The 144,179-nt window shown below is 41.9% G+C and overlaps 1 protein-coding gene and 1 pseudogene across 1 annotated transcript; one reads left to right on the forward strand and one right to left on the reverse strand.

Moving 5' to 3' along the window:
- The first annotated feature begins 50,636 nt into the window (after positions 1–50,636).
- Mrps9 (mitochondrial ribosomal protein S9) lies at positions 50,637–109,458 on the forward strand. Its single transcript, NM_001100549.1, has 11 exons — positions 50,637–50,804; positions 62,335–62,514; positions 77,890–77,952; positions 78,032–78,062; positions 92,220–92,299; positions 99,201–99,268; positions 99,944–100,019; positions 102,352–102,520; positions 103,257–103,365; positions 107,375–107,544; positions 109,171–109,458. Exons 1-11 carry the CDS (start codon positions 50,670–50,672, stop codon positions 109,260–109,262), a joined length of 1,173 nt encoding a protein of 390 aa, NP_001094019.1. The 5' UTR covers positions 50,637–50,669; the 3' UTR covers positions 109,263–109,458.
- LOC120094930 (small nucleolar RNA SNORA17) lies at positions 64,895–65,013 on the reverse strand (annotated as a pseudogene).
- Positions 109,459–144,179: the final 34,721 nt, after the last annotated feature.

The raw sequence follows: 144,179 nt of genomic DNA on the forward strand, positions 1-144,179 counted from the left end.
TTAGTGGGATTGCTTCAAGTTTCTCTCCATTTAGTTTAATGTTAGCAACTGGTTTGCTGTATATGGCTTTTACTATGTTTAGGTATGGGCCTTGAATTCCTATTCTTTCCAGGACTTTTATCATGAAGGGGTGTTGAATTTTGTCAAATGCTTTCTCAGCATCTAATGAAATGATCATGTGGTTCTGTTCTTTCAGTTTGTTTATATAATGGATCACGTTGATGGTTTTCCGTATATTAAACCATCCCTGCATGCCTGGGATGAAGCCTACTTGATCATGGTGGATGATTGTTTTGATGTGCTCTTGAATTCGGTTTGCCAGAATTTTATTGAGTATTTTTGCGTCGATATTCATAAGGGAAATTGGTCTGAAGTTCTCTTTCTTTGTTGTGTCTTTGTGTGGTTTAGGTATAAGAGTAATTGTAGATTCGTAGAAGGAATTCGGTAGGGCTCCATCTGTTTCAATTTTGTGGAATAGTTTGGATAATATTGGTATGAGGTCTTCTATGAAGGTTTGATAGAATTCTGCACTAAACCCATCTGGACCTGGGCTCTTTTTGGTTGGGAGACCTTTAATGACTGCTTCTATTTCCTTAGGAGTTATGGGGTTGTTTAACTGGTTTATCTGTTCCTGATTTAACTTTGATACCTGGTATCTGTCTAGGAAATTGTCCATTTCCTGGAGATTTTCAAATTTTGTTGAATATAGGTTTTTATAGTAAGATCTGATGATTTTTTGAATTTCCTCTGAATCTGTAGTTATGTCTCCCTTTTCATTTCTGATTTTGTTAATTTGGACGCACTCTCTGTGTCCTCTCGTTAGTCTGGCTAAGGGTTTATCTATCTTGTTGATTTTCTCAAAGAACCAACTTTTGGTCCTGTTGATTCTTTCTATGGTCCTTTTTGTTTCTACTTGGTTGATTTCAGCTCTGAGTTTGATTATTTCCTGCCTTCTACTCCTCCTGGGTGTATTTGCTTCTTTTTGTTCTAGAGCTTTTAGGTGTGCTGTCAAGCTGCTGACATATGCTCTTTCCTGTTTCTTTCTGCAGGCACTCAGCGCTATGAGTTTTCCTCTTAGCACAGCTTTCATTGTGTCCCATAAGTTTGAGTATGTTATATCTTCATTTTCATTAAATTCTAAAAAGTTTTTAATTTCTTTCTTTATTTCTTCCTTGACCAGGTTATCATTGAGTAGAGCATTGTTCAATTTCCACGTATATGTGGGCATTCTTCCCTTATTGTTATTGAAGACCAGTTTTAGGCCGTGGTGGTCCGATAGCACGCATGGGATTATTTCTATCTTTCTGTACCTGTTGAGGCCCGTTTTTTGACCAATTATATGGTCAATTTTGGAGAAAGTACCATGAGGAGCTGAGAAGAAGGTATATCCTTTTGCTTTAGGATAGAATGTTCTATAAATATCCGTTAAGTCCATTTGGCTCATGACTTCTCTTAGTCTGTCGACATCACTGTTTAATTTCTGATTCCATGATCTGTCCATTGATGAGAGTGGGGTGTTGAAATCTCCCACTATTATTGTGTGAGGTGCAATGTTACACCAATACATTTTAAAAGTATCTTTGTTACGGCTTTCTTTGTTCTGTTACTATATAAAAAAGAAAAAACTTCATGGATCTGATTCCACATTGAAACACAGAATTTGGGAATGATCTAAATCTGTGCTTTGGGCAGTGGTTATCCACACTTGATTCTAAAATAAGCTATCTCTTATTCCTTGAGATGAGAGCAATGGTTTTTGTGTTAATAACGTCCATGGAAGCACACCACTGAGGGCATTTATGGGGGAAAAGACCCTCTTTAAATGTGGGATGCACCAACCTGTAGGCTGGGGTCCTGGACTGGATAAAAAGGGGACAGAATTAATACCTCTCAGCTTTCTGACTCCACACACAATATTACCAGCTACCACCAGTGTGTGCCAACATGCCTTCCCTGCCATGATTGGCCACCAAGCCAGGCATCAACTAGGATGAACAAAGGACTGCCGTCTGCTCTGCTCCTGACTGATATAAGAATACCACCAGCAAAAAGATCTCTTTGCCCATTGCCAGGGAGGGGTCTAGAATGGTTTAACTGAAGAATGATGACTCAATCTGAATGTGGATGGCAACATCCCATGGCCTGGGGTCCCCAGACAAATAAAGAGGAGAAAAAGGATGGAACCTTAGTATTTGTCTTTCTCTCTGTTCTCGACGGTACACACAGTATGGTGAGCCTTCTCACGGTCCTGCTACCAAGCTTTCCTTCTCATGAGGAACTCAGTGTATCCCTTTGAATTATAAGCCAGAATACACTCCTTTCAGTCGCTTCTTTTAAACATTTAACCATAGCAATGAGAAAGCAACTAACACAGCACTGAGAAAGTGCTCTACTACTGGCTAAGGCCACACCCAGCCCCGTGTTTCCCTCACCTCAGAAGAAACAAACCACAAAAATAAAGATAAAGCAAGAGCATGTTGGGAAAAGATGGTGGCTATTGATATAGTCACTGTCGCGTGTCAATTACATGTGAGAATAAGTACTAGAATATGCAGCGTTAAGCGACTTTCTGGCTGGAGAAGCATCATGAAATGTACTTGCACACCTCTAAGTGGTACATACAACTTACAACACAAAGAGCCATGGCCTATGCCTAGCTACGAGGAACGTATGTAGGAACTGCCCTGGAGTGTCTAGGGTCACAATGAACAAGAGGTTAAATCGAGCATGAGAGACATTTTGCAGTGAAGAGACGAAGTGAACAGGAGACACACGAGACTGCTGCTGTCCTAAATGGCATCATGTTTTATATTCAATTTATTCTTACCAGAACTGGAAGGAGTATACTGTAAAAGAATATTAAAAAAACATACAGCATGATAAATACATAAACTGGCCACATCATCATCACAGCAAGCTCACTGTGATACAACTTATGGTGGCTATGCCATAACTAGACAATACAAAAACCTTCAGATCCATTATGCCCTCATGGAACCACTGATGAACACATAGTCCTGTGATTGTAGATTGATGCACCATGGACACATATCCTCAGTGAGACCTACAGAAGTCTTTCTATGGTTCCATTTTGACTTTCAATTTAAAAAAAACAAACTGATCTCAGAAGATGGAAAGATCTCCCATGCTCATGGATTGGCAGGATTAATATAGTAAAAATGGCCATTTTGCCAAAAGCAATCTACAGATTCAATGCAATCCCCATCAAAATACCAATCCAATTCTTCAAAGAGTTAGACAGAACAATTTGCAAATTCATCTGGAATAATAAAAAACCCAGGATAGCAAAAACTATCCTCAACAATAAAAGGACTTCAGGGGGAATCACTATCCCTGAACTCAAGCAGTATTACAGAGCAATAGTGATAAAAAAAACTGCATGGTATTGGTACAGAGACAGACAGATAGACCAATGGAATAGAATTGAAGACCCAGAAATGAACCCACACAACTATGGTCACTTGATTTTTGACAAAGGAGCCAAAACCATCCAATGGAAAGAAGATAGCATTTTCAGCAAATGGTGCTGGTTCAACTGGAGGTCAGTATGTAGAAGAATGCAGATCGATCCATGCTTATCACCCTGTACAAAGCTTAAGTCCAAGTGGATCAAGGACCTCCTCATCAAACCAGATACACTCAAACTAATAGAAGAAAATGTGGGGAAGCATCTCGAACACATGGGCACAGGAGAAAATTTCCTGAACAAAACACCAATGGCTTATGCTCTAAGATCAAGAATCGACAAATGGGATCTCATAAAACTACAAAGCTTCTGTAAGGCAAAGGACACTGTTGTTAGGACAAAACGGCAACCAACAGATTGGGAAAAGATCTTTACCAATCCTACAACTGATAGAGGCCTTATATCCAAAATATACAAAGAACTCAAGAAGTTAGACTGCAGGGAGACAAATAACCCTATTAAAAAACGGGGTTCAGAGCTAAACAAAGAATTCACAGGTGAGCAATGCCGAATGGCTGAGAAACACCTAAAGAAATGTTCAACATCTTTAGTCATAAGGGAAATGCAAATCAAAACAACCCTGAGATTTCACCTCACACCAGTGAGAATGGCTAAGATCAAAAACTCAGGTGACAGCAAATGCTGTTGAGGATGTGGAGAGAGAAGGAACACTCCTCCATTGTTGGTGGGATTGCAGACTGGTACAACCATTCTGGAAATCAGTCTGGAGGTTCCTCAGAAAATTGGACATTGCACTACCTGAGGACCCAGCTATACCTCTCTTGGGCATATACCCAAAAGATGCCCCAACATATAACAAAGACACGTGCTCCACTATGTTCATCGCAGCCTTATTTATAATAGCCAGAAGCTGGAAAGAACCCAGATGTCATCCAACAGAGGAATAGATACAGAAAATGTGGTATAGCTACACAATGCAATAATACTCAGCTATCAAAAACAATGACTTTATGAAATCCATAGGCAAATGGTTGGAACTGGAAAATATCATCCTGAGTGAGGTAACCCAATCACACATGGTATGCACTCATTGATAAGTGGCTATTACCCCAAATGCTTTAAGTGCCCTAGATGCACAGAACACATGAAACTCAAGAAGGATGACCAAAATGCAAATGCTTCACTCCTTCTTTAAAAGAGGAACAAGAATATCCTTGGCAGGGAACAGGGAGGGAAAGTTTAGAACAGAAGCAGAAGGAACACCCATTCAGAGCCTACCCCACATGTGGCCCATACATATACTGCCACCCAATTAGACAAGATGGATGAAGCAAAGAAGTGCAGACCGACAGGAGCCGGATGTAGATCTCTCCTGAGAGACACAGCCAGAATACAGCAAATACATAGGTGAATACCATCATTAAACGACTGAACTGAGAATGGGACCCTCATTGAAGGAATCTTAGAAAGGACTGAAAGAGCTTGAAGGGGCTTAAGACCCCATATGACCAACAATGCCAGCCAACCAGAGCTTCCAGGGACTAAGCCACTACCCAAAGACTATACATGGACTGACCCTGGGCTCCAACTGCATACGTAGCAATGAATAGCCTAGTAAGAGCACCAGTGGAAGGGGAAGCCCTTGGTCCTGCCAAGACTGAACCCCCCAGTGAACATAATTTTTGGGGGGAGGGTGGTAATGGGGGGAGGGTTGGGAGGGGAATACCCATAGAGAAGGGGATGGGGAGGGGTTAGGGGGATGTTGGCCTGGAACCCGAAAAGGGGAATAACAATTGAAATGTAAATAAGAAATACTCAAGTTAATAAAGATGAAAAAAAACTATTTTCAATTTTCAAGTTGACCTTAGTAGATTTGAAGAGGGAGACATATATTTGGGGGAGTTCTCATTCCATAAAATAATTTTAGGTGATGTTTTCCTTTCTAAATTTATGTTCATCACAGTTTTTGATTGCATGTGTCTGCAATGTTGGCCATTTCAGTTTTTACAGGGTATATATATATGGGTTACTTGATACCCGTTCCAGGCAGAAGGGAGGTGAGAATACGTTAGGTCACGCTTATCTGTCCCAGGAGAAATTAAGAAGACTGGAAGACAGGTAACTAAGCGGTTTAAAAAGTCTAGTGCTGTAGTGGTAGGAACACACATGAGGACTGAAGGGGTGTGTCTCACACATGGCGGGTCAGATTGTGAGTTTTGTGAATGTGGTTCCTGAAATTTTTGAGACTTCTCCCATGAAGACATATCTGTGTCCTTTGGCCTTGAACCTGAGCTCTGTGGCTTTTAGATAAGCACAGAAATGACGCCATGTACTTTCCAAGCTCAAAGCCTTAAAAAACCAGCAACCTCCATCTTTCCCCCACCTTGGGAAAACATGTAATGAAGCTGAGCTTCCTGAGGGCAGAGCTGTCGGCTGCTCTCCCCCTGCCTCTCCCTCTCATTCCGGTTTTTACCAATATCTGATTGGATCCTACCAAGTTCTGCAGATCCTTCTGAGGTCTCATGCAGATGTTCTCGGTAATCGCCTAGGACAAGAGTAAGAAGGCTGGGCTGGGACAGCTCTCCCCACCCATTCTTTATATAGTCTCAGCTCTTTACCTGAGGCCCTACCTATCCTTGCCTCCTTCACAGAATACAATGTCAGAGCAGTGGGATTCCTTACATGGCAGCGTATTAGCCTCAGAGTGGTTGTCCAAAAAAGCAAGACAGGGGCAAAACAAGCTTTTTATGCCCTAGTTTCAAAGACTTGCTGTTAGGCCAAGTTCGAAAAGGAACTACCCAAGGCCATGGCTCAAAGACAGGGCATCTCTAGAGATTGGATGGAGGCTGGTTGCTATCTTGTAGGTAACAGGCAGTCACTGAGACTTTTCAATAGGAGAGGGATCTAATTTGAGTTTTGGTTAAAACAGTTGTTCTAGGATTATGTGTGGACCAGATCAGAAAGAAAGGACTCTTGTTTTTTGGGGGTGGCACTAAGAATATCTGTGAAGGCTTTAGCAGATCTTGAGTGCCAAAAATTTGACTCAGGACCCAGAGCTCTATGGTCCCAAAGAAGGAAGTTCCCATCCTTGTAAAAAGTTGACTGATCCTTCTTCAGAGACAAACCCAAAACAGGTTAGTATAAAGATGAAGCATAGACTCTTGCCATGAACAGAAGAGCTGACTATTGTTTCTAAACAATATTGTTTGTATTCTTGTCCACTTTCCAAAACTACTTCCTAATATCCCAGGAAGGAAGGAAGGAAGGAAATGGAAGGCAGAGGAAGCACTAATCCCAACACAGAACATCCTGGTTCTGTAGTCCTATGACAGCATACACATGGCAGTGGGGACCATGGAGACCTAAACTAGAAGCAAAAATAAGAGCATGGTTGAGTCTCATCCGTGCCTCTTCTTCACACCAACCTGGTTGACTTTGCCTTTTGGGAAGGCTCAGTCCACTAGGCTTAGGGTTATGAGAGCAGGCTCTGGGAGGTAGGGAAAGCTGCTTATGTCAGCAGATCAGACAGCAAGTCCTGGCCTGCCCCCAATACTCTCAGTCAGTTCTCAAAATAGCTACTCAAAGCCAGAATTACTCACAAGTATTTTGAGATGTGAGAACTGGAACCCACCAAATTACCCAGTCTCTAGTGGAGAAGCCAGGGACAGAAATGTGTGTGTGTGTGTGTGTGTGTGTGTGTGTGTGTGTGTGTGTGTGTATACACTAATTCCTTTTTAGTATTTTATTTCCAGAGTGTGTTATAGTTTGCTTTCTATTGCTGTGGAAAACACCAACCAAAAACAATTGGAAACAAAGGGGTTTATTTGATTTACATATCATAAGTTACAGTCCATTGAGGTTAGTTAAGGCAGAAACTAAAGCCAGGATCTTCATGGCTTGCTCAGCCTGCTTTCATATACAACCCATCAACACCTCCCCGGGGGTGACATCCCCAAGTCAGCTGGGCCCTCCCACTTCAATCACTAATCAAGAAAATGCCCTACAGACTTGTCTACAAGCCAATATGATAGAGGCATTTTCTCAGTTGAATTTCCTCCTCTTCCCTGAATGACCATAGTTTGTGTCAAGGTAGTAATAAATAAATAAATAAATAAATAAATAAATAAATAAATAAATAAATAAATAAATATTAAGGTAGAGTGTTTGCAAAGGAGGCCAAGAAGGACTTCACAGCTAAGAATGGCTCCCAAATTTGTGACCATGGGTCTATTAACAGCTCCTACTGAGGGATCCTGAGGCTGTGAGTCATGGACATCCCAGTCCAGACTTTTTTCCTTTTAGTCTTATTTGTCTGCCTATCATTTCCCCCGAGGAAAAGAAATTCACTTATTCCCCCTATTAAGAACTCTTAGTAGGGTTCAGCTGGAAAAACTGACGAGGGCCACTTTCATGACACCCACTTGTCCACTTTCTGTAGTTCCCTTTTTTGGATCTTTACAGCTTGTTAACCCCAAGGCTAAGTGCTTCAGGGCTCTGGTAGTACAGCTGCCCTCGGGGCGCTTGATGACCTTGGGTACCCAGGACTGCAGATCACAGTCTAGAGAAACCTCTCCTGTTCCAGGCAGTCCCAGGGGTTAAAAGGAGGCTGAAAACTCAAAGGCTCCAAGTGTCAGTCACACAGTAGCTTTGTTACCCCTTGTCCACTAGGGGACTGAAAACACCCAAGCTATTTGAGCAGAGATAATTTAATGATAAAGAGTCGTGTGTGGACATGCTTTCTGTCAAGAAGCTGTCTATGTAGGCTGACTAACTGACTGATTAAAACTTCAGTGACAAAGAGAAGTTGAGATATTGCTATTCCAGAATCTACAGAGTCTTTAGCCTACTCAATAGCTATTCCTTGCCCCAACCTTTGTATCCAACCAAACATCTTGCTGTTAGCTAAAACTGACAGTCTGACAAAAGATAAAACCCTTCTGGAGTCTATTAAGAAAACCCTAGTTTTCCACCAACCACTATACAGGTTGTCAGCCAGCACCCAAGGCCTATAGCAGTGTCCCCATCTAGCTCCATCCCTGGGACAGACATGGAGGAAGGGCAGAACTAATTACTACATGTTTTCCTCACTTCCCCACATGTGCAAACATCCCCACCCAATATAATACAATTTTTAAATAAAGCTGTCACATTAGCTAAAGACTGTTTGCTGTGACATCAAAAATAAAAGCACACACATACACATGCACATGCACACAGTTGCACACACAGATAACCATGCACACACACTCACGTGCACACACACATGTGCACACACATACATATGAACACACACATACACATGCACACTTGCACATGCAGATGTACATGCACACACACACACACACACACACACACACACACACACACCCTACATACCGAAAAGCTGGAAAAGCAGGAAGGGAACACTAAAATATTAAAGGGATAGCAGCTGCTAAAATGAGCTCCTAGAGGTTAAATAGCTTCTGAGGAGGGGAGCCTACAGAGGTCCTGTCCTCTCCAGTGGGACAGGATGAAGCTGGTTGTTATGTGTATTGGAAAATCTGTGCACTAAATTCAGTTGTCATTACTGCAAGAAACTGCTGCTGCCTGGGGAGATAGTCAAGTGGGAATGACACTCTGCAGGAACAAGAAGCAAAAGACATAGCCGGTTCCCTTTCATCGTCAAAGGACTCCATCCTTCTACTCACCCCTTAAGCCCCTGCAGGCACTGGCTATTAGCGAAGCACCAGGCCAAGTATGCTTTACACACCTGGGCCGAGCTAGCATCATCAAACCATATAAGGGTAAGATCAAGTTGAGAGACAACGATTTAATAAGTGACATATTTATTAAGACTTCTGAAAACATTTGTCACCATAAAGCCCCCAAACAAAAGGAAACCATTGCACCAAAGATGTTCATCTGAGAAAAGCGCTTTGAATGTAACCATTTGCTTTGTTTATTAAGTCATTGTCTTGGTACGAGAAGGGGGAAAGGTGTTAAGATTATTATTGGAAACCCTGGATTCAAGTAATGCAAATCTGTCTTCAAGTTCATTTAACAAAGTGACATTTAAATTACTAAGAAGAATGGAATAAACTCTGTGTTATTTGCACTTTCCCAATATTCTGAGATGAAATTGTCCTGGGATCAGCAACTGATTAAGCTGATTATATACCTCATACATGTAGGATGTGGTTTTCAACCAGCCACAATCAAAATACAGTTTACTTCTGTTAGTGTAATAATGTAGATGCTATAAAAGGCACCTCTTGGTAAGTGTTTTTCATTTACATTTTCCTGACTATTAGTGGAGTATTTTTACAGCCCCACTCTATCTTTTCCCTGCTTTTAATTCCATATTCTAACCGTGGGATTGTTTGGATCTCTTGGAGTTGGAACTGGAACGGAATCCAGGAGCATTATGGGAAGGGAGCAGGCTACTGGAAACCATACGGCAGTGAATGGGGTGTTTCTTGAAAAGGCATCAGGCAGATATAAAGTACGGTATCAGAGCCTCATCACCAATAGCAAGTAGAAATGAAACAAGGTGGGAGACAGGGAGAAAGCCTGCCTGGCAACAGCTCATTTAAGAAGAAGGACATGCTGTTGGCCACCATTTGGATAGCTGGTCTCCCTCACTTGTCTTTCCTCTCATCATCATGCCATGTTCAATGCTAACTCCCTGGCCATACACTGCAAGAACCTATCGAACAGTGGAGTGCTCATCTGATTTGCTCCCAGTTTATTCTGCAGGAACAAATGTGGAGACCTAAGTTTTCTTCCATTTCCACTGCATCGCATCTCTCTATGCTGTCAGCCTTGCTACCTGGACTTCTGCAATAATCTTGCACCTAGTCATAGCAGAGTCCTCTGAAGAAACAGAACCAGGAGGATATACACACACGTGTGCACATGTGCACAATACACTTACATGCACACACATGGGTGCACACACATGAATACACACCCACTCATACATGCACACATGAATGCACACACACACAGAAGCACACACACACACATACATACCCATTCACACATGCACATATACCTGCATGTGATGGTGTCCCCAGAGATTATCATTCGAGTCCATGAACTGAGTAGTGAGGGTCTTTCATTCCCCAATGAATGAATGGAACAAATATCAGGATTATATACATAGGCACACGTGTGCGCATGTGCCCCCCCACACACACACACAGTGAGAAGAGATTATGAGGGTTTTGTTCATGTAAGTATGGAGTCTAAGATGGGTCTTGCTTCAGCAAGCTGGAGAACAAGCGAGCTACCTATGCAGTTTCGAGGTAATCCCAAGGTCTAACAATGAAGGTGGCCATAAGGTGCATATCCTGGTCTAAGTCCAGAAGCCTAAGGCCAAGCAGTCCCAGCATCTGAAAAAGCGAGTAGATATCCTTGTTCACATCAAGACAGCAAGTTCATTGTCCTCCGCCTTTTCATTACTTCAGCGACAGATGAGTGGATGATGTGCACCCACACTGGTGATAGCAGGTCTTCGTCACTGGGAACATTGATACAGCGCTAATCTCTGGAAATGCCACCACATGCATGGCCAGGCATGATGTATTCCAGGCTATCTGGACATTCCTTATCCCAGTTAAGCTGACATATAAATTAAACCTCTGTACCCGTCTTTCCAATCTGCTTTCTGTATAGTGTCCAGGCTGAGAATTCAGAAACTCAGATAGGAACATCCCCCTGCCTTTGGAAAAGCTCTCCAAGATTTCCATTTCACTTAGAATAAAGTTGGAATGTTTGAACAGAGATCCTGCATGGTCTCATCCATGTCTGGGTGATAACGTCCTTTCGGGTGGCTCCTTGTCAACTCTGTGCTAGCTGGGTACCTGCTTCCTTCTCCTGTCTCACACTTCTGAAATCTCTCTTGCATGTCTTGCACACCAAACTCCTATTCAGTCTTTAACTCTGAGGTCTAGAGTCACCCCCTCCCTTTATCACACCCTGCCCTACCCACGAATTTGACCACCCTAATTGTCTTTCCAATTTTATCCTTAGTTCCTCACAATCTTAGATCCCAATCGCAATTCAAAACTTAAGGACATTTATTTAGTTGATATTCTCTTCCCCACCAGAGAGATAATCAATTAGTCAATACATTCCTAGTGCCTAATGTAGGCCCTGGCACATACGGGATAGCTAATGAGCATCTTCAAGGTAAGTTATCGGCATAAAAACATAACATCAGTCACTGCTACCTTCAACAGCCCCAGTAGAACTAAAGATGTAATTCAGGGGTAAAGTGAAAGCTTAGTGTTCATGACCCCTTCACTCCAGTTGCAATTCCAGAACCACACACAGGAGGCGCTGTTATCTCCTGGTTCAGAGATACTTTATTAGCCCACCTTATGCCTAAGACTCAACTCGTTCCTGACCTTAAAATGATGCTCACTTTCACACAACCCTGAATCCTTTTCTTCTCACTTGAGTCAGCTGCTCAGCTATCAAAAACAATGACTTTATGAAATCCCTAGGCAAATGGTTGGAACTGGAAAATATCATCCTGAGTGAGGTAACCCAATCACAGAGAAACACACATGGTATGCACTCATTGATAAGTGGCTATTAGCCCAAATGCTTGAATTACCCTAGATGCCTAGAACAAATGAAACTCAAGACAGATGATCAAAATGTGAATGCTTCACTCCTTCTTTAAAAGGGGAACAAGAATACCCTTGGCAGGGAATAGAGAGGCAAAGATTAAAACAGACACAGAAGGAACACCCATTCAGAGCCTGCCCCACATGTGGCCCATACATATACAGCCATCCAATTAGATAAGATGGATGAAGCAAAGAAGTGCAGGCCGACAGGAACCAGATGTAGATCTCTCCTGAGAGACACAGCCAGAATACAGCAAATACAGAGGCGAATGCCAGCAGCAAACCACTGAGCTGAGATCGGGACCCCTGTTGAAGGAATCAGAGAAAGGACTGGAAGAGCGTGAAGGGGCTCGAGACCCCATATGTACAACAATGCCAAGCAACCAGAGCTTCCAGGGACTAAGCCACTACCTAAAGACTATACATGGACTGACCCTGGACTCTGACCTCATAGGTAGCAATGAATATCCTAGTAAGAGCACCAGTGGAAGGGGAAGCCCTTGGTCCTGCCAAGACTGAACCCCCAGTGAACTAGATTGTTGGGGAGAGGGTGGTAATGGGGGGAGGGTGGGGAGGGGAACACCCATAGGGAAGGGGAGGGGGAGGGGCTGGGGGATGTTGGCCGGGAAACTGGGAAGGAGAATAATAATCGAAATGTAAATAAGAAATACTCAAGTTAACAAAGATGGAAAAAAATAAAAAAATTAAAAAATAAAAAAGAAATATTAAAACAAAAAAAGAAAAGAAAATCGTGAATTTACCCTCTGTCTCAAGTAAGTTCTGTGCCTCAGCAGACCCTGAACTACGCCTGTGCCTTCGCATTTCAAAGTTTATTGAGGCAGTCCGCCAAAGGAAGGCCTCATCTACTCCATTCTCCATCCTTCGACATCACTAAGAGATGCTATCCTTTGGTGCTCCCAGTACTAGTTAGTATAAGTGAAAAGAAAACTGTTTATTTAATGTTCTTTTCTTATGTTAAGGTTACTTTCGAAACCCCCAGAGTCAGGAAAAAAAATCTTCCTTCCTACGACACTTTTATGTTGTGTATGTGGTGCGGTCATAGGACATAGACTGCATTCCAGAGTCGATGAAAGCTAAAGCCCTTTGAGGCTGAGTCTGGCTTCTGTCAATCAATATAGCAGGCACCTGACCACACACGAGCCATGTAGCGCATTGCCCCACAGAGCATGCGGCATAGTGAATGACGGGAAAGGGGAAAGTCTTCCGTTCCCACGTACATGGTGAACACGGAAATTCTCGTTTTCAGCAAAGAATTCGTCTCCTTGTTAGGTTCCCTAAAATATGCCAGAATGTTGTTTAAATTCAGAGCTCTGTGCTTTGTGTCATGAATATTTCATCCCCCATCTTCAGATATTCTCGTTAGCATAGATGCTGGGGAGAATATTTTATCCCAGATAAGGAAAGATTACATTTGCATGCACATTCACTGTCTTAGTCTGTTTGGGGCTGCTATTACAAGATAACATAAACTAGGTGATTTTTAAACAACAGTGGTGCGCTATTTCTCAGCACTCTGGAACCTGCAACTCCAGGACCCGGTTGTTGACAGATTCGTTGCCTGACGATACTCACTTTCTAGTTCATAGATGCCCTCCCTCTCCATCCTTCTGAGTGAAAGAGACAGGAGAGCGCTCTGGGGACAGCTTCGTATAGGCACTGATTCTACTCAGGAGGACACTGCTTTTGTGATTAATCACCTCCCAAAGGCTAAAACCAAAATAAGGATGGTGTGGTTCTCGACCTAAGAGTTTTAGGGAAACATTCAGCCGTAAAGGAGACAAGTACCAAACACACCCAAGACCCAGGCGAGAATAATGTTTTATCCAGCCCTGTAAACAGGCAGAGAAAGCAGGCTCTGTAAATAGAAATACATGGAGAGATTTCATAAACTAGCGACTGCATCATAATTAATACTTGAGTATTAACTGAGAGCAAGAAAGGATCCCTTGCACAGACACTTTCCTGGGCTTACCTCAGCCAGATGTTAACCTCTGACAGAATGCAGCCCTGTACGGCGCTGTGAGCAAGTTCTTCCAAGACGAATCTGCCTCCGTGGTGATTGCTGGGCTGGGTGCTGGATCTTTTTTGTTTTGGTTTGTTTTGGTTTTTTTTGAGGCAGGGTTTCCCTGGCTGTCCTGGAACTCCTTCTGTAGATCTCCCAATGTAAACTAGACTGGCCTCAAACTCAGAGATCCACCTGCTTCTGCTTTCTGAGGCCTGGGATTAAAAATGTGCACCGCCATTGCCTGCTGGGCACTCAATTCTAAATTCAGTAATTGCAATGACAGGATTCATCAGGCCCAGAAACACAGGCCCGATATGTGCAATTAAGCCACCATCGTATAGAAATGTCTGGCCTAGTGACCCTGAAAACGCCCAGGAGTTTTCTCTATGGCCAACTATTAGAAGTTAGGCTTAGTTGCTTTGGGGGGGGGGTTGTTTGTTTGTTTGTTTTTTGTTTTTAAGTTTAAATAGCCTAGAGAAATAAACCTATATGGGACTATCAGACGAAGAACTTCCATGAGTTCTTTTCTAAATCACTAGTGTTTTGTACTTTACTGCTTTGGGCCCTAAGTGAGAAACAGGTATAGAGGCAGCTGGCCCTGGTCACTGAGTAATCAGTCAAGTTAGGCACAGGGCCCACCACTTCTCACAAAAATTTCAGTGAGTGTTAGATCTGCATTTTTCCAATTCTATGTCATTCGGGGCAAAAGGAGACATTTCAGAATTGAGTCTGGAAGAGGCCTGCACGGTGTGTGGAGTCTGGTTAATTCCATGTTCTATAATTTAAAAGAATTTTAAAAAGATTTTATTAGAGAGGTTCTTGATTTAAAGTGGTGCTTCAGGAAGTAATCAACTGTTTTACTGTCATATTGAGATAATAGCTACTTCTCAGCCTGTATAAACTCAGATAATATCCATATTTCAGGCTACACTTGGGAGCATGAAGCGTTTGAGAACAAACTGCCTGGAAAGGGGCCTTTACAGCTAAAAGCCCACAAGACTCACGGATCAGACGACAGCACACACTGACCACGGGAATGAGATAAGTGGTGCTCACTTGGTAAGTGAGGAGGGGAAACGGGAGAGCAAACAGAAGGAAGCAAGAGAGACAAGGAGAGAGAGTAGAGGAACATTAAAAACTGCCCCATCCGTGTCCAATACACAATGTATTTTCTTTATTCGGGAACCTCCAGCTGATGTAGCACTTTACTCAATTTAAAAATCCATTTAAAATACTTTTTGTCATTATGCTTTCTTTACTGATGATTTAATTTTCTAGCCATTTATAAGATATGTCAAAATATTGAGATCCAGAGTTTTGGCTCTCAGGATAATTACTCGTTAATTGGAGCCAGACTTTCAGAGTGCAGCCAGATCACCTTAGGGGAAAAACATTAGGGCCAGGACAAACATTTTAATGTCACCACCACCACAGTTACCATCACTACCATTGCCATATGTATATGAGTACACTGTAGTTGTCTTCAGACACACCAGAAGAGGGCATTGGATCCCACCCATTACAGATGGTTGTGAGACACCATGCGGTTGCTGGGAATTGAACTCAGGACCTCTGGAAAAGCAGTCAGTGCTCTTAACCTCTGAGCCATCTCTCCAGCTCAAAGGGTTTGCTAAAGTAAAGAATGGTGTAATCTAGAAATGATGTATACCTCGAGTGCATTAAATAGTTTAGAGAATGCAGACGTAGAAGTGGCTCTAGACCTCTGTTTGAACAAAGACAACACATGATGACATTCCTTTCCCACAGCCTTGAGGTCACTGTCAGTTCCACACAGACCTGCCGCTCCTATATTTACTTGCTAAATACATAATAGCACTTTATGTCAAAATGGGGACTGTCTTCCTTGGATTTTAAAATAACTCAACAATAACCCAAAAAATAACTTTGTAGGCCTTCATTTGTAAAACATGATGATGTTCTTATGAAAAGGTGACAATTTTTCTCCTTCAAGTTTTGTAGTCTGACGTTGGGAGCACCTTGAAATTTCCTAGCCACTCCCTTGTCCAAGTGCAGAAACCCCAGCACCAGCCAAGCAGCCAGACACACCCTTTTCCCTGTGTCACATTACCTACCAACCACAACGGCATCTTTGAAATTCCATTCTGTACTCAAGCTACACACAGGTAAAAAGCTCACACTTAAAGGGAGCTTAAAAAAAAAAAAAAGAGTAAGACATGTTTCTTCCTGAATTTCAAAACTTTCTTAATGCAGGAAATTGTAAAATTAAAAAAAAAAGTTTCAGCTCATTTTTCATTCAGCAAGGAATAAAAGCAGAAGGATGACAAATTGATATAATCAAGCCATTGACTCAAAATTAAGATCTAGCCTGCCTTCAAGTTCTCCAGGCACAGCGCTTGGCCCCCTTAATTACCCTTCAACATCTAGGTGAGCAAGGGTTTAATGCAAATAACCAGCTTCCTTTCCAATGAAAATAATGTTTACTTTACATTTCATGGAACGGCAGCATAATATGTTGGTTATATTTACAGCAATAATCATTTCAGCGATTCTGACTTAATTTTTTATCATTGGCAAGGTATTCAAGGGCACAGTTGCACACTTAGCTCTCATTTGCATGAGTAAAGGCTATCAGCTCAGGCACAGGAAATGTAGGCTCTCATTCACGGACCCATTCATTCATGCATTAACTGAGTGCCTACTATGTGTTCTCTACACTTAGAGGTGTCGCCGTGAAAAAATAACCTGTGTCCCAGATCTTACACCTTAGCTGAGGACAAATAAAACAGTAAGTCTATGATAAGTAGGGGGAAATGCTTTGCATAAAAATAAAATACATGTTCCCTGAATTGTGAGTGTGTGTGTGTGTGTGTGTGTGTGTGATAATGAGTACTGAAAGGGAGACCATAAATTTGAGGGAGAGTGGTATGTGAGATGTTGAAGGGAAGAGGTAAATGGTGCAACTATATTTTAATTTAAAACAAACAAGTTAGTAAGTAAATAAATAAAAATAAATTAGAAAAGGGAAGAGCAGAAGCTTTCCAATTTCTTGGTGGTCCAGAAAAGCACCAGAAAAGTTTGTTTACAGGAGCATGAGCACCTTACCAGGGTCTACACTGTTGAAGGAACTTTCTCTCTCTCTCTCTCTCTCTCTCTCTCTCTCTCTCTCTCTCTCTCTCTCTCTCTCTGTGTGTGTGTGTGTGTGTGTGTGTGTGTGTCCCTCTCCCCCTCTTCCCCTCCCCACCTCTTCCATCAGCCTTAAGAAATGATTCCCCAACATCCTCCAACCTTGGAGGATGGTGATATAGATGTTCCACTTAAAGTAGGTGTCTTGGTTAGGTTCTTACTGCTGTGAACAGACACCATGACCAAGGCAAATCTTATAAAGGACAACATTTAGCTGGGGTCTGGCTTACAGGTTCAGAGGTTCAGTCCATTATCATCAAGGCGGGAACATGGCAGCATCCAGGCAGGCATGATGCAGGAGGAGCTGAGTTCTACATCTTCATCTGAAGGTTGCTAGCAGAATACTGGCTCCCAGGCGGCTAGGACAAGGGTATTAAAGTCCACTGTGATATACCTACTACAACAAGGCCATATCTCCCAACAGTGCCACTCCCTGGGCCAAGCATATACAAACCACCATAGTAGGCAGTCACTTATTCTTGGTACTTTGGTCACTTACGAGTCTCTGTAGTTACCACTGACCACTGCAAAAAAGAAATTCCTCTGACCAATGCTGATGGCAGCACTGGTTATGAGCGTAGACATAGTTACTAGAAGGCTATTTTATGGTCTTGAGGATATTCTTGAGGGAATAATGAAACCTCATGACTATCTAACCATATGAAAAATCTGGGACCCAGCAGAATGAATCCCAGCAAAGATAAAAGCCCAACATGTGCACATCAGGTATATTCAGAAACAGCATATAAATAAATAGCGGAGTGTACTGGAATGGGTTAACAAAGAGGACAGAATGGGAGACAATGTTAGGAAAGGCCATGCTATGTGACACGACTTTTCCTGAGGATTTGTAACATACTCAATCAACTCACCCCAGATATAGAGCCCATAATGAACAAAAGTATGGATACATCCAAAGTCCAATTTGAGGAACTATGAATTTTATTGGTGTTACTTACAGAAATATTATTGAGTGGTTACTTACAGGAACAGAAATGACTCAAAGATAGCTCAGTCACCAAAGCCCACCTCAGCATTAGTGACAGCTCACAAAAGCTGGAAACCTGGAACACTACACGGCAGTAGACAACCCAACAGGTTAGAGAGTATCTTTTCCAGGTGACTCAACAGCTAATCTAAAGCTCTTCCACATAGCTTGTTTCTACTTCTCCCAGGCAGCAGGTCTTGTCTCAGAGCCGTCTTTGGTCATCTAAGAATCTTTGCAGCTGGGCCTGCCTGAGAGTGACCCTTGGCAACTTGACTGATTTAGAATCAGGAGAATAGGGCTTTTTGAATCTGGTCAGTTTCAGGGACTTCCGAAGCTATTCTGAATTGTTTACCTTCCTGCTTAAGGAACTTCCCTGCAGGATAGAATGTTTCAGTCTTGGAGGAAACTGTTACACAATAGTCATGCCATCCCTCAAGGCCTTTGTAAACTAGCTTTTTTCCCACTTTGAGCAAGAGGTAAGCCATTGGCGTATCTTGAGTAGTGGAATGACATACCCCACTAACATTTTAAGATGGCAGCAATGTAAACAAGAACTTTATCTGGGAGATTACGGTAACAATTCAGATGAAACAAGAGTGGCTTACATCAAATTGATGTACAGAGTAGGTTGTAACAAGGAAGCTCTGCTTTTCAGAAAGACTCAACTGGATTTCTGGTGGGTTGGAACAGGGCTCAGCATAGAAGTTAAAGATGACTGTGACCTTACATCTGTGTGCTGGCAGGACAGTATGCGGTTGGAGCAGGACTCGGGGAGGGATCGTTAGAGGTGTTTCCTAGATATACAGGTTGAGGGTGTAAGGAACACTGTTGACTCTTAGCACAAAGGAGATTTATTTGCCCCAGAGGAACAGGGGGCAGGTAATAATAGACAAAGACCAGAGATAGAGGATGAGAGGGATGGGAAGGGGAACAAGGGACCTTGGGGAGTGGTATTTGTCCCAGAGTGGATAGAGGAAAGACAGATGTGGCCCATGGGAAAATGGCAGTTTGTAAAAGGTATAGGGGGAACCCTTTGTTAGGATGAGGTGTTTAATTTTAATTGGGCCTGTTAATTAGGGAAGCCAAAGGGAGCTCCTGCTTGCTGGACTATAATACTTTGATAGCTGGACCTTGGTAGTCAGCCTCAGGAGGAAGTAATCAAATAAGGGGATAGATTCTGGTATCTAGCTTTAGGAATGAATCTAACTGGTGTGTGTGTGTGTGTGTGTGTGTGTGTGTGTGTGTGTGTGTGTGTGTGGTATGTGTGTGCGTGTGGTGTGTGTGGTATGTGTGTGCGTGTGGTGTGTGTGTGTGTGTTTTAGCAAGGCAGAGGGAAAGGGGGAGAAGAACAAGCATGCCAAAGCCATGTTTGGCACAGTCCCTTTACCCACTGCTCAGCTATGACAATGAAAATTCCTAACACATCAGTTATAAAACAGAGATCATTGTGAACTTGGTCAGTGGGGTAGGTCGAAGACAGATCAGGATTTTGGGAAGACTCCAAAGAAGCTCCAAAAGCTGCTGATTGAAATTGGCCAGAAATTGGCACTGGTATCCAAATACATCACCAATCCAGTCAGTAAGACAGTGGGTATCTAGGTAACACCGAACTGTCAACTTGACACAACTTAGAATCACTTAAGAAAGAAGTCCCAGTTAATCTTTACCTCGGTGATTTGTAGATACATCTGTAAGGGATTGTCTTGATTGTCTCAGCTGATGTAAGAGGGCCCAGTCCGATGTGGGCAGTACCATTTTCTTGACAGTTGGTTTTGGGCTATATATGAAGATAGCTCTACCCAGGAGCCTGTGAGCAAGCCAGCACGGATACAGCATGATCCATGGCTCCCTCTGCCCGTTCTTGGCTGTGAGTAAGTTCCTGGTAGGAGGTAATATCACATAGGGTAGAAAATAGGTTTGCCTTCAAGTTTCAACCTTGAGTTCCTACCTGACTTCCCTCAGTGGTAGATTGTGGCCTGGAAGAGGAAATAAACACTTTCCTCCTCAGCTTGCTTCGCCTCACAGTGTTTTATCTCAGGAAGGTAATGAAACAACAGTTGGCACTAGACTAGATCTCTCCAGCAACACTATGAAATGTGATCGAGTCGCACTCAAAGCAACAAAGGTTGTCCTTGTTATATTTTTCACGAACAACTCGCACGGTTCCCTAATCGATCCAGAGATACCAACAGAGCTAGTATTTAAGGAAGTATCAGAATGTACACTGACTGGACCGAGTCTCCATCGCCATCTTATCTTGCTGTTTCAGCAATAATGTCAGTGATTATGCATTGGCCCCATGCCTAAATGCTGGTCCAACTCTATAATTTAAATTCATATCATACTAATAGCATCGTTGTGCAAAAGCCAAAGGGTATTTGGTGGTTGGTGTTTCCCTCCTTCTTGAAACACAAAGAGGCTCTTTCTGCTGCCCAGGATGCAGGTGTAGCAATGGAAAAAAATGCCTTGAAAATTCCACCCATTCATTTGCCTGAGAAAAATAACTAATTTCTTAAGTTATAAAAATATACTTCTCTTCCACACGAGTGGGAGGAGGGAAATGGGTAAAAATGTGCTGTTCCTAGCTAATTTGTTTATGTAGTGAGACCATGAAAACGTTTCAAAATAAACCGTCTTAAATAATTAGGCTACATTTTGCTGTGACATGTTGTTTTAGGCTGAACCTTCACCTGCACACATGAGAGCCAGGCGAAGCCCGTTTCTGTGTGTTTAGGACTTGCATTTTCAAAGTTTCCCCTATGGATACATGTCAGGAAAAACTCAGACGTTTTCTTAAAATCTGAAGTGCAGTGAGTTTGCAGCAATGTTTTTAAGAGCATGAGTGGGAAATGCTCCTCCCTGCCACATGGGGCGCCAGACGCGCATGAAGTATCATAGGCACCTCCACAGGGTCTGGACTTAACCCTAGAGCTGCAGTGGCTGCTGCTACAAAATGGCTTCAATCACAGCTTCAGGTGTAATTGAGTCTTTTGAGTCCAGATTAAATGGTTCTAAAACAGGACAGTTGTAAAAAACAAAACAAAACAAAACAAAACAAAACAAAAAACAAAAGGCCTGTTTGTTTGATATTATGGACCGAGGAGGAAAAAAAAAGCAAAATTAATGTTAATTGCTAATCTCCCTAATCTCACTGACTGCCCTAGTCCAGAATAGTCTCCAGGACATTCTTACTGGAGAGTCAAAGAGATATGTGAGGTCCGTCTTGTACACTGGTGTGGCTCCTGCTCATATCCTGTTTGAGGCACTGAGAATGTTAAAGCATTGTAAAATCTACTAAAATTAGCCACACACTATCTGTGACTTTTAATTCCTCTACTTCCGGCATTTCAAATCTGGTGTGCTCATTACCCGCTGAAGAGGTGAGACTGGGTGTATTGGAGCCCATCCTGCTGCTATATGCAACCCTTGGAGCAGCCCTCTTGTCATCAACTAAGAGCAAGCCTCGGAGGTTTAATGAGAGAAGAAGAATAGAAGAGGAGAGAAGTAGAGACCGGCCATGAGCACAGGAGAGAAGGGGGGGGGGGAGAAGGGACAAAGCAGAAGAGCAGGGAAGAGAAGAGAGCAAAGGGCAAGAGCAAGAGAGCGAGGAGGGACCAAGCAGCCCATTATACAGTGTCAGGCACAGCTGTCTGTTGCCAGGCAACTGTGGAGTGGAGCATACCTGACTGTTGCCAGGTAGTTGTGGGGGTGGAGCTTAGACAGAATACCAATATTTAGACCATTGGCCTCAATCTGTGTGGGGGTGGGTGGTCAAATGATCCTTTCAAAGAAGTCTCTTGAGACCATTGGAAACAGATATTTGCATTAAAATTCCTAACAGTAGCTAAATTGCAGTTATGAAGTAGTTATGAAATAATTTTATGTTGGGGGGGGGGGTCACCACAACGTGAGGAGCTGTATTAAAAGGCCGAAGCATTAGGAAGGTTGAGAGTCACTGCTCTAGAGGAAGGGCACCTGGTGAAGACATGGCCCCTGAGCTGCCTCATCCTCCTCAACCATAAGCAAATGAATCAGCTTTTCCAAGAGAACCGGACAACCTGGACCAACTCCAGGGGTCTGGTTGTAGGATAGTTTTTTACAGACAATGGTGCCCCCTGGGGAAAAGCAGTCATGCCCTAAACTAATGCCAACAAGGCCACTTTGTCTCCATCACCGTGAAAGTGACACTGACTACACCAATCTTTATATGATGACAATTGACCTTTTTATGTTAATGAGCAATGGTGCCTTTTTTTTAAAGTTTTATTTTATTGGTTATTTTATTTATTTGCATTTCTAATGTTGTCCCTGGTCCAGTTTCCCCTCTGCAAAGCTCCCATTCCATCTTCCCTTTCCCCTGCCTCTGTGAGTGTGCTCCCCTCTCCTGCCTCACCTGCCCTGTGTCACTGCCCCAGCATAGGGGAATGCTAGGACGGTGAGACAATTGACTTTTGTCAGAAACTGCTTGGTCTGTCCTAAGGGGACAAGTTGAACTGTGAACACTGGAAGGTTTCTTGAAAAACATATGGTAGCTAAGAAAAAAAAGAACTGTCATCTACAGTGTATGATGAACAGTTCAAACCCACTTCCAGGTAAAAAAAACACAAAACGAAAACAAAACAAAATCCAAAAACCAAAACAAAACACAACAACAACCACTTACCAAATCCCACAAATCTCTGAGTTTGCTTCAAGATCGGGCCTCATAATCCCAATCCCAGGCCAACTTGAAAAGCACCCCCACACACACACACTACCCAGAAACCCTACATAAAGCCTGCTTCCTGCTTAGCTGCTTCTCACACAAGTGGAGGCAAATACCCTCTTGTGTGAGGTTTGTTGAGCCCTGTAATATTCCTTTGTGGTATTCCTTGGCTCCTGACTACCAGGATACCGTTCCCTTCAAGCCTGCAATACATGCATTGCAGAAGCCTTTCCCCTCGGAGCTCTGTAACGCATGTACAGCCAGAAGACAGCAAAATAAATCCTGGGTTGATGGATCTACGAACCAAAAGCCCCAATGATGAGATTCTCTGCAGAACCACTTGGAAAATAAAGAGTATAGTTTAAGATCTTCCAGCAGCAGAGCCACACGCTTTAGGGGAAGACTGTTCTTCGTCTCCACTCAACTCTGATCTTTGTGGATCTGAAGCCCCCAGGAGCAGAGTGATGAAAGGGACGTTGCATGCCTTTTTCTTGGGTCCCACACGCAGAAAAGCCTCAGGGAATGGGTAGGGGGAGCTCAGGGAACATTGTGGAAGAGGGGACAGAGAGATTATAAAAACCAGGGGACTAGAGAGTTTTCTGTGAGGCTGTATCTCCTTGTAACGTCAAAACCTATACCCATAAAGTCTCTCCAACATGACTGCCTAAACATGAGCTGAACACAGACAACTATAGGCATGCCAAGGTGACAAGGTGGATGGGGAGAAAGTGTATGAGGTCTCAACCAGTCTCATTTTATCTCTTCTAAGATGCCAACCACCTGGCTTACACACATCCTCACAGGCCTGTGTCTAGGTTTACAAAACCTCTTCCCTTTGTTCTTCCAGTTCTAGGTGAGGCTACTTCCTGTGTTCACACAATCTATCCAAGTACTGTAAGTACTGTTGGCACTCCATGGATCCAGATAGATGGGAAGCTTCTAGAAGCTGGTAGGTTACACCAGGTAAATCAGATTGAACGAAAGAGGAAAGAAAGAGATCAGGTCTTATAAACCAGCTGCAGTACCAATATCTGTGTGTCTAGAGAGAAGTCACGTGTGAAAGAATACATGTAACAGGGCCCCAGACCTTAGCACAACTGAGTCTATAATGGAAACACCATTTAGACTGTAAAACTCAGTAGTGGATAGCGCCACCTGCCAAAACTAAAAAAGGCCTAATCCATCCAAGTCCATAGTTATAGGAAGGTCTCTAAGTGTAATAACCTTGCTTTTTGGCTAAGTATTCTTGTTAACTGAAATATGTTAACACAAGGCATGGTTTTTGTGCTTAAAATCTCACCCTGAGAGGCCCCAGGGCTACACTGGCATGCTGAATGCCGAGTGTAGTTGCCGGCCAGCTAATAAAGATTGAACGTCTGAGAAGTCTTCTCTAGTGAATACCCAACAACACATTAATCTGTCACAGGATTAGATCACCACCATGCCAGCTCGGACTCTGACCGTGTCTAGTCCTAGCTTTACATATTCTAGGAATAACTAGTCCAGGGAAAAAAGTCTTCTCTTTCAAAAGTAAAAAATAATTCAGGGTGAATTTAGTGTTCATTTTATGCAAATATGTATGATGGAAAAACAATGACACAAGAGTGTAAATTCATCCGAGGTCAGAAGCCTACAGGGGTCATACAGGGTAAGGGGGAAAGGTAGGCAGGCTGAGCCCTCAGCAGCATCCTCAAACAAACAAACAAACAAAAACAAAACAACAACAACAACAACAACAACAACAAAACAAAAAAAGAGAAGGGAACAATCAGATAGCAGACAGGGAAGAGTCTTCATAGGTTGTTAAGATCATTAGGTTAGACTGAGTGCCTGAAGGTGGAGTAATCTTTTATCTGTATTGCTTTTTAAGAAACAAATTTGAGAATTATCAAGTCTCAATTAGAATTCAAGAAAAACCACCAGCTTTGAGTATTGACTTTTATCATAAAACAATTCACGGCATCATTTAGTAGTAAACTGAAGAGGATAGACTGAAGAATTTTAGTGGCAGCAATCAGTATCCATAGCATGTCCAAAAGCGTCAGCCTATGATATACACATGTCATCAATTATACAAAGTATAGATTAAAATCTTATCTCTAACCATAATAAAAACCACTACCTTGTAAAAAACTAAAACCTGATTGCTAACCCCTGGATATGATTAAGATCATTTAACTTAAATCAATAATGAATATCATATTTTCATTAATCACTCAAGACTAAGATAAAAAACTAAGTCAGGGACTGGGCTTGGAATATAGTGGACAAGCACCTGCCTAGCAAGTGTGGACCCTGGATTAGATCACCACACAGTGACACAGAATGAGAAGAGTGGGGTTGGAGAGAGGAGGTTTATAGATCATTTACTTTCACTCGATAATGAAACAAGGCCAACAGCTCCACCCAATGAATTTATACACTGCAAGCATAGCAACATTGCTACAAAAATCTCATCTCCATGAGATGTCTGAAGTTCTTTGAATTGACTGTACTATATCAGATTTGTATTTTTATGATCTATCTTGTGAAATATTTCATGTTTTTTCATCTTAAAAATACATTAAATTATATTTAACAATTAAAAAAACAAGTAGAAATATAAAGAAGTTTGAAGACTATAATAGTTGAAGGGAAGAACTTGAATGCATGACAATGAGTTTTAGAACATGTTCTACTCAAAAGAATTTCATAAATGGCTGATTAAATTAACCCTTCATTAGAGGCATGGGAAAATTTGAGAAGTCACTTAATCAGAGATAAAAGAAAACCAAAATAAAGAAAACAAGCAAATAAACAAACAAACAAAAAAATAGCCAACTGGTCAACCTTCCCTCTAGTAATTCATTTAAAAAAAAATCTGCGGTTCGACCTCCTTTTATATTTGTTAAGGTGATAACAAAATATGCATAGAAAAAAGCAAATCACCCACAAATGCCTAAAGAGAGTGACCTCCTTACTAGTGTTGTTGCTATTTACAAGGTAAAAGGAAAAATTTAAATCAAAGGAATAGCTGACTGGGTCAGCATAGAACCTAGAAGGGGATTCTGGCGGCTGTGAGAAACCATAGTTTGATTTTGAATTCTCTCCCCAGAACTCACAAAAATTTTTGATACATAAAATGTCATGTTAATGGTATTGAGAGAGCAGAAATTTAACCTGATTGTGGTGTTCGGAGATGGAAATGATTAGATTAGATCAGGTCATTGGGATATAGCCCTTATGACCGAATCATCAATTCTGGCGGCTTTATAGTAGGAGAGAAACTCACCACCTGAAGTCACACATTCCTGCCATGACAGATGCACTCTGGAGCGTTTCTCCAAAGCCCATACCCTGGGTTTGGATCTTGCACTTCCAGGATAATCAGCCTACACCTATTTACAAAGTAACGTGTCTTTTGGCCTCATGATAGTAATGTAAAAACTGAGTAAAATGGATAGAAGGGGAGAAGCCTGGAAAGAGGTGAGGAGATGAGGTAATGATGAAGAGAGGGGCAGTCCAAGGCTTGAGACTGGAGGTAAGACGCAGCTGGAGAACATCCTAGCAGGGACGCCAAAGAAGAGCATGTAAGGATGTGTAAGTCACTAATGTTTAGTTTATAGCTATTCACACTGCTATAATGAAAACCACTCTCCCATGGTCTTCCCAGCCTTGAAACCTGACAGCAAAATAGTTTCTTTTTCTGAATGAAGGTGTGTGTGTATAGGGGGTGTTGTGCTTTGTTGTAAGATTGATTCACACCCTCTTTAAACATTTTTTTTGAGATTTTAGAGGGTCTCTTCCAGTTATCTAGACGTGACACTATAGTATAAAAACAGTCAGCAATAATGGGTATATGAACAAGCATGACTGTGCACTGGTGACATGGTATTTACAAGCGTTGAGTAGGGTTTGGGCCCATATACCCACAAGCCTCTGAAGTGATAGTACACATTTACAAAAACAGCACTGAGCAGGGTTTGGCTAATCAGCCTCTGTTGCCAGTAAACACCAGGCTTGCCTTTCGAAGCAAGCATTTGCCAAAGCAGATTCCAGCATCCTCGGTTAGGAAGCGTGGTGAAGGGCTAAGGGACAGCTGAGTCTCCACAGCATGGCCCAAAGTTCCCATGCATGTGGAAATCTCTCCCAAAGCTTCTTCCAGATTTGGAGATTTCTCAAGGTAGTGTTTGACTCTAGGGTACTGCTTTGGACAGCCTGCTTCTGCTGTGGAACCCTGTTCTATCTGACTTCTGCTCACAAAGCCATTCAGTGATCCATGTCCTTATGAAGCCACCTTCACTAACTACGTTCTGATAAGATGTGAGTTTGTTACACGTGTCATTAGGAGCTGGTTGCTTTGAATGATAGAAAAGTAATTTTCCATGGTTCCAGACACTGAAAGTCAAGGGTTAATCGGATCGATTTCTCTTGAGGTTCTTCTCTGTGACGTGGAGACTCTGTTCTCCTCCTGTGCTTCCATGTGGCTGCCCACTAAGCCTGTGCTTGTCTTAATATTTTCTTATAAGAACAACAGACATTCGGCACTAGATTTCTCCATTTGAATTATTGTCATTCCCCCACCCACAGTTTGACACAAGATTGAATCATCTGGAAAGAAGGACCTTCAACTGAGAAAATGTTTCCACCAGGGTGCCCTGTAGATAAGTCTATGGGAGCTTCTTTTGATTAATGATGGATATGGTAGGGTTCAGACCACTGTGGATGGTGCCATCTATGGACAGACTGCTTGTATAAAAGAGCGAGCTAAGTAATTCATGGTAAGCAGCCTCTGTGGACTTCATTTAGGTTATTGCCTCTGGGTTTCTGCCTTTACTTCCTGTGCGACTGACTATAAGCTGTAAGCTGAAATAAAGCATTTCCTCCCCAAGTTACTTTTTGTGGTCATGATGTTTTCTCACAGTGATGGATAGCAAATTTATATTAATTACCAACTTAAAAACCTGTACTCCCAATGCAATCATATTTTGAAGTGCTGTCCCATAGGCGATCATTGTCCTTTGATTGTGAATTTGAGAGGAACACAATTCAGCCTACCTTTTTTATAAACAGTTTATAGACAGGTTACCATGTATTTACACTATAAACCTTTATACTGCTCATTAGCCTTTGTTAAAAGCCTTTTTTTGCGTCAGGCTTTCATCTGTCATTCCAGTTCTCAGGAGGATTGTGAATTTGAGAGCACATGAGGCTATATGTTTCTAAAGGTAAATAAGTAAATAAAAATAGAACTGGTGTTTCAATTGTGAGCTTTACTTACTTTCTATATTCCAAGTAGTATCCAGGTTTCAGAATCTGACCAGCAGTCCTTTCATCTGTTTCCTTCTTACGTTTTTACCTCTGTCCCTGTAGGTAAACCAAATGGGTAATCAATCATAAATCTTGTTTATGTAATGAAGACCTCAAATGGAAACTTTGGACCCTGAGCTTGGGAGAATGTTCCTGGCCAGCAATCTTGCAGCGTATTGCCACACATCAATGCTAGAAGACTAATGCACCCTGACCTCTGTCAAGGGAAAACACAGCTCTCTCTCCAAAGAGAATACTATGTAGCTGTGTCTCTGAATTGAACCACTCCCTGCTGGAGAGAGGAAGGATGTTCATAAGATTCCAGGAAGCTAAGTGAACTTACAAGACTTTTGAAGCTCAGAAAATTAGGAGACTCAAAGGCTCTTCCCTGAGCTTCACAGTAATCAGGAAAATTGCTGGTGAAGAGGAGATGCTTTTGTAAACCTGCCTGCAAATTGAGCATGGAGCTCCTGGGACATAGATTTTATGAATCATCTCCCACACTAGGATGGGGTTTTCTGTGTCGTAGTGCCCAGAGGTTCACCAGGTTCCTATAAGCTAACTCTTCATCCATGTTTCTATACATAAGCTCCAAATAAACCCATTGTGTCACCATGTAGGGTCGTGTGGTATGTCTTCCCAGAAAGAGTATGCAACAGAAAATAGAAACAAGATCTAAAAGGCTATGACTGTGGAGGTCAATCTGAATGACTTGTCCCAGTGTAGATGAGATAACATGGACTCTAATAGTCCTCAAACAAAAGGAAGTCATAAGCAGTTGTATTTACCAAAGTACTGCTGGAAACGTTAGCCACAAGTACGACAGTGGCTATGGCAGAATGGGGACGTTTCTTCTTCAGGTTCCCCATGCTATCTTGTAAAATTCTTAGGTCTGATCCTGTGATAAATAGGAGTCTGCTAAGTTAAAGCTTTCCAAAGCTTTCACAAAGACAGTAGGTATGACATATAAGTTTGTAATGACTGGCTAGTAAGGAAACCAAAGACAGCTCAAGATAACTTTTTTCTCAATCTGCAAAGTTCCATCTCTCCACAATCACTGTCAACCTGGAGAACCTTCAGCTGACATAAGGCTTTTTCTCCGGGGAATTTTGGTTCACACACCAGAGAAAATAACAGAATCTCTGTGATTCGAGTCCTCCTCATCTCAACTTGGGGTGTTTCTTTTCTGGCCAATTCCTGTCTGCTGCCTTCCCCGTGGTAAACTGTACATAGCATCTTTTAGTCAGTTCTGTGATCTCTCTAGCAAATATTAAACTTCAGGCTGGTTTTAAGAATCCCCTGGATTTGTGATCTGGTCGTTCTGTGCGAACTGGACATTTCTCTGTTACACTCATACTTCTTTAAGGCTCATCCTAGAAAGAATTAGTTACAAATTCTTCAAAAACATCAACAAAATAATGATGTATACTGTTGGAAACTGATATACAGCATCGTAAGTGCATTGTGCTCCTGTGACTCTTTAAATTCAGAAAGAGCACCTGCAGTTGCTGTGAAATAAGACTCACAATGTTAATCAAAGTACAACCAATAAATAGTCCAGAAACCAAAGCTGGTTAATTCTCAAGGTCAATAAAGCCAATAAACTGGATTGATCTGAACAAAACATCAGAAGGCAATATATATATTGCTACACACACACAACATAGAGGCTTAGTAATTTTAGCAGAAAAGGGAAATTTTTTTGTGGTTTGAGTGAGAAATGTTCCAAATAAGGTCCTGTCTTTAGTGCCCAGTTAATGGTGCTGTTTTAGAAGACTGTGAAACCTTCTGAAGTATAACCTTGCTGGAAGAAGGGGGTCTTTAGAGGTGAGCTTTAAGCTATGATGCCTGAAACTGTTGCATTTTGGGACCAACCCTGGTTCCACATCTTCTGTTCTCTCCCTCAGGGTGTCCAGGTGCCATTGCACACCAGGCTGGAAGGATGAAGTTGAGTCTGGAATGGGTGGTGTCTGCAGGATCTGAGTCTAGCTGAGGGTGAGTGCTGGTGCGTGGGGCTGGTGGTGGGGAGCCTTCTCTGAGGACTTTATTATTACAACTCTTTTAGATGATACTCAATGAAACAGTTCGCTTAGACAATCTTCAGTGAAACAGCTGGTGCACACACATTTTATTTGGGGTGAACAAAGGCTATATATAAACCTTGAAGAGTGGGAAGGAGTTCTCAGGATGAATGTAAAATCATGAGGCTGGAGTTTAAAGTACTATGAATGCCTTGTTTATATGGACAGGCACAGAAGACGAAGCTCCTCTAAGAAAAGGAAGTCCTCCATTTTGGGCTGAGCTCCGAGGAGCTATTCAGACATGGTAGACAGCCACGTAAAGTAACAAGGGACAATAAGAAACCAGTTCTTGTTTGTGTTCATTGATCATATATGGATTTATGACTTCTTGACAGCAGACACATCTGATCAGCAGTGCAATGCATGTTTTTCTACTGACTTCTCTACTGTTATATTGTGAGCCAGGATAAAACTTCCTTATGTTCTATTGTTGACATTTTGCCACAGCACAAAGAAGAGTAACTAATACCCATGCAGAACAGAACACCCAAGTACCTTGTAACCAATGAGTGAATCAACTGAAAATAGGATTAGTCTCTACCAGGATAACAACTCAATACTACAAAAGACTGAACAATTGGTATTGAAGTACATGGGTTAATTTTGAAAATAGTTTTATTAAAACAATCAAATCCACTCTCACTGTCACCGAACAGAAGCACATCCAGCATGATTCCATTTGTGTAAAATTCTGGAAAATGCAGGGTAACTCATAGTGAGGACAACTCAGTGACTGCCTGGGACCAGGGCTGCTTAGAATGATTACCAATCAGCGTTAGGAAAATTAAGGGAGTGTTGGATATGCCTGTTATCATGACCATAGCAAGGATTTCCACAGGGGAGGAGATTATTTAAAATGCATCAAATTGTATTCTTTAAATAGGCACAGTCTATCTATGTCAATCATACCCCAATAAAGCTACTGAAGCAGAGAACTATTAGTCAATGATATCAGGTAAAAATTAATATGAATGCCATTGTGTGCTCATGTTATCCATGTTAAGGGTTCATGGGCTAGATGACAGAATAAACCCAGGTCCAAATCAGTGTGTTAGAGGAGTTCTGAAAACTGAGAAGACTCAAAGAGGAGGTAAATACCTAATCCAGGAACTAGGAAAAAAACAGAGGAGACAAGTGATGTTCAAAACAAGCTCTGAAGTGTTTAAACAGAGTAGAAAGACGAAGATGGGTGGATCTTGTTGACCGAGAAATCTGAACAAATGTTGATGATATCTGGGAACCTAACAGAGAGTCAAATACACCATTCTACCCCGTATGTATCTTAAATTTGTACAGACTTTCAGATCTGCAGCATCAATACTAACCACATGTTGTCATTTTTTTTTAAAATTCAGACCCATGTTTAAGAATCCTCTCTCCGAATAGAGTACTAATTCTTTTAAAGGCCCTGAACTATTTATGCAACAAATAAGGCATCATCTACTTTTTAGATCTCTAGAGTCAGCTCCTGGGAACGTTCCCTTCAAATTGAAGGTCCTTTTATGATAGCTGAAAGGCGAGGGACTTTTACTACTGAGGGTAATTTGTACTTTTCTTTATATCCTCAAAGGATTTTAATTTGAAGCATATTCTTATAATTATGAAAGAATTACACATTCAAGTAAAGTACCTACAGCATACAAGAAGAAAGAAAGACTGCCCATCTTTATACTACTCTAAATAACTATCAGTAGTACTTGGGTGTTTACTTGTAGAATTTTTGTAGACTTTTGATCATAACAGTGACTAAAATACTTACAGTTTTGTTTCCCATGTCTATTCAGAGAGCTGAAGAGTGAAGCAACTAGGTCCTTTTCATTTTATGTCTGGGGACTTCAATCTAGTTGAGTACAAGAGCTTTATAGTGCAGTATATGAAACCAGCACCCACCTCGTGAGCCAGAATCCTGGATTTCTATGTATAATCCACATATTAATTCTCCATATCTTGCTCATGAACAAAGAAGACAAATGAAAGTTAGTTATAGACAGCATTCTAAATTATTTAAGAGCAAGTATATCAATACACTTAGAGCCAGCTAGTGGAGAGCTAGGCACTAGTCAGTCCTCTTTGGACACTCGGCAAGCTTCCTGAGAGCAGCTTCCTGAGAGTCAACTTCTGTGTCGAAGGGGATTTTCAATAGCAATGTGTGCACTTGATGAATGCTAATGATATGGCTCCAAATCTTCTTTAGCCAATCCATTTGCAGCTGTTACTGGAGTTATTTAGTAAATGTCTGAAACAGCTGTCAACATTCTGTGAGGGAAGCTCTTCAATCAATGAATTGACAGAAATGCAATACTTGGAATATTCGGAGCAGAAGGCAAGAGAACATAATATACATCTATTGAATGGTGTACCCAGCAATGAAAGGGGGGAATTGATATTGTCAGTGGATTTGGAAGCACTGAAGAGAATTCCATGCTCATGGGCATAGAAAAGAGAGCAGAGCGCAGTTCTTGGGTGGGAGACTGGAAAAGTCAAATGAGGTGTTCGAGTTGTCCTAAGGATATGAGCAATGCTATTTTCTATCAGTAAGAATGCTTGTAGTGGGGCAAAGTAGCCTTGTAAATCATATTTTAATTAAAATTTTAGTGCTTGTTGATGTTATTTTTATTGTCTCAATAAAACATTTTTTAACAGATGACATCTGGACATTTTGTTTAAGTCCCTCTTTCTTCTCTATAAAATTCTTCAGTAAATTTAATTGTCAAGAAAGTCATCAGACTGACAACTGTGGAAAATGAAACCTTTTATTCAGCATGATAGTTTGAGTTTGGAACATCCCCCAAGGCACATGTGTTAAAGACTTGATAAGCAGGTGGTGTTACTGGGAGATGGTGGAACCTTAGAGAGGTGAGGCCTAGAGGGAGTTCGTTAGGTCAGTGGGGTCACGCCTTAAAGGGAGGCCGTGGGATCCTGGGCCTGAATCTTCCATTTCTTCCTAGCCATCAGATGAGTGGTTTTACCATGCCAACCACTCTTTGGGAGTTGACTACCTTGGGCATTTGTTATAGTGATGGAGACATGAGTCCAAACTCCCTGTTTAGAAAACAATGGCTCTTATGATGTCATGGACCTTCCTTCTACTCAGAAGGGATCATTTCTTAAGAGAAGTCTTAGGTCAGATTTAACTCACTGTAGTGTTTGCTTCCTGGCTAGGTATAACCCATCTGTTAGGGCATGTTTTTCAGATCTTCATGACAGGAATTAAATTGAACCAACCCAGTCAGGATCTCCCAGATGTAGCTATTTAGGAAACCTGGAGTCCATTGAAGGTCTCAAGCTTCCAGAAACTTATGGCTAATCTTTGGTCAGTTTCATTGTTTAATAGTATTGGCTCAGACTGTGTAGCTGTGCATCTGCTGGCTGTGCATGAATTTTCAAGAGCCTGGATGGGACATAAGGATCTCTCTTTCAAACACAGAGGCTCTGCTTCTGACTGTGACTTCTGACTGGAGGAACAGGCACAGAAGCAAGCAACATCCTTGTAGGATTGTGTGTCAGCTCCCCTCCCTTCAGTTTGAAATAGCTTCTGAGAGTGTAAAGGGCCTGTGGCTGTTAAATTTCTTTTATCTTCTCTTTTTTCTGTGCTTTCCTCTTCAGCCAGGTATTGAAGAGCAGGGCTTTTAAAAGTCATGACATGTATGAGAAATCAGAAAGTAGCCATGTATGCTGTGGGAAAGGTGCTATTAAGAAATGCCTTGAGAAGAGAAACAAGCCGAGAAAGAAATTAGGGAAACGACACCCTTCATAATAGACCCAAATAACATAAAGTACCTCGGTGTGACTTTAACCAAGCAAGTAAAAGATTTGTACAATAAGAACTTCAAGACTCTGAAGAAAGAAATTGAAGAAGACCTCAGAAGATGGAAAGATCTCCCATGCTCATGGATTGGCAGGATTAATATAGTAAAAATGGCCATTTTACCAAAAGCGATCTACAGATTCAATCCAATCCTCATCAAAATACCAATCCAATTCTTCAAAGAGTTAGACAGAACAATTTGCAAATTCATCTGGAATAACAAAAAACCCAGGATAGCTAAAACTATCCTCAACAATAAAAGGACTTCAGGGGGAATCACTATCCCTGAACTCAAGCAGTATTACAGAGCAATAGTGATAAAAACTGCATGGTATTGGTACAGAGACAGACAGATAGACCAATGGAATAGAATTAAAGACCCAGAAATGAACCCACACAACTATGGTCACTTGATTTTTGACAAAGGAGCCAAAACCATCCAATGGAAAAAAGATAGCATTTTCAGCAAATGGTGCTGGTTCAACTGGAGGTCAACATGTAGAAGAATGCAGATCGATCCATGCTTATCACCCTGTACAAAGCTTAAGTCCAAGTGGATCAAGGACCTCCACATCAAACCAGATACATTCAAACTAATAGAAGAAAAACTAGGGAAGCATCTGGAACACATGGGCACTGGAAAAAATTTCCTGAACAAAACACCAATGGCATATGCTCTAAGATCAAGAATCGACAAATGGGATCTCATAAAACTACAAAGCTTCTGTAAGGCAAAGGACACTGTTGTTAGGACAAAACGGCAACCAACAGATTGGGAAAAGATCTTTACCAATCCTATAACAGATAGAGGCCTTATATCCAAAATATACAAAGAACTCAAGAAGTTAGACTGCAGGGAGACAAATAACCCTATTAAAAAATGGGGTTCAGAGCTAAACAAAGAGTTCACAGCTGAGGAATGCCGAATGGCTGAGAAACACCTAAAGAAATGTTCAACATCTTTAGTCATAAGGGAAATGCAAATCAAAACAACCCTGAGATTTCACCTCACACTAGTGAGAATGGCTAAGATCAAAAACTCAGGTGACAGCAGATGCTGGAGAGGATGTGGAGAAAGAGGAACACTCCTCCATTGTTGGTGGGATTGCAGACTGGTACAACCATCAGTCTGGAGGTTCCTCAGAAAATTGGACATTGCACTACCTGAGGACCCAGCTATACCTCTCTTGGGCATATACCCAAAAGATGCCCCAACATATAACAAAGACACGTGCTCTACTATGTTCATCGCAGCCTTATTTATAATAGCCAGAAGCTGGAAAGAACCCAGATGCCCTTCAACAGAGGAATGGATACAGAAAATGTGGTACATCTACACAATGGAATATTACTCAGCTATCAAAAACAATGACTTTATGAAATCCATAGGCAAATGGTTGGAACTGGAAAATATCATCCTGAGTGAGGTAACCCAATCACAGAAAAACACACATGGTATGCACTCATTGATAAGTGGCTATTAGCCCAAATGCTTGAATTACCCTAAATGCCTAGAACAAATGAAACTCGACGGATGATCAAAATGTGAATGCTTCACTCCTTCTTTAAAAGGGGAACAAGAATACCCTTGGCAGGGAATAGAGAGGCAAAGATTAAAACAGAGACTGAAGGAACACCCATTCAGAGCCTGCCCCACATGTGGCCCATACATATACAGCCACCCAATTAGACAAGATGGATGAAGCAAAGAAGTGCAGGCGGACAGGAGCTGGATGTAGATCTCTCCTGAGAGACACAGCCAGAACACAGCAAACACAGAGGCGAATACCAGCAGCAAACCACTGAACTGAGAATAGGACCCCCGTTGAAGGAATCAGAGAAAGAACTGGAAGAGCTTGAAGGGGCTCGAGACCCCATATGTACAACAATGCCAAGCAACCAGAGCTTCCAGGGACTAAGCCACTACCTAAATACTATACATGGACTGACCCTGGACTCTGACCTCATAGGTAGCAATGAATAGCCTAGTAAGAGCACCAGTGGAAAGGGAAGCCCTGGGTCCTGCTAAGACTGAACCCCCAGTGAACTAGACTGTTGGGGGGAGGGCGGCAATGGGGGGAGAATGGGGAGGGGAACACCGATAAGGAAGGGGAGGGGGAGGGGGATGTTTGCCCGGAAACCGGGAAAGGGAATAACACTCGAAATGTATATAAGAAATACTCAAGTTAAAAAAAAAAAAAAAAGAAATGCCTTGAGGAATAATGAAGGCATTCCTAACTACAGAGAAGCTGCAGGTTCTCATAATCCACAGCCATGATCTTCACCTGGTAATGGTCAATTAAAAGAGCTAAGAGTCTAGCCAGGTGTGGTGGCCTATGCCTTTAATCCCAGGACTCTGGAGGCAGAGGCAGGTGGATCACTGAGTTCTAGGCCAGCTTGATCCACAAAAAGAGTTTCAAGGAAGCCAGGATACACAGAGCAACTTTGTCTCTCAAAATGAAAGCTAGAAAGAAGGAAAGAGCAAGGGAAAGAAAGGTCCAACAGGGAGGTTGGACTCATACCTCACGTCTCCATCACTATAACAAATGCCCAAGGTAGTCAACTCCCAAAGAGTGGTTGGCATGGTAAAACCACTCATCTGATGGCTAGGAAGAAATGGAAGATTCAGGCCCAGGATCCCACGGCCTCCCTTTAAGGCGTGACCCCACTGACCTAACGAACTCCCTCTAGACCTCACCTCTCAAAGATTCCACCATCTCCCAGTAACACCACCATCTTTGCCACATGTTTATATCTATTTTTCTACATGACTTAAAACTAATACATTAAAAAATAATTACCAGTTTAAAAGTTGCTATGATAAAAAAAATATTGCTATGATTGTAACAGTCATTGGTATCGCCACACTTTGTTTTCTACATAATTTAAGAAATAAATGCATAAAGCACAACAAATATGTTTTTGGGTTCTGGACCGACAATGTCGAAAGTTGTAACTTTGTGACATTAATAAATGTACTACTGTTAAGGGTAAAGTGTTTTACACCTTATTGACAATTTTAACGATTAGATGCCATTCTCTTGGCAACAACAAAGAAAATATTTATAGAATGTACAAGGAAGGAAGGATGAAATGAAGACGTTTTATTGCAAATAATAAAAATCAGCCAAACAAAAAGGCAACAATGTGGGAAATGAGAAAAAAAACTGGAAAGACATGTAGAAAATGGAAATATTTTGAATGTAAGTAAATTAAAATCTCCATGTACAGTATACCAATAACTTGGTGTAAATATGTATCCTCGCCAAGAGATCTTGGATTTAGAAGTACAAATAGGTTGAAAATGAGGTTGGAAAAAATCTTCCAGGTGAACAAGTGAGAACCAGAGCAAGCAAGTGCCAATCGACAGACAGACAGACAGGTAAGCCAGTGTTACAGAAGTGCACCTTAGTTTGGTTTTAGGTTTTGGTGCTGGGATTGAACCCAGGGCCTTGGGCATTCTGGAAAATTGCTCTGCCAAGGAACTACACTCAGGTGACATGTGACCTGTACAGTCTTTAAAATAAAGGAAATCCTGGTCGTGGCAGAGATAAACTCCAAGGACATTATGCTAAGTGAAATAAACAAACCAATCACAATTATACGGAATTGGTTCCACTTTTTAAAAATACCTCTATCCATCTATCTATCTATCTATCTATCTATCTATCTATCTATCTGAATATATGTGTGTATACCTACTTGCCTGTATGTGTACCACATATGTGTAGTGCCTGCAGAGGCTAGAAGAGTGCACTGGATCTGAAATGCAGTTACAGTCAGTTGTAAGGGGCTCAATGTAAGTGTTGGAAAACAAGCCTGGGTCTATCAGCCTAATCAGTGATAGACACTATCTTAAAAATAAACAAACAAGCAAAAAAAAAATGAAGAGGTCTTACGGAAGAACTCCCAAGGTTGTTCTCTGGTTTTTGTAAGCATCTGTGCATACATGTGCGCTCTCTCTCTCTCTCTCTCTCTCTCTCTCTCTCTCTCTCTCGCATGTGCTCTACAAGTTCTCAATACTGCTGGGAAAATGACCTTCATTGGAACAGCAAGCAAAATAGTTCAACAGTTGCTTCTTTTATATTGCTAACATGAAAATCTAGAGCTCCAGAGGTGATCTGGTGTCTGCTCTCAGAGGCACTCATGTGAGATTGGAAACTGTAGCTGAGTTCAGTGTTTGAGAGTAGCTGGACTCAGCTTAATTATCCCTGTCAAGGGAAAAGGCAAGGAAGTTGCAGGGCCAGGAGGTGCTCCCAAAGTTCAGTGGTGGCCAGGTCACCTTCCTTTTCAGTGATCATGCAAGGTAATGTTACACATCCGTGTCAGTATTTCCTGTTCCACTGCAACTAGTTAGAGTTGTTTCTGCTGCCTCCAACTGGCCACGCAAATGGACGCAGGGTGGTTTTAAAAATGGTCATACCCATCACTTAGAGCCCCTCTCTGCTACTAACAAGGCCTGCATCTGCAACATTTGCTTCTATTTTTATTAAATAATTTTGTGTGTGTGGGTGTGCTCACGCTTACGTGCCTGGGTTACAATGTGTATATCGAAGTAAGAGAACAACTTTAGGGAATTAGTTTTCTCCTTCTAAAAACATGTTTCCAGGGACTGAACTCAGGTCATCAGGCTTAGAGGCAAAGGCCTTTACCCACTGAGCCATCCACCAGCCCTCATTATCATCCTTGTTAATACCATATGCACAAACAGAATGTCAAAGCCTACAATTCCATTATGTTTCTCAAGGTCTTTCATTTTTAAAATCGGCCAAATGTGTACATATTTGTTTTATAAAAGGTAGAACCCATACAAATTCATATTATCAGTTTGGTCATCCTACAAACAGTATGGACATGTCATGTCAATTTGTAATTGGATTTTTGGTTTATAAAACACAAACGTCCTGAATGGAAATGGAATGACAAAGAATAAAGCTATTTGACAGCTGCTTGCCCCGAGGTCAGCCATGTGTATTTACAGTATGTTCAACATATAATTAGGATGACAGGAAACAGAGTTTTTATATACGTGTAAGTGTGTCTAAGCTTCAAGGGTCATTAAGAATGTATCCCTAACCAGCTTGGTTGATAAATGATATGCTTATTTCAAGAAATCCATATTTCTCAGAATAAAGTATTCCTTAAAGACAGTGTAAAGTCAAAATAGCATCATGCAGGTGTTTACAATTTAATCACAGCAAAACCTATTCATAAAGCGTTTAATCACATGCTAGGCAGTGATACGATCTTTGAAATTGGACACAATTTCAGATACCAGATCTGATTCTTGATTTTGGAAAAACACTTGGAAAATGGCTAGGAATGTTTTTCAGTAGAAATCGGAAAGGTGGCATGCAAATGTTAAAGAGTCGTTTAAGGATACTGAAGGGTAATTTTTAATCACATGATTTGATGAATTGAGACAAAAAGTTCTACTTTGTAGGTATAAAAAATGGGATAGTGGAATCGTTCTTGGGAAGTTTAGAATTAGTTCTGCACAAAGTAGGGAAATGAATTAGACAGTTTCTTTATTTTGATTTGCAGCTCTGCAAAACGTTTAGGAAACAAAGCCATCTTGATCCATTTGGCAGGAAGCAATGTTTTCCTTCTTGCTTTCTTAAATTACTTTGCAATTCTTTCCTGATTCTATCACGGTTTCTCTAGAATTATGTTTATGTGAATATACTTCCCCCCTATAAGGTTTTAAACCTCTGAAAGTCAGGTTTCATCTCACTACCCAGTTGGTACCTGTCACCAGAGCCTCTCAAAACTATGTTTCAATACATATTGATAAAGATTAAATAGCCCTTGTGAAGATTAACCTCTTACCTCAATTTCTGAAACACCCAACTTCCTACTTGGCAGCTGGGCAGCCGGGTCAGCAGGACTGTTGAACACGCTATTCAACAAATCAGGAAATAATAGGTTTCTTGGAAGGCCTCTCTAGAATCCCTTGGACTTCAGAATTCTGATTCTTTCAGGAAAAGCAAAATGTGAGCAGTCTTGAGACCCGTGTCTATAGGGGGAAGGACTCGGGAAATGAGTGTGCACCACTCAGGATAGGCCATAGAAAACATAGGTGTAACCTGAGCCTGAGGACAACCTGATACAGGGCACCAAGGAGGAAAATGGGAAGGCCATGGTAGAAGTGGCATGTGGTCAGCTGAAAGAACTCATGTTTGAATTTCACACACACACACACACACACACACACACACACACACACACACCTAAAACACTCTGTCTGACAAAGAAGACATATAAGAGGAGGTCATTTTTTTGACCACTGCAAAGCAAGCCAGATAAACATAATGTCTTTGGGTAGGCACTAGGGAGGGTTGATAGCATTGACACAAGAGAATAAGACTAGATACAGAAACACAGGGCTGGTGAACGTGACCCCTGACAAGGATAGTACTGATGTACAGTTGCTATGAGGAAGCTCACCATACTTGGCATTAAACAGGATTGGTTGGATCGTAGGTGCTCCAGATCCCAGACACATGTCATTTGGCCCCATCCCAACATTTCCATGCCTCAGTCACTGATAGAATTTTCCTCATGGGGAAAATATTGGAACCACATGGTATAAAACTATTAAGGAATTTAGAACTGTGTTCAATAAATGCTGTAGAATGCCCTTTTAAGAACACTTATTTTCATTTATTTGTATTGTTTCCTTTTCGTGTGTGTATGTATGTTTGTATACATGTACACATATTAGGTATATGCCTGGTGTCCAAAGAGACCATAACATTGTGTCAGATCCCATGAAACTTGAGTTAACACATGGTTATAAACCAAAATGTGGGGTTGGGAACTGAACCCAGGTCCTCTGCAGGAATAGCAAGTGCTCTTAAGCATGCATCGAGCATCTTTCCCACCCCCATCTAATGTTCTTTATGTTTACACACACACACACACACACACACACACACACACACGATATAGATAGATGAGTAGATAGATATAAATACATATTTCTTGTGTGTGTGCATGTATTTCCTTTTTACATTCTCATAACTGGAGTCCCGACAGTCCAACTGTATCCCTATCCTATTTCTGAAGGAGACACATGATCCCTCTTGCCTTTGTCTGTACTTCCTTTAAAGGCTGACAAAAGTCACACTTGAGAATGTTTCTCACTGTGCAGGCCTGGGTCGCTGCCTCCTTCCCCTTATTTACATTTTCAGGTGCCATCATGTCTCATGAGCAGTGCACTTTTTAAGTCACCTTCCCTGCTGTGTAAAGTGGTACCTCCTCCATTTGTCCTGAAATAGTCTCTTTTATGCCTCAAGGGGTTTCAATATAGGCTCTAGTTTTCTAGAATTTTATTGTTAAGTCTGTTTTTGCCAAGTCTTGTGTGATATTACTGACTTCAATTATATTCGTTTCTCTTTTGATTTGTAAAAGTCCCAGCATTCTAAATGTTCTAGTCAACAGTATTGGTCACACGCATCTCTTTTGCTGTCTCTTCCTTGTATTCATCAGCATCTATCACAGGCATAGGGGAATCTGGTACCCAGTCCAAAGCCATGCTCATGGGTAGAATAAATATCTATTTGGGGTGGGATGGAATAGAACACTTGCCTAGAATGAGCTGGGTTCTGAGTTAAATCTTCAGTGTGTGTGTGTGTGTGTGTGTGTGTGTGTGTGTGAGAGAGAGAGAGAGAGAGAGAGAGAGAGAGAGAGAGAGAAAGACAGAGACAGAGACAGGGAGACAGAGACAGAGACAGAGAGACACAGAGAGAGAACCAAGATACCATGCATTTTAACACAGTACAGGAATTACTCATGAACTACTCATGCATGTAATGTGCATACGAGCCTGAGGAATATCTTGGATATCACACCTCCAAATCCATCCACTTTGTTTTTCACTACAGAATTTTCTATGAGGACTTGAGATTCACTGATTCAGCTAGGTTGGCTGGCCAGTGAGGCCCACAGTTCCTCCCGTCTTCACCTCCCCAAAGCTAGCACTACATGTGTGCACAACTATGCCTGGCTATTTGTGTAAGCACTAGAGATCAAACTCAGGCCCTCAACTTTGTGTGTCAAGCGCTCTATGCAATGATCTATGCATCCCAGCTCTGGGACTACTTTAAAACTCATCCCCTGATAGTTGTAACTTCTTTCAATGTTAGCATGCTTTTGTATGGGGGTGGGGAGACATACTGCTAGGAATCAAACACTAGTCCTTGCACATGCTAGGCAAACACCCAGATGCATCATTCATAACGACAAAGCCTATCTGAAGGAAACAGATATGGTCAAGGAATCACTGGGCCCAAGCACATCAACTCTGAGCTTGTACGTACTGAAGGTATTTTGTCACACAGCAAAATGGCATGTTTGGTTCCCCTGTTCGTACGTGATTTGTTTTATTTTTGATAACTATGTCTGGAGAAACGATGCTGGAAGCATCACAACAGTGTTGACTGACAGCTCCCTGTGTGTGTTGTGTCTTTCATAGCAAACAGAATTGACAGCTCATAGGTAAGGAGCACAAGTGGATGGATTTGAGCCGCGCTGTGAATAAAACTAAAGAGTATAAATAAAAGTAAAAATAGAACAAGTGTCTTATACTTTCAATCTATCAAAATTCAATTAATGTGGCAATGTGCATGCATCTTGTGAGGACAGATCCGAAAGCTCAGACAAGATTTCACTTTTAAACTATCATGGAAACTTGACATACAGCCTTTCTTTACTGAAATTGCTTCCTAAATATTTTTACCATTTCAGGGAAATTTGCACTGCAGATTTTCTTATCCTACACACACTGTTTATTTTGCTGGGAGGGATGTAGATAATGAGAAACTTTTCATGTTGTAGATTTAAATAGAATGCAAAGTCTCTTTCGAAGGCATTGCCTGTGTTGATAGAAGTTTTTTTAAAATCTACTCACATTAGAAACAAAAATTCAATTGTATTAATATATATATATTAATTCAAAGGAATTAAAATCTGGAGCTGAAACAGATATTTGTAAACAATGTATCCACATCCACAGCAGAATTTTTTACAATATCAAAAAGCTAACAAGAGTCTAAATGTCTATCCTTTTACCCTCCGGCTAACAAAATACATCCACACAAAGGAATACTATCCAGCTTTAAAAATAGGGAAATTCTGGCATATGCCACAAAGTGGCTGAAGCATCAGTTCATTGTGTTTCTTTTATATAAAGCAAGACAGTCATAAATGGACAGACATTGCATGGTTACATTGATATAAGGTCCCTAAAATGGCCTTATATCTCAAGGTGTCTGGGGATGTAATGAATGAGAGCCAATGTCCCCAGTGCCTGACGGGGACAGGTGAAAATTTGAATGTAGTGGTGTGGTTGCACAGTAAAGAGACTATACCCAATGCTGCTGAATTACACACATAGAATGGTTAAAATAGCAATGTTTGCATTTTATGTTGATACTTAATAATACACAATATAATGGAATCTGTTAATACACTGTAATGAATAAATCAGTCCTGAGGGTTTTTTTGGGGGAGGGGGGACTGAAGAGCTTGCATTTTAAACCAAGTCCCAGGTTGATGAGTTATCTATTCCCACATAAAAATTATGTCCTATTTCAGTGGTCTAAAATATTATCTCACAGTGATGTCGCCCAAGCACCTAAGGTCTAAGGTTCTGGCTCAGGATGGCTCCTGATGTGGCTAGAGGCTAGGACCATAGGAAGGCTTGATGGGAGGGGTCAGTTCTGGGATGGATATTGGTGCAAGTCTCCTGTTTCTTGCTGGTTGGGTCTCTGAAGACAGGAAGCTATATCCCAAAATATCCCTGAGGAGAAAAAGAGAAGATAGGAAGCCAAAGAACCCGTTGTGACTAGACCAAGAAGTTCTGTGCCAGAACTTCCAGGCTGTGGTGTTCTTCAGAGGAAGAGCATTTGATCCAGCTGATCCTTAAAGGGAGGGTTCTACCTTTTAACTAAAGGAGTGACAAATACTGAGGGACGGTTTAGTACCAGCACACTAGTTGGTTTGCTGTGACCTGTACAACAAAGTACTATAATCAAAACAACTCTGAGGGTTGGGGATTTAGCTCAGTGGTAGAGCGCTTGCCTAGCAAGCGCAAGGCCCTGGGTTTGGTCCCCAGCTCCAAAAAAAAAAAAAAAAAAAGGAAAAAAAAACCCCTGAGATTCCACCTCACACCAGTCAGTATGCCTAAGATCAAAAACTCAGGTGACAGCAGATGCTGGCGAGGATGTGGAGAAAGAGGAACACTCCTCCATTGTTGGTGGGATTGCAGACTGGTAAAACCATTCTGGAAATCAGTCTGGAGGTTCCTCAGAAAATTGGACATAGTACTACTTGAGAACCCAGCTGTACCACTCCTGAGCATATACCCAAAAGATGCCCCAACATATAACAATGACACATGCTCCACTATGTTCATAGCAGCCTTATTTATAATAGCCAGAAGCTGGAAAGAACCCAGATGCCCTTCAACAGAGGAATGGATACAGAAAATGTGGTACGTTTACACAGTGAAGTACCACTCAGCTATTAAAAACATTGACTTTATGAAATTCTTAGGCAAATGCATGGAACTGGAAAATATCCTGAGTGAGTGAGGTAACCCAGTCACAAAAGAACACACAAAGTATGCACTCACTGATAAATGATTATTAGCTCAATGCCATCCTGAGTAAGGTAACCCAATCACAAAAGAACACACATGATAGGTACTAACTGATAAGTGGATATTAGCCCAAAAGCTTGGAATACCCAAGATACAATCCACAGATCACATGAAGCTCAAGAAGAAAGACAAAAGTGTGGATGCTTCAGTACTTCTTAGAAGGGGGAACAAAATATGGAGAAAGGGTGGAGCAGAGACAGAAAAAAAGGCCAACCAGAGACTGCCACACATGGGGATCCATCCCACATGCAGTCACCAAACCCAGTCACTATTGGGGATGCCAAGAGGTGCATGCTAACAGGAGCCTGATATAGCTGTCTCCTAAGAGGCTCTGCCAGGGCATGACAAATACAGATGTGGATGCTCACAGTCAACCATTGGACTGAGAATGGGATCCCCAATGGAGGAGTTAGAGAAAAGACTGAGGTAACTGAGGTGGTTTGCAACCTCATAGGAAGAACAACAATATCAACTAACCAGACACTCCAGTGTTCCCAGGCACTAAACCACCAACCAAAGAGCGACCCGTGGCTCCAGCCGCATATGTAGCAGAGGATGGGCCTTGTCAGGCATCAGTGGGAGGAGAGGCCCTTGGTCCTCTGAAGGCTTGATGCTGCAGTGTAGGGAAATGCCAGGGCGAGGAGGTGGGAAGGAGTGGTTGGATAGGTGGAGGGACAGCCTCATAGAATCTGGGGGAGATAGCAGGATTCTGGAGGGGAAAACAGAAAAAGGCGATAACATTTGAAATGTAAATAAAAAATATCCAATAAAAGAAAAGAAAAAAACCAACAAAGTACCATACACTGAGTGGTTTAAACAACATAAATGTATCCCTTTTTATTCCTTAGTGCTGAAAGTTCAGTGTGTCAATAAAATTGATTTCCTTAGAAATCATAAGAATAAAACCTTCTCCATGCTCCTTCCTTAGTTTCTGGTTCAGTCTCTGTTTCTGGTTCTATGTCTCTCTCTGTGTCTCTGTCTCTGTCTCTGTCTGTCTGTCTGTCTCTGTGTGCGTGCGTGCGTGCATGCGTGTGTGTGTGCATGTGTATTCTATGTAGATGATACCCTGTATCTTCATGTAGTTGTTTTCTGTGCTTCAGTCTTTGTGTTCTACTTTCATTTTTATTTTTTATATTTTGTACATATGAAGGCTACAGATTTTTGTGAGTTAATCTTATATCCAGGTGGTGTGCTGGAAGTGTTTATCAGGTGTAGGAGTTTCCTGGTGGAATTTTTTAGGTCACTTACGTATACTACTATCCTATCATTTGCAAATAAAGATGCTTTGACTTCTTCCTTTCCAGTTAGTATCCTCCTGATCTCTTTCAGTTGTCTTACTGCTGCTTTACCTAGGGCTTCAAGTACTATATTGACTAGGTATCAAAAAAGTGTACAAACCATGTCTTGTTCCTGATTTTAGTGGAATTGCTTTGAGTTTCTCTCCATTTAAGTTGATGTCGGCTATGGGGCTTTCTCAAAACTGCCTTTATTATGTTGAGGCATGTCCTTTGAATCCCTAATCTCTCCATAACTTTTAGGTGTGTTGGATTGTTCCAAAGACCTGCATCTAATGTCTAATGAGATGTTCCTGTGGCTTTTGGGTTTCAGTTTGTTTATATGATGGGTTACATTTATTGATTTCCGTACATTGAACCATCCCAGCATCTTTGGGTTTAAGCTTGCTTGATCATGATGCATGAATTTTTTTTGATGTGTGCTTGGATTTGGTTTGCAAGTATTTTATTGAGTATTTTTACATTTATGTTAATACAGGAAATGCTTTGAAATTATCTTCTTTCTTGGGTCTCTATGTGGTATGTGTATCATTATAACTGTGGGCTCATACAATGTATTGAGCAATACACTTTCTGTTTCTATTTTGTGGAATAATTTGAGGAGTATTGGCATCAACTCTTCTTTGAAAGTCTGGTGGAATTCTATGATAAAACCATCTGGCCTTGATGTTGCTTCTATATCACTAAAGATTATAAGTGTTTAAATTGCTTATCTAATCTTAATTTAACTTTGGTAAGTGGTCTCAAGGAAATTATCCATTTAATTTTTATATTACAGTTTGGTGGGGCACAAATTTGTAAAATATGTCCTTATTGTTCTCTGATTTCCTCAGTTTCTGGTATGTCTGCTTTTTCATCTCTGATTTTGTTAATTTGAATTTTCTCATCTTTTAATTAATTGGGATAAAGATCTGTCAATCTTATTGATTTTTCTCAAACAAGCAACTCTTTGTTTCATTGATACTTTGTATTGCTTTTATTTGTTTCTATTTTATTGATTTGAGCCCCTCCTTTGATTATTTCTTGCCATCTACTTCTTTTGGATGTACTTTCTTTCTTTCTTTCTTTTCTAGAGTTTTCAGATGTATTGTTAAGTTACTAGTATGGGATCTCTCCACATGTTTTATGTAGGTACTCATTACTGTGAACTTGCCTATTAGAGCCTCTTTCATTGTGCACCATAAGTCTGGGCATGCTGTGTATTCATTTCTGTTCTATTCTAGAAATCTTTCATTTCTGTCTTGATCTATTTTTCATCCAGCCTTGAGTTTGTAAGCTTTCTGTTGTTTCTCTTGTTGATATCCAGCTTAAATCTGTGGTGGTCAGATGGGATAGAGTGTAATTTCAATTTTCTTTTATCTGTTGAGACTTTGTATATGAGAATGTGGTCAATTTTGGAGGAAGTTCCATGAGATGCTAAGAAGAAAGTATATTCTTCTGTGTTTGGGTAAAATATCTGTGAGGCCCATTTGACTTATAACATCAGTGAGCGAAAGCATTCTGTTTATCTATTGCTAAGATTTGAGTATCTAAGTCTCACACTATCAGTGTGTGACAGTCAATATGTGGTTTAAGCTATCATAGTGTTTATGAACTTTGGTGCCCTTGAGTTTGAGGCATAAATGTTAAGAATAGAAATGTCCTCTTGGATGTTTCCTTTGATGAGTATGTAGTGTCCTTCCCCATCTCTTCTGATTAGTTTTAGTTTGAAATTTATTTAGTCAGATATTAAAATGACTACATCTGTTTGCTTTTCAGGTCCATTTGCTTGGAATATCTTTCTTCAATCATTTTCCTGAAATGATGTTTATTCTTGATGTTAAGGAGTGTTTCTAGTGTTTCTTAGATGCATAGAAGGATGGATTCTGTTTCCAGATCCATTCCATTAGTCTGTATCTTTTTTTTTTTTAGGAATTGAGACCATTAATGTTGAGAGATATCAATGAGCAGTATTGTTTTGTTTTTATAGTGTGTATTTGTGTGTTTCTTTTGATTTGCTGGTCTAGTAGTATTATTCTTTGGTTTTCTTATTTCTTGGGTGTGGTTTACCTCTTCTCGTTGTAGTTTTCCACCTAGCATTTTCCATAGGGCTGGATTTGTAGATAGATAGTGCTTGGATTTTTTTAATCTTATTTTCTTCATTTATTGTGATTGAAAGTTTTGCTGGGTATACTAGTCTGGAATGGCGTCTGTGTTCTCTAGAATTTGTAGAACATAAATCTAGCCTGTTTGACTTTTAACATCCACATAGAGAAATCAGGTGTAACTCTAATTGGCCTGCCTTTATATGTTATTTTTTCCCCTTATAGCTTTTAATACTCTGTTTTTGTTCTGTACATTTAGTGTTTTGATTTATTATGTGGTAAGGGGAAATTTCTCTTCTGGCCCAATCTATTTGGTGTTCAGTAAGTGACTTGCTCCTCGATAGGTACCTCCTTCTTTAGGTTAGAAAAGTCTTCTTTTATGATTTCATTGAAAATACTTTCCGTGACTTTGACCTGGGTCTTTGCCTTCCTCTATTCCTATTACTTTTAGATTTAGCCTTTTCATAATGTCCCGGCTTCCTGGGTGTTTTGTGTCAGGATTTTTTTTTTAGTTTAATATTTCCCTTGACTGAGGTATCAGCTTCTTTACGGTGTCTCCAGGGCCTGAGATTCTTACTTCCACTGCTTCTATTTTGTTTGTGAGGTTTGCCTCTGAGGTTCCTGCTTGAGTTCCTAAATTTTTATTTCTAGATTTCTCTCAGTTTAGGCTTTCTTTATGGATCCCATTTTCTCTTTCAACAAATCTTGGACTGTTTTTTTTTTTTTTTTTTTTTTTTTTTTGGTTTCCTTCCACTGCTTGTATTTTCAGATTTCTTTAAGGGGTTTATTAATTTTCTATTAATATCTCTATCATATTCATGAAGGTTATTGTAAAGTCTTTGTCTTCAACTATGTTTCAATTCTTAGGGCCTATTGCTGGGGATCTAATGGAGACACGTTGTCCTGGCTTGTTTTTACTGTGTTTTTGTGATTGCATCTAGGCATTTGGGTTTGGGGATATTCGTAATTCTAGGTGCTGATATCTGGTCTTGCCTTTGTTGGGTGGGTGATCTGTTCCTTGGTTTCTGTTGTTGTCTCTGGTTCATAGGAGCCTGTGGTGGCTGTGTATTGCATGGTAGGAATGCTTTTGAGATCCTGTCAGTTGTGGCTACTGGGGGTTCCCGGTACAATGTGTTGCTTGATACTGAGAGCCAACATTTAGGAATGAAGATGAGCTGGGTGGTGGTGATGAGGAGGCTCTGCAGGGGGAGAGAAGCAGGGTGTTTCACCAGGCTCTGTTCAGTCCCCTGGAAATAGGGTCAAAGAGTGAGAAGATGATTGGATTTAGAGAACCAGAGGGAGAGGTAAAGATCTGCAGCTAACCTACCTGACCTACCTGCTTTCCTAGCCAGCACTGCCTCACCTCTAAATGTGTCTTGGTCTCCAAATACGAATCCTGGACTTCTGCCACTGATTGAAAAGATCTGCACTAATGTAAAAGTTAACAAACAAAGGGAAAAGTTGTGATTTTTTCCCCCCTTTATTACAAGCATTGGAGTTTTTCTCTGTTTTTTTTTTCTCCTCTGAAACTATGCAATTTCTATTTCCTAGATCTGTTTTGTGAGGTGACAACTGTGCGATGCCAGCATTTACTTCGTAACTTAAAAGACAGATTTCTAGTTTATATGTATAAATGTTTTGTTTGCATGTATACATGTCTGTACACCACAGACATGACTGACTCTATGAAATACAGAGATTGCCTAGAGCTGTAATTACAGATAGATGTGATCTGCTACATGAGTGCTCCGGACCAAATCCAGGTCCTCTGAAAGAACATCGAGTGCTCTTAACTTCTCAGCTTTTAACTTGCTCACTTTGATCTCATTTTTCTGTGTATGTTTTAAATTTCTAATGATCCTTTCAACCTGTTTGGAAAACCCTTTAAAAGTGGTTTATTCAATCACTTAACTTGTACCTGGTAGAGATGACTCTAGGAATTACTCTTAGGAGTACAAGTTTCGAAAGGCAAAGACAATCATGTCTCTGTGGCCACTCTTAATGGTTTTAAGGCTCAGAAGAAAAGTCATAGGGAGAACTGTGAAGCTGAACAGAGAGGCGATTGTCTTCACCCTGTGTTAGACAGCTAAGAGTCAACACAAGAGTGGGTTGGAATCTAGAGTGGTTAGTTGCTGGAGCAAAAAGGTCTTGACATAGATCTTGAAAACGGGCAAGTTCAAGGGGAGTAGAAGGTCCTTCTGGGAAGGCAGGCGAGCAAGAAAGTCAGCTTGGAATTCATAGAATGAGAACAGGACTGCGGAACGCTTGTCTGAGTGTAAGTACCACGAACTCAGCTAAGACTACAGTTAGTTGTAAATTGAGAGCCATGTGCAAGTCAACCTGCTTCTGCGCACCCAATCAGCGGCGAGGGGCCGGACTACAGGACACCCCTCCTAGTTGCAATTGCTAGGGAAGCGCTTCGGCCTGGGCGGTCTGCGCCTGCGTAGTCTCTAGGCCCCGCCCCTCTCTCCGCCCGTCAGGATCTTTCTTACGGCCAACATGGCCGCCCCCTGTATGTCCTGCGGCCGTGGGCTTTCCCTTCGGCTTGCTCACGCGGTTAGGGCTAACCTCTGCCAGAGGCCCGGGTACTGGACAGCCCCGGCGGTTGGCTGGCAGACGGGGTCCAGGTCCCAGGTAAGTTCCTGGGAGCTGCAGATGGCGGTCCGTGTGGTAGGGTGACATGAAGCCGGCCCACCTTCCAGGGCTGACAGTGCCTTCAGGTAGAGGTCGGAGGTCACGCGTGGGAGTCGGGGGATCGGCTGCGGACGGATCCTCTGCAGCCTCTCCTTGGGCCTTGAGCGTGGCGAGGCAAAGGGGTCCGCTGATGGAGCAGGGTGTGGTGAACCGTCCCGGGGAGAAGGGGAGCCGAACTATGGAACGACCCGGAAGGTGGTGTGGGCAGAACCGGTCTGTAAAGTGAACAGAGACTTTACGAGTGCCCCGCGGCTGTGGAATTTAAGTTTTCGTAATTTTCCTGAACTTTCGTGTGACATACGGAGGGCAGTGTGAAGCTGCGATTTCTAGCTTGAACCTTTGCTTAACCCGCTTAACGTGGGTCGTTAGAAGAAGACGACTTTAGTTTTGGCTGTAATTGCATTTAAGGTGTCCGTGAGATATTCCACTGGAGATTTACAGTAGACCCTTCGGTGTGTGTGCCTGTGACACAGGGGGAGACCTAACTTTGAAGTCCTGTTACCTTTTTTTTTTTTTTTTTTTTTTTTTTCTTTTTTTCGGAGCTGGGGACCGAACCCAGGGCCTTGTACTTCCTAGGCAAGCGCTCTACCGCTGAGCTAAATCCCCAACCCCTGAAGTCCTGTTACCTTATAGGTTCTAACTGAAACCCAGGGAATAGTGCATGAACAGGCCAAAAGAGAGCTCTCAGGAACACGCAGTCAAACCAGTGGGGGTTGAAAAGCAGAACAGTTTGAATAGAAAGAGTACCAAATGTTGGTAAAGAAATACTAGCACCAGATATTGCAGAGAAATTAAATACTGCATCTTAGAACTGTTCTGCAAAATGACTGGCCGTCATTTTCTGTTATTTGATGTTGTAACATAAACCAATCTGTCCACTGATCTGTTAAACATCTGGTTTCTTGGTTTTGAAAAATTGGAAAATGTGCTGGACGTTTTTATTTCTTCTATACATCTCTTTGATACACATAATTGCACATGAGAGGAACTGTAGCATACAAAAATGTTTTTTGGTAATGTTTATATAGGGCAGGTGGTTCTCCCTCTCTTACATTCTGAACCTAGTGTCTACCCTTCTGTCTTTCTCCTTATTCTTATAATAATGTGTAAACAAGCACATTTTTAAAAATGAGCCTTGCTGGGTCACATCCCTTTTACTTTTTTAACCTGTAGGGGAAATGCATGTGCCCTTTATTATGTCTGAAGTACATTCTAACTGCTCACTACTTTCTTTCTGCTAATGCTCCAAGTAAACTCCTTGGCTCTAGTTCTGTGCTTCATTTCCGGAGGGGAGACTTTCCGTAACTAAGGTTATTGCTACAAATGATGTATAACATTCTAAATTCGCTATTTCATATCACTGTCCCCAAAGCCTGTGTACAGTTCTCATTCATCATTAAGATAGAGTGTTCCTTTTTTTACCTTCATGAGGATTTGCTTATTTATGATGTAAATAAAACATGCTAAATGCTGGTCTTTGCTAATATGTATTTCCTTGTCCACTTTGGAAATGACTCACACCCCAATATGCCAAGTGTTTACTGAGCACTTCTGTTCAGTCAGATAACTCTGTTAGACAGATACCCATGAGAATTCATCCTTAGCATTCTCAAGGGTTCAAACTACTTTAGATCCTTAATCGTTGAATGCATACACATCGTCCTAGTTACATTTCTGTTGCTTCGAAAAGACACCCAGACAAGGCGGTTTATAAAAGGAAACACTTAGCTGGGGGCTTGCTTTGCTTACAGGTTCAGAGGTTTGGTCATGATCATTATGGTGGGGAGCATGGAGACAGGCAGGTATGGCAGTCGGGTAGTAACTAAGCACTAACACCCCATTCCACAAGCTGCAGTAGCAGTGGCAGCTGAGGAGGAGGACCTGGGGGAGGGAGAGACTGGGGTTGGTCCAGGTTTTTGAAACCTTAAAGCCCAGCCCCCAGTGACATACCTCCTCTAACAGCAACCCCCCCTCCCCCATGTATGTATAAACACACAAAGACATTTAGAAAGCTTGTTTTTGTACATTGCCTGTCTGAAATACTAATGTTTCTTAATGTTCATATTAAAAATCACTTATCCACTTCTGCATACAACATTAATAGCTGTATTTCTCTTGGGGCCTTTGTTTTATAAAAAAAAAATTTAATGACTGTATGAGCAAATAAAACACTATCCAACTAACTCCCCTCCCCATTTCATATTTGGGTCATGTCCCATTAATTAGAGAATCTCTTCAAAGGTCGTAAACGGCTTGAATGGAGTAGAGGTAATAGAATAATAAAATGCATTTTATAAAGTGTTTTCATGTTTTGTTTACACTGGGAAGTGTAAACTAGGTTGTGATACCAGCAGAAACTGTGGGCGACAGTAAAAATTTTTGAGAAACACTAATGCCACTAGCAAAAAGAAGCAAGCTTTACTTAGGTGTGACTCCTGGTTCTCAGTTGGGACCCTTGCTAGCCAGCTTCCTCCTCTGCTGTTCTTACGGTATTTATGGATTCTTACTAATTTCAAACTATGCCTCAAAACAACCACAAACCTCTGAGCGTCCCAAATATGGTTATAGATAGCAGTTGTACACGTGAGTGACTAAACTTCTCATAAATGCACCCACACAGTGTTAGCAGTCTGTAATGTGATGTGAGAGATCGACAGAAATAATACAGAAGAACCACAGAAATGCATTTACCTGATTCAGTCTAGAGTCAATAGAGGGTTACAGAGGTGTCTACAGGCGGCCCTTAGGGGATGTGATAGTAAAGTGGAAGCTTCAGCAACCATGTATATGAATGTACTTGTATAAGCTATTTATATATTATCTATAAATATTATGTAGTTATTATGCTTTAGACAGATATAATTACACAACAATATAAAAGGGTGCCTTATAATCAGAGTAGGCTTTGCAATAACAGGTAATTGGTTAGAGCTGGACTGAGTCAGAGATTGGAGTCACCAAACCAGCCACATTGTGGCCACTACTTAGGATGTCAATCCCTGAAACAATGTATTTTGAGGAAAAGATTTGTTTACCTTTCAAAGCAATGAACACAGAAAAGCAAGTTTGAACCCTGCCTCCCTGAGGTCTGAGTTTATAGTATTTATGAGATAAAGAGTGCAGTTATCTGAGTGTAGTGAAGGTAATTGGAGGGAGGTAAGAGTGCCTGGATGGTGGTGGTCTATCATATACAATCAGCTTCCTGGGTCTTCACACAAAGTAGCTGTATTTTTTTTTTTTTGTATTGCTGTGATTAAAAACCCATGACCAAAAGCAAATTGGAGTAGGAAAGGGTCTGTTGAGGTTAGAAGTTACAGTCCATCATCAAGGGGAGCCAGGACAGGAGCCCAGAGCTTACTACATCAGCCATTAATCAAGAAAATGTCCCACAAGCCAATCTAATGGAGGCTGTCCCTCATTCGAGGGTCTCTTTTTCCAGATGACTGTAGCTTGTGACAAATTGACAAAAACTAGCCAGCACATTGGCCATATTAGCACGAAGTCCAGAGGTCACTTTTTATAGGACAAGGAAAGAGCTGCTGTTTACAAGGTCTAAGTTCTTTCTCAGTTCTTGAAAGGCAGCATTAATCTTGTGATGTGTAGTTAGTGTGTAATGCGTAAGCGGTGGCATCAGGTGTGGGATGTTTGGTTAAGTGTCAGTGTGTGCTCTGCTCTTTCAGGTAGTAAAGGAGTTTGGTTTTATTTTTTTATTTTAAACTTGTCAGAAGTGAACAAAATAGTGTTGGCATTGTTGTGAACAGTTAATAGTTCCCTTTCATGGTACTCTGGAAAAATTACCCATGAGTTTAAAAACCCTCTATGATAATAGTTTAATAGAGTGGGCATGCTATTTTACCTTTTTATATATTTATAGCTTTTTAAATAAAAGTGGTAAACCCACTGCTGCTTTGAAAAATATCGCTGTACAATTTTGATGAGATACCTTTTTACTTTTTGCTTTCTAGTAAGCATTTTTATTTTAGTGCCTAGTTCCTTAATTTTCACCCAACCCAACTTGATGCCCTTGCTGATTTGGATGGTCTGCCAGAGGAGGAGTATCAACACCTTCTGTGTTATGGTTTCATAATAAGTTCATTTTTCATGAACTCCCAACTATTATAACATCCTATATTCAGCATATTTCCATATAGGTCAATAGTAACAGCTTTAGAAAAAAAATTACATTTTAGTCAATGGCCAAAGGTTTTAATGATGCATTCTAAAGTTGACTTTCATCTTAACAGACCTGTATTCAGTTTTGTAAATTATTTATCTTCCTTAGATAATTTTTGAATGTCAGTATTATACATACATGTACACACACACACACACACCAAAAGTACATAGATCAAACTCTGTGCCTTGTGCATGCTAATCGGATATTCTGCCCAATCCTTGAGTGTATATTTTTAACTGTAGATTTTTGGTAATGGGAAAGATAGTCTCTTTTGCAAGTTGTTTGTTCTCTTTAAGATGCCTTGCTGTCATAGGTAAACTTACCTGTCCATGACAACTGATGTTTTCCTTGTGTAGCCATTTATAAATTTACTTTAAGAAGCTTGGTAATAGACTCACCATCATCCACATCCGCTATCTTGTCTTTCTCTTTTTCTACTTTTCACCCACTCTGCCTCCCTGGGGTGGTTAGTGTCCATCCAGACATTCTGTATAATCCATCTCTAACAGAATCCGACTGTTTTTCTCCTTTAAACATAGTTCCCATACAACCATTGTAGCTAGTCTGAGAGCTTGTGCTTGCCGTAGTCACACTTCCCTGACAGTTGCACTCATAACTTTTGATTGTTATTGGACTGTTTTAATCATTATTCAGATATGGTCTATATGTTTTATTGGGTTGGTAAATATGCTGAGTGTCTTAATATAGATGATTATGGAATGAAAATGAGTGGTGAATTTTTTGTTGACAGTCTAGCAAAATGCAAGTACCAGCTATTTCCCCTTCACAGGAGCACCTTTAGAGGAATCCAGTGTTTGGGTTTTATTGTTGTTGTTGTTGTTCATTTGTTTTTGAATATGTTCCAGAAGAACTGGGGCCTGACCCAGCTTAGCACTCCTAGGTAATACCTCTCTTTAGATCTTGAACATTAGAGATGATGGTTGATGACTCATTTTGTCCTTTTCTTTTTAAGTTTTTTTTTTTAAATGTACGTGAGTACACTGTAGATGTCTTCAGACACACCAGAAGAGGGCATTGGATGCCATTACAGATGGTCGTCATCCACCATATGGTCTCTGGGATTTGAACTCAGGACCTCTGGAAGAGCAGTCAGTGCTCTTAACCGCTGAGCCATCTCTCCAGCTCCATCTCGTTTAGTCTTAATGAGACTACACTAATATAAACTAATATAATTCTAATTATATTGAACCTGTTGTGGACCATTGAACTTTGTGTTTTTCCTTCCCAGAGAATTCCTCAGCCCGTCTGCTTTTACATGCAATTGTGTAGTCTCTCTCTCTCTTTTTTTTTTTCTTCTTTTTCTTTTTTCTTTTTTTCGGAGCTGGGGACCGAACCCAGGGCCTTGCACTTGCTAGGCAAGCGCTCTACCACTGAGCTAAATCCCCAACCCCGTGTAGTCTCTTTTTAATTAACTTTTTTTTATTGGGTCAGGAGAGATGGCTCAGGGGTTAAGAGCACATGCTCCCAGCACACCTGCCAAAGGCGCACAACTGCCTACAACTTCAGTTCCAGAGATGCAGTGCCCTTTTCTGGCCATGAACACCTGCAGGCATGTGGCATATATACAGACGAGCCAACACAGACAGATTTTTGAAAAGGCTGTTAAAAATCATGAAAGTATATTCAGTATATATTAATTATGCAAGCTAGGTTTCACTATCACATCTTCATACATATTGCCTGTGAATATTGAGCATCCTGGCTGCTCTCCTCCTTGTCCACCTCCACTCGTCTCTTCCTTGTCTGGTCTAGCAGTCCTTATACTTTGTTGACTTTTTTTTCCCTGGTTTTATGAACCAGGGAGTTTCATTAGGGTTGTTTACAGGAACATGGGTGCCTTTTACTTAGTTAAATCAGACAGCTTTCTTTTGCCTATATCCAGAAGCTTCTAATTGATACAACTATACATATATTCAAAAAAGGTTACTATAATTCCTCCTATACAGTTTCTTTCCAGTCACAATTTTTTCAATATGAATCAGTCTACCTTTTAAAAAATTTCTCCAATTATTTTTCTGCCTTTTCTATTAGATTAGCACCACAGTCTTCTTTGTTTCCTTTTTATCTAATTAGACTAAAAAGAAACCACCTAGTAGTGCTATAATACCATTAAAGTAATGCTGACACTGGCATCTGGCCAATTTGGGACATCATAGCTGTCAGGATGTGTCTGTCCCTTTGGCAGCCAGCTCCATTGAAATTATAGTTGTCTGACCCACTGATTATCTTTAAACAGAAACAGATTTGTCACATTGTGTCTATACTAGTCCTTGAACAAAAGTCTGATGAAAATTCTGGCATTATCACTCTGTATTTGGTTATGGAAACTAGAGCTGTTCCTGTTAGGATTGCTTCGTGGTGGCAAAGAAATTCTCTTCTGGAATTCAGTGTTTGGCTAAAGAGCTGCTTTGTTTTTCATTCGGCCTCACCTTAATGGACTGTACCAACGAGTAGTGGACTCTGTTTGGTATATATATTTATGTGAATCCATTGCTGCAATAATTCAATAATCCTTAAGAAGAAACGTATTCACTGGACTAGTTCTTACGGTATGAATTTCAGGATGCTGTACTTCTATGTGTTTAAAGAAAGATCCTAAAGAGCTTTTATGAAAACTGTTCCAAATTAGGGACATCTCCAAGAGTCTATTTAAGTGAGCAGTAAAAACTCTACTGTTTGTAAATATATTTAGGCAGCACTTATGTTAAAATTAGGAAAGCTGTCATCTTGTGTCACAGACTCCAGAGAATATGATTGACAAGCGAAGAAACAAGTCAAGTGAGCAAACAAACCTTCAAGTCAACAATCAACTCTTTTTCACTTCAGAAGATGCTAAAATGTAGGAACCAAAGAAGTAAAGGAACAGTGGCTTGGAAAGACACTGAGCCTGAAAACGGATGCTCACTGAGCAGAGTGGAGCCACCCACCGCAGGCCTTCTCTCTTGCACTTTCTATTCTTTGTGCTCCCAACGGATCTGTCTTGACTCTCAATAGCAAGACCACATTTACAGATTTTCTTCTGTCACAGTATATAGTTAGACTTGTCCACATTATGATTTCTATTGTAGTCTTCTGTGCCTACTTAGAACTTAAGCATATATGGAAATCATAGATAGGATTTTTGAGCTCTGTGGGGTTTCAGTTACCCCTGAGAGCTTAGAATATTCCTTTCTACATAAGAGGTAACAACAAAACAAAACAACCCCCCTCCCCGCAAAAAACAACCAATCTCTTATTTTTACCACAACCATTTCACATTGTCAAGGACGTTGCTAATAAGTTTGGGGAAGGAGGGCTCTGCAAGTTGGGGCCTGACAGGCTGTGCTTGAGGGAAGCTGATGAGGCATGGAGTTTGAAGATGGACCAGCAATAAAGCTAAAAATCAAGAGTGACTACGGAAAGAGGGAAGGACTGGGGAAATGAAGGTTTACAAGCTATGCAGAAGGCAAAATCCAAGGGATCAGAAATAGACCAGGAAAATTTATATATGGAGAAGAGATCGTTGCTGTGACTGAAATGCAGAATATTGGGAAAATCTAGTGGGTATTAATTAATTTCCAAAGTGGACAGAAAACTTAAATGTAAACATGAATAATAAGATAGCAGCTATTAAAACCAGTGTAAACAGGATATTTTCATGTATTAAAAACTCTGATTATACACATGTGTACACACACACAAGTAAGAGGTTGACAGGTTTGCATTATGAACCTACTGTCAGATTCAAGGTAAAGTGCTTCATAAGGTGGGAAAGGTGTTAGTGCTAAAGGACACCATGTGCTCCAGCATGCAGCACTCTTCAGCTACTGCATTGAGTACACCACTGCAGTATCTAAGTTGATGAGAAAAGAAAACTAAGAAATTGTTACAGACACAGTCGGACGGACCTCTGGTTCACACCATTATGAAATGCTTTTTTGGTAGTTTCTCCATTTGTACTGTAAAGTGTATTGCTGCCTTCTGAGTGGCAAGTATTTGGTGCATCGCACCTTTTAATCATAGTAGATGATCTCACCCTCCTCATAAAGAAAATAGTAGTCATAAGACATGATGTTTCCCTACTGCCTATGATTCCTTGGCTGTAGGCTTTTTGTTTGATTGTTTGTTTTAGCATAGTAGAGTAGAATAGCTAATTCATGTCTGCTATTTCCTATACTCCCAAGTTGTAAGCATCATTTGTCAAGCAGTTTTGACTTTTTTAAAAATATTTTTATGTGTCTCTGAGTGTATGCCATGTATGTGGGTGCCTGAGCAGGCCAGAGAAGGCGTCAGGTCCTCTGGAGCCAGAGTTATAGGGAGCCGTGTGCTGCTTGGTGTGGGGGTTAGGTCCAGCAGGCCATTCTTCAGTATAGAGTTCTGAAAGAGAACCAGGAGATCAAAAGAGAAGGGGATAGAAAAGTGTGGGATCAGGAGATTCTGCATAAGCAATGTCTTATGCCCAGCAAACTTATTAAGAAGAACAGCTTCTTACTATTTTGCAGAGAAAAAATGGGACAGAATCAGCAGAAAGCTGACGTTGGGTCAAAAGTCAGTGAACAGCTAATTGAACAGTTTTGCACTAGATGAATGAGAACTTCAGACTGATGACCAGTAGTCCCGTAGGGTAGGAAAAGTTAAGATTTCAGGATCTCAACTTCTCTAAGGCCCTGGCCCCAGGCTATTACTGACTGCGGAGCATATTCCTGGTTTTAAAGAAGGAGCTTCGCCCTCCATACATCAGAGCCTTAGAGAAAGTGTAGGATCAGCATAGCCTTCAACACTCTGGAAGAGCAACAAGGTCTCTTAACCATTGAATCATCTTTCCAACCCAATTTGTTTGTTAGTTAGTTTGTTTGTTTGTTTGAGACAGCAGGCTTACCTCTGACTTGGCATATAGCAATATGTTGTGTGTTGTCATGGCCAACTTCAGGTAGATTTTAGCAGACACATACCTCTATCCTGTGCACATCCACAGAACATCTCCTTCTGGGATGTTCATTGGGCATCTCAACCTCAGTGTTCTTGCATTTAGACTGTAACTTCACACCCCGATTATGCCTTTCCTCTAGAATCCCTTACTGCAGAGCATGGACTCCAGTTCACCCGAGGCTCAGAGCTGATGTGTGTGGATGACTGCTGTATAGTGGTGGTGCTCTGAAGAGACTCTTCTGGGTTGCTTTAAACCTCGGGTTCAGTCAGCTGCATTTGAGTACACTACCCTCACCATGGCCTAAATCTGTTTGTATTGTGTGCAAATCTTCTTATTGAGACAGTTGAAATAGTAATCTGTTGTATTGCTTTTGCCCCCCAAATTCATGCTTTTGCCTAGATTTTTGAAGCAGAAAAGTATTTTTTATTGCCTACATAGTAAGATTCTTCATGGTTGAAAATAGACCTAGAGTTGTAAAAACAACCAGCTAAAAGGATATATAAAATATTATTATATGATAAAATTCCTACATTGGAGAAATGTGTACAAGGGAATTAAGTAGGCTCTGTCTCTAAAACAGGTTGGCTCTGTCAGCCTCTCTTCCCACAGGGGAGGCATTAAGCTCACTTCATGCTGAAAACCACAGCCAGTGCCCAGCTCTACATATGCTGTGCTTTTCCCATTACATATCTACGACGAGGTTTACCCTGTGAATTAGACACACTAAGAGCTTAACAAGCATAACTAACAACAAAATACAGCAGGTGTAGGTGGCAGTATTTAAGTTAGCTGGGTATGTCTCTCTACATTGGGGAGTAGGTGTGTCACATTCATTCTCTCATCCTCAGGTAACTGAAACCAGGAAAGACAAAGCCAGACAGGAGAACCTGCTGGGACCTGAGCTCCTGGGTCTTGTTTTCACTCATTAATAGTAACACCATGCAAAGACTGTATGAGAATATAATTGTTGAGTAATTATAGTTTTCAAAGGTGAAGCTCTGCTTTCCTAAGCAAAAATAAACTAAGGTTTTATGGAATTTTAAATTGCTGTTTCTTTCCCATTAAAGAGTGGGTTAAAATAGTTTTCACGCAATTAATTCAGAGGCTATTCAGAATGTAAGTTTTACTGTTAATTGGGTATTGTGATATTTTCTACTTTTTCTTTCACTTCTGTTGCAACTGTAGTGGCAAATTATAGACTGTTCTGAATTTAGGATTCTCAGAAAGGAACGAGAGACATGTAGGTGGGCCTGCGTGTGTGAGGGACACTTTTAATGTGTATGAGACAGGAAGTAAGAGCATTACTGAGATTATGACTTTGATGTCTGAGTATTATTAGCCGTGTTTAAAGTTGCTGGGGTAGAGACAAGATGGTGCAGTTCAGATCTTAGGAGAAGACTAGAAAGGCCTGTCTTTTTAAGATTTAGCACTGTTGATTGACAGTGAAGTGCTACTGCCTTGGGAGGAAGGAATTTCCTTGCGGTGTAGGACCAACAATAGCAAGTGTGTGTTTACTGCTGCCTCAGGAAGGACAGGGAAAAGGAAAGGCAGAAAGCCTTCATTTGCTCAGAGAGCATGTTGAGCCAGGTTTACCAGAAATCCTAACATTGAGTCAATATAGGGTCATTTTCTTCATTATATTCGTTTTTATATGTGTATGATAGGAGAGAGAGGAGAGAGAGAGAGAGAGAGAGAGTGAGAGAGAGTGAGAGAGAGAGAGAGAGAGAGAGAGAGAATATGAATAAAGTTCTAAGCTGTATGTTTGTGTTTCTCCTTCAAACAAGGGAGTGCCCCAGGCCACAGTACCATCCTCAACCCTCTTGTCTTCTTAATCCATGAGTTTGCCTGTTTGTTTATATTTTGAGAGATCTGCTTATGTATCCCTGGTGGTGTATCAAGTCTGGAAAACTTATTCTGTGGACCAGGTTGGTCTTTACTTAGGGACACACCCCGCCCCTTGAGCACCTCTGCCCTCTGAGTGCTGGTTAAAGGCGTGCTACCAGCTTTGTACGTCTGTTCACTTGGAGTGGTGATTTTCTCCTCATTGCTTATGTATCCAGTATGAAGGTCACTGTCACCACTGGACAGGACCAGATGTGGTGCTTGCAGTCAAGAGGCACGGCATACTGCTGCAGGTCTTTTGACTCAGACACGGTGAGGTGCTACTGGATGAATGCTCTTGTAAGAGTTTGAGCAGGTGTTAGTTGTAGCACCTTGGCTGGGTACTAGACCTCTTTTCTTTCTTTCTGAACACCTGTCAACTAAGGGTGACAAATCATACTTTGTTTTATTTAGCGACAGTAGCCTGTTAATTCACTGTTTAATTTTAAATACTTTCTTTTCTTTTCATTTATGTCCCTTAGCTTTTAAAGCTAATACATACCACAGTTGTAACAACAAAGAAAAATGCCCAAGCCTCAAGACAGGAATCGTATACAGAGGATTTTATTAGAAAGCAGATTGAAGAATTCAACCTAGGGAAGAGGCACTTGGCCAACATGATGGGAGAAGACCCAGAAACCTTTACCGAAGAGGACATTGACGTGAGTACAGTTAACTGCATGGGGAAGTGATTCTTCAGGGCTGCTGTTCTAGGCACACTGTATAAACCCCTCAGCTCTGCAGAGTTTACATCAGGTTATCAGAATGAGGGAAGACACCTCTACTGTAACAAGTTGGAAGCATATCTTTTTTTTTTTTCTTCCTTTCCGAATCTTCACGTTATTTGAGTAATTTTTAAAATTAATTCTGCTTTGATTAATTTACTTTGGCTTATTCCCTTTTTGTTTTTATTTTCTGCCTTCTCCATGCTCTTCCCTTTGGCTGGAGGAAAAATAAAAGCTTAATACTCAGAACCATAATTTCAAAGAGATATGCCACTCTATTTGAAGCCTCACAAACTGTTAAGTTTTATCCAGAAATGAGTTTTCTTGATTTTGGTTCACAGCCGTAGAAGCCTCTGTAATTACTGGTATAGTATTTAGGAATGCTACTTTGTCCTGTGGTTTAGATGATTACATGTGCCAATAGAAATAGAGTCAAGGAAATCCCATCAGTAAGTCTTTGCCAATGTGCCTATTGAATATATCTTTGAATTTTCTGAATGAGGGATGTGTTCTATATCTGAGCATTTTGCCTGTGTGTATGTATGTTTACCAAGGCACAATTGCTGCTCATAGAAGTTAGAAAAAGGCATCAGATCCCTTAGAACTGGAGTTGCATGTGGTTGTGAGCCACCATGTGGGTGGCTAGGCTGAACTTGGGGACTCTGCAAGAGCAACGGGTGCTCTTAACCACTGAGCCATTTCTCTAGCCCGGGATATTTTTTTTTTTTTTACATGAGTACTTTTATTAAAATCATTTCTACCCTTTCCTCTTCCCTTCCAACTCCTGAATGTCTCCTCCCTTTCAAATTCATGACTTCTTTACTGTTTTACACATACACACACACACACGCACCCTACTGAGTTGGTTTAATGTTGCTTTTATGTACTTGTGTTTAGGGCTGACCATAGTACTTGGGATTGAATAACCTATTAGGGGCTTGTCCCTGGGAGAAACTGATGTGTCTGTCTGTCTTGTCCATTTTCCTCCTCTACCTGCTACTCCCAGCAGCCACCTATTGCCTATAGGGATGGGCCTTGTGAAATTTTCCCTAATTACGTTGGCATATGGACTGGCAGTGTTGTTAGCCAATCTTGTTAGCAATGAATTGTTGGGATTATATCAGTTGGGGTTGTGTTTACCATGGCCACTTACTTTATACATTTTAACCAGTTGCAGATCTCTGTAATGGTCTTCATCTGATGCAAAGAGAAGCTTCTTTGATGAGGGGTGAAAACTACACTGATCAGGCTTGGTGACCCTAGCTGGCCATGCAGTGTGGGGACGGCTAGGAGGGAGTACTTTTAGCTTTGCTAGACACCTCGAAGAAGAAAGCAGGAGAATTTAGCAACTCTACAGCTAGATCTTTTTTTAAAAAGCAAAGTCTAACATTGTTATATATTTTAACCGAAGAATAACATTTTTTAAAACTTTGCATTGGTTCTTTGTGAATTTCCTACCCGGCACCCCGGTCCCACTCCTTTCTCCCTTCACTTGTACGTGCTCTTCTCCCTTGCAGCCTCCTCCCCAACAGGGGGAAGCAGTCTCGTTGTGGAAGCTGTAGTGTGTCGTGGTGTACCCCACACTATACCCCTTTTCTACTCCTCCTTGCTTGCAGATGTTCATTGCCATGACTTGTTTTGGTATGGTGTGGGGCCTCTGGCTTCTGCTCTAGTGAATTTCACTGGGACACCTCTTGGACATCCTGTTGTTGCCCTGTGTCAGATCTTTGGATCTGAAGGACCAACCCCTTCATGCACTCCAGTAGTTCATCGATGGAGTAGATGTCAGGGTGGGCCAATTCAAAGCCCTGAACCTGGGCCTGAGAGGTATCTGAGCTGATCAACCCATTAGCTCGTCCACTGTCCTGCCCTCAGGGCCAGGTCACTAACAACACCCACGCCAACCCTCAACCAGGGCCAGCTCTGCTCTGCTGCCCAGGCAAGATACAGGGCCAGTTTTCCCATCCTTGTGACTCCAGATCCAGCTCTTCTGCCTGCTTTGTATGGCAAGGGACAAGGGTATTTCCCCCTCATCCATGCTACCCCCAGCAGATAAGAGACAGGGCTGGCTCTCCCAGTTACACCCTTGGGACCTGGCTCACCTACAATGCCCACATCCAGGGCCAGCACTACTGTGCTGCCCAGATGAGGTGTAGGACTTGCCTCCTGAGTGCTGGGCCAGGGCCAGGTCTCCTGCTCTAATGACCTCAGGGTAGTTCTCCTGCCTGCCATTGGTAGCAAGGGGCATGTGGCGGTGATCTCTCCCTCACTCGTGTCACTCTGCAGCAGGCAAGTGATGGGGCCAGCTCTCCCAGGGAATGTTAGGCCAGAACACTGTGTCAGAACACTTAGTATAGACATAGCCTCTCTCCCTTCTCTGCCACCTCTGACTCATATGTGACACAGCAGTCACACCTGCACATTTCTAGGGGCAGGGAAGAAGAACATTTTTACTTATGTATTCTTTGTAATTTTTTCTGAGTGATGTGAATGTAGTCTGAGAAATTTATCATTAGATAATTTTGTCATTTTTGCAATGAATGTTTTTACGGAAACTGAAAGATTATGGTTTATTAGCTAATATAATTGATGGGACCACCTTCATATATGGTCTTGGCCATTGACTGAAACATTATTCAACATGTGACTGAGTACAGTTACCATGGAGGACTGATTCTAAATCCCAACTGGCACCATGATCTCATATAAAATGGCTCTGTGTGTGTGTGTGTGTGTGTGTGTGTGTGTGTGTGTGTGTGTGTGTGTGTATCAGAAGAGGATATCATAGATACCACACCAAGTAAGCCACCAACTGAAACCAGGTCCTCTGCAGGAGCAATAAGTGCTCTTAACCACTGAGTCATATCACCTACCCTTAGGTGTCTACTTTCTATCATTTGCTTGTTTGGGAATTGTTATATAAATAAAACTTCAATATTTGCTCAGTTTGTAGCAGTATTTCCATTCCTCTGTGTTACTGATTTTCCACTGTTGGGGTGGAAAACTTACCCATCAGTTTATGGGTGTTTGGACTGTTTGTCTCTTGGGAATATTGTAGCCGTAAGGATGTATGCTGTATGTATGAGTGCACATTGTTGTGTCAACCTTCTGTTCTCTTCTTTTGGATATTTACTTCTGTCATCGCTAAACTAAAGTTATGAAGATTTGCCCTCCTGTTTTGATTTCAAGGTTTTATGATTTTACCTCTTACATTTAAGTCATTTAAGTTGTTGAAGGAAAAGATCCAGCACCTTCTTTTACATGTGTATACTTAGTTATTCCAACATCATTTGTTACAAGGAATTATTTTCATCTATTGAATTCTTCGTCATTTTTACCAAATATCAAGTACATAAACATGTGAAGGTTTTATTTCTGAACCCTCTGTTCTTCCTATCTATCTCTGTCTGTGTGTCTGTCTGTCTGTCTCTATCTATCTATCTACCTACCTACCTATCTACCTACCTATCTTTCATCTGTTGTTTTGGTTTTTAAGAACAGGGTTTCTCTGTGTAACCCTACCAGTCTGGCCTTGAACTCATAGAGAGCATGCCTCTCTTAGGATAGAGGTGTTCACCATCACTACCCAGCTCATTATCAGTATTTTTATTCTACTGCTAGTTTAAGTCTGTTTTGATAGTTGTAGCTTTGTAGTACATTTTAAATAGGAAAATGTAGATGTTCTTGTCTCCCGTTCTCCTAAGATAATTCTGGTCATTGCCTGCCTCTTGAATCTTTACATGAAAATTTGAAGTAGTTTGATGCTTTCTGCAAAAAGCCACCTAGAGCTGTTGGGAACTGTTGCCACCTAAAGTTTCAATTCTGTTCTATGAGAACAATAGGTCAGTTATTTTAAGTTTTTAGTATGTCTTAGTAGCATTTCGTAGTTTCCACAGTCTGAACTTGGTGCTTCTTAATCTTATTTCTTTGCCATTGTTTCTTAAAAAAAAAAAAAGAAAAGGAAGAATTGTTTTCTTACTTTCGTATTTTTCTAGTATGCAGAATTGATTTTTGTTTGTACAAAGATGTCTGTTTTGTAAGCTTACCTTAAGTCTGCAGTGTTGCGGAGATGATTTACTGAGTGTTCAGTTTTCCTAGGATTTCTGTTGTTAAACTTAGGAAATACATAAGCTGTATTTGTTTTCCATCTGAATGCCGTTTAATTTCTTTTTCTTGTCTACTTTTTTCCTAATGGAGTAGAATGTGAAGGTAGACACTTCTGTCTTGCACGGGAGCTTCGGGAAAGTGTTCATTAGGTTACAGTTACGTGGAAAGCTAGCCCCAAGCACTTTGTAGCTGCTCTGTCTCATCCGGCAAGTTACTTTACATACCTGGTTTATTGAATCTTTGGTTGTTGACATGATGACTATTGCTTAACACTTTTTCTGTGACCATATGTTGGCTTTTATTCTATTAATCCACCTAGTGTATCATGCTAATTAATATTCAGATACTAAAATAACATCTGTGTTCATGAGATAATTCCAGTCCATCAGTTTGTGTAATTTTATGTATTTATATATTTGGTTTGTAAGCATTTTGCTGTGGATTTTCAAGTTTGGTAGTAGTTCATAGCTCTTTGAGTTTAGGGCCTGTTTTTAGAGACAAGGTTTCTCTATGTAGCTTGAGGCTTTGAACTTCTTTTTTTATTATTGGATTTTTTTTATTTACATTTCAAATGTATTCCCTTTCCCAGTTTCCCATCCATTGGTGCCCAACAAGACCTTCCTCTGCCACATATGCAGCTGGAACCATGGGTCTGCCCATGTGTACTCTTTAGGTAGTGGTTTAGTTCCTGGGAGCTCTGGTTGGTTGCTATTGTTGTTCTTATGGGGTTTCATACCCCTACAGCTCCTTTAATCCTTTCTCTAACTCCTCCAATGGGTACCCGATTCTCAGTTCAATGGTTTGCTGCTAGCATTCGCCTCTGTATTTGTCATGCTCTGGCTGATCCTCTCAGGAGACAGCTATATCAGGCTCCTGCCAGCATGCATTTCTTGGCTTCATCAATATTGTCTAGTTTTGGTGGTTGTATATATATGGGCTGGATCCCCAGGTGGGGCAGCCTCTAAATGGCCATTCTTCTTGAGCTTCATGTGGTCTGTGGATTGTATCTTGGATAACTTGAGCTTTTGGGCTAATATCCACTTATCAGTGAGCACATACCTTGTGTGTGTGTGTGTGTGTGTGTGTGTGTGTGTGTGTGTGTGTGTGTGTGTTTGTGATTACCTCACTCAGGATGATATTTTCTAGTTCCATCCATTTGCCTATGAATTTCATGAAGTCATTGTTTTTGATAGCTGAGTAGTACTCCACTGTGTAGATGTACCACATTTTCTGTATCCATTCCTCTGTTGAAGGACATCTGGGTTCTTTCCAGCTTCTGGCTATTATAAATAAGGCTGCTATGAACATGGTGGAGCACGTGTCCTTGTTATATGTTGGGGTATCTTTTGGATATATACCCAGGAGTGGTATAGCTGGGTCCTCAGGTAGTGCTATGTCCAATTTTCTGAGGAATCTCCAGGCTTTGAACTTCTGATCCATATGCCTCAGCCTCCCCAGTGGTAGATTATAGGCATGAGCCAACATGTCCATGTTAATTACCTTTTGATGTTCATGGAACATAAGTAGTCTTTTGAAAGAAAGAAAACCACTCAACAGTGTCACTGTTCTATCTAAAGAATAAGTGTTTTGTAAAGACATGACCAACAATGAAGAGGCAGTAGAAAAGCACCCCTGGTCTGCCGGGTGACCTAATCTGGAACCCACTGAGAGTGCCTGCCAGGTGACCTAATCTGGAATCCACGGAGAGTGCTGGAAGTGCAGGGAGGAGATGCTGTCCACTTACTGTGGCCTTGGAACAAAGCTGCTATCTCTGTGGGCTTTAGAATAGTTTCTGTGCAGCTTATTTTATTTTTTATTTTTTTTAGTCAAATAAAGAGGGTTTATCTATGGAGGGAGAGGTAAACATTTTCATACTATATTAAAAATGAATTATGTTTTTTGGAGTTGCTAGTTCGTTGCTTAACTGTTTACTTTGAACATTAGTTTGGGAAATTAAAACTATTTTTGGTGACTGTTGACCTACGGTAGACATGGCCTATAACTTCATTCAGTTACCTAGTTAAAAGTTTACAATAACTGTAATTTTCATATAGGTAAATGAGGGGACATTGAGACTATTAGTTACTTTACATATTTTCTTAGAAATTGGTTTTCCTTATTACTTTGCCAATGCTGAAGTAGTAGGACCCCCAAACATGTTATGTGTTAGGCAAATACATTTAAAACTTAAACAACTTTTTATGGAATATAGTATCATAAAATGTTTTTGTTGAGGTGTCAGTGACAGATACACAATTGAAAACATTAGTCTGTTGTTTTAATAACAGCTTTCGCCAATTAAGCAATGAAATCATAAATTAATATAAAAAATAACCTATTGCTTTAAAAAATAGGCTTTTAAACTGGAGTTGGATTTCTCTGAGGAATATAGATGCACAGTGTGCAGAATCTTGCTGTTATATTGGTTCTATTTGTGATAAACTTGTTAGGTCTGAAGCAGTACAGGAAGCTATAGTACCTAGGCTGAGAAGCTTCCTTGCAGTGTCTCTAGCACTGTGATGTTTAACAGGTCACATTGATTTTCTTATCAGAATATAAGGAGCACGATAAGATGTTATTGTTCTCATCAGTATTATAGTGACGAATACCATTTACTGCAGCTAGAGCAGCGTTGCTGTTCTCGCCTGTATTGTAGCAACAAATGCCTTCTACTGCAGCCAGAGCCATTACATATGCCCTGATTACCTTGTCACACTGCGCCTTCCTCAAGTGTGCGTTTGGCAGAACCACTTGAGATACTGTTGAATACGGTTAGTTGCCATTGATTGATTCCCTGGTTTCCTGTAGGATGGTGTGGCTTGCCTAGATCCCTATCAAAAAGCCCATATGGAAGTGAGTGTTTGCCATTTCCTCGATACCAGCGACATAATTCTGCAGTGCTAGACTGTGCTGCATGTGATTGATCAGCTTCACTGAGTCTCACATTTTATTACAATTAACTCTTGGCCTTTTGTTAATTTAGTGGATTCCCTTTGGCATTTTAGAAGGAGATGTAAAAGCAGCCGCTGACAGTGACAGCCAGCTCTCATCAGAGCATTCAGTTATCTACTCAGAATGGTTTCCGTTTACTCTTATCCTATAAGAGGCTTGGGTATATATACACACTGAAAGGGGGACAGTAGAGGTGATGAGCTGTATTTGGCAAATTCCTCATGAAAATCTGGTTAGGTATTTCCAAAGACAAAAGCAACTTATCAAAAACAAAATTTTTAAGCAGCCATTGCATTTGCTGTTACATATTTAAACATCGTAGTGCTTTTCTCTAATAGGTGTTTATTTCTAACATATTAATTAAAAGAAAATACTGTAAATTTTCCCTTTTTTACTATGGTCAGGAGTTTGATATTTCACAAAAGTGAATTTTTCCAGTTAAAGGAAAGCACTAGCATATATCAAAAACCTGTGTGTGAGATGCTGTCAAGGAGCTTGATCTGCTGTCACATATACTCTTCACCAACAGCCCTGAGGTGTCCTCAGCAGTGAGCCTTATCTGAAGGCTGTGCTTTGAGCAGTTCTCAAGATCAGTGTTTGGGCTGGCAGCTTCTGAAGTCAATTGCTGTCTCGTTTCGTAGAGCAGAATGAGCTTAGTGTTTGCCTCAGGATTTCCCTTTCCAATCTGGCTGGTGACTCCTAGCGGGTAGTGCATGTTTGCCCCATTATGAATGGCCAGGCTTTGCTCTTTATTACTGATTCTTGCCCTCTTTTCCTGTCTGTGTCTTGTCTGTGATCCACTTCTAGCTTAGCTTCTGGCGTAACTGAATATGTTAGTACTGTGAATTACATAGGAGAGCAATTATTTCTACTTTACAAAGTTACCTTAGAGAATCGAGCTTGAATAGAAATCTAGCTTCACTGAATGTTGCCTATATAATTTATGTGTGAAAATTATATTCAGTTAATATTACTATTGTTTCTTATAAGGCATTTTAAAGGGTACTAAGCGTCATAGCAAAAATAAAAAGAAATCTGATAAATCTGATAAAAACAGTTCTTGTCACTACTTGTATTAACTTTAGAATTACATCACTTAGGAGATGTGTTATTTTTAAGGCTACAGTAATATATGTTTGGAATTTTTTAGTAAGTACTTGCTACATCTAACTATGCTGGTACAAGCCTGCAATCCCAGTATCTGGGAGAGGCATTAGGAGTTCTGGGGTATTTGTTATATACCAAGTGCTACAGCAGACCCTGTCTGAAACAAAAACAAACATTTTAAAAACTTTGCTGTAACTGTTCTTAATCTTTTTATTAAATTTATGTGGGAATGTATTTTTTAATTTTTTCGAGGTTTTCTTATTTTTATTTTATGGGTATGAGTGATTTGCCTGCACATATATCTGTGCATACAGTGCCTGTGAAGGCTAAATGAGGATGTTAGATCCCCTTGTGATTGGAGTTACAGAAGGCTGTGAGCTACCATGTGGGTGCTGGGAATCAAACGGGGGTCCTCCAAAAAAGCATCCAGTGCTCTGAACTACTGAACCATCTTTCAGCCATCATCTTAGATAATAGCAAATTAAAGTGAAATTAATAATTGACAGGTGGAGATTTTCCCTTACTTCAATATAATAATTTATTTTTTGCCTACTAACTAAGAGTTATATTAAAAAGAAGCATAAAACCCTTGGCCTTCACCCACTGAACTGGTCTTGACTGCTTAGAACACTAGAAACTGGAGGAGAAGAAGGTCAGATATTGGAAACAGTTGGTGGTATGTGTGTTGTTGCCCTGGCTGTTCTAGAACTCACTGTGTAGACCACGGCCTACAGTGGGTTTGTAAAATTACGTCAGGTAGAACAGTGGGCTGAGTGGGTTTATGTAGTGGGAAGGAGTTGGAGAAGAGGCGTCTCTGTGGACTGTGAAAGCTGTAAGGAACTAAGAGTGCATGGGTGTGGGGCATTTGACAGTGCACATCCAGTTTCCTTCCTGAACCGAGGCAGAGATGGGCTGGTGAACCGAGGCAGAGATGGTGTGATCCAGGACTTGTAGATCTTCCGGGTGCTGGGACACATTGTCCAGCTAGAGCAGAAATGAGCAACACTGACTGCTAGCCTGCCAGTCTGCAAGGTGTTAATGAGTCTCTTAATTTTTCAGCTGCATCAGAAAACTATTGTACTACAGTCGTGCTCTCATACTGTATTTTCCTTTTGACTGAGCACATAGTGGTGATAAATTTTAGGTTGGAGATATTGGCTTAGTATTAACTATGGTGAATACAGATGGGTACTTGTATTTACTAATGCCTTTATTTGGGAATTAAAAGTTAAGTTCTACATTACTGTAGAATTTCAGGAAGAAAGCCAGCAAACTGATGTATAGCACTGCTGAAGTCTACCAATTACTTTTTAATTGGTATTATAGACCTCCTTCTAAACCAGAATGTTTTATTCTCCTTAGTGTGAATGTGCTGTATGAAGTTTCTCTAATTGATTTGCTGTGCCCATTCCATTTGATGTATCATTTTTCACAATATTTCATAATTTGTGCTCACTTCTAATGAACAGAGTCGTTAGGACAGGCATGTCTAAGTACAACTGACAGCTAACATTAGGTGCCAGATGCAGTTTATAAAGCTATGTAGAACTGTGGAGAACAGTTTAAATAAATTAGCACCTGTACATTAGTCTCACTTGCTGGTAATTTATAAGCGAATCAGTAGAGATGACATTTAGGTAAGTCATTGATCAAGTTAACAGCTGCAAACCCACTGCCCAGCTGGGATACCTAATTAATAGAGATTGCATTCCTGACCCAGTGCTTCCTGGCTGAGCCCACAGTTTGCTCATACTTTTGACTGAAGCCTAAGAATGTACAGTGCTTTCATTTTAGGAAACTGTTAAGTTGCCGATATTATGATTGAAACACAAATTACATATTTAAAAAAGAGATACTTGGCTAATGATGTTAACTTTGTCACATGACTTACATTTTGCAGTTTACATTCTTTGTCTTTTTGGTCAGCCCATTTGTTTGGGATTAGATTAGGCATCCACATCATACTATAGTGTTTGCACTAAATATTTAAAGGGACTTTGTATGCTTTAACTGAATGTGTTCTCTCTCTCTCTCTCTCTCTCTCTCTCTCTCTCTGTGTGTGAGTGGGTGGGTGTGGGTGTGTTTTGGAAAGGGGAGGGCAGCCAGTTATTGAACCTAAATTTTATGTGTAGCAATTTTTTAACATGTGGCATTAGTTTAAAACATCAGTGAACTTTGCCATCCACACAAATTTTGGGACTGTGTGTGTATGTGTACCATTTGAAGCTACTTGAGGAATTGTTGGTAGAGTTCCAGCTGACACCCCCAGTTTTCTTTTTGTGGAAAATGTGTTATTTTTCTAGTTTAAGTAACTGTTCAGTGTAACTGTGTTCAGTGTAGATTGCTTAGGAAGAGAATTACAAAATTTTGGTTACTTCTGTTGTAGTTGGCAAACTTGGTCAATTAGATGTAAGGCACAGTTTGGAAATGAAACACCACCTTTTGTGAGATACTTGAGGGGTACATGACAGTATACTCTGTCATGACCGCCAGCTCCCACAGCACTGGGGAGTCAGGAGCAGGAAGTGAGCAGGCAGCTCAGGACAGCAGAGCGTTTCTGTCCCTCAACACTCTCCTCCTGTGGGCTTCTGGCTGAGCAGACATCACCTGTCATAATGTTGAAATTTTACATTATTTGTTATGCCAACGTAGATGTTTTGAGGAACATAATCTTTAACCCTAGTTTAAAAAAATTCATTTGATAACAGCTTTTTGTCCCCGACTGTATTTGTTATTTATTCTTTGTAATAATTACTTTGAAGTAACTCCCTGGGTGTGGTGGCGAACACATGTGGTTTCATCTAAAAGACTAGCTGTTTCTGAGTTTATGTAATCTTCAGAATAAATTTCTTAGAAAGAAGATTATGAGATTTTGGGAGGCTTGGGAGGTGCGGCCTGCTGGAGGAAGGCTTTGAGAGTTTACATTTCAGAGTCAGGATGTACACACTCAGCTTCCAGCTCTGGTCACCATGCCTGCCACTCACAGCCACATCTCCCTGCCTGACAGACTATCCCTTTGAAACCGTAAGCCAAGTAAACTTCTTCCTCTGAACAGTTTTGGTTCATCAGTTGCAGGATTGAGTAGTGAGGCAGGACAGAAAACAGGAAGTAGATGGGATACCTAAGGGCAGGACTGAGTTGGGAACTGAGAATTATATGGTGGCCTGGATGCCACCCTGATGTGGGCAGTCTAATTGAGATGGCTCATTTGCATCAGTCTGCTCACAAATGTGACAGCTGTTGGAATGTTAAGGAGCCTTTGTGGTAGCCATAAGTCACATGGACTGTGCTGACAGTGACAGGATGGGAAGAGGGCTCTACTGTGACAGAAATGGTAGAGCAGGGGAGAGTGTGCAGAGCATCCCACCCATGGATGAGGAGAGGGAACTGGAGCCACATGCATGGGAAGGGGAAGCACAACTGTACTGTGGCAGACAGTGAGCATAGGTCCTTGTCAGAAAGGAGCTGAGTGGTAGGAAAATCAGGTGGGAGGTGCTGCCCTAACAGTGAACTAATGGTTATGTGACATCGGCCCTGAGTCTGACACCATAGACTCTTTTGTCTCCTGACAGAATGAAGTTGGAGACCATATCTTTCTTATCTTTCTAAAGTGGCAAGTGTCTACAATCAGGTTGGGATAAATATTTGTTAAATAAAACTTACCAAGGTAAATAGTTCATTTCTTTGGGAATTTTATTGTTAATCTTACTGCTAAATAGCTGTGTCCTTTAAGGCCTGTGAAGAAGGAAATCTGTAATCTGAAAGGCTGAATTAAATCACAGGTTTCAGTTCTGAATCAAGGTATTTTTGAACTATATGTTGTTACTTAACTGAGGATTCCTCTGTAAAATAGATATATGACTTATTCTTAAAAAAGCATGAGGAATAATATGGTTTATACAAACTGAGAATTTTGTATTTTTATAATATTTATTGAGAGCCCACTTAGCACTGCCTTTTTAAAGTATTTTATTTAATGCCACAAGCAGCAGTCAGACTCCTGGGTGGTGGTGCCTGAAGCAGGGGTCTGTGCTCTCCTGTCTCCACCCTGTCTCCTCCACTGCTCCCTTTCTCTGCAGTGTAACACAGTCAGGCTGTCCCTCTACACTGCCCAAAACACACCATAGGCTGTTCAGCACAACCCCAATGAAAAATCTCATTCTCATTTTTTCATTGTTTATTTAAAAGTGCATTCACCTACATTTTTAACAACTGTGTACTAACTGGTTGTTAGTGAACCCAGAGAAAGCAACAGAAAAAAATGTTTTCTCAGTAAAGCCAGTGAGTCCTTTGTTTGCTTCAGAATTTGTGGGGGGAAAATCTGCATAGAATGCCCGAAGGAGCTGGATGGAAGTAATAGGTTAGGTCACATCAGTACTGTCCTGTGCATACTAAACAGATGCAGGCAGCACGCTGAGAGCGGTTGGTTGTCACTGTTGGGGATGTTTTGTTACTTGAACAACCGGGTTATCTTATTTACTGTTCTCTCTCATTCCATTTTTATCCTTCACTCACCTTTTCATCTTTCAACTAGATTATAACACTGGGTTTCACTCTGTAAGTTAGAACTGCCTTTCACTTGGATTTCACAATTCTCTGTCAGGGGCTTTGTTCACTTGTTTTTATGTTTGAAGAGGTTTTTCTCTCCCTTGCAGTGGTTTTCTTTCTCTCTCTCTCTCTCTCTCTCTTTTTTTTTTTAACTATCCTCTACCAATTAACCTTCTCATGATTTTCCACTGCTCACCGCACTGGAGAAATATAAAGTGCGGTGGAATTCTTACGTTTGCATCTCCCTTTAGGATTATTCGGTGATCATGTGATTCAGTCAGTTTCGTGCTTGAAAGTGATGCCCCTGATAGCCTGCTGCTTATTGGAGGATGAATGGCTGCTGAGCTGACAGGCGTACTTAATCTTCTGTGCCTGTGCGCTTCTGCCCCGGCCCTTGCCACAGTGCTGACAACCTTGGAGTTCTTTGTGGATGTGAGGACAGGGCCTCGCAGCTGCTTTAGGCTAGCGAAGGTCTGCAGACAGCAAGCAGGTTGGGTGTAGGAAAATCTGTATTAGTTAAAAATTTTTGACATTTTTCCTACCTTTTACTTTTGAAATGTTTCAAATTTCCATGAAATTTGAATGTTCATTGAACGCATGCTCTTCATATGGATAAATCTGAGTGTTTTCTGCATTTCCTTTGCCTCTGTGAAGAACGATTTTGACTGAACCATTGAAAATCAGGTTTCACAAGCTTAACTCCTAAACATTATCAGTAAAACACCTAAGTATTACACCCTTCCTGTCACTATCTCCCTACAGTGCAACTGTTGCTTCTAATACAGCAATTCTATAATGTCATTTGTAAATGGTCTATATTTAGGATTTCCAGAATGCCCCTCATTGTCTAGTTGTTTAGAGTCTAGATCCCTGCTTAGGTGTTGCACTGTGCAATTGTGTTCGTCCACATGCTCAAGGTTAGGATGTGTGGAGAGTCCTCACAGCTTCACCCGTCTCTCCCACATGGATGATGTGACTGCCCTTTGCCTTCAGAGTAGTTCCACTGAACTCTTGGAAAAGCACCTTTTTCTCTTTGTTGGGAGCGAGCACTCTGGGCTGGTGGTGGGTCGAGTGAAATGTTCCTGATAGAGTTCCTCTGTTTGAATACTTGCTGTCCAGTGGGTGGCACTGTTTGGGAGGCCTCGGAGGTCTGGCCTTGTTGAAGGAAGTATGTCACTGGAGTGGGCTTCAAGAGTTAGACGACTTGTGCTGTTGCTAGTTTTATCACTTGTGGTTTAATATGAACTCTGAGATGTTACTCCAGTGGCCTGACTGCTGCCATGCTTCCCCCAGTGATGTAATGGACTCTGACCCTCTGGAACTGTAAGCCAGAATAAGCTGCCTTTGTCCTGGTGTTTTGTCACAACGATGGAAAAGTAACTGACAAAGGAGGGTAATGTTTGAGACTGAGTTTTCTGGTCCCTGGTGGCACGTCAGCCAGGGGCTTTGTGATCTTTGCCTGGATCATGACTGACTGGGAAATTGTAAAGCAGTGGTCTCATGGTTGGTACTGTTCCTGTTAAGCAGTTTTCTTTCCCCCCGGCCTCTTCCTCCAGTGTGTGTGTACCTGCTTATTACGCCTTATGTACACCTGCTTATTAAGAGTGCTGTAGGCATTGCCATTCTTTGATGTTGAGATTGTCCTGTGAAGTTTGTCTGACGCTGGTGTAAATGGGAATGAGTAAGCAGTGCTCAGGGGTCTGCCTGAGGGGAGAGCATGTCTGCTTAGCAGTGGCACTGGCTACGCAAGGTCAGTCACATTCCTTGTGAGAAACGCACAGGAGGACTTGTTTGGAAAATGTAGTTTAAAAACTTACCGGGCCAGAGTCGGTCAGTTTAGAGTGTGTGTTCTGTGTGCACGAGGGCCTGTATTTAGTCCTCAAGATCAAGATAAAACTTCTAGGGTAGAATATCAAGGAGCTATGGTGGGTGCTCTGATATAAGTGAGAGCTTGCACTGTTCCCCAGTCTTGTGTGTTGAGAGCTCTATCCCAGCTGGGTGCTGTGTAGTAGGCGGTAGGACTCATAGTGGCTGGGGCCTCTTAGAAGTAGGCCCTGTAGGGTGTCCCCAGCCCTTCATGCATTTCTCCCTGCTTCCTGGCCACCATGAGGTAAAAAGTCCCTGCCACACCTTCTCAACATGACTTTCTCTGACATACCTTACTGAAATGATGAACCAAGATAAATCTGTCCTTGAAACTGTTTGTCTCCAGTATGTCACGGTGAAACACAAGCCTGCTGGCTGCAGTGTGCTGCTCTGGCTTGCTGTCATGGGCACAGTGCACAGGGCTGTGCAGGAGCACCTCTAGTCTTTACCTGCAAAGGTACAATGTGGTGTCACATTGTAGGAGTGACACCTTTGATGTTGACACTTGAAAGTTGTCAATAGCCAGGTTAATACTTACTGCTTTTGTTTTTGTTTTTGTTTGTTTTTTTCTCTTGAGGATATATGTATAGTAATTGTGCTTTGCCATTTGAACTTACACACTACATATGAAACTAGTTCAATGTCTGGTATACAATAAGCATTCCATAACTTGGTTATAAATTGAATGCGTTTTTATAACAGTTGTTAATTAACCTTTGTTTATGTTTTCAGAGAGCTATTGCCTACCTTTTCCCAAGTGGTTTATTTGAGAAGCGAGCCAGGCCAATGATGAAGGTAATTCTGATTACTTGTTTAAGAATGTCTTTTCTGTTTTATAGAAGTTACCTAATATCACTTTACATTTATTTTACAGCATCCTGAGCAAATTTTTCCAAAGCAAAGAGGTAAGTTTGCTCAAGACTGAGATGTACATTTTTCTTTTTCTTTATTACAGTTTTGGGTGACACATCAGCAGTTTGTCACGTGGAAATGCCATACGTCAAAAGTACTCTATATAATAATTGGCTAAAGTTTGCAGATTCTGTATAGGATATGAAAGTTAGGCAAAAGCTTGCGTCTGCCGATGCCACACTGATTACTTGTATCCTGCATTTCACTAGGCATCTATGAGGAAGAATTTGGGGGTGTAGGTCTGTGGGTGACACGTGTGTGCACATATGTATTTGTTTCTGTACAGGCATATACATAAGCATGTAGCCACATGCACATGGAAATCAGAAGACAACGTGGAGTAATTGTTTCTCTGCTTGTACAGCATGGGTCTCAGGGCTCAAAGTCAGGCCAACAGGTTTGATGGCAAGTGCCCTACTCATTGAGTCATCTCTCAGACCCTCTCTTCACACTTTGAAGTAACTTGTATTTGTTACATGTATTTTCAATCTCTTTCTAAATGTGTCCTGTGTTTATCAATTCCTAGATATGATTGATTATAACATACATACTTTTGTTTCGCAATAGCTTTTGGAAAAGTGAATGAATGCTGCATACAGGCGCGCGTTTGTTTAAAGTTTGAGGATACAGTGTCATTTATAGTCTAATCACAAATGAGGCGGAGTAACTTAGACCTAGCCGCTTATCTGATAAGTGTTGGAATAGCAACAATTGATTTATTCTCCCCTTTCTTACTGACTTCTCTGTGCTTCAGCTCCTCAGGCTTCTCTCCTGTTCTTCTCTGTCTCTTAGTTCATCTGTAAGTTGTGTCTCTTTTGCCTTCTGAGGCTTCCTAAGTCCTTCAAAGCATCCCACTCTCCGTATTGTGTGCTCATTATTACAAGCACATAGAATATGACACCAAGGCTTTAGGTTATTGCTGCAAAATGCCCATGTGTGATTTTGAAAATATGCCAATATTGCTGGAATTGTCTGACATTGCAGCTAAGTGTATTTAACAATGCTCCTTTAGAAATAGCGGAAGTTCTGCTTTCTGTTCTCAACCTTATTGTACCTTTTATAGGATAAATCAGTTTGTAGGTATTTAGAAAAGTAACAATGAACTTTCAATTTGGATAGATCGTGGCACTCATTCTGGCACTATACCACCATTTGGTTTGTTGGAAGATGGAAGCTTCTAGATTGCGTTAACATAAAACACATGTCTGTAAAGCGGTAAAAATATTGGGGAGAGTAAAGATGCAAACCAGGTTGATGACAGAACCAAGAAGGAGCACTAATATTAGCCTGGAATTGGAAGAGCCTAGAGAATGGTTCAGTGAGACAATAATGTTAATTTATGTTGGAAAAACCTGTTGTCCAGTAAGTGGATTTGATGACTGTGAACCTTTCTGTACCAATCCCTTAGCACTGACTGATTAAAAAGCAGTGCTGTTAACTTAGGCTCAAGATTTCAAGTAATGTGTCCTGGTTTTGTAGTTGTAGGTACAAACCCAAAGAATATGTTTTCTATGCAGATGACCCAAATAGTAATATAGTTATGCATGCTGAAGTGAAACATTGAGAAAAAATAAACAAAGGCCCGAGAATAGAAGCTGTCAGTTAAATTTTCTGACTTAAAAATCAATAGAACTGTATCACTGTTATATTAAAGAATCAAAATGGAAATTATCCACTATTTGTAAATATTTGACAGTTTCCATCAAGTCCCATGAAATATGGTCATTATATCATGCAGATGCAAAATATGTTGTTAGTAACTGAGAAAGACAAAGTAAAATAAAAATCAAGCTGATGAATATAATGGAAATGTAAAAGAGAGGCCATAACACTGAAAAAGCCAGTGAAGTCAGTCAAGAATAGTATTACAAGTATTTACTTATGTTTATTACTCTTACTTTGTGTGTGTGAATTAAACCTTGGGTCTCCCGTATGCCAAGCAGGCATATGCTTTACCAGGAAGCTGACTGTAGTCCAGTATTAACACTTAAATGGCAGTATTCACTGACTGACTGCTCTAAAGACAGAAGATATCTATGTTGGTATTGTCTGAATTTGAAACAGTAACTTTATGCTAATTACAAAACTCTTCCAAGTAATAATGGTAGCATTTACCGAACCTTAGAGTAGCACTGTTCTAAGTGCTTCACGTTTTATCTCACAGCTTCTAACAGTTTTTTTTAGGCACAAACTATTATTTTCCCCATTTTAAATTTCCGAAGATACCCTGACAGGAAGTGGCTAGGCGTGTAGTTTGGCCCAGGCAGTGATGATTCATGGTGCCAATGTGTTGCCCACACTCTCTGACAGATAGCTTAAAGAACAGTTTAATTGCTACAGTTTCCTCAATCAGGAAAATTCTGGGTAAACTAAAAACTAGCCAGGCCACAAGTCATCAGGTTTGCTGAAAAATACTATCCCAGCAGTGGGCCAATTAGTGATTCCTATTATGCCTTAAAGTAACAGAAACTTGTTATTGTAGACCAAAAACAAAACAAAACAAAACAAAAAACCCAAAGGCTTCTAGTTAAAAAATCACATAATGACTAAATTGGGACATGACTTACTGAAAGAGCGAAGCTATCTTCCCCACCTCTGCCCCTAAGAGAACACTGTATATTCCTGTATAACCTGAAACTTGCTATGTGGAGCAGGCTAGCCTCAAATTCAGAGAGATTGACTTGCCTCTGCCTCCTGAATGCACAAGTAGAGCATTTTAAGAAGCTACCAGAGAACATAATGTTTTTCTCAGAATTTTAAGTATGGCTTAACATTACTCAGTGTATTAATAAGTGTTTTTATTCAAGAAGAAAACGTTTACATAGAAAAAACAATTAACAAAACAGATCCTTTTGTTTTTGGTAAAAAGGTTTCAACTAGAAATGTAAAGAATCCTTCTTGTTTGAGTAGGACTTTTCATAAGCGAACAGAAACATTAGATCTTTAAATGTGTCATTAAATCCATTGCATTCAGAAATGGCTTACATTATTGACAGTTATTTGGAACCCTGACCATTATAATCTTATAAGAAACATGCAGGACTGGGTGTTTATGCAGCTCAGTTGTAGAGTGCATAAAGTTTTATCCCCAGCACTAAAATACTCTATCAAGAGACGAGGCCAAAACCAGGTAACTAAGGAAATTAATGGTACACAGTATCCTATGGCAAATTCAAAGCCACAGGAGGCAACAGCTGTGGATGCAGATGAGTGATGGAGGGTACTGAGCATGTGCACAGCCCCACCCAGTCCTCAGCACTGCAGAACAAGCAACCAGAATACCAGGGAGTTCAGTTGTTCATAGATCACAGTTACCTGCTAGGAGGGTCAGATAAAATGTAAATGAAAAACTATATTAGAGCTTTACTGGAAAGTTATTGTTTAGATGTCTGAAGTTACAGCATTAAAATTAAATGGTTCTGAAATTTTAAATCATGTCCTTTTTAAAAGTTCTTAGGCCACAAAAGAGTTAAGGGTTAAATGTAAAATGTGGAAATTATATGAAGATCTTGCTGCCCAGTGACATCAGGGTAGTCAAAACCACACAAGGAAAAATCACTGTGGATTGGATGTGATACTGGTCTTACTAATAGCCCATGCATTGCTGTCTTTCTCTTTGGAGAGACGCAAACCATCTTAAAAATATTAAGTCCAACTATGTTAATACGCGCGCGCGCGCGCGCGTGTGTGTGTGTGTGTGTGTGTGTGTGTGTGTAGACATGGGGAAATTTGTGTTTTTTAACCATTTTAAAGAATAGTGACTGGAGGCTGAAGAGATGGCTCAGAGGATACGGTTGCTCTTCAGAGGTCCTGAGTCACAGCCATCTGTAATGGGGTCCAGTGCCCTCTTCTGGTGTGTCTGAATATGCATTAAATAAATCTTTAAAAAAATTGACAAACAGATGTATTCAGATGATGAAATTTGGGTTAAGACCATTAACAACATTATGTGTAAGTTTCTGGAGTCAAATATGGAGGCTCACCTCTACAATCTCAACTCAGAAGGTTGAGGCAAGAGAATTGCCAGCAGTTTGAGGTCAGCCTAGAATATAAAAAGAGGCACTATTATCAACCTCGATCCTCTCCCTTTTAAAAAGAAAAAGACCCGGCCCGCAGCAGCTCTCTGCCCCCAGACCCTGTAAGAGAGAGACCCAACCGCCTGGTCAGGTGGGCACTCCTGAGGCTGCAGAGCGGAAGAGAACACCAACACTGCTCACCCCTGCCCACATCCCTGGCCCAAGAGGAAACTGTATAAGGCCTCTGGGCTCCCGTGGGGGAGGGCCCAGGAGCGGCAGGACCCCTGTGCCTGAGACACCACCAGAACCAGAAGGAAACAGACCGGATAAACAGTTCTCTGCACCCAAATCCCGTGGGAGGGAGAGCTGAACCTTCAGAGAGGCAGACAAGCCTGGGAAACCAGAAGAGACTGCTCTCTGCACACACATCTCAGACGCCAGAGGAAAAAGCCAAAGACCATCTGGAACCCTGGTGCACTGAAGCTCCCGGAAACGGCGGCACAGGTCTTCCTGGTTGCTGCCGCTGCAGAGAGCCTGTGGGCAGCACCCCACGAGCGAACTTGAGCCTCGGGACCACAGGTAAGACCAACTTTTCTGCTGCAAGAAAGCTGCCTGGTGAACTCAAGACACAGGCCCACAGGAACAGCTGAAGACCTGTAGAGAGGAAAAACCACACGCCGGAAAGCAGAACACTCTGTCCCCATAACTGACTGAAAGAGAGGAAAACAGGTCTACAGCACTCCTGACACACAGGCTTATAGGACAGTCTAGCCACTGTCAGAAATAGCAGAACAAAGTAACACTAGAGATAATCTGATGGCGAGAGGCAAGCGCAGGAACCCAAGCAACAGAAACCAAGACTACATGGCACCATCGGAGCCCAATTCTCCCATCAAAACAAACATGGAATATCCAAACACACCAGAAAAGCAAGATCTAGTTCCAAAATCATTTTTGATCATGATGCTGGAGGACTTCAAGAAAGACGTGAAGAACTCCCTTAGAGAACAAGTAGAAACCTACAGAGAGGAATCGAAAAAATGCCTGAAAGAATCGCAAAAATCCCTGAAAGAATTCCAGGAAAACATAAATAAACAAGTAGAAGCCCATAGAGAGGAGACACAAAAATCCCTGAAAGAATTCCAGGAAAACATAAATAAACAAGTAGAAGCCCATAGAGAGGAGACACAAAAATCCCTGAAAGAATTCCAGGAAAACACAATCAAACAGTTGAAGGAATTAAAAATGGAAATAGATGCAATCAAGAAAGAACACATGGAAACAACCATGGATATAGAAAACCAAAAGAAGAGACAAGGAGCTGTAGATACAAGCTTCACCAACAGAATACAAGAGATGGAAGAGAGAATCTCAGGAGCAGAAGATTCCATAGACATCATTGACTCAACTGTCAAAGATAATGTAAAGCGGAAAAAGCTACTGGTCCAAAACATACAGGAAATCCAGGACTCAATGAGAAGATCAAACCTAAGGATAATAGGTATAGAAGAGAGTGAAGACTCCCAGCTCAAAGGACCAGTAAATATCTTCAACAAAATCATAGAAGAAAACTTCCCTAACCTAAAAAAAGAGATACCCATAGACATACAAGAAGCCTACAGAACTCCAAATAGATTGGACCAGAAAAGAAACACCTCCCGTCACATAATTGTCAAAACACCAAACGCACAAAATAAAGAAAGAATATTAAAAGCAGTAAGGGAAAAAGGTCAAGTAACATATAAAGGGAGGCCTATCAGAATCACACCAGACTTCTCGCCAGAAACTATGAAGGCCAGAAGATCCTGGACTGATGTTATACAGACCCTAAGAGAACACAAATGCCAGCCCAGGTTACTGTATCCAGCAAAACTCTCGATTAACATTGATGGAGAAACCAAGATATTCCATGACAAAACCAAATTTACACAATATCTTTCCACAAATCCAGCACTACAAAGGATAATAAATGGTAAAGCCCAACATAAGGAGGCAAGCTATACCCTAGAAGAAGCAAGAAACTAATCGTCTTGGCAACAAAACAAAGAGAATGAAAGCACACAAACATAACCTCACATCCAAATATGAATATAACGGGAAGCAATAATCACTATTCCTTAATATCTCTCAATATCAATGGCCTCAACTCCCCAATAAAAAGACATAGATTAACAAACTGGATACGCAACGAGGACCCTGCATTCTGCTGCCTACAGGAAACACACCTCAGAGACAAAGACAGACACTACCTCAGAGTGAAAGGCTGGAAAACAACTTTCCAAGCAAATGGTCAGAAGAAGCAAGCTGGAGTAGCCATTCTAATATCAAATAAAATCAATTTCCAACTAAAAGTCATCAAAAAAGATAAGGAAGGACACTTCATATTCATCAAAGGAAAAATCCACCAAGATAAACTCTCAATCCTAAATATCTATGCCCCAAATACAAGGGCACCTACATACGTAAAAGAAACCTTACTAAAGCTCAAAGCACACATTGCACCTCACACAATAATAGTGGGAGATTTCAACACACCACTCTCATCAATGGACAGATCATGGAAACAGAAATTAAACAGTGATGTCGACAGACTAAGAGAAGTCATGAGCCAAATGGACTTAACAGATATTTATAGAACATTCTATCCTAAAGCAAAAGGATATACCTTCTTCTCAGCTCCTCATGGTACTTTCTCCAAAATTGACCATATAATTGGTCAAAAAACGGGCCTCAACAGGTACAGAAAGATAGAAATAATCCCATGCGTGCTATCGGACCACCACGGCCTAAAACTGGTCTTCAATAACAATAAGGGAAGAATGCCCACATATACGTGGAAATTGAACAATGCTCTACTCAATGATAACCTGGTCAAGGAAGAAATAAAGAAAGAAATTAAAAACTTTTTAGAATTTAATGAAAATGAAGATACAACATACCCAAACTTATGGGACACAATGAAAGCTGTGCTAAGAGGAAAACTCATAGCGCTGAGTGCCTGCAGAAAGAAACAGGAAAGAGCATATGTCAGCAGCTTGACAGCACACCTAAAAGCTCTAGAACAAAAAGAAGCAAATACACCCAGGAGGAGTAGAAGGCAGGAAATAATCAAACTCAGAGCTGAAATCAACCAAGTAGAAACAAAAAGGACCATAGAAAGAATCAACAGAACCAAAAGTTGGTTCTTTGAGAAAATCAACAAGATAGATAAACCCTTAGCCAGACTAACGAGAGGACACAGAGAGTGCGTCCAAATTAACAAAATCAGAAATGAAAAGGGAGACATAACTACAGATTCAGAGGAAATTCAAAAAATCATCAGATCTTACTATAAAAACCTATATTCAACAAAACTTGAAAATCTTCAGGAAATGGACAATTTCCTAAACAGATACCAGGTATCGAAGTTAAATCAGGAACAGAGAAACCAGTTAAACAACCCCATAACTCCTAAGGAAATAGAAGCAGTCATTAAAGGTCTCCCAACCAAAAAGGGCCCAGGTCCAGACGGGTTTAGTGCAGAATTCTATCAAACCTTCATAGAAGACCTCATACCAATATTATCCAAACTATTCCACAAAATTGAAACAGATGGAGCACTACCGAATTCCTTCTACGAAGCCGCAATTACTCTTATACCTAAACCACACAAAGACACAACAAAGAAAGAGAACTTCAGACCAATTTCCCTTATGAATATCGATGCAAAAATACTCAATAAAATTCTGGCAAACCGAATTCAAGAGCACATCAAAACAATCATCCACCATGATCAAGTAGGCTTCATCCCAGGCATGCAGGGATGGTTTAATATACGGAAAACCATCAACGTGATCCATTATATAAACAAACTGAAAGAACAGAACCACATGATCATTTCATTAGATGCTGAGAAAGCATTTGACAAAATTCAACACCCCTTCATGATAAAAGTCCTGGAAAGAATAGGAATTCAAGGCCCATACCTAAACATAGTAAAAGCCATATACAGCAAACCAGTTGCTAACATTAAACTAAATGGAGAGAAACTTGAAGCAATCCCACTAAAATCAGGGACTAGACAAGGCTGCCCACTCTCTCCCTACTTATTCAATATAGTTCTTGAAGTTCTAGCCAGAGCAATCAGACAACAAAAGGAGATCAAGGGGATACAGATCGGAAAAGAAGAGGTCAAAATATCACTATTTGCAGATGACATGATAGTATATTTAAGTGATCCCAAAAGTTCCACCAGAGAACTACTAAAGCTGATAAACAACTTCAGCAAAGTGGCTGGGTATAAAATTAACTCAAATAAATCAGTTGCCTTCCTCTATACAAAAGAGAAACAAGCCGAGAAAGAAATTAGGGAAACGACACCCTTCATAATAGACCCAAATAATATAAAGTACCTCGGTGTGACTTTAACCAAGCAAGTAAAAGATCTGTACAATAAGAACTTCAAGACACTGAGGAAAGAAATTGAAGAAGACCTCAGAAGATGGAAAGATCTCCCATGCTCATGGATTGGCAGGATTAATTTAGTAAAAATGGCCATTTTACCAAAAGCAATCTACAGATTCAATGCAATCCCCATCAAAATACCAATCCAATTCTTCAAAGAGTTAGACAGAACAATTTGCAAATTCATCTGGAATAACAAAAAACCCAGGATAGCTAAAGCTATCCTCAACAATAAAAGGACTTCAGGGGGAATCACTATCCCTGAACTCAAGCAGTATTACAGAGCAATAGTGATAAAAACTGCATGGTATTGGTACAGAGACAGACAGATAGACCAATGGAATAGAATTGAAGACCCAGAAATGAACCCACACACCTATGGTCACTTGATTTTTGACAAAGGAGCCAAAACCATCCAATGGAAAAAAGATAGCATTTTCAGCAAATGGTGCTGGTTCAACTGGAGGGCAACATGTAGAAGAATGCAGAACGATCCATCCTTATCACCCTGTACAAAGCTTAAGTCCAAGTGGATCAAGGACCTCCACATCAAACCAGACACCCAAACTAATAGAAGAAAAACTAGGGAAGCATCTGGAACACATGGGCACTGGAAAAAATTTCCTGAACAAAACACCAATGGCTTATGCTCTAAGATCAAGAATCGACAAATGGGATCTCATAAAACTGCAAAGCTTCTGTAAGGCAAAGGACACTGTGGTTAGGACAAAACGGCAACCAACAGATTGGGAAAAGATCTTTACCAATCCTACAACAGATAGAGGCCTTATATCCAAAATATACAAAGAACTCAAGAAGTTAGACCGCAGGGAAACAAATAACCCTATTGAAAAATGGGGTTCAGAGCTAAACAAAGAATTCAAAGGTGAGGAATGCCGAATGGCTGAGAAACACCTAAAGAAATGTTCAACATCTTTAGTCATAAGGGAAATGCAAATCAAAACAACCCTGAGATTTCACCTCACACCAGTGAGAATGGCTAAGATCAAAAACTCAGGTGACAGCAGATGCTGGCGAGGATGTGGAGAAAGAGGAACACTCCTCCATTGTTGGTGGGATTGCAGACTGGTAAAACCATTCTGGAAATCAGTCTGGAGGTTCCTCAGAAAATTGGACATTGAACTGCCTGAGGATCCAGCTATACCTCTCTTGGGCATATACCCAAAAGATGCCTCAACATATAAAAGAGACACGTGCTCCACTATGTTCATCGCAGCCTTATTTATAATAGCCAGAAAATGGAAAGAACCCAGATGCCCTTCAACAGAGGAATGGATACAGAAAATGTGGTACATCTACACAATGGAATATTACTCAGCTATCAAAAACAACGAGTTTATGAAATTCGTAGGCAAATGGTTGGAACTGGAAAATATCATCCTGAGTGAGCTAACCCAATCACAGAAAGACATACATGGTATGCACTCATTGATAAGTGGCTATTAGCCCAAATGCTTGAATTACCCTAGATCCCTAGAACAAACGAAACTCAAGACAGATGATCAAAATGTGAATGCTTCACTCCTTCTTTAAATGAGGAAAAAGAATATCCTTGGCAGGGAAGGGAGAGGCAAAGATTAAAACAGAGACTGAAGGAACACCCATTCAGAGCCTGCCCCACAGGTGGCCCATACATATACAGCCACCCAATTGGACAAGATGGATGAAGCAAAGAAGTGCAGACCGACAGGAGCCGGATGTAGATTGCTCCTGAGAGACACAGCCAGAATACAGCAAATACAGAGGCGAATGCCAGCAGCAAACCACTGAACTGAGAATAGGTCCCCCGTCGAAGGAATCAGAGAAAGAACTGGAAGAGCTTGAAAGGGCTCGAGACCCCAAAAGTACAACAATGTCAAGCAACCAGAGCTTCCAGGGACTAAGCCACTACCTAAATACTATACATGGACTGACCCTGGACTCTGACCCCATAGGTAGCAATGAATATCCTAGTAAGAGCACCAGTGGAAGGGGAAGCCCTGGGTCCTGCTAAGACTGAACCCCCAGTGAACTAGACTATGGGGGGAGGGCGGCAATGGGGGTGGGTTGGGAGGGGGACACCCATAAGGAAGGGGAGGGGGGAGGGGGATGTTTGCCCGGAAACCGGGAAAGGGAATAACACTTGAAATGTATATAAGAAATACTCAAGTTAATAAAAAAAAATAAACAATTAAAACGAATAGAAAAAAAGAAAAAGAAAAAAAATAAAATTTACTCTCTAGAACAGTTGATGGATAACACAGCTAGTTATATTTTATGAGTATCCACATTCATGCAGTGCCCATGGAGGCCAGAAGAGGGCATTAGACCCTCTGGAACTAAGAGTCTGATGCACTAAGAGTGCAGAACTGTCATGTGAGCGCTGGGAACCAAAGTAAGAGCAGCAGATGCCCTTCACCACTGAGCCATCTCTCCTGCCCCAGCTATCAAAATGACAGAAAATCAGAAACACAAAAATCATAAATTATTTTCAAGGTTAAAACTTTTCTTTGACAAGAAGACACCAGAAAATCTGCATGAACTATGATATGGGCTTGGTTTCTAAAATAAATTACTCTTGTATATTAGTCTCCCCCTCCTAAAGAAAAACAAACTCAGTGGAAAAATAATAAAGTGTAGCACGCAGCTTGTATATGAAAATAATAAAAGTAGCCAGTTAACACTTTCAAATACCTACGGTCAGAAATAGTGCCCTACAAAGACAGTAACACAGACCTTTTCCCCCCAGGGATTAGGAAATATAAGCATTATGAAACAATTATTAGAAACAATTTAAATATTATCATAAAGTTCCCAAATAAAATCTTAAAATCATACCATCACACAGGCGTTAAAAAGATTGGGTTAACCCATTAGTCCGGAAAAGCAACTAAAAATGTTATAGTACGTAGTGTAAATACAGTAGAATGCCATGTTTGTTTACAAAACCACGCAGACTATGTGACTGGCTATGTATGCAGAAGGGTGGCAAGGCTGAGTCCAGCCTTCATTACATGGTGAGCCTTGAGCCTCACTACACAACCAGACTGCTTAGACCCAAACCAGTTAGAGCCAGCAAGAAGGTTCAGCAGGGGAAAGCACTTGCCTCCAAGCCTGTTATCCTGAGCTCAGTTGTGGGACCCACCTGCCATTATGCACCCCCCCGAAATAAGTAATCGTCTATCAGTTTTTGTAAAGCAAATAAAAACTACAGCAACAAGTAACTAGGCAAATGCTGTCCTGTTCTGCATGTGTTAACTTTCACCTTGCCTCTGGCCAAGAAATCCTTACTTTTAATCGTTAGGAGAGTTCTATGTTACTTGTATAAATAATTTAGCTTACCTGTTTTGAAATCTATGACAAGGAACTAAATGGGAGGGGCCTGTGTCAACAGCAGGCAAACTCTGCATAGAACTACAGGAACATAGACAAAATTTTCATGGAGTCTTAAGTGAATAAAAAAAAAAAAAGGGGGGGCTGGAGAGATTGCTCAGTGGTTAAGAGCACCGACTGCTCCTCCAGAGGTCCTGAGTTCAAATCCCAGCAACCACATGGTGGCCACAACCATCTGTAATGGGATCTGATGCCCTCTTCTGGTGTGCATGAAGACAGCTACAGTGTACTCATATATAATAAATAAATAAAATATTAAAAAAAAAGGAAAAGAGAGACAATAGCCCAAAGTTTCTCCTAATGCTTAGGTAGACAGTGCCACTGTAACCCAGCTACATTCTTGCTGGTCGCCTAGACTAGTTTTTTAGTTGCCTATTCCATTGGATTCCATTCTGTCTCCAAAACTACTCATTGACCATAGTTCATAAGCGTTTGGGGGAAATTGTATTAAGTTTGAAGGTGTTAAGAAGTAGCGAGGGGTTTTGTAAGGAATAGTGAGAACAGCTTTTGTAAGAGAGTTCTGATGAGTGCCGAACAGAAAGACAATGCGAGAGCAGCCCAAGCCAGTGCAGCTTAGCCAGACACTATACTTTATGAGTTTGAAGCTTTTCACATGTCAACAGCTTTAAGAACAGAATGCACCTGAAAATTATTAAGTTCTGATGCGTGCTGTGATACGGTAAACTTTGCATCCTATCAGAGTAACAATAGTGCATCTCAAACTCTATGATTCTGTAGATTCAGTTCATCACATGTGTTTAGCAAGAAGTATGTGTGTACATGCATATATTTTATGAAGTCTAGATTTGCAAGCACCAAAGCACACAGAGCTGCGATTCAAGGTTCTACCCAGACTTAACGGTGGACTTAGCATAACCAGGATGCTTGTCTGGTTTTGTCAGTTTTGGTTACTTCCTGGAGCTTGTGGAAATGCCTAGCCAATGACCTTAATTCGTTGGTTTGTAACAGCGTGACTGTTCTTTTCAGTCTAAACCTTTTCAACATCCATTCAATGTTGTTTCTCCATTTTAAGTGTATTCATAGTTCAATAATAATTATCTTCAGAGAAGAAAAAAGTCCTACATATACAAGTATTTCAACAGAAAAAAATGTTTACTATTTAAAAACAAAAGACTCTTTGCTTCCCAAGTACAAATCTAGACACATTGAATACCCAAGTATGCCAGTGATCAGAATTCCAGGAAAAAACTATAGGAAAATAAGTTTAACCCAGAGCCTTTAGGCTTGTGTTCCTGTGAAGATGGATGTTGTTTCAGAGGGTAAAGGAAGCCTGGTTGTACAGAGGCCTGTGACCCTCCAAAGTCCCACAGCACACAGCAGTTGTCAGTGTATCTGCTGTAAGAACATGCCGTGGGAAGCCAGACGACCAGGCTGAACGTTTCTGAAGGGTGGGCTCCATAGTGAAAACAGGGCTGTGAATACTGCCAGGAAGCAGCAGATCCCACTGTGTGACACTGTTGTAACAGATACTGCAGGACAAACAACAGGAAATGACAGACATCAGAAAGCTTATGCTATGCCGTAAGCCGAGGAATGATTGTTCTTTGTTTTCTCTTGACACAAAGATTTCCTATGCAACCTGGGCTGGCCTCAAAACTCAGATCCTCTTCTCTATGCTTCAAGGTGTTGAGATTACATGTGTGTACCAGCACATCCAGATAAAAGTGGAGTCCTTATCATGTCAGAGAGAGTCACTACAAACAGTTGAGAGTAGGCAAGAGAGTTAGTTTCCGTGTCAATTTGTTCTTTGGTTACTTAAGTAACTATTTCAAAAGAAATCAGGTGTAACTCCTTCCTGAGGCCCTTATTTTGTGGCTGTTTTCAACTTTGAGTAGGAGCTTACAGTGGGTTGGAGTAAGTGATGTAGAGGCAGGTGTTTAGTGCAGGTATGCTGTGCTAGGCCGGCCTCACGTCTCTGAGTGCACTCACTGACTTATTTATTGACTATAGGTTTTCACTTGAAAACTGGGGAACCTGAGTGTTTTTATTCTAATGAAGTGATTTGTGTTGTCTTACAGATTCTGTTTAAAACAAATGAAATAGATCTTCATGATGGAATATTTTATTAAATACATTGTTTTACGCTAACTGATATGAAACTATAACTATCCTAAGCATTACATGTTAAGTATGCTACATATGTGCATTTTAAATATGAGTAATTTGATATTTTAGATACTTTTGATATGCTAATCTGAATCACAGATGTATCCCATACTGTAGTTAGACTCAAAGTTTGGTTTGTGTTTGTACATGTTTTTGTTTGTCTTCATCTAGCAATCCAGTGGGGAGAAGACGGCCGTCCATTTCATTTTCTCTTCTATACTGGCAAACAGTCGTACTACTCGCTAATGCACGTAAGTCTATTCATTCATAAGCTATAAAGCTATACTGGGGCCCTCTCTTAGTGTCAGAACTGTCTCTCTGTGGACAGAGGACATGTTGAGACTTCTGATTCGAACCTCCCCGAGCTGCCTCCCTGCCTCTATGTCAGCGTATTTATCCTTAAGGTGCTCCTGCTCACCAGTCCCGGTACTGTCAGACCAGGGCCAGCGTCCTGTCAGGATTGTGAAGTCGTACATTTGCCTCCACACAGCTCTCTGCTTTGCTTCTGCCACTCATTACAGTTTGGACTGTCCATTGGTCAGTGCAGAGTGTGAGAGAGAATCCAGGTCACAGTAGGCCTAGCAGTGAGGTCCTACTGTGCTTCAGCTTTTCAGTATCCTGGGAAACTTGTTGTGCTGCCTTGAGAGAGAGCTGTTGATAGTCTGGGAATTTGAGAGTGGTCCCCAAAACTGCTGTTTGGAAAAAAATTCGATGCCGGTATCCATTTTTTTAAAGACAGAACACATTATATTTTTAGAACATGGTGTCAAGTTCTGTCTTATCTATACTGTTACTTTTAAAGCTGTAGAGATATTTATAGGGCTTCTCCCACCCATACATAGTAGGAGGCTGGGGCCTATGCACTCATTCCTGTGCCTTTAGACCTATCTGCTGTTTATGTCTGCTTCACAAACCCAAAGGACAAAGTCCCCACTTGTCAGGTACATTTATTTCTTAGGGAAAAAAAGAAAACCTTCTTTTCGCTTTTTGTTGACCTTGGGCAAATGAGCTTCGTGCCCTGGCAGAAATGAAATGAATGACAAATGTTGAGTGTGTCTTTGCTGAGTAATGGGGCTGTGCTCCAGCTTCCAAGGAGCCTCCCGCGCACAGCCTGCGGCTGCCCGAGGACCCCTGCTGCTCATTTAAATAGGTATGTCAAATCTGCCTCCAAACGCTGCTGGTTTGATCTGTGGTAATATTTGTGAAGGTTCCATATGGACTTGAGCCCCCTGCAGTGCTAAGAAATAATGTACAACGCTTCATGGTGCAGACGCAAATTTCCCCTGCAAAGGGATGCAGCGCCGCGTTTTAGCTGTCGGAGGGGATGATGGAGCTGACGCGCTAGGCCTGTCAACTTGTTACACGGATGGGTTGCACGCAGCGAAGCTGTGGAAAATCTGTGCCTTTTAACTTTTCTACTTAATCACGGTTGTAGCATTGCCTTTAGACTGTATGCTACATTAATTCTCTTCCTGCCTTCTGCCTTCATCCCAAGTTTCACGGAAAAAAGTAAAGCGCGCAGGTCTTACAGAGGAGCCTTATCAAACAGCTGTCATCTGACAAGCCATTTGCATTTGTTTTGGCTGAAATGGAGCAACCCAAGGGCAAGATCTTTTGTTGCATTCCATCATAATGAAGAAATTACACATTGTGTAAGAGGCCTGGCTTTATTTTTAGTTTGCTTGTGTGCTTTAAAAGGTATTGCTCCAGAAACTGATGGGATAGGATTTTACCATACTCTGACTGAAATGTCAAATTATATTTGACTAATAAATGTTCTTCCCCTGGGTTGGGCAGACTTTTGTTGCACATAGTAGAGTTCTTTGGGCTTTTACATTTTGTTAACTCAGGAAATTCTAAATGTTTGCCCGTCACATCAACATCACTTATGGCAAATGCCATTAATTAGAGCTGCAGTCACACCCATATCATCTCCTAGAGCACACACATCACTGGCTTCTAAGGTGCTCGGGCTTTGAAATCGTGGCTCAGTGCTCACTGCTCAGCCTGCAGAAGCACTTTCATGCTGAAGTGAGCACTGCACATAAAGTCCAACAGAAACAGACCAGCTTGCAGGCTTTCTCTCCTTTGTTCTGCCCTAACATCCTGCAGTGGGGGTGCCTTCCCTCTGTCCCCAGGCAGCGCAGGAAGCAGCCCCCCGTAGAATGACAGGCTGAAAAGCCTTAGGAGTGAAGCTTTGTTGCTACCATTTGCTTTTGCAGATACAATTTTCTCTCAGGATGACAGGGGGAAAGACACTCAGCCAAACAGCCTTTCCCATGTCTGTGAGCAGCTGTAATTGTATGAGACAGGACAGTCCATAGTCCGGCTTTTTGACAAGGAAACTGATCTCAAGCCTGTGTGCAGCTGCGTGAGGAGACCTTTCTGAGCTCTATTAACCTTCCTTATTATTTACAGTCATACTGAGCCTTTTAGTATGGTTGGCTGTTACATAGGACATATGTGTACCTCATTACAGCTAGTCTGAGATAGCTCTGGTGCACGCTGCAGTTAAGAACAACATAGAAGCTAGGCCTGGTGGTGCACTTGGAAGGCAGAGGCAGGTGGTTTTTTGAGTTTGAACCTAGCCAGGACTACAGGAAAAGACCCTACCTTTAAAAATAAAAAGATAAAACAGTATGTAGTTAGACATGACACATGAATGTAAGTTCAGCATTTTGCAGTGCAAGGACAAAAGGATTGTTGCAAGTTCAAGGCCAGCCTGGTTTACACAGTGAATTCCAGGCCTACAGAGAAATTTAGCAAGACCCTGTCTCAATTAAAAAAAAAAAAAGTGGTATATAATGCTTTAGTGAATACTATTTCCAGTTTGTGTACAGCTAGCTCATTGGTTTTTAGGACATAATGAGATTTGTGAGGAAAAATGACAATGGAAGGAAACGTAGTGTATCTGTTCCTCGGAGGAAATGAAGCATGCTGGGCAAGTGAAGTGAAGGGAACTTTGGATCTGTGGGGTGCTCCCACTCCGTGTCACACACTAAGCGTTCATTTGTAGGTCTGTTGCGCCCCCAATGTTGCTGTGGACATAGTGACTCCTGGGTTTTCAGGATCCTGGGAAAATCAGTAAAAACACAGTTAACAAGATGTACATATATAATGAAAAGCTGTAAAACAATCTTGACACAGCTTAAACAATTAAAAGTGGTTTCGAGAAATAGGAAACTTCCTGGGTTTTGCAGAATGGCACTAAGTAGCCGAAAAGGGACTAGGTGCTTGACAGTGTTGACTGGGCCTGCCTTCTTTATTGAAACTTTATGGTTACCGTTCCCTCAGGAGCCATTTAAGCAATAAGACTTGTAAACTTCTGAGGCATTATGAGCTGCAGCCTAGGTTTCAAGAAGAAAGGAAAGAGAACAGAAATTTCCTGAAAATGCTAACAGCAGAAAGAGAAGGATTCTAAGAGTATTAGATGTGTGTTTGAAAAAGGAAATAGGGTGTGGCTCTGTCAGATGGGACTCTGGACCCCATCCCTAGCATGTGAAGTGAAATCTCGATAGAGCAGATGTGCAGGCAGTGGCTGGTCTCGAGCTATCTTGTAAAAAAAGTTCCTGGCATTTCAGAGCTTCTGTAAGTTTTTCTCTTAACCCCAGTTCTTCTGCCTAAGGACAGCAGCCCCCTCAGGAGTAGGCAGCCTGATTAGGCCACTGTAAGACTGCAAGCCAGGGTCCTAGCATAAAGTGTCATGGCATTTACACTTGGCTTAAATGTTTCTAGATGTCCCTTGTAACCTTGTGAATACTTCTACCTCTTGAATGTAATGCTGCTGTCTTTAAAAATGGAATTGAAGGGGTTGGGGATTTACCTCAGTGGTAGAGTGCTTACCTAGCAAGCGCAAGGCCCTGGGTTCCGTCCCCAGCTCCGAAAAATAGAAAAGAAAAAAAAAAAGGAATTGAAGTAACTGTTTCTGAGTAATTATTTAACAGCTGTGTGGAGTGATTGTTTTTAAACAACTATGTTCTGGACTGGAGAGATGGCTCAGTGGTTGAGTACTGGCTGCTCTTCCAGAGGACCTGGGTTCAGTTTCCACCAGCCACATTGTGGAGCACAGCTGTCTATAGTTCCAGTTCTAGGCACCTGACACTCTCATGCAGACATAAACACAGGCAAATGAAATAAATGCACATGAAATAAAATAAATAAAAATTAAAATGCACACACATACATATGCCTGTCTAAGACTTCTTGGCAGCAGGAATTAATTCAGTCATTAATTCAGCAGTCTAAAGGTATTTTCATTTTCTTCATATATGAATAATTATTATATAGCTTATATACTCGAAGTGTATGGTTAGGAAAATGATGTTTTAAAAATAGGATTTAACTTGCTACCTCTGTGAATTCACTGAGATTACTTCTTTTGTACACATACTTACAATATATGGCTTTAATTCAAGATGTAAAAGTCTCTGGAGGTGAGTCCTAAGCACTCTGATGTCCCCACTGCTCTCAGTGAGCTTCCCAGGGTGGCTCATAAGACCTGGAGCAAAGACTCTGGCCATTTTTTGTTGCCTGGCCTTTTCGATAGGTAGATCATTCACAGAGGGATGACAGGGGTCTGTAATTGAGGCATGTCACTTGCAACCTGCACTACATCAAAACCTTTGTGAACTACACTGGTGCTTATTTCTGTGGTTTTTGTTTACATGAGTGGTCAGAGCACTTGGGGTGGGTATTACTTAGGGGTTGATTCTCTGTGATTCTTTAACAGATTGCAAACTGTCTAAACTGGAGATTACCATTACTCACTGTTTAGTGTACCAAATGCAGTTGACTTCTCCTGTGCTGCCCTCCAATGCACTGGTATTTGTTTACCCGTCCTAAAATTGGAATTTCCACATGATTAGTATAACCCAAACAAATTGTGAAGGATACTGAGATTCGTACTGCTCAGGCTCCAGGAAGGGCTGTTAGTTTAAGAATTTCTTTTCTAAACCTGAGCATCTGGTATTTTCAAATTAAGGCACCTTCTAAATTTGACTCATACATTATGGAAATCTGATGGCACAAGGGGTGGATAGGCTTGCTTTGATTTTATGAAATATTAATCATAGCTGTGATTAATGATTCAGCATTTCACATCTGGGTTATTCCTGTCATATTTGAAATTACACTATTAAGTACAGTATATAAGCTTAGAGTAGGTGGGGTCATTCTAATTCTCTCGTGTCCCTAAAATATCAAGCGGAAATGTAATAATATACCAAAAGCTACCAGTGATAATCTGTGATGTTGACAGTTCCTGGCATATTTTATGCCCTCAACGATTTTTCTATGCAAATCGGAACATATCTCTTCGGGGAATTGAAGCTACAGAGTTTACTTCCCAGAGAACTGGTGTTTTTAGCTGAACCACAAGGCAGACTCTTGAGAGTCGTTTCTTACACTAACAGAGAGAACACATAGACATGGACGCCAGCACAGTGCTTTTACTTACTGGACTCGGGACAGCATCACTGGCCACTGCTACAGGCAGGCACTGTGCTAAGTTCTTTGAGTGGATTTCCTCACTGAAGAGTGTTTGCAGCTGGAGTGTAGATCAGGGTAGAGGCGCCTGCTTGAGGCTCTGGGTTCATGTCCCAGAACCTCCTTGAGGAACGCAGGGAGCAGCAAGTTGCTGGGCTTCACCGGCTCAGACATTTGTCATCAGTTAGTGGAACTCAGTCTCATTTGATCCACACTTTGCCATGCTCTCTTTCACGTCTCTTTACTTAAATCATTTGCGAGTGATTATGGATATGAACAACATCAGAAAGAAACGGCGTAGAAAGGATACTCATAGAAAACTAGAGACTCAAGTGAAACGCGGGCAGATGAGATGTCTGATGTCTGGGAGGGAAGGCACTTGCTGAGTTCACTCCTGGAACCCATGTGGACGTGAAAAGGGGGGTCTCCAGAGGCATCCTCCGGCCTCCACACATGCACCCACATATGGACCATACACATGCTTACACAATAACGAGTAGAAATTAGAAAAAGATTTTAAGTGAAAACTGCTTGAAAGCCATTGGAAAATGGTTAATTTACCAGCCTCATCTTGAAACTCATCTAGTGTTTCAGTAGTTGCTTTGGTTACTCTAGAAAATTAAGCCCTTTCAAAGCAAGGGAGGTGTGTTCTGCCCATGCTGGTGGTATCTGCCTTGCATGACTGTGTTTGCATTTGAAGCCCTGTCTCTAGCCACTGCAGCCTCAACTCCAAGGGCTACTTGACTCATTCACGTGACCACACCGTGTGCACTCTGATGTGCTATCTGCCCACTTGGTGCAGGTGAGGAAGAGTTTACCTGTTGAGGAGTATTGAGAACTGCTTTTTAGAAACCAGTGTGTTGAAAATGTTTTCATCCTGCTACCCTAATGCAGTAGTTCTTAACATTCCTAATACCACAACCTTTTAATCCAGCTTTTCATGTTGTGGTGACCCCCCAACCATAAAATTAATTCATTGCTACTTCATAACTGTGATTTTGCTACTGTTCTGAATTGTAATGTAAATATCTGTTTTCCAGTGAACTATGAAAGGGTTGTCCCCTGGGGTGTCAACCCACAGGTTGGGAATCACTGCCTTGATGTGCTTGTGTTAGCTGCTGAGAGGCTCGCCCAGTGGCGTAAGACCTAAGTTTAGTCCCTAGCACCACACATAACAACTAGACGGTCCCTAACTGCACTCAAGCAGTCTCTTAAACAACTAGACAGTCCCTAACCACAGTCAAGCAGTTTCCTGAAGGCTCAGATTCTAAGATAAGTGTTAGGCAGTCGCTGAGCTAGAGTTGCCGTAAGTCACCAACCATAAGTGTAAAGGGTATATGGTTTCATAAATTAGGATTCTTTTAAAGGAAAATCTGTATTCTATGTATGATACTGTAAGAAAAGACATAGTTTTCAGGAGTTTTGTTGTTTTAACCATACTTAGGGGTATGAAATGTAAAAGTTGTTGTAGACATCTTTAAGGCAGTTAAATGTTATAAAGTCTCACTGAAATTACTGTCCCTTGGTTCAGTTGAGAACTATTTACTCTGAAGCTAGATTGAGTAGGGGAGCACTAGAATAATGGGTGCTTGGAAGAACTGATAAACTATATGATCAGGAACACTGTTCCTGTCCTCTTATCTTAGCTGTGTATTTTATTTCCCTTAGGACGTGTATGGAAAGGTTCTCCAGCTAGAAAAGCACAGAGGTCCGCTTTCAGAAAACACTGAGTCCAGGTAAGTGTCTGTCTCCCATTGCTAGCATGAGGCCTGAAGTTTGCACAGTATTTCAGCCATGGTCACTAAAGTTCTAAATTGGTGATTTTTACTTAAGAGAAAACATACTGAACTTATTTTTATGTTACCTCATTCCAAATTTATGGGTTAAGTGGTATTTAGTCATTCTTTTGGATTGCGATGTTCTCAGTGTTTTCTGTACAGCTGATGAGTCAGCTCCATTAACCCAAGCATCCATCCATCTTAGGGCAGACCTACTCATACGTTTACATTTGTTCTTACACAGAAGACACCTTAGTCCACTTGTCCAGCTTGTGGCTGTGGCTATAGTTTGTTTTTTTTTTTTTTTTAATTGGGACTTTATTACTACCTCAGCCAGTTGATAAGAAAATAGTCTTCTGTATGCCTTCTGTGTAAATTGCACAGGCACACTTTTAAGCTTTAAAGAATCTAGTAGCTTTTAACTGAAGCTTCATAATAACAACATTTAACGCTTAAAGCAAAAATGTTTCCTCAGAGTCTTTCCTCAGGTAGATTGAAAGAATGGAGTGTTTCTCCAAAATGGTATATGTAGGAGTACTCCTGACTCTACATGAATTGCTACTGTATGTAGGATCTTTTGTGATATAACTCTAATTGCATGCTTAATTAAAAATATATGTGATATTTTAACAGAGACCTGATTGGCAGCAGATGGCTGATTAAGGAGGAACTAGAAGAAATGTTAGTGGAAAAACTGTCAGATCAAGATGTGAGTAATTAATCTTTTTAATTTGAGGGGACCTGTGTCATGAGCATGCAGACAATTGCTGTATTAAGATCCTAATAGTGACGCTCCTCAGAGCCAGGTGTTCCCAGATACTCACCCTTGTTCTCACATAGCCCTTGTTAATTTCTGCAGTCAGAGAAGTGACACATTTAGTCTCCAGATCCTCCTCCTCCTCCTCGTGTAAGTGCCCTCCTGTCTTCTGCCAGTTGTTGTAGGGAGTAAGGCAGATGCTGTTTTTTGATCTCTTCAGTAAGGCCAATAGTTAATGGTACAAGCCAATGATGAGTGCAAGGAGCCATCAAGTAGAGAAGGATTCAGGGCATGGTTACCTTTGTGCAGTCTGTGACTTCCCGGCTTACCTCAGTCACATGCAAGTCTGTGAGGGGGGGCTTTGTGTCTTGGGACCTGCATATCCACTGTTTCACAGACACTAAGAATGGTGGCTCTGGGCTGCATTTTCCTTTACCTCCCCTCAGGCCTGACATAGAATCCCCTAGAGAGCAGTCCAGGAATCCACAGTGAGCAGACACTCTCGGTGAATCTGGGTCCTGTAAAGCCCATGACTCCATTTTAGGTCGTGATTATGCTGACTGTGTTGAGTGTCCTCAATGAGCGCTGCATCTTCTCAGGAAGTTGGATGTGTTGACATATTTAGATCTTACTGTGGCGGTAGCTACATCTACAGCAGCTAGTGCCTCGCCACCATAAGGTTTTAGGTTGTGTCCATTGTTTGTTCTCGTTTAGTACTGGAGAAGTTCATGGTTGGGAAGTTGCAGTTTGCTTAGATAAGGTGTCAGGAATTTGTTTGGTGGCAGATCTGGAAGTGATTGCTAGGATCTCGACCACTGAGCCCTGCTGTGCTGGAATTGAATTGGAAAGTGAGTGCGCGATATCATTTTCTTTCTGTTTTCCAGCTGCCACTTTGATTTTTGTAAAATCTATGGGTTTTTTGTCTGTTTTTTCCATTTTGGAAATGCTCTAAGAAGTTTAATAACATGATATAGTTATAAAACCAAAACACAACCTAGGTAATAATCCTCTACACTTCCAGAGTGGCTGGTGTTAACACTGGTCCTGGAACTTGTGCCTGTGATAAAGCTGAGGGCAGCAGGAGCAGACTGTGGCTCCTAAACCATAGCCTAGTTCATAACCACAGCCATAGCCTATGTGGAGACCCATTGGTGTCTTTTTAAAAGGTCAGAGAAGGAATGGTGAGAGTCGCTGAGTTCAAGGACACGGCAGGGGAGGAAGATGAAAAGGCCTAGCAGTGTGGCCAAGGATGTATAGGAACCCTGTAAGTGGAGAGAAAGAGGAAATGACCTAGCAGCGTGGCCGTGGGTGTCTAGCAGCGTGCCCATGAGTGTGTAGGTCCTGTCGACTTAGAATCCTCATGCCTCCCTTCTCTTCTTGTCTCCCAGGAAGATGTATGATTTGAACGGTTGTCTTAGTACGGTTTAGCCTGTTGAGAGGCTCAGATATTTCACATTACCATTAATGGGTTTTCACTGGAAAGGCAAGTGTGCCAAAGTTGGGTGTGACTTTTAGGGTTGGCAAGGAACAAATAAGTCATCAAAATCTGGGCTCCACAATCCATATTAACTAAGGCTCTTAAGTATAGTTGTTTCCTTCTCCACAAACACTTTACAGTGATTATTCTGGCTTCTAATTTTAAGGGGTTAATACCAAGTTGTTTACTTTCTAATCACATGTTCAAGAACTATTAAAAAAAATGCACAGAGTAGCAAGGATAATTTATTTCAAGAGGTTGCCCTTTAAGTCAAGTATCTCTTGAATTTTTAAATAGCTTGATTGTTCGGTTTTAAAGGAAATCATAAACATTAAAGTAACACAGCTTGAACAGCCAAAAATATATTTGCCAAATGTATTATGAAATATAACTTAAGGAGAACATTTTCTCAAAATCAGACTCTTTTGCTATTTATAACTGACTAGGAATTATTTCTAATGTTCCTTTTGATGCAGTTCTATTGACAGAATAGAAGTTATACTTTTGAAGATCTAAATATTTTTTAAAATAAATTTAAATATCAATTTCATAATCATAATGGAGAGAAACTGATTTTCTGAATGATAAATCCCTTTGTTTTTTGAGAGGAAAGCTTAAGTACTGAAGATCCACAGAGAAAGTGATGCATCTGCATGCTGTTTTAAAAGCAGCGTGAAGATGCAGAAGTGTCATCCTGTCAAAATTCATCAAGAAAAGCAGCATTGGAAAGATCAAGTATATATAAATAGCAAAACTTTCGCAAATGCAATTACACTCGCTTCTTCTAATGAATTCTATTGTCTGCAGTACACGCAGTTCATCCGACTGCTGGAAAAGTTACTGACATTGCCGTGCGGTCCTGCCGAAGAGGACTTTGTGCAGAGGTTCCGCCGGAGTGTAACTGTTCAATCCAAAAAGCAGCTGATCGAACCCGTTCAGTATGATGAGCAGGGCATGGCCTTCAGCACCAGCGAAGGTAACGGCATTCCGTGCAGTATGATGAGAGGGCATCGCCGTCGTCAGGACTCAGGCTCGATGGCGTTTGGGCAGTTGCTCTCCAGAACACACTCACTCCTTTGTTGGCTTTGCTGCCGCTGCGCTGGGTCTCCCAGTTTAAGACTCCACTGGAGGTTTCTATTTCTTTTAAACTGAACTGAAAATGTTGCAAGAGAAAGTGTGGGTCCACAGCCATGCAGTCTTTAAACTGTTTCACCGCAGTGCTCAGTGAACCTGCATTTCGGATGTAAACATGCGACATGAAAACTTGAGGCCTTAACTCGAATTTTCTTGGATTATGAATGAGGGCATTAGATGTGACCCCTTTTTTGAGAATTGTTCTGTTAAACAATTTACAAGTTACCTTTGAGTGTCACCTTTTCCATGGATTTCTTGCATTTTTTCCAGTTGTGTTTCACTCTAGAATTCACATATTTTTAGATGTTTGTCTTGACTCACTTTTATTAATTATAAGACTTGGTTGCTGTTTTTGTAGGAAGATAAATGAGTGTGAGTAACTGGGTTTCTGAAACAAATTCGAAATGGAATTGCAGAGTATAATTCCCTCACTGGCAGCTTTATTACCTCAGGCATAGTGCGGGCCACCTCAGGTTCTGACCGTAGTAGGTGGAGAAGTTGTCTCTTTGCAGGCTCACCCAGTCGGGAAACTTGAAGCACAGTCCTGAACTCACTGGTGGGCTTTTCCATCCCTGCAGGCCGGAGGAAGAGCGCCACAGCACGGGTTGTTGTTTATCAGCACGGAAGCGGGAAGATCCACGTGAACGGAGTAGATTATCTGCTTTACTTTCCCATCTTACAGGACAGGTGAGGATCTGACTCCTGCTTCTGAGGAAAGCAGGCTTCATAATCCATCATCGTCATTAAGAAGACCCACAGTTTTCTGAGCTTTCTGAAGGATTCTTGCTCTTCACTAATAAACCAACTAAGCAGAAACTCTTGCTATCTTTTTTTTTTAAAGATTTATTTATTTATTATATTTAAGTATACTGTATCTGTCTTCAGATACACCAGTAGAAGGCATCGGATCTCTTTACAGATGGTTGTGAGCCACCATGTGGTTGCTGGGAATTGAACTCACGACCTCTGGAAGAGCAGTAGGGTGCTCTTAACTGCTGAGCCATCTCTCCAGCCCTCTTGCTATCTTTCTAGGTAGATTTTCAGATTTTTAGAAAGCCTAGAAGCCGCGTTAGTTAATTGACTCATTCTGTCAGGTCCTGCTGGAGTTTGAGTATTGTGAGGTGTGTCTCACATTGGAAAGGCAGAGCATGCCAGAGGGAAAGGGAAGCACATGCCCGCCCTCCGATGAGAAGTCAGATGTTCACAGAACGCAGCAACCCCTGAAACCAGCTCTGGCAAAGCAGGGAGGTGAGAGGAGAGTGCCACAGCTTAGGCTCGCTTTCCTAATTGCGAACATTAGAAAATGTCTGCCTTGTCTCTTTCAACTTCCTCCTTGTACATAGACGGAGGAAGCAAAGAAACCTGTGGGAGGTAAAGTCAAAGCACAAGTTTTGGTCCATTCCCGGTTCTGTGCGCATTATTCCTGGGAGGCAGGCACCAGGTTCTGTGTGCATTGTTCCTGGGAGGCAGGCACCAGGTTCTGTGTGCATTGTTCCTGGGAGGCAGGCACCAGGTTCTGTGTGCATTGTTCCTGGGAGGCAGGCACCAGGTTCTGTGTGCATTGTTCCTGGGAGGCAGGCATTGGCACAGTCGGGTATTACGCGGCTTTGTCCATTCACTGTTCCCTTGGAGCGCTGAGTGACAGCTGTTCCACTACTTGGCTCCGTGCTTACGGGCCGCTGTGTGAATATTTCCTAGCTTCTGCTCTGTTTCCAGAAGGTGTGGTGGCGTTTAAGGCAAAGGGGCTGAAGCTCCTGGATGCCCGCGCTTATGTAAGGAAGCAACAGGGTAACTGCCTAAGGGAGCACTTCCCTGGATTTGTGTGTGTTCCCGTGTCAAGAAGGAACTTGTTCTTAACTCTGTTTAATACAAATTCAACTTATTCTGCCATCATCCGCACTGGAATAGGAAAAGCCAGAAAGAGGCCCATACCACAGGGTAACTTCACTAGAATCAGCAAGGATGGGCAGCATGTCTGTCACTTGGCGTTCAGACATGGTCACCCATGGTTTAACCATAAGTCTCAACCATAACTTAGTCTGGCAATTCACTTACACCGTAAATCTTACATCCCTCCCCACAACTGTTGCCCCACCCCAGTTGGAGACAGGGTCTTACTGCATAGCTCTGGCCAGCCTGGAACTCGCTGTGAGACCCAGACAGATCTCAGAGGCAGAGATCCACCTGCCTCTGCCTCTCAAGCTCTGTGATTATAGATATGTCCACTACTCCTGGCAGCTTAAATTTTTAGTTTGAATTCAACTAGCAACATTGTCTGTGGCCCTTCATGTCAGAAGTGTGGGAAAGAAGTCAATGCCCACTGAGATGGTTCCTGCTGTTAGGGAACATCTGTTGGGGAAACCCAGTGCTGCTGCTCTCAGAAGGGACACTCGGACCCTCTGATTGACCTAAAATAGCTGTAGGGACTAAGGGGTACCCTGCTAGCCATGAACTACCCTTTCCTTCCAGAGAAGCAGGGCTGGTAATTTTGAGTCAGCAGTGAAGAGACCACTGACCTCGGTCATTGGGAGATGGCAGAAGCAACTGTGCTGTGTAACTTCAGACACGGCGCTTCGCGGTCAGACCTGCAACTGGGGCGAGGGGGCTGAGCATGATGGTCTCCGAGCTGCTTTTCTTAAAGCCTCTGGACCTGCTCCCCTCCCAGGGTTATGTCTCTAAGGGCTGCTGTTTTACACAGGTAGAAAGCTGATGGTGAGGACGCAGCAGCTTTGCCTCTCGAGGGTCATCAGATGTTTTTATTTGCTCTTATTTACAACAGACATGGATCCCTGTGCCTGTACTGTGGGGCACAAGAAACGTTGACAGTCCTACCAAAAACTAAACTCACTGACACTTACACATGCTGTCCGTGTAATAGAAAGAACATGCTTGCATTTGAAGCAGTTTACACAAATATCAGTGTCTCTGTTTGGTACGAGAGGACTAGTATTCAGAGAACATATAATCATTTATTTGTAAAGTTTTGAAGCAGCTGATACAACCAAAACAAAGTCAGTGTGGTTTTTGTGGTGAAGGATTTCATAGTCGCTCCTGAGAGAAGAGGAGCTGAGTTGTGAAGGAGTTTCCTCTGGTGAGCCTGGAAGTGTGCGCTGGTTTAAAGCTCATACCGGTGCGCATCGTGACTAGTTGTGTAAGCTTGGGGGAGGTTTGTGGGTTGTCTTTGACACAGTGCCCTACAAGCTTTCAGCTCTGCAGACATTTTTCTTGTCTGCCATTCTGTCTCCATGGATAAGGTAGCTCCAGAAATTTTATCCTGCAGTTCATTTTTTTTTTCCCTAAATTTTGACCTGGTGATTGATTATATAAGCATATATTTGGGAATCTTAAAACATTGAGACAGGTAAATGTTGATGGTTCCAAACAAATGGTTGTCCAAAAGCCTGTTTTGTAGCTTCACTTTGGTCACAAACTCACTTGTCAGGAGATGCGGGGACTTCCTCAGTGCATGCATCAGACAACCCCACTCTGCCCTGTAGTGGCAGAACTTGGTTATCAGTCTCTGGTTTCCTTGGTTTCCATAGAGGTTATGTTTGCAATTGTATGGCTAGGGTGTTGTTTTGGTTTGGTTTTTGTTTTTGGTTTTGGTTTTTTTTTTTTTGCCTTAAGTATTCTGTCAAAAGCAGGGTGGGCTCATGTCTGCTGTAGCATTGGCCTGTCCTTGGATGCACAGACACAACCTGCAGTGGCCTGGAAGTGTCTCAGCGGTCCACTCTCCACTCGCAGGGGTTATTTCCCCACCTGTTTGCTGTGAAAAGTTGCATTTGAATCTCCAGCTGTGTTCAGCTCTCAGCTAAGTGTAAATCAGCTCCCTTTGGGAATCTAGAAGCTGCAGGGGCAGACAAAGCAAACGATGAAATCCAAATGGATTCCTCTAAGTAAAAGTTCAGGAGATACAGTAGCTCAGAGATATCGTGCTTGCCCAGCACCCACAAGGCTTTGAGTAAATAAATAATTTAAAATTAAAAATTCAGCAGAGGTAAAGGCAAAATAACAAAATCCAACTCCTGTCGAGATGGAAGTGAGCATTGTATTGATGTCATGGGGTGAGCAGGTTCTTGTTCTCCTGGGCAAGAGGGGCTCAGGGCCTTGCTCATGTGTGGCTGCCCTTTGGTGCCTACCTGTGGTTCACTCCCTGGTCCCTAAGGGGCAGGCCTGACATGCATCTTAGAGAACTCCAGTAGCACTGTATGGTTTGAGTAGAAAGAAGGTAGGCACATTCACTGTGGTTTTAATAACTTTAAACACAGCGTTACACAGATGAACATCGTCCATTCTGCAGAAGTAAATACACCTCGTTTAGCAAAGCCAAATGGCATTTGAGCATTGTTTGAGAAGGGCTATTAATTTATACCTTTAAATTCAAAGGCTAGATTCAGTGGCCTAATGGTACTCCTTGGCTGTAAGACTTCTTTGCAGGGTGGTTTTCACAACTTGCAAGGATCCCATGTGATATTTAGTACACAGTAAGAGTTGATGTACTGCTCTACTCCGTCCATACCACCACTAAAAAGATAACAGTCTTTGAACTGTTCATAAGCAAAGCGTTCTAAGCCCCAGGGGGATCTGTGTTTCTCTGAATAGTTAACTGTGGCAGGCATCATTTGCTTTTTTGTAACTCTTCACAAAGTCACATCTTCATAGGATGCTTAATCTATGTGTTGTGATGTGCCCCTAGAGAACAGTTGATGTTCCCTTTCCACTTCCTGGACCGGCTAGAAAAGCACGATGTTACCTGCACAGTCTCCGGGGGAGGGAGATCAGCGCAGGCAGGAGCCATACGCTTGGCAATGGCCAAAGCTTTATGCAGCTTCATCACTGAGGACGAGGTTGAGTGGATGAGACAAGGTAGGTGTGAGGAGGTGGAGGCGTGATGGTTGGGGGCGTGGTGGTATGGGGGTTGGTTTTGTTAATGCTCCCTTACACTGATGTGAGTAAACTTCCTCTTGAGGTCTCAGGATACCTCTAGCTGCTTCTATTCTCCAGAACCACAACTGTCGTTTTCAGGCTGGATTTCTACAAAGTGAACCAAGAGTAGGACAAGAAATGGTCCTCCCTCCCAACCATTGACATTTGTCTCTGCTGAAATATGCAGCCTGTAGACATTATTTTGATCTTAAGGAATACTCTTTTGTGCAGCCGAACCAGCATATAACTCAACTATATTTGAAACAAATTGGATGTTTTATTTTATCATAAGAATCGGTGATAGTTTTTTAGTTAATGATAGATTAACTGTTTCCCAACATTATTAGGGATTTTCTTTGTTGTTGTCGTTGTTGTGATATTACAATTTTATTAAAATTCTCTTAGAATGTTGCTTGCTTATAAATAATTTGACATTTTATCAAATTCACCAACTTGTGAAAATACATAGACAGTGAAGAGGGGTTGGATAGATTTCACTTAACTGTTGTGCTTTTTGGAGCAGTGTACACATGACTTTGAATTTAATAAACATTCCATTCATAATAGTTATTTTATTCCATGAATACCTATGAAATACCACCGTAAGCCATGCGCCAATAAGAAGATTGCTAGTGTTACAAAAGTAAAAAGGACAGGTTCGGGAGTGCACACCATTAATCCCAGCACTAGGGAGGCTGAAGCAGGCAGATCTCTGTGAATTCAAGGCCAGTCTGATCTACATGGAGAGTTCCATCCGGGTCAGCCAGAGCTACATAGGGAGACCCTGTCTCACGAACAAAAGGAGAACTAAAGGCAATGGTCGTGTATGTACATTCTATAGCACTTGGATTTTCCTAGTGTCTGTGACCATGACTAACATCCCCATTGGACCAGACCTTGAGAGTGAGTGACCCAGGAGTTGCCTCAAAACATTTCTGCTCCTGATGGTTACAGAAGCTGCAGCTTCCAGCTGCAAGTGACATTATTCTTCTAGGACAGTTTCTATCCCAAGAATAACACTGAACTTACTTAACTTCTCAAATAAAACACCACGGAATATCATTTTCCCAGACATTCTAACGAGATTCTTTTTTCAAATGTGTTCAGCAAACCCTGTTTGTGTATGAACTGTGCTGTTGGCAGGAGTCTGTGCATCCTCACTGGTGAGGCACTGTCACACACACCCGTATCCCCAGCACCTTAGAGAGAAAAGCACGAGAATCAGAACTTGAGGGTCATCCTCACAAACAGGGAGAATACATTTCAGCGTAGTAAATAAAGACTGACCATAGAAGAATGGCTTCATCATGAGTTGAAGAGTATTAAAAACCAAAGAAAGACTTATAATTCTCCTAGGGTGCAGAAAAAAAGACTGGTAAAACATTGCTGTCAGTTGTATCTGACATTGCTATAGTATCCCAGAGGAGTAAAATTACCTCATCAGAGCGGCTGCCTCTAGGGTTTTCTTAGAGCAGTTGCTGTGGGTCCCATGCAGCTCACTTGTTTCTCTGCTGGGCAAGCCAGCGCTCCTCTCAGTTCACAAAGGCTTCTCTGTTTATGCTGCAGCCGGACTACTTACTCCTGATCCACGGATCAGAGAACGGAAGAAGCCAGGCCAGGAGGGTGCCCGAAGGAAGTTTACCTGGAAGAAGCGCTGAGGCTTCACGGGAGAGCGAGGAGCTCCGTGTCTTTGTGCCTGGCTCATGGTAGAGCACAGTCATATTCATTGACCAGGGGAGGTGGTATTTACACATTGTCTTGAGTTTAAGTTATGACATGATTTCGTTTTTAGTGCTATTTTGTTATGATTACGATTGAAAATAATAAAAAGAATATTGGTTTCGTTCTCCTTTACTTTTTTAACTTTTAAAGAAATACAGCAGTGTAACTTAGAAAATCTGCATATTGGACTTGAAAGTTACAGTTACCTGAGTATGTAGGTGGAGCTCTTATTGAAAGGTGAAGCAGCCTGTCAGAGGCAGACGATTGCTCACTGCTGCCTGGTAGTTGTCCCACATGGTACTTCTTGCAGTGTGCTCTTGGGATCAGAGCTTAAGATTGGAAGGCTTTGGTTACAGCAGGAACTCAGCAGAGCGGGTGAGCGCTGAGCTTCCAGTATTGGGTGGCTAGTGAGGCTACAGCCAGGGAGGGGCCCAATCCAGCTTTTAGTTCCTGGACAGAAGAGGGAAGAGGCTAAGCCTATTCTGGATTAGTTTGGGGTTTGGGTTTTATAAATTTTTAATCATTTATTTAAGGTACACAATAGATTATTTTGGTGCACATAATGAAAAGTTTAATGCAATCAAGAGAAATCACACATCCATCATCTCAGATGGCTCCCTCCTTTGTGCATGGAATGAGAAGCTCACTCCTAGCGTGTGTGCTGTGCTGTGTAGACTCAGTCTTCCTGTGGTGCCAAGACTTCTTACCCTTGACCAGGGCCTTCTCTTTTGCCATACCACACCGACCTCAAACGCAGAGACTGCTGCTGTGCTCTTTCTCTCCGTTCAACTTGGATAGGCTCCACAGCTAAGTGAAATGATGTGCCTTCTTGTTAAACTGTAATGTCCCCAAGGTTCATCCAAGTCAGAGACACAGGCATATTAGCCTGAATTTACATTTATATACAAGTCCTTAGCACACACCCTTAAGCCTCTAGGTTGAATGTTGACACACCCTCAGCATACACCTTTAATCCCAAACGGTGAAGAAAAAGTTATTTTGGAAAAGTAAGCACCCATTTTTGAAAGTAATGTCGAATTGAGACAAAGTGACGAATCAGAGAGATTCGACAGAATAGGATATGCCCAGCTTTCCCGAGAAGAGAGGAAAGGGAAGCTACTTAAGGAACAGCGCAGGGAGGGGGAAGGGGGAGAGGAAGGGAGGGAGGGTGGGTGAGAAGGAAGGAGGGAGAGGCAGTTTTACCTGGAGAGTGTTACAGAGACAGGTTGGGAACAAGCCACACACAGGTGAAAACAGCAGAGCCAGAGAGTGGGGAGTTAGAAGTTTACAACAGATTGCTTGAGTTAGCTTGAGACCAAGCACAGTAATTCAGTCAAAGGCTGTGAGAGAAGCCACATTGAATCAGTCAGTGTGGTGAAGAGTTTGAGCCAGTGTGGCTGAGTTGACCACCAGCCAGCAATCAGTAAGAGCAGGAGAGTGTTGAGCTGACTCGGCAGCAAGGCTCAGGCTGAAAACATTCGAGGCTTCCATCAGACTGTGCAGAGGCTAGAAGCTTCCAGGACTGGGCCTAGGTTAGCTGTCTAAGGCAGTAAGCCTCGGAGATGACAATCACTTCCAGAATAATAAAAGTTATTTTACATATTTATGCTTGCCTTGTGTCAACCTGATGTAACTTAAAATCACATAGGAGAAAAAGCTCTTACCAATCTACTTTCTCATTTCAAGTACCTCAACCTCCTGCCAGCCCTTCTCTGCCACAGATGCCTTGTACCCTCAAATCCCAGCCCCCCTACCCCTGGGGGGAGGGGGAACCCTTTCTCCTTCAAGCACTTTTCATCTCAGTATTTCACCGTAGCAACGAAACAAGCAATACCACATACTGATTTCTCCATTGGTCCATTTTTGGAATCCATTTCCAACCAGCAAGGAGGCCAGCGGAGGGTCAGGTGTCATTCATTGAGCTTCTCCCCAGGGGAGCGTCACTGAGGTGCTTGGGAAAGGACTCAGTTCCAGGAAATGCTGTGCCTATGACCTCCCTCAATGGTAGCCAGAGACAGGGTGGACCCCAGGCCAGACCCTATGAGATCCAGGTAGAGTGTCTGAATGGGACCCATCACAGAGGTGTTCGCCCAGGAGCTGGACATTTTAGTCACAGTCACAGCTGACAGTTAAGTTTGGGGTTCCTGACTGCCCTGTCTTAAATGAAGAAACTTAACATTTTTTATCTCCCTGTAACTTTGCATTGGGTCTTTGAGGGAAAATGAAGTAGTTTGTGACAGAGAACTTCAAATTAATGATTGAGTTGCTTATCTGTCTGTTTATAAATATGTTTCAGTAGAGCGTTCTCAAATGCAAACGTCTAGCCCTTTGTCTGTATTCAACAGACATGTTACATACCTCTACCCTCTCCTGCATTTATTTTCTTTTCAAATCCTTTAAAAAAAAAAAACTCTAGACTCACTATAAACGAACAAACAAAAACCCCATGATAGTTGTTTTTCTGAATCTGGCTTATTTCACTTAACGCCCAGTTCTGTTTATTTTCCTGCAAATGACATAATTTCTTTCATTCATTATGGCTGAAAATTCTGTATTACAGCACAACTGCTTTAATTAAGCAAAAAGACCCCTTCAGAGGTTAGAGCATAATTTTCAGTCTTCCTTACTAAAGAGGGGTTTGGGGTGGTGATTTCTTGGTAAATTTACTTTTTGAAATCTCAGGTGAGTTTTGACATATTTGTGAGTTTTGACTCACCAAATCCGTCGGAGTGAGATATCACTACAGCAAAAACCATCGAGGCCAGCTTGTGTTTATGTGCCTCTGGCTACAGTGCCTAATACGTTTGACCCACATCTGGACGCAGGAGACTGGGAACTTGCTGCTGAAGACTAGAGAGGCTGTCCCACTGAGGGGATTTGAAACTTGGCGGGGAAGTACAGGGGAAGCCCAAAAACCTTTCCAAACATAGAGCCCAAGAGAGGGAACAGAGCAGCAGAAAGGGACATAAGGCCCTGGAAACACCGGCAGATGCTACCCCAAGGGGTTCCCAGGAGTCCCTATTCCTGTAATGTTTCCTTCAGCCTAACCATCCCAATGTCTGTTAGGTAGGTACTGAGAAAAGCACCACTCAGCAAAGCCAAGTAAGTTTCCCTAAGCCATGCAGCTAGTGCCCAAGCCTAACAGACCAGAGTCCCGGTTCCAGAACTGGCTAACCTCAGTGGCTCGTGAGGTTGAGAGAGAGCACATATCTAAATATTGCTAGAATTAAGTACTTATGTTTGAAACACTTGTTCCCCTGAACGTTGTCTATAAATGCTGGTGTTAAGTGTCCTTTCTCTAACATCCAAGTTAAATAGGAGCCCATGGTTGTCTAATCAGAGTTTGGAAGAGAAATGAGGAAGAAGGGGACTAAGCTGGTGGTTTTCTTGAAAATAAATGACAAGTCATTTAATACATCAATCCTTTTAGCATCAAGTTACTTGACTACTTGGGACAAAATGAATGATATAAATGATGGGGCAATTGGATGTTTTAGATCAGGTGTGCACGCCTGTTGATGTGAGGAGTCCTGACCCAGGAAACCCCACAGACAAAAAGTTGTTTAGTCTGGCAGACATCAGAACCATATTCGATAGCCCCAGACCAGGGACATACAGCTATTTATATTTAAAAAAATGCTTTAAAAGACTATTATATTGTTTTATAAACATTATATGTCTACAGAAAGAATCAAGGATTGATCTATTAATATCATTGTTAATTATTAGTGTTAATTATTAGTTAATACAAAAAATACATACCTTCCATCTCCAAATTAGATCACCTGAACCTAAAATTTCTCCTTTGCAAAACCCGACATTCTTTATGCCCTGTTTGGTAGCAGAAAGAACCTCTGTGTTAATCACAGGGCCTGGGCCCTTTAGTTGTAAAGAAGTGACGGATAATCAAAAATCAAATAACAAAAGGACAAGAATGGAAAAGTTACACCCTGGCCTCTCTATCCTACTAATGGACTAACAGGGCCTGAGGTTCAAATTCTTGCCCAAAAATGTATGTTGTTAGTGTTTGATGTGAAGAGGAGTCGGGGGGGGATGGGGGTTCAGAATAGAAAAGAGTACAAGAGCTGATCGGAGCTGGCACTTGCATCTTCCTGTGAAGGCTTGGAGACTGACTGGGATCTCATTCTTTTGATAGTTCCTGGCAGTGGCTTCTAGGCCCTTGGAAGAATACCAATCATTGTCACCCTTCTTAATGCCCTCAAGGTCAGTGTGCTATCCAGACAGGGCTCGGTCTTAACACTACTTTCCCTTAAATCACTGTTCCTAAATGAAAACTGTAAGAGAATATCAGCTTTTTGCCATTTTTTTTCATTTCCCGGGCTCTGGGTTGCCCTCCTAAAAATGATTGAAACCTCCAGGGGGGCCGGCCTCACAGCGTGAGGTCTCTGTGAGATAGATGAAAGCTGCTTCTGGAACCCTCCCCAGTGATGCCTAGCCTTACCTTCTCCTCCTGGGAGGGGGGGGGGGTCTTCTTTCCTGAGTGAGCTTTCTTCCAGAGAGCCCGCTCTATCTTGTTTGAAGAGAGTTGTAAGATCACATGTTTTTCATGGTGGTGGTCAGTAAATAAAGTCCAAGGGGCTGAGTTCTGCATTGCAAGTCTGTGCTACAGAAGAAAAGCTTAGGACTGGTATAGGTAGAAAGAAAAGAAAAAGGGCCCCGTTTGAACTGTCCGAAGGGGTATTTATTGGGAAAGACTCCTACTAGAAGGGCAGCGGAGTGAGCCCAGAGAGCCAGCTCCTCTCCACTCTGCTTCCTTCCCCTTTACAGAATAGCCACCCCACCAACCCTCATAAGCTGCCATTTAGTTCAAAAGATGGTCACCCTGGCTAAGTCTGTGCTGGAGCAGAAGGTACAGTTCCCAGGATAGCCTCTCATCCTCCCAGAAGGTGCAGGTGGCATGGAGAAAAGAACTGCTCTAGGGATGTATGTGCCTGGGATATCTAAATACAGAATTCATCATTTCTGGCATATAGAGTACGATCTGAATCCTCTGGAAGCCACAGCTATTGAGTATTCTTGACCAGATTACATGGTCTTACCTCCTATCCCAGGCTTATTGCTCCCTGCCTGCCATGCCTTTCTAACAGCCCCTCTGTAGGGCTGAACCCAGACATACGTGCCTTATTCATTGGCCCTATGCTCTCACCATGGCCTCTGCATTCGCTACAGTTTGTATGAGGAGAGACCTCTAGGTGTTGTCTAGAAGCCCAGCCAGGGTGCAGGTAGGACTCTGCTCCCCTTTGTTCTGTCCCAGAACCTGTACACAGAAAGAGAAGTGGTTGCGTGCTAGTGAAAGGGACATGTTGCTGATCCACAGAGGGCTTCAGATTGCTGACCTGAGAGCAATCTCCCCTAACTTGTACTGTCCCGGCGTCTCTGAGTTGATATGCATCCCCTGACCTTTGGTTCTGTATCAAGATAGTTATAAAATCGTCCAATTTCTCTCCTCAGAGTCTACAGTCTAATTAAAGAAGCACAAGTCCAGAGAGAACCATTAGAAGGCAATTAAGTCCTGGCTGCGAGGTGTTGCCTGTAAGTGGGAGTGGGAATGGGCCACCTCTGAGGTAGGTGATAGGGACATGACCTCACCTGTCACATGAAGCTGGTAGCAAAGGGGTTGAGAAAGGGCTGGAGAAATACGTGGCACAGAATACATGTTCAGGAAGTCAGTCTCTGTGCCTGCTGGGCCTCTCCTTGCCTGCTGGGAAGTGGAGGCAGAGTCCCTCCTCTTCCAGGTTCTGAGGACCGCGCAGAAGACCTAAGTGAAACCCTGACACCGTTGACACTGGACAGACTTGCAAACGTATTATCAGCGCTGGCTAACACCTTCAAAACCATCCAAAGGAGAAAGTGAGTTTCACCTTCTGGTGGTGTTTATTCTGTTGACCACTCAGCTTTCTCACCAGTCCCTGGCCGGGCAGTCAACTACCAGGGTTTCTCTTTTCTGTGGAAAGAATCAACTGGAAGCCCACACTAACGATTTCTCAGTGGATATGAATCCTGCTGCTAACATCTTTTTTGGAATCCATGCTGATGTTGGGGCTTTGTAGGGATTCTGCATGGCCTAATTTCCCTTCCCAACTTGATTTGATCAAGTAAATGACACCCCGCTGTAAACCACTAGCTTTCTGGTCTCCAGCCCACACCTTGATTTTGCTCTAGAAAGACCAAGCCTGCAGAACTGTAGTGCAGAGGAGAGTACAATAGTGCTTCACTCCTCAGCCAGCTCAGCAAGTTACTGAGTTCACCTAAGGCTCTGATACTCCACGGTGACAGGAGACTCATAGGTGTGACCAGAATACAGATTAGCCTGCTCCTGCTTGTTTTAGGGAACAGGGGACTGAAGGAATCTAGGAGCTCACAAAACAGGTCACTTGTACCAGGTCACAGCTGATGGTGGCTTAGACCACAATACTAACAGTTGAGGCTGAGAAGGGGACAGATTGGCTTAATTGATTGATCAAAACAAATTGGATTGATTTGAAAGCCAGTCTCAAAATCAAGAGGAAGGGATTCTTGATTTATCTGAAGGTTGTTACCCCAACCCTGAAAGTTGGTGGACCCTGCCAATAACCACCAGCGTGATAAATTATACAACGCATATTGTGATCACAGCCGAATTATAGTCTTTTTCTAGGTGGAGGGAAAACTGGGAGAATTTGTAGCAATGGAGAAAACCAGGCCAATTAGAAAGAGCAGGACTTTTTTTTTTTTAATTGAAGTTATCTGTCAGTGAAGCTCAGGGATAACCTTAGTTAATGCCCACCAGCGTTACCTGGAGGCTTTGTAAGGAAAGTTGTGGTCTTCTCCCCTGAATCCCTGAGGAACACTACTTTCATGAGTAAGTGTTCTCAGGGGAGGCAGGTGCGGTGAGCATCTGTAGCCCCAACACTCAGGAGACAAGAGAAGCGGCTTGGGATTCCAAGACCAAACCAGGCGCTGTAATGATCTGTATTGACCAAACAAATACAATCCCCAGGATGGGAACCACATGGTTAAATGTCTCAGACATTTGATCCAGCTGTTGCAACCAAATCCATTCCCAGGCAAGCAACATGGTAAGTAAACACAATGGACCAACGCAAGGCCAGTGGGTGGAGATGAAAAAAACCATTGTCAGTAAAAATTGCTGTGAAAACATTGAATTTGGATTTGGGCTCCTATTGGTAATTTCCCGTAGTCCCTTTAACAAGAGATTCCTGTCTATCCAGTGGCTACTTAACCTAAATTACCATGAAATTTAGTCAGTTGTCAGCTCACCCTACTGAATCTCCTTGAATCAAGATAGCGATTCACTGAAGCCAAAACAGAAGGGGAGAAGTGTCTAGTTAAGAGCAGCACTGGCTGGTCTTCCAGAAGAGCTGGACTCTATTCCAAGCACCCACATAAAGACTACCAAACTACTAACTCCTGTTCTCGGGGATCTGATGGCCTCTTCTGGTCATCTTGGGCAATGTGCACACATGGCTCACAAACATACATGCAGGCAAACATTTATACATATAAAAATAAATACTTAAAGAGAATTGCTATTCTTAAATACATTCTTACTTAATAAAGTACACACGTGGCTGCATTTGGCTTCTAAGATACATGTGTGCAGGTGTCGCTATAGACTATAGGATTATGAATGATTTAAAAGCTTGCTTTCCCCGTTATATATGTTTAGAAGTTTATACATCTTGTTCATAGTTGTTTGAATTGATGGATATGTGTGTGTGTGTGTGTGTGTGTGTGTGTGTGTGTGTGTGTGTGTGTGTGTCAGGATCTCATAAAGCCCAGGCTGGGCTCCAACCCTGTGTGTAGCCGTAGATGACCTTGAATGTCTGATCCTCCTGCTTCTACCCTGCATTCTGAGTTTATGGGGGTGCACCATTATGCAGTGCTGTGGATTGAACCGAGGACTCTGTTCATGCCAGCCAAGTGCTGTACCAACTGGGTCCTTGGTTTGAATTCTTTAAAGAGTCACATAATTTGTTAAGCATTATAGAATATGGTAGTTCCCCTCATTCTGAGAGTCCGCATTCCACTGTGTAAGTTATCGGAGCGGAACTGTGGTCTAAAAATGTTAGGTTGAAGTAAACATTTCACACATTTTAAAATTCATTCCTCTCTGAGGAGCTTGGTGAACTGCATCACGATGTTCTGGTTGGAAGGAGCCGCTCCTATGTCCAGCATACTCATGCTGTGTACAATACAAGTTTCTTGGTAGCCATGCCAGTTATTAGGTCAACAACTGAACTGATAGCACAAGGGCTGCTATCCAAGTAACACTCATCTTATTTAACAGTGGCCCTGAGGTGCTAGAGTGAGTGCTAATTCTGTGAATTCAGATAGACAACACCCAGGGATGGAGAGGGAGAGGGAGTGGGGAGGGAGGAGGAAGAGGGGCGGGGAGGAGGGAGTGAGAGAACATTAGAACATTCATGGGCCTTTAATTACAGAATACTGTAATCGTTCTATTATATAATTTTTTTAGTAAAAAGCATATGTGGTTTGTTACCATTCACACTCAGGTATGCAGTGGGGTCCCGGAATGTATCTTCACAGATGCGGGAACGGCTACTGTGCACTGGTTTTTCTATGTGGGAAATAGTAGCATCCTAATTAGTACCCTCATTTAGCCACAAGATGGAGCAGTGTACAACAGAATCAGCAGCTGAACGGCCTGGCCGTGAAGAAGGGATGTCGGCCTCCTACATGGGAGCACAGTGATCCCTGGGCACTGTGTGCCTTCTAACAATGTCGGCTGTATGCATTGTCTTTCCAAATCCTCCCACCTCAGAAACACTCATAAATTCTCATTTCTCTCTTTATGCTTTCATTTGTACCTGAAATTGTCTCACCGTTAAATCCTAATGAAAGACATAACCGGTTAGAAAGATTTGCAGCCAAGCGTCTGGGGCTTAAGAAGCCCCTCCCTCAGAAGAGCGCTTGGGTAAGTCTGGTGTGCACTTCTTCCACCTCTAACCGGTGCAGTCCCCAGAATGACAACCACTGGACATCAGTCGTCATTTCATAACTGTGTTTGATCGATGATCTGAACCACTTGTCAGCTCTCTAAATGTACCAAAAAGTGGGGTGGAGAGGAAACATAGAAGGCATTTGATTGAAATTAGATGAAGGCAACTGCTGAGAGCTTCAGACACCCCTTCCGAGCAGAAGAGGGTGGTGGTCATACAAAACCCGGGTGTTCAGGGATGCTCAGTCTCAATGCAGATCACAGGGTGACTAGATCAGCTTGCTGGCTGACTTCCTTCCTTTTTCCTTTTGGGGTGGTAGTGGTTTGAGACTGTTTCTCTGTGTAGTCTTAGTTGTCTTGGAACCCACTTTGTAGACCAGGCTGGCCTCAAACTCAGAGATCTACCTACCTCTGCCTCCCAGGTGCTGGGACTAAAGGCCTAGGCCACTGTGCCCAGCTCTGCCTAGCCCCCCACTACCCAGCCTGGCATGGTGTCCAGGCTGCCAAGGTGATTGCCTTTCTTTCTTCCTCCCTTCCCCTCTCCCTCTCTCCTCTATCCTTTTATGAACAGGTGAATGGTTTATATTTTGCTTCTCTATTTTTCTAATAAATCCTTGTCTCTAACTCTTAAACTTCTATGATTGTTATGGCAAGAAATTTCAAAACTCTTCTAGCTATTTTTAAAATGCATGGTTTGTTACTCTCTAGCTGTGGTCACCATATTGCACAAAAGAACCTTAGAACTTAAGCCTATCTAACTGTAACTTAGCAGCCATCGGCCAAACTCCCCCAGCCCTCCATTCTATGGCCAACTTCTGAGGTCAGTATTCTTTTTTGTCCTCATGAAGGAGGACAATGTGCAAGGCTTGTCTTTCCAATGCTGGCTCATTTCACTTATTCTAATGCCCTCCAGGTTCATTTAGGCCAGAAGTTCTCAACCTGTGGACTACAACCTTTTGGGGGTTTAGTATCAGAAATCTTGTGTATCAAACATTTACATAACAATTCACAACAGTAGCAACATTACAGTTATGAAGTAGCAACAAAAATAACTTTACGGTTGGGGATCTCCACAGCATGAGAAACTGTGTGAAAGGTTGAGAACCATTGGCTTAAGCATATTGCTTCTCTCAGAAGGATCCTGAGATTCTCAGAAGGATCTACCGGAAGCACCCATTCCTGGCAATGCTCAAACCAGAATGCAGGCTGTGGTGATTTGAATATGCTTGGCCCATGGGAAGTGGCACTGTTAGGAGGTGTGGCCTCATTGGAGGAAGTGTGGCCTTGTTAGAGGAAGCATGTAACTCAGGAGGCAGGGCTTTGAGGTCTCACATACGTGCTCAAGTCTGGCCAGCCTGACAGACCTCCCCCCACCCCCAGGGCTGCCTGTGGAAGGCAGTCTCCTCCTGGCTGCTTTTGAATTAAGATGTAGAGCTCTCAGCTCCTCCAGAACCATGTCTGCTATGCTCCCTGTCATGATGAAAACCGATGATAAACTTCTGAAACTCTGAGCCAGCCCCGATTAAATGTTTGCCTTTGTAAGAGTTGCCTTGGTCATGGTGTCTCTTCACAGCAGTAAAACCCTAAGTAAGACATAGGGTGTAAGTAGATCCTAGTAGTGACTCCATCATAGGAAGTCCTTCCGGTAAGAGCGGAGAAGAGAAAAACTGAGTGGTGTCACAGGTAGGATAATGAGTAATAGTGGACAGAGGCCACTCTGCTCTCAGAGACTCGGAACTGTAACGTTAGGATTCAAAACAAGATTACTGAACGGAGAAAGAAAACAAAATTGCCCAGGATCTTAGCTTATCCCCAGCCAACAGCTGGGGATTATTAGGCTTCTCCTGCACACTGCTGGCATGAAAGGGTGCTCTCCTAGTTGCCGTCATCAGAGCCCACACAATTTAAAAAGCGATCTTCCATTTATAGTCATCACCATCTTTCTGTGGCGCTATAAGCTTCATAATTATAATTTTAATGACCTCATAATATTCTTTCCATCCAGCATATGTTCCATAATTTACTTAACTAGTTTCCATACCATTAGCCACATGCGCTTTTTTAAAAATAATACTGTAAATAATGAACCACAAGCATATTCATACCGATGCGTTTTCCACTTATCCTTAGGGTATGTCAACAAGATTCACCAGAACGGAATTCAAGAGAAGTGGAAGCTTTATTTTAAAAAAAAGAAAAAAGAAAAAGAAAAAGAAAGAAAATAATTTGCAAACCATGGGGGATGGCAGCCTTCTTTACTAAGAGGAAGGGTGTGCCAAGGGTCAAAGAGAGAGGCTGTTTGCTAGAGAACAACCCCAACCGGCCCATACTGGCTGCCCCTCAACTTCTCCCCTGCTCCCCAGCTCTCCCTTCTTCCAACAGACCCCATTCCCTGCCCGCTTGAGTGGAACCTGAGAGGGCAGCACCAGGTCAATCCTGATTGGTCTTTTATGTGTCAATATGCAAATGAGGAAAACCAACCGTGCCCATTCCTGACTGGTTGATACTTACAAATGATTTGTAGGTCCTACCTAGTGCATTGGTCAGGTTCCACGGCAAAATTAGGCTTTTCCGGGGCTGTTTATCTTGGCACACGACTCTTGACTAAGACCACAAAACCTGGTTTTGATACCAGGAACAGGGCGTTTACTTGTAACGCATAAACATCAAATGCTGAGGACCCGTTGGGGACATTCTCTTATTCTTGAAGTTCATGGGTAAAGTCCCCACACTAACTTTTTGTCAGTAAATGGGCAACAAACAGATGGGACTTTAATGCCAAATGTCTTTCCAAAAGGAATTTGCCATTTTCAGCTCTTCAGCCGCTTCTCTGCAGGAAGCTCAGCGCTGAGAGGCCATTTTCAAAGGCTACTCCTGCAAGCAGATACAGGGGTGTGCATGCTCTCACCTCTCCACTCAACCCCACCGCTCGCCCTGTCTTTGGGAGTCCAGGAAGGAGCTCCTGTCAGCTCCTGTCGAGTTCAGCCTCCAGCCTGTTAGCTTTGCTGCTAATCACCAAGGATCACTTGGTGGGATTTGCAATATAGAAGAAATGGGAAATTAGAATCAAAATGGAGTCAACCTTTGCCAACCTTAACCAGCAAATAAAGGCAAGGCAAGCTAGGTTAAGAAACACTAAGGTCTGTCAGAACCACAATCTTCCAAAAGCAAAATCCTTCAGAATCATCTGCCTACTGGCTCATTCAACCTTAGACTGACATGATCTTGTTACTACAGACAGAGCGCCTCGGTCTTTTAAAACAAACAAACGAACAAACAAAACAAAAGAGAAAAAGGATTCCTATGAGATTGCAGTAGGTCTTGTTCTGCCTTGCTCAACCATGAAAAGAATATTTGCAGAAACAGCCTGTCTTCCAAGATAATCTGTCTTGCCTGAAGCAAACAGTTGCTGGAAAGTGGGATCACAGACCCCCACATATGCCCCACGACGGCATCAACTTCCTCATTACCAATCCTCCATAAACGGATACCCAAATACCTCTTCCCTTACAGACCAGACCTTTTCCCTTCATTTCCCCAAAGAGAGAGGCTGTCCCTCATTGGCGTGTGCTAACAAATGCAGTCTCATCTGTTGAGGTCTGACTATGGTCTCTGATAGGTCCACCACGTGTGAAATGAGTCAATTTAAACCAGATTAGATTATTTTAAAGGAAGCTGCTCTTGGGTGGATGAGTTCACTGTTCCCAAGGACCAAGGCCAGGAAAGTCACAATGGGGAAAGGGGTGAGGAGTAGGGGAGGGAGAGAGAAAGAGAGTAGGGGGATCCCATGAGCACACAGAGAGACCAAAATGCCTGGATTATGGAGGAAAGAGCCCCTGGGGGAAGGGCAGTCCAGCCCCTGGGCTAGAAAGTTAGGGTTGGGGGCAGGGTCTACCATGTAAGGACCGAGGGATGCTGGGAGAACTGGAGGCCAGGTCTGCTTTGCTATGTAAAATATGTGCCTCAGTCCCTTTGTCCCAGGATGAAATCAAATGCCTCTTCCTAGCCTTTTGTTTCTTTATTCTGCCTTAGAAATTAAATATTCACTATTGTAGCCCAGGATTGTTGTTTAATCCACACCCTTCTTTGTTGTTGTTGATGATAGTGGTGGTGATGATGATGATGGTGAAATGACCTGTGAAAGGGCAGACTCTACTATGTTGGGGCAAATCTAGATTTAGACTTCATGTCTAAAAGCATTTGTTTTATGAAATTGGGTGCACGGGTGTTTGGGGTACATAAGTTCGGAATTGTCATGCTCTCTCGATGCAGTAGAGAGTGAAACCTGCTTATATCCCTTCCCTCTGCTCGAAACACCTCTGCCACCCGCCTAGCACTCTTCGGTGGCATCTGTCTCAGGATGAGGTGAGCTACTCGGCAGGCAATAAATCTGTAAGTCTGCATGCTTTTATCAGGGGCTAAGAACCACTGATGGCCGTAGATACTATTGACAGGAGTGCATCAACGCCTGCACTGTCGATCTTGTGCTCTTCGCTGTTTTTCTGACCCTTATTTTCTAGCAAAAATAAATACATTTCTTTTCCTCTCCAGTCTGAAGGATTCCTTCGTAGAGCTAGCTTAATGTCTTTAATCTGGTTTTTTTTCTTAATCATAAAAAAAATTTATTTTTCTTTCCATTATGAGAGATCATTTTGTTCAGTGTAGTAGTCTGAGTGGGTAATTGTCTTTACTTTAAAAACAGCATTCCAACCTCTCTCCTGGCATTGAAAATTTCTGTTGAGAAAGCTCCTGTTTGGGATATATTGTAAGGCTTAAGAAGTCCCCTGAGCCCTACATTTGTGATGTCCCACTCACAGAGACACAGAGACGGAGCTCAATGCAATATGCAAGAGGTTTAATGATCCAGTGCCCTGGGGTGATCCTGCACTCGAGACAGAGGAGACCCTGAAGAACAAAGGCCCACACTTTTTGTACCTTTCCAGGTATAGGCTTTACATTACAGCATGAATTGGTGATTTCTCATTGGCGGGGCTTATTACCTTTTGAATTCATTGGTGGCTGCCTATTGTCCTTTGAATTCGTTGGAGGCCCTCGGTGGGGAGACATCTCTGGTATGCAGGAGGGGAGGGTGGAGGATCCCACCCTGACTGTGGTTGGGACACTTCCTGAATAGGGTGTTTACTCAGCCAATTCTTGTGAAACTCCCTGGCCTCAAGCTTATCGGGAAGTCACAGTCACCAGACTGTTGTCTGCTTGGTTCCCACATTCCACAATATAACACACACACACACACACACACACACACACACACACACACACACACTTTTTATATATTTATATATAAATAATATGAATATATTATTTATACATTTATATATAGGAGTTTCACAGAGGTACAAGGTAAATTGGATGAAAGAGTGGGGGAGGGGAGGCGTTGGCTTGCTGTTGCTAAAGGGAAGGACAGTACAGGTTAGCCTGTCCTAAAGAGCCTCTGCTGTACATGGAAACCCGTAGAAATAGGCCAAAAAGAGAGTAGGGTGAAGGTGAAAGCAGATCCCCTTCGTGTCTGACCTTTAAGACAGAAGGGAATTTGCATGAATTGACAAGCAAATAGGAGCCTTAATAATAACAACCCAAGAAACTCTGGCGGTAAAAAACAGTTCTCAACATCTAGATCATCTGAATTGCAGAAATACCTTTTAAACATGCAGCCGAGGAACCTCCCATAGCTTGGTTTGTGAGGCTTTGGGACTCATTCTGAGAAGTGTAGGAACTGATGTGTGTAACTACCCATCCCTCATTGGAGTCACGAGGGGCACTTGCTTACCACAGGCTGAGATCCTCATAAATATCTAGGATTGGAAGACAGTGAGAAAGGATGGGCATCACTGAGGGAACCAAACATACAGTTTGATGCCCAGTTCACTGGGCCCGGTAGGACTACTGTATTAATTGGGGGACCCTAGAGAACTGAAGCAATAAATAAACACATGTACATAATCGGGAAAATGTACCAGGTCATCTTATGCAATGGACGGAAGGAGTATCAGCAGCCTTCGCACACCTGGGCGCACGGTCCTTGAGGCTGCTGCCTCAGTAGTTCCAATCTGGTGCCAAGGACCTGGGAGGTTCCTGTAGAGCCACTGGTCCTTGGTCTGTGTTACCCTGGGGCAGCCTAGCAACAGAGCGAATTAACTCAGGAGCGGGAGCACGGCCAAGCTAGCAGAGAGCGAATTGTCTTCCCTTCAGGGCCACTTTTCTCTGGGTTGCCACCAGAAGGAGTCACCCCACGTTTAGACGGGTCTTCCCACATCAATTACAGAAATCAAGACTGTTCCTGGATGGAAGCTCCCTGTTCAAGGGATTCTAAAGTGCAGCATGTCAACATTTGAAACCCACCTTCAGAGCTGTGTTCACAGAATAACTAAGAACAAGGTTAATTTAGCAGGGACTTCCGGACCAGTGTGGGGCTCTCCTGGCTTTGCTCAGCCCCGTGGTGAGGCTCAATCTTTACAAAGCAGGAGAGGCTGTGGTGGATCTGAATGAGTTAGACCACCCAACATATAAATCAGAATATAAATCATGTTGGCAAAGCGCTAAAACAATCTAGAGACAGAGCAAGGGCAGAGCAGACGCAGCGGTCTCTCAGGGTCACTCAGGCAGGATGTGGCAAGATTTGTGTTGTGTCAGAGTCCCTTAGTGGTGAAAAGCTGACAGAAAGACAAATGCTGTGCTAATGGGCTAAGGACAGTTCGTAGGCGGTAAAAAGTTATAAAAAGCAACAGAGATGCAGAAGATTGAACTTCTCCCAAAGGGTAGGCAATTTTCCCCTCAGAGCAAACGGTGCACATCTCTCCTGGTTTTTCGTTTGGTTAGTTTTGGGGTTTGTTTGTTTGGTTTGGTTTTCGGTTTTTGTCTGAATTGTTATTTTATTTACTGGAAGTGAAAGTTGCTCCCTTACGTCAGGCTATTAGAGCTGCCACATATGGCTGAGGTGGGCAACACCCAGGTAGCAACCACTGTGACAGCCCATATCTTGTCATACACAGAGAGCCAGCATGAGTACAGGGTATCGGGGGTTTCTATGGCTTTGATGAAACACCTTGACCAAACCAATGTGGGGAGGAAAGGGTTTATTTCAGCGTACAGCCCTCAGGTCATACTCTATTGCTGAGGGAAGTCAGACCAGGAACTGGAACAGGGCAGGAACCTGGAGGCAGGAGCTGATGCAGAGGCCATGGAGGGGGGCTGCTTACTGGCTTGTTCCTAAGGCTTTCTCATCATGCTTTCTTATAGAACCTGAGACCATCAGCCCAGGTGTGGTACCACCCACCAAGGACTGGACCCTCCCATGTCAATCACTCAAGAAAATACCCAAAGGCTTGCCTACAGCCTGCTATTAAGGAGGTATTTTCTCAATTGTGGTTTCCTCCTTGCAGATGACTCTAGCTTGTTTTAAATCGACACAAAACTAGCCAGGACATCTGAGCCCTTGCCAACTTGACACACAAACATATCGCTTTTCAACTTGAGCCTTTCCTTTCTCATTTATCCTTTAAAAAGTGGCAGGTTAATGATGATATTTCAGTATAAAACTTAAACAAGCTTAAAAGTCCCACAGTCTGTACAAGTTCAAAATCTTAAAGTTTAAAATTTTAAAGCCCTTTCTTTAAAATATCCAATCTTTTTTTTTAAATCCAAAGTCTCTATAAAACTCCAGAATCTCTTTAAAAGTTCAAAGTGTCTCAGCCTTGAGCTTCTATAAAACCAAAGTTAGTTAAATGCTCTCTCACTCCAAGAGTGAAGAATGATCAGTCATATCAAAGCAAAAGCAAAATCCAACACTGTGAGGCTCAGTGTCAGACTTTGGGGACTCATGATCTAATCTCCAACGGGGCTTACCTCAGCACATATACCCTGTTCTCCTAGGCTCAGGCCAGCTCCCCTGCAAGGCTCTTGCTGTCTGTCCTTGGTGGCTGTCCCATGGTATTGGCATCTCAAATAAGTGAATGAATTACAAAAAACAAAACAAAACAAAACAAAAAACCTTGGTCTCCATGGCAACCGGCTGCACTTTCACCAATAGCCTCTCCTGAGCTCCTTCCAGGGACTTAGACTCTGCCAAATGATGACAAGCCTCTCTCCATGATTCCTTCGATCCTGGGGTTCTCACTGCTCCTCAGGTTGCTTCTCCATCAAGGCCTCCCCTCATGGCACCAAGCCTCAGCGACTCTCCATGACCCTTTCACGTTTTCAAAACCAGCACCCCCCGGGAGATTCTTAGACTACCGAGTTCAGCTGCCGCAGTGGGATGGCACCTTCGGACCACAGTTTGTGTGTGCTGACCCTGAGGAAACACTTGCCAGAAGATTATGAGAGTCACAGGAAAGCACAGGTTTCACGCTCGTGGCTCTGGTCTCTCCCAGTTCTTCAGCTCCTGTTGACGAGAATCATGATTCTTAATTCAAGACATTATATAAACAGCCCTGATTGAATCTTTATCTCACAAACTTCACAAACCAGGCCTCCGTCCTGCATACTTCTTTCAGTATTCACTTCCAAGCATCCAAAGAATGGCCCAGTGAGCTGCGAACACTCAACTCCTAGCCCAAAGTTCAAATGTTCCTGCAATCCTCCCACAACTCCTTGATGGGGTCTGTTAAAGCAACGCCTCACTGCTGGTATCAATCTCTCTCTGTCTTAGGTAGGGTTTCTATTGCTGTGACAAACACCATGACCATAAACAGCTTTGGAGGAATGGGTTTATTTCAGTTTATAGCTCTCGGGTCACACTCCATTGTTGTGGGGCGAAGTCAGAGCAGGAACTCAAACAGGGCTGGAATCCAGAAACAGGAACTGACATAGAAACCATGGTGAATGATGCTTACAGGCTTGCCCCTATGGTTTGCTCAGCCTGATTTCTTATAGCACCTGAGATGTCAGCCTGGGTGTGTAGGGGAGCTAGATAACCCCACATCAATCACCAAATAAGAAGATGCCCTACAGGCTTGCCTACAGCCCGATCTTAAAGCATCTTCTTAATTAAGGTTCCTTGCTTTCAGATGAGTCTAGCTTGGGTCAAGTTGACAAGAAGTAGCCAGCACAAAGGGTGTAGCAGGAAAGAGTATGGTCTCTCTCTTGGCCCTGGCTGGGCTGAGCAGCTTCAGATGGGCCCTGCTGTACATTGGTGTTGTCGAGTTTCACAGCGGCCCTGAGGTGGCACTGCAGAATGAACAGACAAATCACTTACACACAATGTCTGTGGATTATGGATAATGAGGTGGGGTACTGCTTCTCGTCCATTCCGATAGAAGCAAATATATATGTATATAGGTACATAGAAACATAGGTGTGTGTGTGTGTGTGTGTGTGTGTGTGTGTGTGTGTGTGTATTTGCTTCTATCAATTGTTTAGCCAAAAGGACCACATATATATGTATATGTGTTCTGAATATGTGTATATGTGTATATGTATATGAATATATGTATTAGGCTTTGCCAAGGTTTCCATTTTAGTATCCCCTTAGCTGACTCAAACAAACTGGCACTTACTCAGAATTGATGATGGACCTTCAGAGATCCTGCCCAGCCCTTGTAAGAAAAGTTTCATTACATTACACAATAGCAAACCTTGAGTGTCTTACAGGTTTGTAAAAGTATCCAAAAGATCAGTAAGACAACAATTAAGGAGTTTTTAAAAGGCTCTCTCTGTGGAGAGAAAAGAGAGGAACCATAGATTATTGGGTAAAAATCCCACTTGAGGCGTGAGCTACCTCCTAGTGAGTTGTTGGCCAGGGATGTTCTTGAGACCCCACAATCCTAAAAGCCATTGTCAATGCCTTTGGCCATATGATAGAGCGAGATAGTAATTCCCTGTTGCTGAAAACTTCACACACTTTAACTTCAAGATATGGCGGAAGCTGACAGTACCTGAGCTAGAAGACCTATCCTAATGGCCGTCTTTCATAGTGAAGGATGTGTAGGTGGTCAATTGGCAGAGAATTGTCACCAAGATCCCTGTTTAGCTGTAGACTGGGCATGCTATAGTAAAAACGTGCCAGACAAGATGTGCCTACAGGTGCAGTGGTGGAATGACGTTTATGGATGTGATCATTTGATTTCTGATTAGATTTAAGTCTACCCTATGGTACATCTAGTACTGTAAGTCAGCAAAATTTCACGGTAGGGAGGTCACAAAGGCCCCAGCATGAAGCCAATGCTCTTTGTTGTATTAAATGAATATGATGCTCCTTTAAATATTTCTGGCTATACCCATAGATTATTGCTCCTATCATCCTCAGTTGGTCACTGGAGGAAATACCATGTAAGACAAATACATTTCCCCCATCAAGGCTCAGGGTAACATTGAGAAAAGATCTTAGAAAGGTTATAAGAACGAAAAGAAAGAGTGAAGTGTTGTGTAGCAATTTCCTTCAAACTGAAACATTTCACCCTGGAGGGAGATTCTTAAGACCCTAAAAGTAAATGGAATTTACAAGGCTCAGGAAATACACAACCTGCAAGTCTCAGGATGTTTCTGAAACTTAAAAGACTCATAAGACCCTTCCTCAAAGTTATATAAACAAGTAACAATTGTTGGAGAGGATATGGAGCTTCCTGCAGGTCCTTTGCCTGTAAAGACCTCCAGTTCTAAGGCTTCCATCAGGGTGGAAAGCATTTCCTATTCTGGGGGTGGGCTTTTGGGTGAGGCAGACACCTTTGAGCATCTGTTATCCCTCACCCATACATACTCTTTTGAGTGACCCTATTAAATTCACTGGTTCACCAAGCTGGACTTTGGAGTTCTACATTCCACTAGCATGACAACTTATTATATTCATCGTGTGAATTTTCCTGGGGAGAGGGAATACATGTTTACTCACTCCTTCCCTAAACAATGCCTCAAATCCGAAGGTGGACTTCCACTCTAGCTGATATTTCTCACTAGTACACATAGAAACATGGCACTGGAGACTAATGGACACTCTAGGTGAGTGATCTTCTTTACGGATGAGGAAATAGGTCAGCAATTTTCCTGAAATGTCAGCAAGTTGGTGGTGAAACACACACACACACACACACACACACACACACACACACACACACACACCATCACCACCACCACCACCACCACCACCACCACCACCACCACCACCACCACCACAAAATGCTTACCTCCCAACATGAAAAAAATTGCTTACATTGACCATGGTGCTAACAAAAACATCCATGCCAATCTAGGAATGGAAGCAGACAGCAACATATAGAGACTGGACCTTGTGTTGCTTTGGACACATGTATTTGTTGATTCATGCACATCCACAAATGATCTATCGTCTCATGCTTTCATTCAACTGAGAAGTAGCATAGTATGAGTCAAGGGCTCAACTGTTTGATCTGAATTCTAGCCGTATGTTTGTCTGCTCTTAGACTAGGTATGTGCTTTCCTATGCCTCATTCCCTTCTCTATGAAATGCTTGAACTACACTATTTCCTTCAAAGGGTTTCCTTAAGAAATAAACTGGCCAGTTTTAATATATTCTTTTTAAAAATGCCTACACCAGTACCTGGCATGTAGAAAGTTGACCTCAAAATCTTTGATGTTATGAAAAGAGAAATACTTCTGGTTTGAGCACAAAGAAGGCACAGGCTAGACCCTCTTCCTTCAGCACCTTCAGTCCCACTAAGTCATGGTGGTAATGCAAAGGTCACACTGCTTAGAAGCCCAGGACCCTCAGAGTGTAGGGGCTCAAGGGGTCACAGGAATTAAGCTCACTTCAGTGTGCATGTAGCTCTCTCCATCTGAAGTTAACTGAGACAAATACACGTAAGATTTCAAATAACGTTTTGATAGTATGCATGTAAGGCAGCAAGGCTGTTTAGAAACATTAGCATAAATAGAATATAAAGTTTATGTTTTTTTTTTAATGAGAGGTGAGAAATGAAGCTGAGAGGTAATTTTTGGCAATTCCTCCTGGTGACAAGTGGTAATGAGAGTACCTCAGGGAGGAACTGTGGGGCTCTCGGCCTCTGTACGTAAGCCAGAGAGATTTCTCCACCTCTTTCTCCCAGACAGTATTCAAGTATTAGGAAATCTTCCTGGCTATTACTATATTAAATGGAAAACGTGGGGTTGGGGATTTAGCTCAGTGGTAGAGCGCTTGCCTAGGAAGCGCAAGGCCCTGGGTTCGGTCCCCAGCTCCAAAAAAAAAAAAAAAAGAACCAAAAAAAAAAAAAAAAAAAAACCCTAGGAAAACGTCCCTTCTTGTGCGAGCTCTTGCCTGCCCATTTGCATTGCTTGCAGAACAGGAACAGAGTTTGTGAAAAGCGTAGGCTAGCGATTAGCTTTAGATTTAACTGTGGGAATGTTATTTGTGCGAGGACTGAAACTATTGCTATTTCTTTTTATTTTTATCCTTTAAGAAACATTAATACAATATATTTTGATCATATTCTTTTTCCTCCTCGGCTCCTTCCAAACCCTCCCAACTTCTGTCCAAGTTTGTGTTCTTTATTTTCCTGAGGTTATAATATAATTACCTCATTTCTCCGTCCCTCTCAGCCCTCCTAAACACCCTTCCTTGCTTCTTTCAAAATCACGGCCCAGTTTTCCATAATTGTTGGTATACTCATATATGTATATAAATATATATTTTTAAGTATAACCTGCTCAGTCTATATAATATTATTTTTATACATGCTTCCAGGGCTAGCCATTTGGTACTGGATAGTCAATTAGTGTGTCCTTCCCTGAGGAAGACTATTCCTCCCACTCTCAACATTTCCTTAGTTGATCTACAGCAATTTCTTATCTCTAACTTAAAATATCTTTTCCTCCAGCTTGAGATCAAGTGAAGCTTGATCACGTGCATAGTTTTGCACAGTCCCCATTCCTCTTGGGATTCCACAAGTGCAACTGCTAGGCTGTTTGAATGTGTCCAATGCTATAGACCTGTTCTCTAGGGTGACCATCTTCTCTAGACCTATCAGCAAAGCCTAGAGATGCTGGGTCTTGTTTTTGTTTTTGTTTTTAATCCCAAGGACGTGAAACCATGTCTACATAGAACTTGTTTGTATTCATGTTTCGTAGAAGCTTAATTCCGTCACACAGGAAGCAACTGAAAATGGCCATGGGTATGTGAATAGATACTTGCATTTGCAATGCCTCCAACATTGGTACTTAGAAACAGTGTTCAGGCATGGTACATTCCTCAATGCAGGACCCCTAAAACATATAGAAAATGAAAAACTAGCAGACACAAACAACACGAGCCAGTCATGAGAGGGAGGCTGGTAATTTGTATGAGAATGCCCCCCCATAAGTTCATGTATTTGCATATTTGGCCCCTGGTTGGTGGAACTATTTGGGAAGAATTGGGAGGTGTCTGATTGGAGGAAGTACGCCATGGGAGTGGGCTTTGAGATGTCAAAATCTCATGCTATTCCCAATTACCCCTCTTTGCCTCTGACTTGGAAATATGGATGGATGCTCTTAGCTGCTGCTCAAGACCATAGCTGACAATCTGCTGCCCTGATCCTCACCATGACCATCACGGACTCACCCTCTGAAGTGTAAGCTCCCAGAAAATTCTTTCTTCTATAATCCGTGTTGGTTATGTGGTGCTTTGTTACAGTAATACAAAACAAAAAGACCCCAAGAAGTTAAGATAGCAAGAATTCACCAAAAGGAGCACAATTAAGTGTTGGGGTTCATCTTGGCTGCAGATAGAAAGAAAGAAAGCATGAAGACCAATAAAACAGGTAACTTGTATCGCAGATCCCTTTACATGGGATCCAAGATGGCCAGCTCTGAGACTGGCTGAGACATGAAAATGTTTCCAGCCAGAACTTCAGCTATGTATAGTCAACAAATCTTGATGGCTACAGAGTCTTCAAGACTTGTCATGTCATCCTTGCAAACAGCATAGATAGAAAATTGAATCACAGTTTGATTATACAATCCAGACTAACTTATAAAGAGAGACAGATGCCTTACCTGCTCAAGCAGAGAGCAGCAAATCATCTTTAACTGAATTGTCCACATTCTGTAATTATGTTAATGCAGGGAAGTATATTACCTGTAGAAGTTTCTATGTTCACAGAAAAACAAAACCAAAAAAACAAAAAAACAAAAAAACAAAAAACAAACAAACAAAAAAAAACCACCAATAGCCAGAAAAGCAACCCTGACAAGCTCCAAACTCAGGGATACTGATACGCTGAGACATATTTATTCCATTGTCCTCTTTGATGCTACCTTAGTCTACCTCAGTAGCTGTTTCCTCAAAAATTTACATCCAGGACAGCTTCAAAAAGAGCTGCTGTCCCTAATTGGTCCAATCTTTCAGACTGTTCCAACAGGGATTTTCACAGCACACAAAGACTATACAACAAATGGCACAGCTAGCCTTTTTAAAAATTTTTTTATTATATATTTCTTACATTTCAAAGGTTATTCCCCTTCCCGATTTCCTGTCAATAAGCCCTCATTCCCTCTCCTCCCCCTCCCCCATATGGGTATTCCCCCTATACATCCCCCTTTTTGCCCTCCCCCATATTCCCCTGCACTGGGGGTCCAACCTTGGCAAGACCAAGGGCTTCCCCTTCCACTGGTGCCCAACAAGGTTATTCTCTGCTACATATGCAGTTGGAGCCCTGGGTCAGTCCTTGTATAGTCTTTCAGTAGTGGTTTAGTCCCTGGAAGCTCTGGTTGGTTGGCATTGTTATTTTTATGGGGTTGCAAGACCCTTCAACTCTTTCAATACTTCCTCTAATTCCCCACAAGGGGGTCCTGTTCTCAGTTCAGTGGTTTGCTGCTAACATTGACCTCTGTATTGGACATACTCTGGATGTGTCTCTCAGGAGAGATCTATATCCAGTCCCTTTCAGCATGCATTTTTTAGCTTCATTAATCTTATCTAGTTTTTGTGGCTGTATATATATATGGGCCACATGTGTGTCAGGCTCTGAATGGCCATTCCTTGAGTTGCTGTTCTAAACTTTGCTTCCATATCTCCTCCTATGAATATTTTTCCCCCTTTTAAGAAGGAGTGGGAGCATCTGCATTTTGGTCATCCTTCTTCTTGAGCGTCCTGTGGTCTGTAGATTGCATCTTGGATAATTCGAGCTTTTTGGCTAATATCCACTTATCAATGAGTGTATACCAATTGTGTTTTTCTGTGATTGAGTAACCTCACTCAGGAGGATATTTTCTTGTTCATTCCATTTGCCTATGAATTTCATGAAGTCATTGTTTTTGATAAAGCTAGCCTTCTTAAGACTGGCCTATATTCCAATTTTCATGGGCTTCCAAAAGAAAACATCACCCCCAAAACAGCAAGAAGTAATTTTAAGAGAATGATACCCCATTGCCCAAAAGGAGGGATGGACTGCTTTTGGTTGTTTGATGGGCTATTATCATTAAGGGGTGGCGGTATTGATTGTAAGTTGTAATTGGTCTTGGTCAGGGAAGAAACAAGGTATAAGAGTTTAGACTCAGGATTTTTCTTTTTGGTTTTCTTCCCTCTATTCCTCTTTTGTTCTTATGTAGGGGGAGAATTATTGAAAAAGAAAGAAAAGGGGGATATAGGAATAATATAAAATAAATAAATTAAGGGTATATTATTGAATTTAAACCAAAGAGCATTTTATATAACAAATACCTTACATTTGATATAGACTTTGCATATTAATACAGTCTAAGGTTATATTTTTATAGAAATAATAGGATAAAAGGATGAATTATTGAATCTACTTCTAGACCAAAGGAAATTAACAAACCAAATGTTTAACATTTGACATGTGCTTTGTATATGACTATAGATTAAGTTTATATTTTGTTATAACATACTATGTATATATGTTTCAACTCTTGCTCAATGTGTTGTCCTATGTAATTCTTTAAAATGCAATGTTAAAATCTAGCCCTTTTGAAAGTTGCTATCACAAAGTTTAGGTTAATTAAATACTGCAAGTTAGTAGTTAGTTGATCAAACTCATAGTTATGTCAAATACTAGTCTAGTTTATTACAGAAATATATTTCCTAGGTTGAACAGATAGTAAATAGCAATGTTTGCCTATTCAAATATACTGTAGATTGATAATAGATAGATGATCTTCATAAAACTCAGAGATCCATAGAATATGGCATTTAAAGATGTTTTATTATTTTAAGGCTCTTTTTTGACAATGAGACATATTGGTTCCTGGTAGCACCCTCGTTCTACTTCAAAGAAGGTGAGCATTGAAGAACCTCAATAAAGAATTTGCTTGAAATGTGGCAAGCTAGCCATTGGGCAAGAAACTGTCCTTACTCTAACTGTTGACAATATGCTGTCCAAAATGAACAAAACCTTGAAATACAGGAAAGTCAGCTGCCAAACTTTGCAAGAATGAGGTAGACAAACACTTCACAATTCCTGCTTCACAGAAAGTCTCTCAGATACTCTGGACTGAAGACAGATGCTCCACCGTTAGAGAGAAATGTGGGGCTGCTCAGGCAGCCAACCACCTCCAGTTTAGGACGCTGCTCGCTCTGCACTTCCCCATACTCAGGTAATATTTATGCTTTCTCAAGCCTCTGATGAGGATGAAGACTGTTGTGCTTCGCCCTGGAGTTATCTGTATTTTGATGCTAATTCCACTGCCCCAAGGACAGCTGCCTAGTCAAGTACTCAGGACTCAGGTGACTTCACCAGAACTTTCTCCCCATTGAATTTGTAAAATACAGGTGAGGGGCAGGTACAGGATAGAAGGAGGCCTGCCATTGGAGGAGAAGGAAGGATGGGCAGGACAGAAGTTTGAAGGAAGAGGAGGAGACTAGAACAGAAGGGGAGAGACTGGGGAGAGGGCAAGAAGTCATGGCTGGTGACATTAAGATTCCCCTCTGTGTATTTACAGGTTGTTATCAATGTTCTTAAGGGATGGATGGTACTGGGCTTTGTATGTTTAGGTGGGCAATTATATCTTACCATTTGGGTCAAAGATTATTGTGTTGTGTGTTCTTTTATATGACAGTTTGAGTGTAGGAAAGTTTGTGGCAGCAGGAGACACTGGACCGCCGTGGAGTTGGGATGTGTTTCCACCAAGATATCTAGCAGATGTCTTGGGGCACTGCAGTGCTGAACCTATCGAGGTAAAAGACATCCATACCTTTTTTATTTTTTATATTTTTACAACAACAGAAGACTAACTAGTTACAGTCTCACAGTAAAAGCTTAAGCTGTTTAGGGTTTAAGAAAATATTTTTAAGTAGAAGAAGATGTTTGTAGATTGGCAATACAAGGTGTGATAGAAAATTATTTAGGTACAGAACTCTGAACACACCGTGATAGAATAGATAAAAGTATTTTCTCCTACGTTACTGAATACGAATGGACTGGACATTATGAATGTAACTCTTACATGATAGTTTTCATCATTGTTCTTACTGCATATAGTTTATTATTATAAGAGAAATAACCCTTATTTAACTAAAAAGAGGAGATGATGTGGTTGGTTTTGTGTACTGTGTACTCTGACGTTGAGTTCTATAGCCCAAGACCAGATTGCAGTCTGGGCATGGGCATGGTATTGACCAATGTGGTATAAAGAATGCTCCTCAATAGTCCCTGATGGGCAAATAAAAAGCTAGAGTCTATGACTAGGCAGGGGCAAGAAGAAGGCAGTGAAGAGATCTTAGGTAGGGACCACAAGGAGAGAAAAAGGACAAAGGGGAGGAGAAGAAAGAGGTCATCAAGACACAGGATGAACTATGAGCTCGTGGCCAAGAGAAATTAACCCCGAGGACACACATGGAACAGAGTAAGACTCAGTTGGCAAGTAAAGGGGCATTTATCTGGTCCTTAATAGACTATTCAAGGTTAGCATATCTGCCCAGCTTGTTAATAAAATCTGCTGTCCCCGTGTCATTTACTTGGAAGCTAAATGGGGCAGAGAGGGGCAGAAATCCCCACTCAATTTACTACTTCAAGTAAGTTGACAGAATAGAAGCTAGAGAGAAGGCTTGGTGGTTAAAGCCCTCGCCACTCTTCCAGAGCTCCCAAGTTTGGTTCTCAGCTCCTGTATTGGTGGTTCACAGCTGCCTATCACTACAGTTGTAGGGACCCAATGTCTTCTCTGGCCTCTGCAGGCAGAGAGCACACAAATGGCACATCACACATAAAAATTAAAAGATTAATCTCAAGGGTGACAGAAACTCTACATCTCAGCAGTGACAACTGTCGTACAGGTCCATACTTTGTTAGAACGGGTATGCTTCAGTCTCTGAGAGCAATACTAAAATAAAGTCAGCTTTTGGGGGAAAAAACAAGATGAGAGGAGCCAGTGCAAACAATGCAGAAGGTCTTAGAAGAGAACTGTGGCTTGGTTCTTCAGTGTTCTCCATAGACTGCTGTGTTAAAGATATGACTGACAGTCACAGTACTGTTGGCAGCTGGTGGAACCTTTAAGAGGACATCGGGAGACTTTTCAGATTGCTGTGAGCCTGCCCTCAAAAGGAGCTATGCAGGCTCAGAGTCTGTTCCTCTTTTTCTCTTTCATTTCCCAGGTATGAAGTGAGGAGATTCACTTCACCAGATGCCCGTGCTATGATGGGCCACCTTCCCCATTATGTGGAAACAATGTGGCCACTGATCTTAGACTAAAAGCAGTGAAGCCATGGACCGAAGCAAACCTTCCTATTTTTGTAAGCTCTTCAGTTCCTAGTAATGAAACACCAGTCAGCTAGACTTCTTCTAATTCTCCTAGGACACTGAAGTCCATTAAAAATGGCTCATATAAAATACTGAAACAAAAACTTAACATACCATAATGAGAGAGAAGCAGAGGAAGAAGGACAGAGGAGCTTGTCTTTATTTAGGAGACCATATCTAGGAAACCAACAGGTACAAAAGACACAAGAAAACGGAAGCCAGGGAAGCTATGGTCATGGGTGAGGGACTGAGCACAGAATGGACTCGGGAGTTGGGAGAGTGACGATCCCACTGATAGCCTCTTGTCAAGATTTGTGTGTCTGTGTGTAGACATATTTCACGATTTAAAAAGTAGTCTTCATATTCGGAGTAGTAGGGAAACCCCAAATAGCCCATTTTAAGATGCCACTCCAACCCCACTGTCTCCGTCTCTCCAACCCAAACAACTGTTGTATTTGACAAAGGCTGATATATAAGTAATTAAAAGCTGGAAGTAACTTTTACAGAAAAAATGTTATAAAAATATATTTTTTAAGATTTATTTATTTATTTTATGAATATATTGTTGCTGTGTTCAAACACACCAGAAGAGGGCATTAGATCCCATTACAGATGGTTGTGAGTCACCATGTGGTTGCTGGGAATTGAACTCAGAACCTCTGGAAGAGCAGTCAGTGTTCTTAACCGCTGAGCCATCTCTCCAGCGCCCTAAAAAAGAGTTATTCTTAACAAATGGATTTTAGGACTTCTTAGAGAATCCAAGAGAAGAAATACCAAGTTGTCAGAAGAGATCTCCCTCTGTAATGAATCTATTCTCCTCATTCCAGAAGGCTACGAAGTTTCCCTGGTGCCGCCTGCCGGGTCATGGAGGTCTTCCTCAGGCTTCCCAGAGTCTGGGATTCCCATGATGCCTCTGGAGAGCTGGCCTGGCTTGGGACTAATTGATGGGCAGAGTCTGTTCATCTTTGCTTGCTTTTTTCCCTTCAATGGCACCTGCACTCGCCTGTTATTACCTTGATAATAAAAGGCTGGATGATGCAAACAGAAAATAACAGGCAGACTCCGTCTCTCCTAGCTCAATCTTGGGTGAAAATCTTTTCATCCTTCTAGGGGATTTCTTTTCCCTTTTCTTCATTTTAACACATTATTTCACCTTGCCCAGAAAAATTGTTTTGGTCTCAAACAACTCTCATTTATTCATTCTTGTGGATGAAGGCAGAAGCCTGGATAATGTAAAATGATACAAATCCAGAATTCTTTTATATTTGACTTCCAAATGTGGGATTGTATTTACATCTGATTATGCAAAGTTTAATATTCAAGCAATTCAATATAGGCAAAATGGCAGAGCCACAGGCTAAATGCCTACTTGGAAAGGCCTGAGTTGCTACCCTGGGTCTTGAGCAGCACTCCTTAGCAATATCTAACCCCAGAGAACAGGACCGGGTTCATCAGCAGAGAATACGCTGAAGAGACCGTTCCTTCTTTCCCAAAGCCATAGAACCTTGTGTTTTGCAAGTCATCCTGGGTACTGTATGCGTCTTATTGTCTTGACTGCAATGATAACTTTTGCTGCCAGTACTAGAAAGGAGTTTGCGGCACAAAGATTACTTTCCAGCCAAAGGCTGCCTTTTCTAGTCTGCTGTCCTAGGCAATGCTGAAGGTCAGCTGTTAGCAAATGTGTTACCCATTTTTAAAAAAAGACTATTAGCACAAAGAGCTGGCCCCAACACTTACCTGAGCAGCGTGGGAGAGCTGGCCCCAGGGCATAAGAGAAGATTAGCTGGCCCTGCCCCTAGCCAAATAAAACACTTGAAACATTCAGCCGGGGCTGGAGGGATGATGGCTCAGCGGTTAAGAGCACTGACTCCTCTAGAGGTTATGAGTTCAATTCCCAGCAACCACATGGTGGCTCACAACCAACTGTAATGGGATCCACTGCCCTCCTCTGGTGTGTCTGAAGTGACAACAGTGTACTCATAGGCATAAAATAAATAATTCTTAAAAAAAAAAAAAAGATTCAGCCCTGCACCTGTCCTGTGGAGCACAGGAGAGCTAGCCCTAGTGTTGTGGACACAGAAGAGCCACCCAACAGTGTGTGAGAGCAGCACTCCAACAGTGTGTGAGGGCGGGAGAGCTGGGGCTGCTCCTCACCTAGGCAATGCTGGAGAGCTGTCAGGCTGACCACCCAAGCCCAGGTCCACGGCTTTGAGTGAGTTGGCCATCTACCTCACCTATGAACTGCCGGAGCACATGAAGGGGATGTTTCTTCCTCTAGAACCAAAGCTGCAGGAGGTCCACAACCCAGGACAACAGCATGATGTCTGAGAGCAGTCCCAGTGAGGAACCAGCATTAACAATAATGTAACAGAAGACAGAGGTCTCGAACCAGACCAATGACTCACTGCAGTGAACGTCAGCAAGAAAAACTGTTTGGGTGAAAGGATATTTTTTTAGGGGGAGGAAAGTTACAAAGGCAGATGGTGAATATGGAGGGACTGGGAAATGAGAGAGATTGGGAAACAATATAAAATCCACAAGGACTCAATAAAAAGTTTTTTTTAAATATTTACTTATTTGTTTATTTAGTGTATATGAGTACAAGGTAGCTGTCTTCAGACACCAAAAGAGGGCCCATTACAGATGGTTGTGAGCCACCATGTGGTTGCTGAGAACTGAACTCAGGACCTCTGGAAGAGCAGTCAGTACTCTTAACCACTGAGTCATCTCTCCAGTCCCCAATAAAAAGTTTTTTAAAAATAAAATATTAGTTGTTATTATCTTTTAAAATATACATACTTATTAATTCTTTCAGAAGTTTTTGCGTGTGTCCAGTGTACATTGATCATTACATCTCCAATCCTGCAGTCTTCTTTTTAACTTCTTCCAGATCTGCCCCCTCCCCCTCCCAACTTTCTATTTGTTTGTTTGTTTGCTTGCTTTTAAATAACCCAAAGAGTACAATTTGTGCTACCCACACACGTGGAGATAGGGCCATGCACTGGAGTCGGGGCTCACACTTTTAAAGAAAACTGGCGCACAGACAGGCCAACAAGAGTCGATAGCTTCTCAGCTAAGGGTAGGGATCAATGAGCCGCCTTCCCCTCCATGCTATGCTGTTGACTGGCTTGATCCTAGGCAGACCACCTCAGCTGGTGTGAGCTCACGAGTGCAATGGTCCCGTTCATTATGTCCAGAAGACACCATTTAGCTTTCATCCTCCACAATGTCTGGCTTGCAACATCTTTTCTTCCAGCATAGACCCTTAGCCTTTTTGTCTACTTTCAAGAGAAGCAGATTATCCACTAGGAGGTTAGCATTGGGGACCAGGCCTCCTAGAGTCTAGCCACACCTTCATTCTATTTATAACTCATCTGTTCACCTTCATGCGCAAAACTCGGAAAAACCTACATGGGAACAGGAAAATGATTTCAACTAAAACTGAAGGTGGCCCAAAGTCCAGATCTCCAGGGTGTCTCTCCTGGACTCTGGTCATGTTGCTGTGCAGGGCCTGTGGAAGTTACAGAAAGAGTAAATCAGTACCTTCATGGCAGATACCACAACAAGTCTTTCTAGTTTCGCTCATCCGGGTCCTAGAGTTTACTGTGGAAACTGCAAAGCCACCATGCACCCATACTTTTTCCTTGTAGCCAGGGTTGTGGACACCCCCCCAAACCTCCGTACACACACACACACACACACACACACACACACACACACACACACACACAAAATTCAAAGATATTGGTAGAAAATTTGCATGGTCAACTCTTTACTGAAGAAAGGTCAAGATTCATACGCTGTTAATTAAAGCATGAAGGGAAAGGAGGGAAAACAGGAAAAGAGATTAAGAACGGGGGAAAGAGAGGCAAAGAAAAGGTGGGTAGAAGAAGAAAGAGGAACAGACTGGAGGGAGAATGAGAAAGGAGAGAGGGAAGTGGGGGAGGAAGGAGGAAAGGAAGGAGAGGTGAGCCCATGAAGCTGTACTTGAAGGATGGAGACTCCACCCCATTTTGTCCTTTCTTCTATCTCTAAGTTTCAAGGGGAGGGTATGGGGGAGGGTCAGGCCTTAACCTGAAGCTTACCCATCCTCCTGGCTTCTGTGTGCTTTCTTGCCCTCTCTCCTGAAGTTCCTCCTGGTATCTTCAGAAGCCCTGCTTTGTCCTCTGGGTGGGGCATCTGTTGCTCTTGGGTCTTTAGCAGGACTTAAGCAGGGTCTTGAGCTCAGGACTCCACCTAACTGACTCTGGCTGACTGACATGCGTACAAATGAATGCTTTGGAGACAGCGGAAGAAAATTAAACCCTGCACTGCTTCTTACCCACTCCCGTCAAGTTGAAAAGAACACATTCCTCCCAGGAACCTAAAATATCTCATTGTCATGCAAGCCCGAGGGAAGCCTTCCACCTCTAGTCATTTGCAACCTCTCCAGCCCTGTCTGCCACCAACTCATTCAAGAGACTACATCAGGTATAGGGAGGGGAAACATTGCAATTTAAGATTGGAAAGCATCTTGTTGGAGAATCCTTCAGGAAGATGAGGAGGGCTGCACATAGGGAATGAATGATACATGGACACGCCTGGAGACAGGGACGCTACTGAGGATGCTGCACAAACATCCACGCAAAGGATGACGGCAGATGAGCTAAGGTGCCCATAACAGAATGAAGAACAGACCAACTGGGAGCTACATAGATATTACTATTCATTTAATACACTAAAGCTACATTCTTGGCTGTTTGCTCTCTGGGGAGACTGTGTGTACTCATAAAAGTGCAGGGATAGGGACAGTGAGGAGACCAAAAGAGGAGAAATGTAAGCTGAGATCAAGCTAAGATATTGGAACTCAGGGCTCACTGTTCTGTTCACTCTCTTGGGCTGAGTTTTCTCAAATGAGATGCTAAGATAGGGCTTGGAGATCAAGATTCCCATTAAACAATTTATAGGTTGAGCTTGTGTGTGCTCAATATTTACATATTGAAATCCTCACTCTCAGGTCCTCTGAACATGACTGTATTTGGATACAGATCTGGTGAAGTTATTTTTGCTGTCTCGGAGAAATGAGATCATTAGGGTGGCCTCCAATCACGGGAGATTGACATCCTTGGTTAATCCTAAAACCGGGAGAAGAAACCCAAATCATCATGGCCAAGTTAATTAAAGTAAGCTATTTTTATTTGTGTGCACAGGCTGCCCTCCCCCTAAGGCAGGGTTTGAGAGGTCAGCACTGAATGTGAGGAAGACAAGTCTTCTATACAGCTCAGGGGTTGAGGGTTTCCAAATGGGGGGAAAGAAGAGAGGTTACAGGAACAGAACACATCGGTGATCAAAACAAGGTAATCAGATAGAATTGCATAAAGGCCCACGAAGCTGCGTCCAACCCATCAGGGAGCTGTGGAGCGGGGTGACTTTGCCTTCACGTTCCATCTCACTATATCCTCAGATGGGGGCCTCTCACCACACTTGACTTCAGGTCAGACAACTCCAGCAACTGTAGTGGCCCTGACAGAGATAACGAATAGTTTGTGCTCTGCATCACCAGCAAGGGGCTGCCTCAGAGGGGAGTGCATGACTCTTTGTCTTTCGCCAAACTCTTCCTGCTTAGGCTCCTGTAATTCCTCCAGGACATTAGCAGACCCCGCTTCTTTCCCGGAGAGGGAACTGAGTTGTAGAACCAGTGGATTTCATGGTTACAGACTCAATGCCTCTTTTGCTGTAAAACAGGCCATTGAGTCTGATGCCATCTGGGGTATGTTTTAATGAATTCTCAAGTTCTGCAGTTTGGTGGCTGCCTGGGGTTCACAGCAACACGTAATCTATTTGTTGCAGAACTGTAAAGAGAAACGCAGGGTCTCTAAATAGGGAAATGACATGAACAAAGAAATGCTAATTGCTCTTGTTGATTAGGACCCATTGTATACATGGGTCAAAATGTGTGCCACAGGGATGGGAGGCAGTATTTTTAGTTATTCACCCACAGCTGAGCCCACCAGGTTCCAATGGACAGCTCCAAACTCAGGCCACAGGAATGGCCTTGGTTAATCCCAGCCAATCACAAAGCAAAATGAATAGATATGAACGTGCAAAAGAGATCTGTGGAGAAGTTCGAGGGTGGATGGACTGTTAGGGAGGAAGGAGAGGAGAGTGGGCAGTGCATATGGTGTGCATGTGCAAAGTTATACATAATCTATTATACTCACTAAATTATTATAAATTAATGTTTTACAAAAGAAGAATAGTTAAGTTTTAACTCTTATCTAAGTTGGATGAGGCCAAGATATCACAAGAGAAAGGCTATAGAAACAACAGTTGATCAGTATTCACAAGATGAGGGCATACCATGGTGGTTGGTGGTGGCATGGAGAAGTACCAGGACCTGCTGGAAATATGAAGGAGTGGAGAACCTAAGAACAAACCTTATTGTCGGCTTTTCCCACAGGAGGGATAGATGGGGCTTAGGATTGGCTGATTTGGGTAGTTGCGATGCTTTTGGATGTAGGGATTGTCACTAGTTGTCTGGTGTCTGACCTTGTGATGATTATGGCAGAATGACCAGAGTGTGAGAGTCCTACATAGGAAGTTGTTGTAGATATGGGCTCTGAATTGGTTAGTTTGCATTCAAAATTAACATGCACACATGAATAATTTACTGTCTCTGGGAAAATTGTACAATTTCCCCAAAGACAGCAAGATCCCAGATGATAACACATTAGGATCAAGTGACAGGATTATTACTCAATCACTCAGGAACCAAACATTGTGCTAGGTCTTGGAAGATGTTCTTGATGCCATTCGAGGAAAAAAGGGAAAATTTTACCCTAAAAATCTGTCCTTTTTACTAAAGTGGGTGGACTTATTTTGCCACCAAGTGCCCAATTGTATTCTTTGAGGACTGGGCCCTACTGACACTTATTTTTGGTTTGTGCTTTTGTCAGGTTAGAAGAAATCAGTAGGTCAGAGTTTGGCAGAGAGAGTAGCAAGCTCAGTGTTGGTGATGGAACTCTGAGCTGCTGTGCTTAGGAGCAGCCTCCACCTTGATGCTTGGCTACCATGGCATGCCAGCTACTTCCTTATCACCTCGATGCAAACAACTTAAAGAATGAATGTTTCATTTTGCTCATGGTTTCAGTCTTCCATTTTCATGGTGGGGAACATGGTGGAACATTTACATCACAGCAGACAGAAGCAGAGCAGAGCAGCAGCAAAATGTAGCCAAA

The sequence above is a fragment of the Rattus norvegicus genome, chromosome 9 (genome assembly GCF_036323735.1).
Source record: "Rattus norvegicus strain BN/NHsdMcwi chromosome 9, GRCr8, whole genome shotgun sequence".
Lineage (NCBI taxonomy): Eukaryota > Metazoa > Chordata > Mammalia > Rodentia > Muridae > Rattus > Rattus norvegicus.

What these genes read in the sequence shown, in the direction of transcription:
- Mrps9 (NM_001100549.1), top strand. Translation starts at nt 50,670, where the DNA reads ATGGCCGCCCCCTGTATGTCCTGCGGCCGTGGGCTTTCCCTTCGGCTT. An exon ending in GAGCCAGGCCAATGATGAAG is followed by an intron (nt 77,953 to 78,031) that starts GTAATTCTGATT and finishes TTTATTTTACAG; the next exon opens with CATCCTGAGCAAATTTTTCC. An exon ending in TTTCCCATCTTACAGGACAG is followed by an intron (nt 103,366 to 107,374) that starts GTGAGGATCTGA and finishes ATGTGCCCCTAG; the next exon opens with AGAACAGTTGATGTTCCCTT.